Consider the following 144,179-nt stretch of genomic DNA (forward strand, 5'->3'; position numbering starts at 1 on the left):
GAAATGGCCTCATAAAGCAAACTGTTGAAACACCAGTGTTGACATGGCTCAGGTATTTTCCCTAACTGTTTCTTCCTTCCAGCATACATATTTCCCTCATAATTGTTGTGAATGTATTATTAATAATTGAACAAGCTCATTTTGAAAGTCATAACGTATATTTCAGCTTTTAAATTGTTATGTGGCAGTGTTTTTCATTGTGTAACAGTGTTCCTCGTGTGACCGTTGACATTCAGTTCGTGAATGTGGTGTGCTCTATATTTAGACTTTAGACTTTAGGCAGAGTTCGGGAAGGTACTACACAATTCTACAACCCTATGGCTTTTCTGAAGCAGGGAGATGGTCAATCTTCTTGGGGATTTTTCTGATCGAATAAGGGGAATTAACTCTTGCCTCGCATCTCCCATTGCATCTCAAGCTACAAGCCGATCAGGAATAGTGTGTGGTCATTATAACCCTGGAAACATGACCGGTGCTGCAGTGAGAGGAATATTATAATCTCTGTCTTTACTGCTATAGTCACTGCTTTTGTATACAATATGGAATCAGCAATTATGTGTCGTGACAAATATACTAACAAGCGAACCTGAATCGTTCGCCATCACTGACAAAGTTTCCTCAATCATGACGGCCAGCTCGAAAAGGTCGTGTAAAGCTTGAGAGTTCTATTTCGTTGTAATCCATGCTCGTGAAATATCACAAGAATAGTTGAAAAGTAAAATAAAAAAATCATGATCTGATATTCCCAATTTGATACGTGGAATTGATAGATTGTGATTCGGGGACTGATAAATATGAAAGATGGGCAAAAGTCAACAAACATTTTTTCCATTTTCATGTAAAGGGGAAACTTTACGTGGAGATACAATATTCAAGAAACTGATTTTGGACATATTCTGAAAAATTACCTCTCTTTTAACAATTATCATAATTGAATATGTTATTTGTTACAAGAACTCCAATATGCTCATTTCAAAATTCGTCTTCTTATAAGCACTGTCAGCAATTTGCATAGATGCTGTAGGAGTGGTGTCCTTTTTGCCTGTGCGAAACTTTAAAACTGGCCAGTCGTCACATTCCGTGATAGCTGAGGCTTCGAAACGAAAAACGTTTCATGTTGACGTTAAAACAGCAAGTTCGGTCTTTCCAAGATTGCAATATTTACAACAGAGCCTATAACACGTGAATGTTATGTGATAATTGTAAAATATGACTCCTGTGTTGCATTATCAACGAGTATGCCGAGGTCACGTTCACAAAAAAAGTTGAATGAATCTAAAATATTTCAGGATCATTTTTTTTAACATTTTATATGTCATCCTCAAAAAAGTCGAGGATCGAAAGCTGCTGCATTTTTGTAGACTTAACATAAAGTTGGTTTTATCGACCTTGAACTCGACTTCAGTTTTATCATGTGAACCTAATGCAGGAGGAATGAAATTCAAGTGACTTCTTTAGGTGGGTAAGTAAACTGGAGGAATTTCTTTAACAGTATCAGGACATCAATCTGCCCATCTATCTTCGCCAAAGTCTTATTCCAAAGACATGTTCCTGTCCCACTAATTCAATATTGACGGTACCAGTGGGTACTATGCCTCCAATCAAAGTCTCTGTACATCCTCAGATATTAACATCATTAACAACTTTGTGAAATATTTGAAATATGGATATTCTTCGAAACATTGTCAGCAAAATCGTTTCTTCGATCCATATTATGCACACTTTTGGTAACTCAATTAAATTATGTACTTTTCTGTACTGTAAGTCGTATGGCCTTATATGCAATAAATCCGTTCTCTCTCTCTCACTCTCTCTCATATATAATATATGTGCATTTCTGTAACAGTGATAGCAACAAAACAAGTGGCACATGTATTAAAAAAATCTGTCTGGGTGACTGGTACAGTCAATATTGAATTAGTGTGACAGGAAAAGTTTCCTTACAAATTCAATAGATACGTCCTCACTATATAACCACTATGATCGTCCTTCTCACAACGCCTCCTCATTTCGCGCGAATCAGTGAGAGTTGAATGATATACATGGTAATCAGCAACATTAATTAGTCCGCTTGTAAATCACAGATGTTGTGCGGTATTTGTAGGGATGGACAGAACAGGCAGTAATTGATAGCTTTCCAAAATATCTCCAGTGACAGAAATGGAATCGATTTATCAAGCTTGTTTGTGCAGAAATGTTGGATAAACAGTTTCCGGACGCCTGAACGACGAACGACAAACACAGTGACACGAATATAAAGTTATTCGGTTGAGGAGGGCTCCCCCTTAAATTATATCGAGCTCATTCTGCATGTCTTTTCAATGAGAAAAACGTTAAGCGTACATGCAGTGTGTCTTAAGGTCTAACGTCGCTATAACAGTATTCACGATACATCACAGTATGTCGGTTTAATGTGGACGGATTGCCCAAAGTGACTCAGGTTTCAGACATATACAACTTTTGTCAAACACACGAACGAGTTATGGGTGCAGAAAAGAAAAACTAGAAGCATAATCAGGGAGAGTCGGGATTCGAACCGAAGACGTTAGGTTGCTTGGTCGCATGTCTATACAGCGAAATATTGACTGTACTTGGGTGTCTTCAGTGTTTGGCAGTATTGGAACAATAATGCATTTCGTCGCTATTGAGATACATATATCCTATGGACACTGACATTTATTTTGTCATGTTAACCAGGCACCTTTTCTACGCTTCTCAAAACTCGGATGTTGATGGACGTATACTGTGCAACTCTGTTCAAATAGAATAAAATCATCATCAGTGGAGAGAACCAGATTTTGTAATGAAATATTATGTTCGTTTCCTTTTACACCCAAAACCAGATTAATAGTGCTTCACTCCTTCACTTAAACCATGTAGAAATAGATGACAATATTGATACAAACAGTTTCACTCTTCAAACTGACTGCCTCATGTGTAACATCAGAACATTTGTGTCATTCTCTCTTGAAGTGTCGCTACATATTTGGGAAGATCTAATGCAAACGTAAAACTCATGGTAGTGCCAAACTATACAACCAGGTATTAATGACGGGCAAATAATTATTCTGAATATCGGGACACACATGTGCTGCATAGCTGATCGTGTCTTACGAAGAGCAGTTCCGTCAACGGAAGCCATGGTAATGATCGTTGATGTCCTCTGTGTCAGAGTTGTGTTGCGTGGATTCATAAATCCAGCATATTTCCTGGAGTTCAGCAATGCGATTAATCCCGATTGGAGAATACCACACCGATAACGTCATCCCCAGGGCTTGGCGATATGGAAGACGCGGCAACTGTTCAAACACACCCCAGGTGAATCTCAAAATGAGTATGATATTTGAAACTAGGATTCGTTAAGCGTTGAGTACAAAACTTTTGAAGAACCGTGTCTGTCCTGACGCTATTGTTATCTAAGGATGATGATTACAGTAATATAACCCAAAGATTACTCTGCAAAGACAAATTGATGAGGTCACAAATTGTATGAATATCTGATAACGAATACGATCAACTGTTGATATTTATAAAACGATTTCCCTGTTTTCCAAATTTGTTGTGTAAATACCATATCATTCCCTATAGGAAACATGGCAGCATGGTGTTACATGTGTAGCTTGATATGACATATAGCTGCAGTGATTGTCTTCTTCTCTCCTCTTAGTTTGTTTGCCGTTTTACACAACACGCAGCAATAATCCAACCACATGACGGTGGTCAGGAAATATCCTTGCCGATCCCGCTAGTTGCTTTCTACAAGCATGGGTGGCTGAAGACCAGTGCAAACCAGAATCTTCAAGGGTCTGTCATTTCTAAGTGCTGTGATGTCGAAATACACATTGACGTTTACTAATTAACATTGAATAGCTTTTACATACGTGTACACTCAAAATAACTTGTCCACTTTTAATTACCTTAGCGTATTTGACTGTAAGAACTAGAATATGTCTAATTATTTGGGAATTTGCCTGATGAGACAAATTGATCACAAAATGTCAGTTAACATTTGGACTGGTATATTTGGCTACATTTTAGTACCATATGTTATGAGATAAAAGAAGAATTTTTCATGCTTGTTACATTTAAATTTCAAATTATTATTAATGTTCAAATAAAAAGGTAATGGTCAAATACCTATCATAATTTGGCACAAGTATGGTGTTTAAAATGAAATGACACGTTCAGAAACACTGTTTACCCAACATATTTACGAGAGGAACAATTAATTGTGATATATTGCCAATATATTTCGGATGACATTCATGTCACAGACTGTTGTTTGGTTGTTCAAATAGAGCCTCGGGTGTATTATATTTTTCCTGTATAAGTATACAAAACACTAAGTGTGTCTCCTCAGAACTACTAATAGGTTCTTGATGATAGATCTTTCGGTAAAGAAATGAAAGTAATTGCTCTGGGAATTCGCTAAATCAAACACTTCTCCTCTCCCAGTCTCTCTAATTGTCGGTGTCGAGTAGCAGATTTATTCGCAATGTGTTAAAAGTTATAAGACAACTTAGCAAAAAACATAGTATCAAGCGGATGAAGGGGCTGAAGATTGCGATGTGTGGATTTCTTTTGATTGGCGTATCTTCCGTTCATTATCGTGAAGTCATGCGAAGTGCATGGTCCAGGACCAAGATATATTTCCCTTGATTTTTTAGGGCTTGAAAAACGAAATCATCCATGTACACTTTTACATCATTTAAGTCACAATCACGTTTCACATCATTAAAGATTATTTTGTTTTTTCAAAACTTGCCTTTATATAACCATTCTGTGGCTGTGGTCGTGACCAATTAAAATGCATTAACAACTAATGAAAGTTAGTAGCCAGTCAGTGGTGATACTGTTTACATTATGGTTAAATTCATAAATCCAGTCGATTTGTGTGATATTTTAATATTTAAAGTATCAGTTATGTTCACTATTTATTCATGTTATTGGTAGTTATTTTACATTTGGAACCTTACTGTCCATCGCCCGACAGGTTTTACTCAGTCTTCAAAATGACAAAACTTTATGGATGCTCATTTTGACAATGGCGACGTTTCGGTATAGATTCTTATACCTTTTTCAAGCATGCTTGACATGTTGTCCATAAAGTTTTCTCACCTCTGTACCACCAACTTCTAGAATGCCACTCAAACAAATCAGTCTTCAAAATGTTTTCATCTTTATTGTATGAATTGTTTTCGCCACGGTATGGTTGATATATTACCGACGTGACGTTGAATAATAACTCACTAACTCACATTTGGGACCAGATGGAATGTGGATCACTGATTAAATGAGTGTTACTTAATGAATTTCTAATTTCCCTCTCTTCCATGCAAGAAGGCACGGGGGGTTTAATCATGATCTCTCTCTCTTATTTGATGTTGCATGTTCTGGTCATGTGAGGTAGCATAACTGAAATTGATTCACCTTATGGTGAGTTCAAGATCACCTTTGATGTTTAGCAAAATATCTAACTGACTGTTAATTTTTACAGTTGAGACAGATTCGAAACACTTTGTATCATTGCTCATTTATAAAGAACATGGTTTATCTAAGTTACGTTAACGTGTCAATGACTTTTATTTACTTATTCGGCCATATTCTTTTCAGCCAGCCATATTATTTTGTTTCGCTTCATGATCATGTAGCAAGAAAGGAAGTCGTCGAGCAAGAATATAAAATATATTGCCTTACGACAGATGGGTCCAAGGATGGTGGCGTGGTTGCTTGTGCCACTGTCATTGGATCCAGAACAATATCTTCCCGATTGCCAAATAACAGTTCTATTTTCACAGCAGAAGCTAACGCAATATTAACAGCTCTTCGATATATTAATAAACACCGTAAATATAAACAATACATAATCTTTTCCGATTCTCTTTCGTGCCTTCAGGCCATTGAAACCCTTTCTTGTAAACATCCACTTGTATTAGAAATTATTGAATTGTATAATGATCTTGCTACTGGCCAATGCGACATCGTCTTTTGTTGGTTACCCAGCCATGTTGGCATTTCTGGGGACACAATGGCCGATCTTGCTGCTAGGGCAGCATTCAACAAATCTATGACACCACTTCTTATTCCATACTCTGATTACAAAGCTAGCATTAGAACCTACATCAGTGATCTGATGCAAAAAGTGTGACACCCAAGTTGGTATCAATACATTACATGGAATAAAACCTTATATTGGTTACACCTACTTGGGTTGTCAGTCCAGATTTGAAGAGGTCATCATGCGACGATGTCGTATTGGCCACACAAGATATACTCATGCATACCTATTGAAAGGTGAGGATCCTCCGTTTTGTATCCCTTGTGATGAGAGAACCACGGTCAAGCATGTCCTGCTTGACTGTGTTGAATTCTCCATCATAAGGGGTAAATACTTCAATGTGAAAACAGTTAAGGATCTTTTTAACACTGTTTTTTTTCATTTAATTATTGGCTTTTTAAAAGAAATTGATTTAATGAATGAATTTTGATTAATATGTTCTGTACATATATGTATTTAACACGTCACAATTTAATTCTGGACTCACAAAAGTCCAGAAACTCTCCGCACTGTGGGCACTTTCTGACAAGGGATTTGACCAAATTAAACATGCAGTTGTTATGAATATATGCCAAGGATGAAAAAATGAAAAAGATTTTTTTCGAAAACTTTAAATTTAAACTCGCTCGCCCATGGGCAGGCCCATGGGCGAACAGTGGCCCATGGGCGAGAATGTTTAATTTCGACCAGAATTCATGTTTTGGAGGTTGTAAATGAATGAGTGTATGTTTATAAGCATCATGACACAAATTTCAACTCATTTTGACTTAATTCGACTAATTTAGACCGATATTGAAAAATCTCGCCCATGGGCGAAAAACATTTTGGCCCATGGGCGAGAATATTTACCTTTACTCAAAATATATGTTTTTCCATGTTTTGGGGGTTGTAAATGAATGAGTGTATGTTTATAAGTATCATGAAACAAAATTCAACTCACATTGACTTAATTCGACTAATTTAGAGCGATATTAAAAAATCTCGCCCATGGGCGAAAACATTTTGGCCCATGGGCGAGAATATTTACTTTTACTCAAAATACATGATTTTCCATGTTTTGGAGGTTGTAAATGAATGAGTGTATGTTTATAAGTATCATGAAACAAAATTCAACTCACATTGACTTAATTCGACTAATTTAGACCGATATTAAAAAATCTCGCCCATGGGCGAAAAACATTTTGGCCCATGGGCGAGAATATTTACTTTTACTCAAAATACATGATTTTCCATGTTTTGGAGGTTGTAAATGAATGAGTGTATGTTTATAAGTATCATGAAACAAAATTCAACTCATTTTGACTTAATTCGACTAATTTAGAGCGATATTAAAAATCTCGCCCATGGGCGAAAACCATTTTGGCCCATGGGCGAGAATATTTACTTTACTCAAAATATATGTTTTCCATGTTTTGGAGGTTGTAAATGAATGAGTGTATGTTTATAAGTATCATGAAACAAAATTCAACTCACATTGACTTAATTCGACTAACTTAGAGCGATATTAAAAAATCTCGCCCATGGGCGAAAGATAGGTTGGCCCATGGGCGAGAATATTTACTTTTACTCAAAATACATGATTTTCCATGTTTTGGAGGTTGTAAATGAATGAGTGTATGTTTATAAGTATCATGAAACAAAATTCAACTCATATTGACTTAATTCGACTAATTTAGAGCGATATTAAAAAATCTCGCCCATGGGCGAAAAATATTTTGGCCCATGGGCGAGAATATTTACTTTACTCTCAAAATATATGTTTTTCCATGTTTTGGAGGTTGTAAATGAATGAGTGTATGTTTATAAGTATCATGAAACAAAATTCAACTCACATTGACTTAATTCGACTAATTTAGAGCGATATTAAAAAAATCTCGCCCATGGGCGAAAAACATTTTGGCCCATGGGCGAGAATAATGACTTTTACTCAAAGTATGTGTTTTTCATGTTTTGGAGGTTGTAAATGAATAAGTGTATGTTTATAAGTATCATGAAACAAAATTCAACTCATATTGACTGAATTCGACTAATTTAGAGCGATATTAAAAAAATCTCGCCCATGGGCGAAAAACATTTTGGCCCATGGGCGAGAATATTGACTTTTACTCATAATACATGATTTTCCATGTTTTGGAAGTTGTAAATGAATGAGTGTATGTTTATAAGCATCATGAAATAAAATTAAACTCATATTGACTGAATTCGACTAATTTAGAGCGATGTTAAACAATCTCGCCCATGGGCGAAAACATTTTGGCCCATGGGCGAGAATATTGACTTTTACTCAAAATGTATGTTTTTCCATGTTTTGGAAGTTGTAAATGAATGAGTGTATGTTTATAAGTATCATGAAACAAAATTCAACTCACATTGACTTAATTCGACTAACTTAGAGCGATATTAAAAAATCTCGCCCATGGGCGAAAAACATTTTGGCCCATGGGCGAGAATAATGACTTTTACTCAAAATACATGATTTATACTCAAAATACATGATTTTTCATGTTTTGGAAGTTGTAAATGAATGAGTGTATGTTTATATGCATCATGACACAAATTTCAACTCATTATGACTTAATTCGACTAACTTAGAACGATATTAAAAAATCTCGCCCATGGGCGAGAATAATTACTTTTACTCAAAATATATGTTTTCGATGTTTTGGGAGTATGGTGGTTTATCCCTTATTATAAACATATTAATTATTACTTTAGCTCCCACCTACCCTGTCGGTGTTATTGGCCACAGCCAGAAGCCGACGTTAAACTCATAATCATCATCATATGTAGTCACTAGGCACTTAAAACATTAGAAGTAATGCCATGAAATGTGGCTCGTCAATGGTATGCGTGTACGAACAGATAATATCAAAACATACACGTCAGAACAGTCAAAATTAAGAAATTGTTGAATATGAAATATTACTGTTAATTTGTAATTCTTGTAACATAAACAGTATTGTGAGAGCTTAAAAATGTAACTGCATTGAAATATGTCTTGTCAATCCTATTGACATTTGCCAATAACCACTTCCAAATAAAATAAATAGTCCATGCTGCTTCAGAACAAATAAAGGTCAATTAGGGAGCCCCAACTGGGTAATTAAGGAGAGAAGTCAATACACTGTCACTTCCTGCCCAGGACGTCACACGTCACCACTCGGGAGCGAAGGGCCTTGTCAAACCTCCTCACAAAGGAAAAAGCATCAAAACTGTGTTTTTATTCTACGTGACACTCGGTATGTCGTCATAGTATTCATTGTTGAATAACTTCTATCGTGGGCAACCCCACACTTGCGAGGTGTACCTACCCAGGTTCGCACGTTTCGTTTTAATATTTTGTGATCAATTATTTTGTAATTCCCGTCTGCCCGTCACGGCTATTCTTCGCCCGAGGTTTAAGGGAGTGAGTCTATTATAATAATTGTATTTTTATTGTGTCGTTTAACGAGCTGGACATGGAGTGCTGTTATCATGAATGTTATCATATATTAGTGGGATGCATTGATAGTAATGAAAACTTATAAGAAGATAGTGTACCTCAACATACAAACCTATCCCGATAGCTCTCATCGTCACTCTCATGTCAATCCATTGTGACTGTTGCAGTCCTCCTGTACATCCTGTATATATAAGCAAGTTGGGTTTTTAATTTAGGATTTATTATTGCTAAACACACATTTAACCGAGATGAAGAAGGGGGTCTCAAATTCCATGTATGCTTTTGCTCTCATAAGTTAGACATCCCATTTGCCAGACACGCCAATTATCAGACAACTTTGGATCAATCAGGCGTGACTGTGATTACAAACCTGGTTTTCCCAGTGGCGTAATAGACCTGTCCCATAGACTAACGAGATGTTTTCATATCAGTGGTTAGTGGTATATTTTAACACTAATTATGAGTTTGTTACTTTTTGTGCAGAAATACTTTGATCAGAATACTAATGTTTATTGACTTCGGCTTCTCACAGTTTGTGTTCATAATGTTCACTTTGATCAAAACAGGATTATAGATTTCCCCTGTAACTAATTGAGTTACTCCCAGCGGTACAATGGTGGATACGACGGGCTGTTGGGCTTCCTCTGCTCCCCCTATGAATAACTGACAAGAAACTTGAAACCAAGATGGAGTAAACAGTTAAAACATAAACTCAATGAAGCTGCAGGTTTGCACCTTAACAATTAAAAAAATCAAAACAACACAAATATTTAATAAGAATAAATAACCATCACTAAGCTATCGATAGTCACACATTCTATTTATGGATCGATAATTTTTCATTTCCACCATCGATTAATTGCTTTCGGAATGATTGCAATTCATCGATAGTTTTATGCATCATTACAGCCCTTTTAATTATATGGCTTAATATATTCTTAAGCACATAACTTTGGATCAATCCATTACCCAATAAAGGTAACAGTGCAGTGTACCTGCGTGCAACCAACCATAACTTATGTTGATTTGACGTGTCTTGGACGTCTATCTGATCGGAGGACACCAGAGAGTAAGTTGCATGCAATATTTTTAATATTGCCCTTGTGGATTGCCATTATGATTTGCACACATTATGTTTTGCAGACAGTGTACATCACTATCTATGTAATTGTATTATTGTTATGGAGCGGCATTGACATGCATGTTTATGTTTGTTTGCCAATCCCGTCATGATTACTTGAAGAAAACATGTTTAAACCATACATTGAACTATCCATAGTATTAATATGTAGTCTTTACATTAGGCAATGAGGAATACACAATATATTCAAGACTGAGTCTGATTTTACCTTTCTAAAATTGTCAATATTTTTGCAACAGCCAAAAAGATTTACCTTGACCTCGTTATGTACAGGTCCGTGAATGTGGTGTCTCGGTATTTTAGAAACTATGTCGTTAAGACAGTTGAGAGTGTTGATCTGTATGCAGTCTTGCATTTTCACGAGATCCATTCTCCCCTTTTCCTCTTTTCCACTATGAACATATAACCATTTACACAAAGGTATCTTTCACCACGAAATGTAGGGTGAGCTGAGTTAACACATTTTACATTTGGTAGAAAGCTAGTGTCCTATTCCCTTAAAACAACACCGTCGTCACAACATCAAACATCCAAGGATTTTTACCTCGACCCAGTAGGTCTAACCAGAGACCATATAATAGATCTATTATATGGTCTCTGGTCTAACTTACGGGTCTACCCAGTAGACATCAGTTGCTTGATAACGGTTTTAGCAGCTACGCCGAAACGGGTTGTCCCCAGTTTGCCAGCAGATATTTTTTAAAGGTTTCAGGTCACTGAACCATGCTAATCTCTTGAAACAACAGGTGATACACTTTTTAGGCCTAAAATTATCCAATAAGGCAGATACCGCTCATTAGGCTATGTGGAACTTCATGCCTCACTGGTTTTATGGGATTACGGTTCACCTTACCACTGCGCTGAGCTCGTGAACAGAGTTCACCTGAACTGACACTAACACGAGTGAGTCATTAAATTAATGATTGGTGTTATGTTTAAACTGAACACGTCACTTATCTCGTTGACATATCAATCTGATAAGGTCATAACAGAACTACACAGAAATAACATTGATGTAGTTGCAGGGTGGTGGTTGTGTGAGACCTAAGAAAAACAAATATCGCCAGCTTGAAGAACGGCTAGGGTAGACTGCTGCAAGATGATGTCGAGACTCCACTTGCTTACGGTGTGTCTCACCTTGTGGGACTATGAATAATGATGTATACTTGTGATATTGTGTATAATGTGATATTTTGTAATAATGTATGTTTGTATCATGGTGGTAGTGCTAATATTGCCTAATGGTTGTATTTCATAATACTGTTGATGAGATTGATGATGATGATAATATGTATATTGACATAAATGAATGAATGAAGTCATAGCGTCAATTTTATGGGCAGCCAAAATATCCTGGACCATATTACAAACGGAACAACCTGCCCTGCACGCTCATTCATGTGTGTCCTCGTATCCCAGGTAACCCCTGCTGCCTGTTGGGGGTACAGCGCCGAAACGCCGCTTACATTATAATAAAGAAGTTGTATATCCATATAACTTTCTCCTTTGTTCAAATTATCATGGTCTCAACAGATATTGCATTGTCATACGAATTCATGAGAGATTTTCAAGTTATTGTGTTGTCATCCACATGTTGATTTAGCTGTTTTCTTCCTCATTTCCAATTTCATCATTCTGAGTTTTCAGTGTGGCTCGCAAAGACGAGGTCACGGAGCGGAACGATGACGTTTAGTGTATCTCCGCGTTTAGTTACGTAATTTCCGCCAAGCGCCTGCGACAATTTGCGCCGAAAAGGTCGTTGTGTCCCATCCGTTGGTCTTGTGTATTGGAGTTATACAGCCACGACTTTCAAGTGTATTTTGCTTTCCAAATATATACAATCCATTGATCACTCTGGGCTAGGTGTGAGATGTACAGGTGCTCGTGAGGGTGGTTTTTTAATAAAAAAGACTGACTGCGCTTATCGCGCAGCCAAATATCGTACATTCTAAGGAAATCTCGAATTGATTGTATTATAAGGTGTCGAAATGGTGTTAAATTCTCTTTTGTGCATCAACTTATTTGTCATGCAAAATTGGTGTGTATATATGTGTGATTGAACAACCCTGTTTACTGAGACAGGAATAGGAACTTTGACCTTTCTCAAGACGTGCACATTTATACGTATATGCTCTTGAAAACCTTGTTGGGCAAGAGAATCTGGTTTGGTAAACAAGCAAAACATTGCTTTTATTAATACCTCACCGGTACATATAAAATATAACAGAATACACAAGAACTGGATACACAAAAACGTCAAATTAATTCCTATCATAAGTAGTAGCAAACTGTCACTGACACCTTCGGCTAGGTGGATAAAAGGGGACGCAAATCCCCGAATACACCGCATCACAATAGTAAACAGAATTTATCTTAACGAATGTTTAAAGACAGACAGACAGATAGACATAGTTTATCAAAGTGCCCCATGTATGTAAACAAGATATAAAATACACTTAAAATAAACGCATAATGTTTTACATACATCCAGCTTTAACGGGATGGCCTAAAAGTCGGGCCAAGAAAAGTCGGGCCGGGCCGGGCCACCGGGTAATACTAAGAATGGATTGCAGAATATTAAAACGAAACCTGCACATTTGGGTCGATACTCTTCCTGCCTTCACAAATGCATAGTTTGATTGAAAATGTATAGTTAATGGTGAAAAAAACCCCACAAAAACAACAATGACTACATACCGAGATTCCCGTAGAAAACACACCGTCTTGTTGTTATGTGTTTTCCTTGATATGTCTATGAGGGAAAGTTGCATACTTCTCTTAGCGTGTGACATCTTGGGGTCCTGGGCAGGAAGTGACAGTGTTTTGACTGCTTTTCTTTCCTAATTAAGATATTGGGTTTCCCTAATTAACCTTTATTGTCTCATGCTGAATGAGCACAGGATGTTTATGTTAAAGAGACGTGGATATCGGAGAGTGTCAGTGGGCAAATATGACATGATCATGTATATTAAAAGAAATATTTGAAATCACAACATTTTGTAATATGTTATAAAGGATCAAATAAAGTATGCATTCACAAACACAAAAATTCTTATGTGTTTTCATTGTAAACAATACCAGTCCAAATCAGATAGCCAGCGCGTATGCATATGCTTATATTTACTAATACACATGAAAAACAAAATGGTATTATATCTACCTAAATACCACTTCATAAAGTAAAGTAAAAGTGAAGCCCCTTTCTCTCTCCATTCCCAACGATTTAGGGCAAAAATCCGCAATCAAAAGTGTTTAGTCTCTGTTCGGCCCGACTTGGCCCGTGCTGTCAAAAACAACCTAAACCTCACACATGTATCTTGAATTGTGTTTATATCCATAGACTAGTAATATATGTACCTACATATCACTTTACAGAGTCTCAAAGCGTAGTATTTGAAGCAAAAACGTTGCTGAAAGTGAAGCTCTCTTTTCTACATATTCTCAACAAAGACACTGTATCACAAGGGTTCGGCCAGCCTTAGCTCGGGCTTTCAAAAAGAACTTTCACCACACACATGTATCCTGATTTGTGTTTAATTCCATAGATTAGTATTATAACTCCCTAAATATCACTGTGTGATGTTACAAATTGCCACATGTAAAGAAAACTGCTCTGTCAAAGCGAAACCCTTTTCTCTCTCCATTCATAACATAGCCTCAATCAAAAGTGTTTAGTCGCTGTTCAGCCCGGTTTCCCCCATGCTGTCAAAAGCAACTTAAACCTCACACATGTATCTTGAAATGTGTTTAAATCCATAGATTAGTGTTATATCTCCCTACATAGCACTTCACAGAGTCTCAAAGCGTAGTATTTGAAGCAAAAACGTTGCTCAAAGTGAAGCCCTATTTTCTATACATTCTCAACAACGACACAGTATAACAAGCTTTCGGTCCAGCTTGGCCCGGGCTCTCAAACGCACCTTATACCTCACACATGTATCTTGAAATGTGTTTAAATCCATAAATTGGAATTATATCTACCTAAATATCAATGTGTGATGTTACAAAATGCCACATGTAAAGATAACTGCTCCGTTAAAGTGAAGCCCTTTTCTCTCTCCATTCTCAGCATAGCCTCAATCAAAAGTGTTTAGTCGCTGTTCAGCCCGACTTGGCCCGTGCTGTAAAAAACAACCTAAACCTTACACATGTATCCTGATTTCTGTCTATATCTCTAGAATAGAGTTATATCTACCTAAGTACGTCTTTATAGAGTCTCAAAGTTAAACCCAACACATGTTTCCTCATTTGTGGTTAAATCCATAAATTAGTAGTATATCTACCTAAATATCACTGTGTGATGTTACAAATTGCCACATGTAAAGATAACTGCTCCGTTAAAGTGAAGCCCTTTTCTCTCTCCATTCACAATATAATCTCAATCAAAAGTGTTTAGTTTCTGTTCAGCCCGACTTGGCCCGGGCTCTCAAAAACAACTTAAACCTCACACATGTATCCTGATTTGTGTTTTAACACATAGATTAGTATTAAATCTACCTACATATCACTTCACAGAGTCTCAAAGCGTTGTATTTGAAGCAGACACCGTGCTGAAAGTGAAGCTCTCTTTTCTACATATTCTCAACAAAGACACTGTATCACAAGCGTTCGGTCCGGTTGGCCCGGACTCTCAAAAACACCTTAACCCCCACACATGTGTCTTGATTTGTGTTTAATTCCATAGCGTTGTGTTTGAAGCAAACACGTTGCTTAAAGTGAAGCCCTATTTTCTATACATTCTCAACAAAGACACAGTATCACAAGCTTTTGGTCCAGCTTGGCCCGGGCGCTCAACGCACCTTAAACCTCACAGATGCATCTTGAAATGTGTTTAAATCCATAGATTGGCATTATATCTACCTAAATACCTCTTTATTGAGGCTCAAAGCTTGTATTTGAATCTAACACGTTGCTTAAAGTGAAGCCCGGTGTTCAATCTGTCTCTGTGCGGGCTAATGAAATTAATACACCTGTTAATTACACCTGTATCCAGCTTGCTTAATTGCCCCTTGTCTAATTGCCATCAGCTAGGTGTTGTGAATCAATTAACTTACTCCATTGTTGCCCTTAATTACCGTTCAGGGGCCTTCAGTGTTATTGATTATTACTCCACCGTTTCTTCATAACGTTTATCACAGAGGGGCATGTAATCACTGACTAAATTAGAAATGCTAAAAATGAGACATTTGTCGTTATATAATTTGAACATACGAAAGTATGAAAACACATCCACGGCAATGACACTGTGTTGCCCAGCTCAGGCTCGGGAGAACATTGTTTTGACTGTGAGAGCTTTGCCAAAGGTTACTCGGAGATGCCGTTTCCGGATGTTGTAAACTTCAAGCGTTTCAGATAATCCTGTTTTCCTGAACACGCATACAGACAATAGAAGTATTAGAGAGAGCAGTGGGAGAAGTATGTTTTCATTAAATCCACAGTGTCTCGCCTAGCTTTCTCCAAATGCATCCATATAAAAAAACTGGCCGAGCTGGGCAGTAGCAGCCCAATATCTTCCATGCCATAGCCACTTCCCTACAAAACTCTAACCTACTCCATAAAATTTAGAACCTCCCAAACAAACCCTCCCATTACCACTAACTTCTAGCTTACATATTTAGATCAGGCGTCAAAATTTCACTTATCCATACTATCATTCTATCACCAGCACATGCCTATACATTTAGACCTGGGAGTCAATTTCATTCATCCATAGTGCTCTAAATCCGCTACGAGGTCCGCGCCCACCCCCAACCAATCACACTCCACTAAATTTGTAAACAAAGCAGTCCAGCCCCTCTAACACAAGGTCAAGGCCACCCACCTCCGCCAGCTTACCTGCAATCTTCATCAAGCAGCCACGGCCCCTTACCCACAGCCTTCTTCGCTCCCTCCTCACCCCCCATCCCCCACCAACTTAACCCATTTTTCTTTCTTTATTAAATCCCCTTATACTAATTATGCAGCTTACCTGCATTCACCTACATGCCCCACTATGCTATACTTCCTTATAGGTGATTTTGAGAGCCCGGGCCAAGTCGGGCTGAACAGAGACTAAACACTTTTGATTGAGGCTATGTTGAGAATGGAGAGAGAAAAGGGCTTCACTTTAACGAACCAGTTATCTTTACATGTTGTATTTGATAACATTACAAAGTGATATTTAGGTAGATATAATACCAATCTATGGATTTAAACACATTTCAAGATACATCTGTGAGGTATAAGGTGCGTTTGAGAGCCCGGGCCAAGCTGGACCGAAAGCTTGTGATACTGTGTCTTTGTTAAAAAATATATAGAAAATAGGGCTTCACTTTCAGCAACGTTTTGCTTCAACTACTACGCTTTGAGACTCTGTGAAGTGATATGTAGGTAGATATAATACTAATCTATGGATTTAAACACATTTCAAGATACATGTGTGAGGATTCAGGTGTTTTTGACAGCACGGGCCAAGTCGGGCTGAACAGCGACTAAACACTTTTGATTGAGGCTATGCTGAGAATGGAGAGAGAAAAGGGCTTCACTTTGACGGAGCAGTTTCCTTTACATGTGGCATTTGATAACATTACAAAGTGATATTTAGGTAGATATAATACCAATCTATGGATTTAAACACATTTCAAGATAAATCTGTGAGATATAAGGTGCGTTTGAGAGCCCGGGCCAAGCCGGACCTTAAGCTTGTTATACTGTGTCTTTGTTGAGAATGTATAGAAAATAGAGCTTCACTTTGAGCAAGGTGTTTGCTTCAAATACAACGCTTTGTGACTCTGTGAAGTGATATGTAGGTAGATATAACACTAATCTATGGAATTAAACACACATCAGGATACATGTGTGAGGTTTAAGTTGTTTTTGACATCATGGGGGAAACCGGGCTGAACAGAGACTAAACACCTTTGATTGAGACTATATTGTGAATGGAGAGAGAAAAGGGTTAACGGAGCAGTTATCTTTACATGTATCATTTTGTAACATCACACAGTGATATTTAGGTAGATATACTACTAATCTATGGATTTAACCACAAATGAGGATACATGTGTGGGGTTTAACTTGTTGTTGAGAGCCCGGGCCAACCGGACCGAACGCTGTGATACAGTGTCTTTGTTGAGAATATGTAGAAAAGAGAGCTTCACTTTCAGCAACGTTTTTGCTTCAAATACTACGCTTTGAGACTCTGTGAAGTGATATGTAGGTAGATATAATACAAATGTATGGATATAAACACATTTCAAAATACATGTGTGAGGATTAAGTTGTTTTTGACAGCACGGGCCAAGTCGGGCTGAACAGCGACTAAACACTTTTGATTGAGGCTATGTTATGAATGGAGAGAGAAAAGGGCTTCACTTTAACGAACCAGTTATCTTTACATGTTGTATTTGATAACATTACAAAGTGATATTTAGGTTGATATAATACCAATATATGGATTTAAACACATTTCAAGATACATCTGTGAGGTATAAGGTGCGTTTGAGAGCCCGGGCCAAGCCGGACCGAAAGCTTGTGATACAGTGTCTTTGTTGAGAATATGTAGAAAACATAGCTTCACTTTCAGCAAGGCGTTTGCTTCAAATACTACGCTTTGAGACTCTGTGAAGTGATATGTAGGTAGATATAATACTAATCTATGGATTTAAACAAATTTCAAGATACATGTGTGAGGTTTAAGTTGCTTTTGACAGCACGGGCCAAGTCGGGCTGAACAGAAACTAAACACTTTTGATTGAGGCTATGTTGTGAATGGAGAGAGAAAAGGGCTTCACTTTAACGAACCAGTTATCTTTACATGTTGCATTTGATAACATTACAAAGCGATATTCAGGTAGATATAATACTAGTCTATGTATTTAAACACAATTCAAGATATGTGCGTTACGTTTAAGTTGCTTTTGACTGCTCGAGCCAAGCCGGGCGGAAAATTGTGGCCTAGAGTGTGGGGAAGAGATCGTATCATTTAAATGTGGGCATGCTTTAAATACGATGAATTTTGTAATTTATAGGGTGGTATGTGATTGGATATAGATGTTAAAACATTTTCGGGCCGACGGAAATGTGTATCGGATTTGACTGAAGTATTTATACGTTTTAAATCCCGTTTCGTTTAACGATTCCACTTTTAGACGTAACCTCGTTCAGCCAGTTCACAGGCTTCTCGTCTTCCTGGGTTTTAGCCGATTTACTCGTAATAAAGTTATTATGGTATGCGTTTGTGGCTTCCGATTGATCATTATTATCATGAGTGTATGTTGCATTGGTTAATTGTAGGCATGGTTTTCGTTAATTGGTTTATTAGCCAATAATAGATTTGGCCCGCCTTGGCCCGCCTTGGCCCGCCTTGGCCCGCCTTGGCCCGGCCCGGCCCGACTTTTAGGCCATCCCAGCTTTAACAGGCTTATGAAACACTGTTATCTAGAGGGTCAAAATATACATCATAGAAAGATTTTTATAAAACCATATAAATACATAACCTTAGGCAAAAATATCTTATATCTCTCTTCATGTAAATATAGCTTGAAATTCAGTCATATATTTCACTAACAAGGTATTGACCAGTCGATTTGAACCACTGCTTCGCGGTTCATGTGGATGCATATTTTCAAGGGTACAGCTTCATTAAGCCTTATGCAACCAACCATAAAACGTGCTGTTTTAAGCGGTCTGTCTTTTTGGGAGGTCTATCTTATGTACATTCACGTGACACATAAATAAACTATTTTGTCTGTCTTATGGGAAGATACCGTCTTTTCCATGGGGCGGGATATAAATGATTTATTCTGCCTAATGATTTGTACAACACCACCCAAGCAGTGCACAACCGTGCACCCGGCATACATTGTAATTTGTTCGGTTGTAGAAAAAAAGTCATAGGGAAAAAAGTAATAGATTTGGGTAGGACAAAAAGTCATAGGAAAAAAGTCATAAACTCAAAAACGGTCAGTATTGATGATGTATTTTTTTTAACAAGTCATAACAATATTATCATCAACAGCACTACCACATTTGAACCTAACTTATAAAATTAATGTAATCATTCAAGTAAAATACATGACATCAGAAAATGGGCGAGACTTTTTAATATCGCTCTAAGTTAGTCGAATTAAGTCAATGTGAGTTGAATTTTGTTTCATGATACTTATAAACATACACTCATTCATTTACAACCTCCAAAACATGGAAAAACATATATTTTGAGTAAAAGTAAATATTCTCGCCCATGGGCCAAAATGTTTTTCGCCCATGGGCGAGATTTTTTAATATCGCTCTAAATTAGTCGAATTAAGTCAATGTGAGTTGAATTTTGTTTCATGGTACTTATAAACATACACTCATTCATTTACAACCTCCAAAACATGGAAAATCATGTATTTTGAGTAAAGTCAATATTCTCGCCCATGGGCCAAATGTATTTTCGCCCATGGGCGAGATTTTTTAATATCGCTCTAAATTAGTCGAATTAAGTCAATGTGAGTTGAATTTTGTTTCATGATACTTATAAACATACACTCATTCATTTACAACCTCCAAAACATGGAAAAACATATATTTTGAGTAAAAGTAAATATTCTCGCCCATGGGCCAAAATGTTTTTCGCCCATGGGCGAGATTTTTAATATCGCTCTAAATTAGTCGAATTAAGTCAATGTGAGTTGAATTTTGTTTCATGGTACTTATAAACATACACTCATTCATTTACAACCTCCAAAACATGGAAAACATATATTTTGAGTAAAAGTAAATATTCTCGCCCATGGGCCAAAATGTTTTTCGCCCATGGGCGAGATTTTTTAATATCGCTCTAAATTAATCGAATTAAGTCAATGTGAGTTGAATTTTGTTTCATGATACTTATAAACATACACTCATTCATTTACAACCTCCAAAACATGGAAAAACATATATTTTGAGTAAAAGTCAATATTCTCGCCCATGGGCCAAAATGTTTTTCGCCCATGGGCGAGATTTTTAATATCGCTCTAAATTAGTCGAATTAAGTCAATGTGAGTTGAATTTTGTTTCATGGTACTTATAAACATACACTCATTCATTTACAACCTCCAAAACATGGAAAAACATATATTTTGAGTAAAAGTAAATATTCTCGCCCATGGGCCAAAATGTTTTTCGCCCATGGGCGAGATTTTTTAATATCGCTCTAAATTAGTCGAATTAAGTCAATGTGAGTTGAATTTTGTTTCATGATACTTATAAACATACACTCATTCATTTACAACCTCCAAAACATGGAAAATCATGTATTTTGAGTAAAAGTCAATATTCTCGCCCATGGGCCAACCTATCTTTCGCCCATGGGCGAGATTTTTTAATATCGCTCTAAGTTAGTCGAATTAAGTCAATGTGAGTTGAATTTTGTTTCATGGTACTTATAAACATACACTTATTCATTTACAACCTCCAAAACATGGAAAAACATATATTTTGAGTAAAAGTAAATATTCTCGCCCATTGGCCAAAATGTTTTTCGCCCATGGGCGAGATTTTTATCGCTCTATGGGCGAATTATTTTTGAATATCGATCTAAAACATACACGAATTAAGTCAATGCCAACCTAGTTGAATTTTGTTTCATGATACTTATAAACATACACATCATTCATTTACAACCTCCAAAACATGGAAAAACATATATTTTGAGTAAAAGTAAATATTCTCGCCCATGGGCCAAAATGTTTTTCGCCCATGGGCGAGATTTTTTAATATCGCTCTAAATTAGTCGAATTAAGTCAATGTGAGTTGAATTTTGTTTCATGATACTTATAAACATACACTCATTCATTTACAACCTCCAAAACATGGAAAATCATGTATTTTGAGTAAAAGTAAATATTCTCGCCCATGGGCCAACCTATCTTTTCGCCCATGGGCGAGATTTTTAATATCGCTCTAAGTTAGTCGAATTAAGTCAATGTGAGTTGAATTTTGTTTCATGATACTTATAAACATACACTCATTCATTTACAACCTCCCAAACATGGAAAATCATGTATGTTGAGTAAAAGTAAATATTCTCGCCCATGGGCCAACCTATCTTTCGCCCATGGGCGAGATTTTTTAATATCGCTCTAAGTTAGTCGAATTAAGTCAATGTGAGGTGAATTTTGTTTCATGATACTTATAAACATACACTCATTCATTTACATCCTCCAAAACATGGAAAAACATATATTTTGAGTAAAAGTAAATATTCTCGCCCATGGGCCAAAATGTTTTTCGCCCATGGGCGAGATTTTTTAATATCGGTCTAAATTAGTCGAATTAAGTCAAAATGAGTTGAATTTTGTTTCATGATACTTACAAACATACACTCATTCATTTACAATCTCCAAAACATGAATTCTGGTCGAATTAAACATTCTCGCCCATGAGCGAGTTTAAATTTAAAGTTTTCGAAAAAAATCTTTTTCATTTTTTCATCCTTGGCATATATTCATAACAACTGCATGTTTAATTTGGTCAAATCCCTTGTCAGAAAGTGCCCACAGTGCGGAGTGTTTCTGGACTTTTGTGAGTCCAGAATTAAATTGTGACGTGTTATTTTAATTATTGGTAGATTTGATTAGTAACTTAGATTGTGAGTGGCAGTGCCCTCAAAGGGGGTTGAAGTACTCATGAATACCTATTGAAAGGTGAGGATCCTCCGTTTTGCATCCCTTGTGATAAAAAATTTCGTGGTCAAGCGTGTCTTGCTTGACTGTGTGGAATACTCCATCACAAGGGATAACTATTTTAAATCACGAACTATGAAGGATCTTTTTAATAGTATCAGTTCTCATTTAATTATTGCCTTTTTAAAAGAATTAGATTTGTTAAATGATTTGTAAATACATAAATATTTTATGATTGGAAGTTTGAATTAGTAACTAAGATTGTTAGTGGCTGTATCCTCGAGGGCGTTCAAGTACTGTTAAAGTATTGTCCTCCTGAGAGGATACGTAAGTCCCGGAACATTCAAAGGAAATTTAAATTTACCAGCTGTTTTAAATGTAGTATTCTTGTCATTTTAATTTTGGCTAAATTTGACTTCAATCGCCAGCGGTTGAAGGGATGATATAAATCCAACTAGGGTCCATGCAGGTAGCAAAAGTACTGTAAGTCCCCATGGTCCCTAGTATGGTGACCTACCTTCCGTCGTTGGGAATCTATAGCCTGTTTTTATATTGTATTGTCATGTATAGTTAAAATATTTTAGATTCAATTACTGGTTTTATATTTATATCTGTGATAATCTAGTTGTTTACTGTCCTTCGTTGGCAGAATTTTACAATTTACCTGTAATTGTTAATATCTTTATAACTTGATTTAGTCACGATATGGCTGAAATATTGCCGATGTGACTGAAAATCTTAACTCACTCACTCACTCACTCACTCACTCCTGCCTTACGTTGAACACACCTGGTAAGTGGTGATATACAATGCACATATTATGGATCTTGAGCAGACTGGTCCAACTTTTCTGAAACGTGCATGTGCAGCGGTGATTGAGAGTATAAAAGAACGGAAAGTGATTACAGACGGCTTGGCAGACATACGGAGCTGCTGGAAATTATTTTCCTTCGTTATATCCCTCCCTCCGATACAGTACAGTATGGATGACGAGGATCTCATTTTCTTTTCACATGATGAATGATGTATATTTCGGTTAGGGAATTGCTATAGATTAAATCTTATTCAGCTCTGTTCTATAAAGTAATTGCACAGCGTCTAGAGATGAGAAACACACACAAATATTATTTAAGAGCGACAGAAATCCAATTTTACATGATATGAACAGGACAAAACTGTGTTCTGGTTACGAAGCCTCTTATCTCAATATATGGATCTTAACCAGTACTGTTTCCGTGCAAGACAATGTCCGGAATGGGCATTGTTACATGAACCATTTCCAAACCATTGTCAATTCACTCAGAGCAATTCACCCTGGATTTTTCTAATGATTCTTAAAAGCACTGCATAGAGGCATTGTGTTACAGAGCTAAATATTTAATGCCGCTAAGGGAGTTAATATATCTGGAGACGGAATTAATTTACTTGAATCTGATATATGTCGGTCGTTTCTCATTCGTTGCTAGGTCAGTGTAACCGTATTGATGGCTTCAGATTACAACAATACACTTCTTTGAATCAGCATTAGGTCAGTAAAACCTTCATATATATTCGATTTCTTTCTTGGGAGATGGATTGTTGAATAGGAAATAGCAAAGACATACTGCGGTTGGATATGTTGCACTTCCGTCTTTGACAAAGAAATATACGATCGGGTTGCCAAGGCATCCCGCAGAACTCGTGATATTGATGATGAACAACCTGGCATTCCCATTTTGAAGTCTTATGTTATGTTACCGAATGACGAACCTATGGCCAACAAATATTTCTGCAAGCACTACAAGCAAGCCAAGCAAAGCGATCATATTGCTACAACTGCGATTCACAAAGGAGTACACAAAAAATAAAATGGAGTCATGGGTTTGATGATAATATAAAACCAATTTCAATTACAACGTTTCCGTGTAACTACCAGTTGTCCGACTACCAGTTGTCCGACTTCCATTTTTGTGGAAGCCGCGATGGCTGAGCGGTCTAGGCGTCTGACTTTGTGTGCTGGCGATTAGGTGCCTGACTCTGAGGGTGTGGGTTCGAATCCCGGATGAGACTCAACCCCCAAAAAGTACTAGAATCTGTACTTGACTGAGAAAGTGTAATCGGCAATATATAGCCATATCGTTACTAAAACTACTTTCTAAATGGCATACATACATATAATATATAATAGCTTGTCAACCGAAGGACAGTGCCATAACTAACACTATCACAGATGGAGTCTAAAACTAGCCGAACATGTAAAACTATTTTAATTACGAAAACAATACAATATAAAAACGGGCTATAGATCGCCAACAACTGAAGGTAGATCACCATACTAAGGCCCATGGGGACTTACGTTACTTTTGCTACCTGCATGGACCCCGGATGAGACTCAACCCCAAAAAGTACTAGAATCTGTACTTTACTGAGAAAGTGTAATCCCAAATATAACATATGTTACATTTGACCACTTTCTAAAATGGCATTGTACATGTATTTCATAGCTTTCGGCCGTGGGAGCCGTGCCAACTAACACTTATCAGAGGGGTACACAAAGTCCGCAGTCTAGACTACCAGTTGTCCGACTTCCATTTTGTGGAAGCCGCTATGGCTGAGCGGTCTAGGCGTCTGACTTTGTGTGCTGGCGATTAGGTGCCTGACTCTGAGGATGTGGGTTCGAATCCCGGATGACACTCAACCCCAAAAAGTACTAGAATCTGTACTTGACTGAGAAAGTGTAATCCCAAATATAACATATGTTACATTTGACCACTTTCTAAAATGGCATTGCGTATTTCACAACGTTTCCGTGGTCTTAGTAAACGACCGGGGCTTTACAGAAACAATCACATGTTATTCGATCGTTTAAGAACTACAGATACAAAACTCTTATTGTACGTTTTTTAAACTAGTATAAACTATAGCTATAAATTCAATTTCATCGGGTGAAATACAATTTAACATATACTGCAGAGACCAAAATAATTTTAAATAAGAAAGTCATGATCATCTCTTGTTAGTCTTGTCTCTTTCGGTTTGTCACCAAGGCTCGAAAGAACTCCAGGCTGTTTAAGCTAATGCCATTTTATTTTGTACAGTTTAAATATTGTATTTTGGTCAAATTACTGATCTCTAGACACGTACAGACATACGGTATTTTAATGAGGATGGTATTTTCAATGGACCATTTTGTGAAGCAATGATTCCTGAACTACACAATGATTCGTTGCTTTCGTTTTGATCTGACATTCCTTCAGTAACAGTTCACCTCCGTAACACGTACAGATATCTGGTGTGATCATCGTTTTACATAATGGTACTTATTTCGGAATGTGTTTTATTGTTTTTCCTTCACGCATAATATATATTCCAAATTGCGTTGTCTCGTTACTAGAAAACAATATATATCTGTCAGTGCAGTATATGTTAAGATGTGTTTGTAACACTAGGCTCGACCTTTAAGATGTTGTGAGCAGTCCAGGTCAGAACAGGAATCCCCATCACATACTTGGAGTTAATGCCCTGTACAATGCGAGAGCGAACTGATTCTGTAATATAGTTTCTTTGTGGCGTCCTAACAGAAATTGAGCACGTTCAGAAATTAATATATGCAGGCAGAAATATACCACGGTGTCTTCTACAACCAATGCTTTTGGTTAGAGGCGACTAACGGGATCGGAGGACCATCAAAAATCATTTGAGGATTACTCTGCGCATATTTGAACATGTTTTGAACAAGAAGTAAGTTCAAAATGTACAAATTCTCAAACAGCTATGGAATACACATCTACGGAGCGATCATTAAAGACGAGGGACATGTTAGAATTGGTCTTCAGAAATCCATACTTGTCGTAAGAGGCGACTAACGGGATCGGGTGGTCAGGCGGGATTACTTGGTTGACACATGTCATCGTCTCCCAAATGCGTAGATCGATAATCATGCTGATGATTACTGGATGGTCTGGTCCAGACTCGATTATTTACAGACCGGCAATATATAGTTGGAATATTGTTGAGTGCGACGTTAACAACAAACAAACAAGTCTTATAAGGTGAGATTATATCAGCATATATATATACGAATAATGTGTATCAAGGTGTCAAGCCATAGAACCTATATGTACTGTAATGTAATAAGTTGTAATCTTACAAAGTGATATGAAGACTTAGTATTTCCTTTCGTTATATCCTTCTTAGAGTTTCACGCATTTGCTTGGAATTTCTTAAATTAAGCAATCGTGATGTCGTCAAATCCGTCTTGATCCACTCATAAAGAAAACACTTCCTTGGAAAATTCTTGCTGCAAACATGCATATATGAGCTATTGATGACAAACAATCTTCAATAAACATAAAGAAATTTCGTCTTTACGGCTACGACCTCCATCCCCTTCTGGTCTTAGAGCTGTAATCAATTGCTAAATCCATTGTCGTCAAGGTTATAGTTTTTAGCAAGTTTTCGAAGCTTTTCCTGCTGTATCGATTTGAAAATGACGCTTCTTGCCAAAGCACCCGACTTAACGTATTTACAAACAAACAACACTATCCGATTCAACGATTAATAAGCCCACAGGCGCCCATCAGATAATAGTTTTGCCCATGTGCGGAGACACTGGTATAAGAAACAATTGATACTTGAATATTTCGAGTTTATGTTCATTTAGCTTAAACACACAGGTACATGTACACATGTGCATTTATTACATTAAGAACAATCAATGTCAGCATTAATGAACTAAAAGTTTGAAATATCAATTTGTGATAACTTTTAAACGTTCTTGTGTATTGAAGTTGCAGGTCATTCGCGTAAAGTTATTCATCGACAGAAAAAATTGAATAAAAATTAAATGAATGGACTTGTTCGGATATTTCGTGTCATTGTGACCGATAACAAGGATTCTTGTCATTGTTTTCAGCATGAGCTTGTGTCATACAGGCAATATTAATTATAGATTTGATGTTGTCCCTATTCAGCTGAATATCCTGCAAACAACATTTACTTACTTACTTACTCACTGCACCCGTTTCATCAGAGTTCGCAAACCACACTTAAGCTCTGGAAGTAGCTGTACACTGACGCTCCGATTTCAGAATGTAACTGTTTAATACGTTTGCCAAGTAAATAGACTTTACATATAACCAGAAAATGTCTCATTCTAAATCTGTTGCTTACGCAAAAGCAACTAGTACTCAAATATGGCAAACAGCGTATCATAATCCGGGTGGATATGGGACTCGAATCCACAATTAATGGATACTGGCTGCACAACGGCTCATTGGACGACTTAACCATCGGTGTCCCTTCTGGAAGGTTTTGATTGATTTAACAATGTTCATATTCCTTCTCAACGTCTTTATTCTGTTTGTATTGAATGTCATGTTATATCGAACCTGAATCAGTAACACAGCAGGTTATGGTGCATCAGCGTGACAAGAAACAGTTACCCTAATCAATTCCCCCTCAGAGCAATCTAAAGTCAGAGATAACTAGCTTCAACTCTATCTCATGGTAGATAAAGCTTAATAAACAGTACATTATGCACGTAAAAAGAATCGCATTCCCGGTGCTTTACAGACATTTAGATGACCTTGCAACTTAACATAGCACTCCTATGCCTAACTCTTTATCATATTTTTGGCAGATGCTGCTATCTAATCTTCCTTCTGAAATGGCAAACCTCTACGCCATGTTTACTATGTTTACCTACAATCCATACAGTTTTCTAGAAAAATGATATGCACAGCTTACTTCTTTAGTCACATGACACTTACCAAACATGACGTACAAACACAAACAAGAGCAATATGTTTCACCTGTGACTGTTGACTACTGATGGACAGTTTGAGACAATTATTTACCGTCATCAGTCCATATGTCCTTTGCTTGAGTATTGCGAAACGCGGCGTTAAATTCATTTAGAAATTCGAAGCTCTTTACGGTTTCGACAGTATCTATGCTATTGCGAAATGTAGATGAATGTCAACATAAACATTTTGCATGCTTGTACAGTTACGCTCAAATGTTTGATTCTTTGCTTTTACCCTGTCTACAGAACCTGGCTTGTTACATTAACCTTACAAGCCACAACATACGTGGTACTGAGGCACTGGTATAATTTCAGTTATGACATGGTTTAGAATATGGTAAATGCGAGTGAAAGTAAATTTGGATTTCTCGTTCTTATTTCTTTCACGAAGAGTGAATCTATTAATGTCATTGCGGTAAGATTATTTACAGACAGTTTCAGACAAAAATAACTTAGCTTCAGACTGAATGAGAATATAATTTAGTATGCCATATTTATATGTATCTTCACCGCGACGGTATGAAAAACACGATACCTATTCAATCATCAAGCTAGAAATAGGTTCAGAAAGGAGAATGTTGGCAGGACTGTCTTTACAGGTATCATATTCATCCCTTTATTGTTGATCCCTTGTAACATATCCCTTCTTTCATAATTATGGTGCACATATTAGTACTGATTAAACAACATCATTTTGTGAAAGTCATAACCTCTTGTTAGTCACCAGACATCCACTGTCATACGAAACCCAAGCATCTGTCATCTATCAAAATGCTACCCACGCACGCAGATTTATGTAAAACGTTATTTATCGGTCAGTTTCCTGTTATAAAAAGCTTCGCTATTGTCATTTTTGTCCGATGCACACACGGGGATCCTTGACCAAGCGCCAGGGATTTAATAGAAAGAGTAGGCACTTTAGCATTGTGGGAAAGAAACACAGCTTTGATATGATAGAATAGGGGCGTTCTTTGGTCAAAATGTATGATACTGCAAAGAGAATAAACTAACATATTCCCACTCAACTTTCATTTCTAGATAAGGCAATATGTACACGATTTCTGCGAATACACTATTACTCTGTTAAGCGTTCCTCTGTCAATATAAATAGAAAATACTTCCATTTTAAAAAATGGAATAAATGTTTGCATAATGCTCTGAGAAGCCGTGCATCTGATACGACACAAAAATTGATGAAAACGGGCATGATGTTTCTGAAGATATATTGTCTTCAATCAACAATGTAAATTGAATTAGACCAGTTAATCTTTGTGTGTTGCCTGTTTAACGCTTCATTCGCAATGGTCACACATTTGGGTTTCGTACATGTGAATGCAAATATGCGACCAGGCAAGCCAGTGATGGACGCCATCTGGACGCGATTATGACATTAATCAATCCAGTCAGCGAGACCAATTCTGTCCCGGATCTTCACAGGGTGCTATAATCACTGCAACATTATCTTCTTATATGTCGCTGCATTTTTAGAATAGGAACTTGTTAAGGCAATACAAACATAACTAGGCTCATAACATTGCATGATAACTACATTTTCACCATATCAACTGTTGTCCGCATGTGACAAAATCTGAGTGAATCGCAATGTGTCGGTGAATGTGGTACTTTCATTTTGTGTCGTGACAAAGATACGAACAACAATACCTTCAAGACATTGTCGTTTCCAGTTCGTGTCAAAGTTTCCTCATTTTTACTGTCAGCTGGAAACAAGTATGTAAAATCTAAGGCTGTAATTTAATTGTTTTCAATAAATGAATGTTTGGGAAGAAGTTTTTGGTGTGCACAATGAATGCATACTTGTACACATTGTCAACAATAAGAAGGCTTTTTTTTGCTTGCGGGTTCTACCGGTAACACAGGACAAACGTGCTTCGCCGTTTGGCGAACACCTGGTTGTATCACTGATTTTCAGTTATCTAGTTAAAGTTATCTAGTAATCACTTTTTCCAGACTGAGGCGATTAAGTTTTCGTTCATTATTCACTCGGTAAGTTTGACTACAACATAAATGCGATCTTCAAATGGGATGTTTAATGCATGAATATGACCTTTGACGGCTGCCTTAACTTTGATCCAATGTTTTCATATAAGTGTTCATCTCGCCTCTGGCTGTCTTAAGCAAATTAACAGAAACTGTTTCAGACGTGATAAAAACGTAATATTAAAAACGTGTTTCAAAAGAATGAAATTAAATCGAAACACCACTCTAAAGTGCAAATGTTAATAAAGAACCAGTATACTGTTCGTGAAATGCCACAAGGACATTTGAAAAGACACATCACTGACCACAATCTGATATTTCGCATTTGATACATTTGATACACGTGTGAGAGATTAACAAAAATCCATTAACTTTTATATTTCTATGTAAAGGAAGAACGGTGTTTGTCAACAAATTCGTACAACAAAATATATCACTCATTGGCTTCAGATGAAAATATAATAATTAGGAAATCGATTTTGGATATTTACTGGAAGATGGTGAAACTTGAATACTGATTTAATACTAAACGAAAGCTTTTTCAAACATAAAGAAAGCTCCTAGAAGCTACATTAGATTTCAAAATGTGTCTTCTTCATGCAGGAGTTCACTATCAACAATTTGTATAGATGTATGGGGAGAGGTACTCGTTCTTACACCTTTGTGCCTGTGCACAACCATGAAACAGGCTTGCCCTTCATATTAAACACATGGTTTGATAGTTGAGTTTTTTCATATTGCCATGAAAAGTTCAATTTTCTATAAGAACACGTTTTATAACATATCCTTTACTACGTGGATGTTACATGACAATTCTACAACATAACGTCTATGTTGCATTATCGAAGAGTGAGCCGATGTAACGTTCTTAAAAAAATGTTAGGTGCACTTTGTTAACCAATCTATATGTCATCCTCAAAAGAGTTGAGAATCAATAGCTGTTGCCCTTTTATATAATTAACAAACAAATGGTTTTATTGACCTTGAACTGGACTTCAGTATTATCATGACATGTCAACATAAAGCAGGAGGAATGTAACTCTAGTTTCCTGTTTAGATGAGTAACTGAATTGTAAAGAATTAGCAAGGTGCAAATTTTCAATGGTATCAGGTCACCGATCGAAGCGTATGTGCAACATATCAGCAAACCACTCCCAGAGGGTGTGACAAAAAGTAAGTCTTAGGTTAATGAAATAACTGAAACATACTGTGCCAGAAAAGTTTCGATCTAAACCTTAATTTGAACATTTGTGAACAGTTTGGATGGAAATAGTTCTTCAGAATTTCCGAAAGTCAGATCTTGCAGCGATAAAGTAATCAGAAACTACTGGCCTGCAGAGAACGTGGTCGTGCAGATGGCCAGGCATTCAAGCAGTAAATAAGGTGACATCGACAGGGACCTATCAATCACGGCTATTAATATACTATTATTAAACAAGAAGCGTCTCTCTTACTAGTTAAAGCATATCATATGATCGACAAAGACATGTGCAACTATTTCTGTATACTCAGGCAAAATGTTTATTCTTATAAATTTAAAAGAAAAAAAGAATTGTTCCTTAACGAATAAAATACCCAATTCAAAATTACGTACATGTATATTTAGCTTATATACAATGAATATAAAAGATAAGTTAAACGTTAAAAATTACGATTCACTTTACTTCACTGTAATACACACAACATGCTAATTATGCAACATTGCATAAAAAACAATATTGGAAGTAACCCCCGTATAAGTCAAAGCATCCACCGTGGTATAGACATGTTATTGTGAGCTGATAGAATAAACCCTCATTATGTATCCAGATTAGCCGTTATGTGAACATTGCATGTTCAAACATAAAAACATTAGCTATAACAAGGTTGAATACTGGTGATCAGGATCATAGAGCTTACCACTTGAACTTCAAGAATACGAAAAACGTGTATCCATCTTCGTCCCTTCTATGGCTGTCTTTTCTGCCGGTTTTACAGAGATGGCGCATCATGAGAATCAAATCTGATTTTTCAGGTTTACATCACCGCTGATCAGACACTTTTAACCCGTTAATTGAAATTTGTGAAACGTGATTTCGTCCTCGCCGTGGAAGGATGCATTTCATCTGAAATAAAAACCCAACCCTTTTACACGTAAGCTATTTTTAAATGATCTTCTACAACTACTTAATTTTCAATTCACGCAATTTTAAGGACGGTAGTTCTTTTTAACTAGTTTTTTATCGGACTACCGGCGTTTGACCCATCAGTGAGATGAAAATGTGTCTTCTACTCCAGATAAATTTATCCTCACATCGAGGCACTCAACCAGTTAGGGTTCTGGTTAGAATGTGCGTTACATGCAACGTATCGGATTAATCTAGCGATCGAGTAGAGGAACTTGCTCTTCGTTAGGTTTCGTCTCTCCCTTTCTGCATGTCCTCTATCGTCATTAGGAGAGAGCCTAAACCTTTGTTTGTTACTAGCCCATGCTGAACAGGGCGTTGTCTAATTGGTCGGATAACTTACGGATGAATTATTTGCTCACTTGCGTCCAATTTAGAAGTTTAGATCTCCACAAGAATGCACATTGGAAAGGGATGAGTGTATTGTCAGATATTAAAGGTGGATTAAGACGTAATCGACGTTACCATTCAATGAAATTCAATTAAATGTATATTCAACCGAGCAGAAATGTATGTGAATTATTCTCGTTGACAAAAAGAAAACAAGTAAAATTAAATAAATGTAGCTGCGAATGTATGAACTGGTTAAGACAGTCACTGAAATGGTTTTAAAATCATATATGTACGTGAGACATCATGTCAGTTAAAGGGATCGATCACGATGCATGTGAAGTTACCTGTCAACGCAGCTATCAATATAATTTGGATGTTATCTCAGTGCATAATCCCTCTGTCACCTCTGTCATATATATAGAGGATACTAAACGACCTTCCGTGTAATACCATTTTTATTAAACGAGTTAATGATTTGGTATTAAATGAGCGAAAGCGAGTTTGATGGTAAATCTTTCACGAGTTTAATAAAAATGGTATTTCACGGAAGCGAGTTGAGTATTCTGTTTATTATTCTCCAACATAAACTGATAGAAACTGCTTACGAAGTGTGATGACTCTCAGCTTTCCACGAGTCAAGCAAGGTCTAATACCATTGTGACAGAGGTGTTAGCATTGTGACGTCATAACTGTAAAACATTATGACGTCATATGTCTAGCGGTATTAAACTAGTGTAATATTGTCGTAAAAATATTACACTGCAGGGCCCCGTTTACAAAGCTCTCGTAAGCCTAAGATCTCGTAACTTTTCTCGTAGGAATCGTACCTTCTATGCTGTAGCATAGACTTACGACAGTCGTAGCGCTACGATAGCATTGTGAAACGGGGCCCAGTATCTTCCACGGGCGAGTAATAAACTTGCATATGATGTAAAGATACGCATCAGAGATACGTGTGAAATGCACTGAGGTGGGTAACAGAGGTGTCTCGGTTGCAACCCCATACTCCATGGAACTCTTGTCCGGTGTCCATAGTATCAACAAATGGTAATGTACGTAAATAGCTTAAAACCTTTCTCCTTCGAGACACCGATATACCAGAAATATACATTAACCACGATCTCCTGTGCTTTCCAACGTCCATATCTATTAGCTTGTCAGTTTTTGGCCATTGACTCAAAGATTAGAGTTAGATAATTTGATTAATATGGTAATAATATCAGTAGCAACTAGCTCTGAAAAACAATGACCTCCCAGTTTGGTATCCCACATATGCATCCAATGCCCTTGCTGTTGGTCATATTAACTTCTTGATCTTAAATGCTATCGTTTGATAGGCATATAAGATGAAAGATTTGGCCATGTGCTTGGTATTATCACAGATTATTCATACATATTCATATGTAGATACTGTGGACATCGCCTAATGGACTCTCCTTGCAATAGATTTATATGTTAAGTGTGGAAATGACTACGTTTCAAAGTCTTTAATATGACGCTTTCACTGAAAGAACATATATAGGAACATGTCCTCATTACATATTTCAGACCAAAGACATCATACTTTTGGTATACAAATATGTGAAGAGGACGCGTTCAACAGACACTGACAACACATAATGTATGTGCCATTTGATTATATTTTGCAATTTGTACATTACGCAAGATAATTATGTAATAAACTTAAAGCAATTTATTTTTAAAGAAGAAGTAAAGATATTAGCCATTCAGTTTTATGATTTGTCCACGGACGCGAACACCGGCTGATGAAAGAAACTTCTGTATCCACCTCAGTTCTACGGCAATACTGGCGGCATAAACAATCAACATCAATACACTGATTAGGTTTGGTCATGAAACAAAGTGTACTTTCCTTACATACATGTGCAGTGTCCCTTTTATGTAAATGTTTACCAACTGGTAAAGTAATTAGCAGTATTGAGCGACTGCCAAACAACCAGCTTCAGCAAATTAAGACTTTTGCATCTGTATTTAGTTCCTTTAAAGAACTATTAGATGAACAGAAATAAAACTTCAAAGCATATGTCCCTTTGGATCGGTTACTGTTAATTTGCGCTCGGTAATTGCAACTTTACAAAAAGATCATTCTTTTCAGAAAAAAAGAGAAACGATTTTATACCAAAATACATTTACATGCACACGAACGCATCAATATCATGGCAGACATGCAATATTATGGCTTGAAAATGACACAATACATATTCACACATTCAGAAATGTGAATCCAATGATTTTGTCTGGATGTATCGACTTATATGTCTGGTTATATTGATATAACGCCAAGGCTTAAAAGACTACTGGTTGTTAGAAACACAAGGAGAGGTAAAATTAACCCTCCACGTTTGGCGAAGCTGGGCAACTTACATGGACGATGAGTAAACCTTTTCTTGGTATGTTTAACCTCTACGGCCACTACTGCCCTTGAAGTGGTCTCTTCAAATAACACATATCCTTTCAGGAGACCCAAATCATTATCTACCGGATATTGCCTACTCCTTTGAGGCTTCAATGTGAGAGGGCAAGCTGTTTGCACCCAAATTTACCATCGACAAACCTCCAAACGTATTTGTTTTGGTGGCAAGCTTGTGACTCAGGTAACGTTCCCGTTGATATGACTGTGTTGAATTCTCCATCATAAGAGATAAATATTTCAATGTGAAAACAGTTAAGGATAATTTTACCACAGTTCCTTTTTATTTAATTCTAGGTATTTAAAAGAAATTGATTTATTTGATGAATTTTGATTAATATGTTCTGTAGATAGATGTATTTTAATGATTGTTAGTTTTGATTAGTAACTTAGATTGTTAGTGGCTGTACCCTCAAAGGGGGTTAAAGTATTGTAAAATTATTGTCCTCCTGAGATGGTACGTAAGTCCCAAACCTTTCAAAGCTGAAGGGATGGTGTAAATCCAGCTGGGGTCCATGCAGGAAGCAAATGAACTGTAAGTCCCCGCGGTCTCTAGTATCGTGATCTACCTTCAGTTGTTGGCAATCTATAGCCTGTTTTTATATTGTCTTGTTATCTATAGTTAAAATGTTTTAGAGTTAATTACTAGTTTTAAATCTGTGATGGTCTAGTTATTTTACTGTCGTTCGTTGACAGGTTGTTACAATTTACCAGTAATTACTATGCATAACAACTGATTGTTCTCGTCACGATGTGGCTGAAATATTGCCGATGTGACGATAAATTTTAACTCACTCCCGTTGATATGTCGAATGTACGGATGCCTTGCAGTAAAACCTTGACCACTGCATATACTTCATGGGAGGTCTGTTTGCCTTCAACACAACGGTAGTGGAATTGAATAGTTAGCGTCTTTCCACACAGATTGTTAAAAATCTGTATTCCCTAGAGTCAAGTGACACAAAGACAGGAGTTATAGTTTAACATAACTAAAAGGTATACGTTTCCAACAATGTTTTTGAAAATCAGTCACTGTATCTGTAGATCTTAGCTTGACAACAATAATGTGAATTTCCCAAATGTAATTTTTATGAATTCCCAGAATGTATTTTTGGCCTCGTGAACTGAATAACTAATTAAAACCTGTTCTTGTTTGATTTGTAAAGCTAATGAAATACGGATTGTCAGCACAAGCACGATGCCATTCATGGATGCTACAACATCATCAGTCAGAAAACGCGCAGGGCTAACTGAATTTATGACTTAAACGACCTTCTTGATAAACGTAAATCGCTTAGAAAGGAAACATTTGTTTCGATCAGGACGCTATTCAGGCGCAAGGTGTATACTTATCATGAACTCTCAAGATTCCATCGTAGTTTAGAACGCTGTAACAACAGGAAAAATGGCTATACTAAGAAAGAAGTTGACCTAATTTAAGATCAGTCGTTCAATGAATATGGGTAATATGCCTCTTTCAACCTCGAAGTCAGGTCATCTCCTGCCCTTGCCGACGCCTTTCACAGTTCGATTTAAGAGGGGCACGGTATCACATGCGACTTAACGAATCAATTGAGCGGTTGAGTAAAGGAAATTGTGCTATATTGAGCCTTGTCCCTCTTCCTTTCACGCGTCCTGGCTATTCCACGAAGACAAGAGGATTGTGATCGATGTTGTAGCGAAGCCTGACAACAAGAGACATTACCTAATCAGACAGATAACATGGAGCATCCTGATGTTCATATGCTCTGTTGATTCCAATAAGCAACACACTAATGATGTTCTGTAGCAAGGAGCCGAGTCAGTACATTTCACTGAATTTGGCTGCATCAAATATGAATGGATTTTCTTGTAAAAAGAAAAAATAATACTTTTGAAAATATTATATGGAACATACGAAAATGCTTTTTATGTCTATAATACTGCTTGGTCGTTTTGCAAGTTAGGATCGCTCCAGCGTTATTTACGAACATTTACGTAATGATACGCGTGGGTTTTCTTGGATAGGATAGAGACGACTAAATGGATGACTGAAAGGGTCAATTACTGAATTACGTAATGATACGCGTGGGTTTTCTTGGATAGGATAGAGACGACTAAATGGATGACTGAAAGGGTCAATTACTGAATTGGGTTGTTCAGGGTGAATGATTCATGCTAAAAGAGCTCGCACCTATACACATTCGGAAGCACACACACACGCGCGCGCGCACACACACACACACACACACACACACACTGTGTGTAGCTTTAAGGGGTATTCAACCAGATGTGAAAATGCAGCTATGTCTGCAGATCCTTTGCCATATGTCTAAAACGGATGACTATTTCTATTGTAAACGCGCTAGTCTATATCAAATTCAGCTTATTAATTAAATAAAGGCGCGTAGATCGTCTCCGCGTCTCGCCACAGTGGAAAGACATAGGCCAGTCGGAATCCGAAACACATCTGACTAACCTCTAGAGCAATTAATTCGTCTCCGAATCCCACAAGGGCTTTAAGTAGTAGTGTAGTGCGGTGTCTTCATGAACTATAGCGATACTTCCAAAGACGGGGTTTACTATTACAGAAAGATAGATCGCTGCCTTCCATCAAGGGACAATACGTAATCTTTGGCCAGCCACGCAAGAGCATATTACTTTTTTTCTGCATTGCAAATTTCATTGCGTTGGGATGTACACCTAGTCTGGCTTTACATGTCTTGGCACAATGCAATCAAACGTCCAGTCCCCTGTGGATGCGAACAAAGATTTCGTCGTGATTAATAATCGATCAATCTGACGAGATCATTAATGAGGCATATATTAGATATTCTTAGTAAGATAACGACTGATGCGTGACTGTTAAATATTTGCCCCATCAACTGTAACTGCCAGCTAATCCTGTTTCCTTCCTACAAAATCTGTAAGACCGTAAATCATGGGTTTATACTCAAAACATAACGTCAGAATACAAATATTTTGCAAATAGATATTATTGATTTGTAGCTGAATACGTATTTTTCAATCGGTCGTCAAATATCAGTGTTATTTCACTAGAGGAGTTCGTCTCTAACTACAACCTCATACGTATGTAAAATATTGACCTCTTCGAAATGGACATTCCTTCGGACGATCTGGGTCCACTTGATCAAAATACATATTACATAGCCATGTGTAATTGTGTAATTGACAGCACAGTAAATGCCATACATAACTTAATAAGAGCATTATAATTATAACATTTACAATATCTATAGTGATTACCTTGCAGCAGGGGCGGTGGGATAGTAGAGTAGTTAAAGTGTTTGCTCGTCACGCCGAAGAGCCGTGTTCGATTCCCCGCATGGGTACAATATGTGAAGCTCATTTCTGGTGGCCTCAGACGGATATTGCTGGAATATTGCTAAAAGCGGCGTAACACTGAAAACTCACGCACCTTTTAGGAGAACAAAATGGTGATAAGTAAGTAAATTACTACAGATATTATTTTAGGCAAAAGATTGTTCATCAAGGCACAACACTTCACGAAATTATTCATTTCTTAAAATTTAAACATCAAAGTGCAGATGACATCAGTGAGACGCGGTATGGTTACGCCAAGCAGTTTCAAAACTTCCCGAGGCATCACTGAAGTGCTGAAACACGTTACCACTAATGTATTTTTAATGGTCACAAAAGGTCGTCGCTTAAAACGTCTTGTCTACAGAAACTGTCGCACTGAAGATTTTTCCAGAATCATCATCAAAGGGTAGCAGGGAGACTGATTTCTTCACAGACGGTTCGACGTAGAAGAAGGTCCCGAAAGGCGGGACTACGCATCCATGTTTATATCCCCACGTTGACAAAATACACGTTTGGCAGATCAGCATTGTAACAGGAGGATCAATCATCCGCGGCACGTAGACATGTCAAGATACGTTTAGACTGTAAGAACAACAGGGCAAGGCATTGTACAACAATGTAGTTTTCGAGGTGGATTGTGTGAAGCTGACTGGAAGGAATGACGTCAAATCGATCAGGTTATCGTCCGACAGGGTACCATCAAACGTGTCATATTTGATGCTTACACCTATCTGTCTTCGATTTATCGGATAACAACGCCCGTTCATATGGAGCACGTGTCATGAATGATGTCCTCAGTTTCACGTGAATGAGTGATTGAGTCTAGTTTTACGCCGCACTTAGCAATATTCTATCTATATGGCGGCGGTCTGTCAAAAATCGAGTCTGGACCAGACAATCCAGTGATCAACAGCATGAGCATCGATCTACGCAATTGGGATACGATGATATGTGTCAACAGAGCCTGACCTCCCGATATCCCGTTAATCGCCTCTGACAAGCATGGGTTACTGAATATTATTCTAACCCGGATCTTAACGGATCCTCAATGTCACGAATAGGACTCACTGAGGACCGTGCAAATGAACATGTTTGGGACACCCTTAAAGGCAAGTTCCATCCTCGATTATTTAGTTTATGTTGAGTGTGGAATGGTAGAACATTCTTTAGTAGGAGCTTGATTCACACATTTAGTCAATAACACGCTGGTGAGCAAACGCGTTTCTGGTGTATTGGCTATACACCGTAAGACGGAATTTTGTGAGATCAGAGTAGAGAAGGTCCTGGCCACATCTTCACAGCGATATAGGGGTAACCATAGATTGCCTTGTGGTATTCGTAGTAATAACATTTCGATACGTAAAGAAGACAATGCGTGCTCCCATTATAGGTCAAACCTGAGTGTCGCTCGATATCTCCGTTCGATCAAGCAATTTCTGTCCCGTTCTTTTTCCATTTCCCATGTTGACTTAAGCCGTATGTTAATCTGTTTTTTGGGGTGAATAACTGACTTGCTTTTTGCATGTGTTTGTCAGAAATGCTCACGATGGGACAGGGTACACTAACCTTTTCGCGAACACCTGTTATTATTATTTGATGGTTACTTATGAAAGTATTTTCATTCTATGGATATAACTGTAGAATCGATTCAGCTGTTGGCGGTGATTTCTTTTAATACATTCATTGAATGTTTTTTAGCCTTTATTTGTATGGAATCGATGAAAGACTTGGAGTTTGATGTCAATAGAACTAATTACACGAAACTGATTACAAGGAACTGCATGTAGAGCCAATGTCACACAACAGTGTATCTAACTGCCTTAATCTCACCTTTGTAAAAATCAGAAAGCTTAAGAACATCTTAATTATTTAGTTTCACTAAAATGTCGAAGTAAACCAAAGTAGCATCACAAACGTATTTGACAATTTGGCATTCGTTCAAATCTCAACGCAAGCTGTTGGACATGGGCATTTTTCCAGATGCAAAATATTTATGTATTTAATGTGTCGTAAACATTCCTATAAGCCAGACATAAATATACTCAATTGCGCTTTGGAACATAAGTGTCGGGTACTAGTGATCAGTTTTAATGCATGGTGACAATTTGACGTGATTTGAAGCCATTTGTTATTTGGAAAAAAGGGGGATATTGGTTAAAACCGATGGTCTGGTAATGTCAAGAGGAAGATGTTTAGCCCATGTTGGAAAATAGCAATCGATATTGTTTCCTTCGAAACTTTCATTCCAGAGATACGTTAATGTGGAGGAGAGCAGTGTTTTAACAAAAGGAACCCGCGTAGCAGGTGTTTATGGTTCCGAAGACTGATTCTTAAGTCCTGTTATGAATTGACGTTTCGGCCCCTCGCGGCACTCAAAAACAAACTAGGTCGTTCTGACCGTGTTGTGATTCTGAAATCATCTTGAGATCGTTAATAAGGCGGTCGCCATTTGAACTGTTAACACAATGATTGACAATCGACAATTTATAGTTTCAGAAAACTATTTGGCTTCGAATATTCATCAAAATGTGTGAACTATTGATATTTTATATCTTTAATGAGAAAAATAATTTTGTGTCGTTGAACCTCAGAACGCTATGCTCTACCGTCCATCACGTGATTTACCATGAAAAGTCAAACTTATTCATATCGCGTGAAGTCGCCTCTATTCTCAAGACAATCCCGGATTCGACGTGCTATACATCTAACAAACATCTTAGGTCGACATGGTTAATTCGATCCCATTCTTCGCTATGAGTGGTCGGTGGTTGTTGTCGGTGACGTCCTGTCCAAGGACAATCCAGATATAGTCGATTGGGAACAGGTTAATGCTAGCCATGGTAAGTGGTTATGTTTTCCTGTTGGACATATTCAGTAACATGCGAACCCTGCGTGCTCTTGAGGTGACAACCTGAACCATAAACGACGTCCATGTCGGCGCGCACAAGGCACAACGGGTACCGACAGAATGTTGCCATGAGGGTACTGCCCCATTGTCACGTTCGTGAATAACATATGACGGTGATTTCCTAGTCACGGTGATCCCACCGCACAGGGTTACCAATCCAACCACAAAATGATCGTTCTGTCCAGCGTTAACGACATGAAAGTGCTCATTCTGTCTACGCCACAATACGTTGCGCCTGTCAAGAAAGTCCAATGTAAACCTTGCTTCATCCGAAAGCATAACGTTTGACAGTTGGTCCAGCGCTACCGTATTTGACACCAACGACGTCTGGTAGTTACGTGACGGACCGTCAGTCGTAGGACACCACGTGGACGTCGGGCATGCTGGTTCCATCTGTGTAGCCGATTACAAGTCGTCTGTCTGCACTTGTAGTTTTTTAACACTTGTAGCTCGGTGAAAGGCATCTCCAATTTAAGACGCACTTTGACCACGGTTCGGTAACACGGTCGTTCTGATGAAGCGGTCTTGTGCACGAGCTGATGAAACGGTCTTGTGCGACGGCGTATGTCAAGAACGTTATTTGTCTGTCCATATCCTGAATGTAATTGTATAGTTGACTGCCCAGCACAATACTTTCTCTTGTTCCAAATAACAACATGCCAACTGCACTTAGCCGTTCCAGACATCAGAGGCAAAAACCGTATAATTGAGTTTAAAAAACTGGTCTGGTTTTTATCACTGAAATGTGCAACAACACAGTGACAGTGTAAGTTTTACCACGGCCATGTTAACATCATGAAATTGTCATGAAATGTTTACACGAAATTCATTACATGTGTTGAATGGAATAATCATTTTCTAAATCCACAACCACTCATAGAATCTGATTCCCATATAATATCAACCTAAAATGGAACATCCCCTACATTTTTAATACTATACATTTGCTTCGTGTATGACCGATTGTAATACCGATTGATAAAAGAGAATGAAAGAGAGTTATCAATCATGTCATCTAACAGAGTAAATAAATTTTACATGTAGTTTCGCATGATATCCAGATTGTATCCATATGTATCATTTTATGTCCTTTGCCCGTGTAGACGAAATTAGGATAGTATCATTGTTGAAGTATGCAACTGGTCATTCCAGAGCATCATGAACAGGAAACAATGACAGGGTTTTCACGATAGCCAAAGTTTCCCGCGAACAGCGTTATAACATGTGTCGGTGTCTGAGCATGGTTCTATATATACTAGTGTCATGTTGGAAAGCTCGGACAATTCTGAAACCAAGTACACCCTCTGAGACGTTTGATTGGCTGACGCCAACTATATGAAATACAACCCGCGGAAGTTATTGAGCGATGGAGAGCAAACTACACTGAAAGGCTAAACCGAGTTTCGTTGGCCACAACTGACTTCAAATAGGCTGGGATGTCGATCAGCCAGCGTACAGAGCACTGAGCCGTGATGACGCAAAGATGACGGACTGTTAGCTTCTTCTCCATTGCAGCCATCTGTAAGGTAAGACTTCATATTAATATTTCAATATCTACAACAGCGTAGACATTGGGAAAATCAATTCCGACGCTGCGATGTTGGTCCATTTGAACACATTCAATTACATCAAATCGAATAATGTTTTCAGTATAGTTGAGGGTTAGTCTTCAGGAGACTATTTTTTATATCTAAATACAGAGTAGGTGTGCTGATTGGTGCTTTACTTCCATTATCCTTGACTGATTTCACTTCAATGTAGATTAATTTAATGTTTATGTAAAACATTTCTCGTCACTATATGGCTGAAATATTGCCGAGGTGACGTTAAATTCTAACTCACTTACTCACTCACTTCAATGTAGATCGACCAGACAACTCAATATTGTACATATATATATGGACACGTAAGTATATAACATTAGATAAATGGTAGCGATCCACACGAGTGTGTGTCATAGAAAACGTACGCAATTGTTCGCATTTGAGGACTTGGGACTCTATGAAATATCATCATTCACAAGTATGTGTTGCATTAACGGAGTTAATCATTGGTGGCATTGTAAACCAATCTCTTAAAGGTAAACTTTTAAAACAAATGTATGAGCAGCATCATGATGAAACCACGATAATCCATGAGGAAAGAAATCGCAGTGGCAATCACGTAACGGGATCCATTTGGCGTTGGTAATCAATACCTTTCAGAAATAATTAAAGTGATGAAAGGTGGTGTTTTCAATAGCCTCGTTAACTAATTTAGCACTTTGAATCAGCCGACGTGCAAACGACATGCATTTGTACAGTGGAATCAATTTCATGGTATTGACATAGGAAACAAGGTAATTTCCTTCAGTGTTCAAAGAATTTCATCTAGTTCAGTCTAATCCATTCTCGGATGGAACACGTTCTAATTGGTATTTCATGATCTTTTCGTGGAGATCGATGCCATGATAAAAAACACACTTTTAATCCAAAAGGTCAGATGTGGTCAGATGAGGAAGTGAATCACTTTCAGGAAAGGACCAGAATGCTTTTATCACTTGATGAATAGTACGTGCAATATATTGACTAGATATTGAAACACGTCACTTTTCCTTTGTGAACGCTGTAGGTATCGGCAAATATTCTATAACGTTTTTCAATGACATTTATATGGATATTGCACACAGTTAATGAATCCGTTCGTCTTTTCAGGAACGCATAAGTGTTACTTAATTACATGGCAGTAGCTGCCAACTTACCATCACTGTGCAATATAGTGAGTGAGTTAATATTTAAAGTCAAATCGGCCGTATTTCAGTCACTTCATGACTAAGAATATTGTAAATGTACAAATAAATAAAAATAAAGTTATCACAGAAATAATTTAAAACTAAAATCTAAAACATTTTAACTATAAATAACAATACAATATAAAAACAGGCTATATATAACAACTGAAGGTAGATCACCATACTAGGGACCATAGGGACTTACAGTACATCCTGCATGGACCCCAGCTAGATAATGTGCATTATAACCATAAGCGATAAAAACAAGTTCATAATCATAAGAATACTCTACAGATTGTGTTGTAAATTCTCGGTCACTCATAGCTCAGATTTAGGGTGAGTGAGTTAGGTTTAAAGCCACCGTCAACATTATTGCGATCCCCGGCCGCGTCATACCAAAAGACGGTACTTGTTGATCCCTGCCTGGCGCTCGGCATTAACGGGTAAAACAAGGACTGGTCGGCTTGGAGTCAGTGTAATGTGTTTGAGTGGGGTGTTCATGCTTAACTGCGGCATAGTATCTCAGTGAGCTAGCACTATAGAACCAGGTTAAATCTGGGCTAGTACAAGCAGCCACACATACACATGCATGCACGTCGTTATGTGAGCGAAGTATTCTCAAGTACCACCTTAAACCCCATTTCACCTCACCTCACCTCGACATTATTGCAGTCATATAGCGGGATTACAGGTAAAATACTTCTATTTCTTGGACGAAACTCGGGAACCGTGCTTACAAACCTTGGAGCACAATGTAGAATCGGATATAAAACCACGATCAGAGGAAGGGACGATTTACCCGTACATCTGTGAATCAAGAAATACATGAAACTAAACATAATCACGAATCCCTCAAACTTTGACATACACAGTTTTTAATGACTGAAGTTCATTCTTAACATTCTGGTGCTTTTTCAGCGCGATTCGGACAACATATGCCATTCACGATAACAGTAATATTATACATACATTGTACTTCGAAATATGATAGTAATTATCTGGAAACGTTTCCAGACAGCGAGTGATTGTTTTACGGTTGTATATTTACTGGTTTAACGGGAAGTCTCGCCAATCAATTTTATACGCTAACTGAAGGATGATAAGATGGAGCACGATGTGCCCAAACATTATGAGAAAATGATTATACTAGAGCTCCCTCAGTGATCTGGTGGTGTCTGGCTTATCTATTTCATAGCAGTTAACAACTTCAAGGAAATCAAATTCTTGTGTCTGTATATCTGGTCAGACAAGTAATGCAGTGTCAGCGCATCGTGTATCATGATGAAATATTGCAACGATTTGTTGGTTTTCACTGAAGTTGAACAGACGCCTGTATGAGCATCTATGATTTATAGACTTTGCATTTCCATTTTCCATGGACCGGGGTAGAATAGGTCTTCAGCAACCCATTCTTGTCATAAAAGGCGAATATGCTTGTCGTAAAAGGCGACTAACGGGATCGGGTGGTCAGGCTCGCTGACTTGGTTGACACATATCATCGGTTCCCAATTGCGCAGATCGATGCTCATGCTGTTGATCACTGGGTTGTCTGGTCCAGACTCGATTATTTACAGACCGCCGCCATATAGCTGGAATATAACTAAACTCACTCACTCCATTTTCCATGAGCATGTAATATCATCCGTATTATGCGTTGACGTTTCTTACAGTATCTGTTGCAATTTCTACGTCACATACCCTTCATTTCAAGCAGCTGTACATGTAATGTGCAGTTATTAAAAATTGTGGACATGTCATCATTTTATAACTTTGACTATCTGGAAAATGTTAAGCTACAAAACAGCTTTCCTGAGCATTCATGGCACATTACAGTTAACAGAGGACTCCATTCCGACAATATCCTGAATCTGTGGGTACATTCTGTTAGGAATCACTATCAAATAGGTATGATATCAGGTTGGCGTGCAGGGGTGAGCGTATCCTTAGAAATGAGTGAGTGTATGAATGCATGTTGTTTAACGTGTCATCTGTGTTATAGCTCGGCGAATTGTTTTGAATTGAATCTGGCATTGACAAATCAGCAGTTGATCGGATTGCATTGCAACACAAGCAGCCAGTTTAAGCACTGTTGGCACCAACTCAACAAAACATGAGATACTCAAGGCGTCTGTTTCGTTATCCACACAGGACAGGAAAACAAACGCCTTTTACTGTTATCTGATTAAATCTAGTGGAGACCTCATTTTAGAGTAATAGAAAAACATGTCCCCAATCGCATTACACCACTGTGCATTGTCTGTTTGTATTACTAGTATGCAAAAACAAGCTGAGTTGTAGAAAGAAAGGAATTTTCAACCAGTTCAGAATCTTGTATTTTTATTGTTTGGGCTGCACTCAGCAATATTCCAACTGTCTGAGCGGTGTGTAAGTAATCGACCAGACAATCCAGTGACATCCATCACGTGCATCACTCTACACAAATTGGATATGATGGCATCCATCAACCAAGTCAGCGAGCCTGACCACGCGAGCCCATTGATCGCTTTTACGAAAAATATGGGTTGCTGAAGATCTTCACAGGTGATAAGTTCAAGAGGAACCATTCACATCAACATGTAATCTATTTGAATAATTTGCATTGTATGCATGTGATGGTTGCTTCTTGGAAATAACAAAACGACAATGTTTGTCACAAAAAATATTTGAATGAACATCAACTAGAGTGTTTGTGTTTAATCTGAAAGATGTCCATACAATACAGCAGACGTCATATACAGCGGAGACATCTAAATCAAATTATAGGCCATCGGTTTAAAATTACGTATCATCGCCTGGATAAATTCATTGATTTGTGAGTTGAGTCCCAAAGGGCAACTCCCTAGCACGTCAGTGCGAAAACGTCGAAGCAGCAAAACAAACATGGCGGACGATGCAGCGCAATGCTTGCTATGTGTAACATATCTATTATCTGATGTATGTGAACAGTCTAGCTTATTAGTCGGGTGTTTGTGTTAGTGGACGAATAATGTAAATAATTGATCAGATGCATTGTAAATGTTTGTGTATGCCCGGAAGGACGACGGTAATTGCTATTCAATCAGTTCATCGCCCCATTAAAGCATGACATTTGCGTAAATAATACATTGATTTCAGGAACTAAATTAGATTAGAACTGAACCACAAACGTCAACGTAAAATGCAAATTATCGGAAACATGTACATTTAGTGGTTGAGTTATTGGGTTTTGGAAATGGCGCAGACTACAGTAAGGATTTTATTTTAATGTCAAACACAAAACAAACACCAGCGGGAATTACATAATCACGTTTTATTTTCTATTGCAAGAGAAGTGTTGACTTTTGTTGCGTCTATTTAAAACACAGTCACATTCAATGACACGACGTTATACAATCAGCAGCCGACAACAGCGGTGAAGACATGTTTGTACATGTAGTCATGTAGATATATATAGACAGCAATCACAAGCCATGTAGCTATAGTTCACTGTAATGTGGAACACTGATGTCTGGAAATAATGTCCAGACTGCAACCATACCGACAGTTATCAATACTTCTTTGTTGATAGGAGAGATTCCGTTTCGTTGTATTCTTGTCATGAATTCGTCAACAGTAACAGTTTCCCTTTCGCTGACCATTTCATTAAGTAGATCCAGTATTTCTTAAAGGTTATCGGAGTTCCGAGAAAGATGCTGTCTGATACAAATGTATTCGACGCTACGACACAGGTATTACATTTCGTTTGTGTGATAGCAATACTTCGTGTAATTATATTATTGGATTCTATCAGAGATCAATGCTTCCGTTGAAGACAGTCTCCAAACAAACATAGTCTAATACATCATGATGGAACAATCTTGACAACAGTTAATTTACTCGAAATGAAAGGTCTTGAAGATATGGTACATAAGGATCCAGTTCGGTAGTTTTTATGTTTCCTATACTATCTCTCTGATCAAGCCAAATATATAACAGAGAGCAAAGGAAACACAACCTATTCCAAACTTCGTCTTCTCGTGATTAGAAAAACAAAATGTGTCAGTGTCGTCATGTTCAGATGTATCACAAGGCTCGAGGCTTAAGATGGTGTGAGGATGTCATGTCAGGATAGGAATCCCCATCACATACTTGTAGCTAACGCCCTGTACAATGCAAAGAGCGAGCTTGCAAGAGCGAGTTGATTGTGTAATATCGTGTCTACGTTGCTTCTAAACAGTAATAGAACGAGTCCAGAAATGAATATATACAGGCCGAAACATACTACTGGGTTTAACATTACTTACCGCCTACAATTGTAGAAACTGTAATTCAGTTCAGTCTATATGTAACCGGCGACTAACAGGAGTGGTCAGGCTCGCTGACCTTGATTACACATGTCATCGCATCCAGATTGCGTATATCGATGGTCATGCTGTTGATCACTGGGTTGTCTGGTCCAAACCCGATTATTGAGTGCCGCCATATAACTGGAATAGTGCTGATGAGTGATTATACTACCAATTTCTGCAAAAGGTTCATCCAAAGCTTGAAGTTAAATTACAGTGAAAGGTAGCATTACATGTTGTACTAATTGGGCGGTGGGGTAGCCTAGTGGTTAAGGTTTTCGCTCGTCACGCCGAAGACTCAGGTTCGATTCCCCACATGGGCACAATGTGTGAAGCCCCTTTCTGGTGTCCCCCGCCGTGATATTGCTGGAATATTGTTAAAAGCGGCGTAAAACCAAACTGACTGACTCACTCACTCTTGTACTAATTAATCTGTGTTATGTTTCCTTAGGTTATGTTACTTTCCTTTCTTCAGACAAATAGAACGTTTTGTGTTTTGTTTTTCTTTAGAACCAAAATGAACGTGGCGCCTGAGAAAGGAAAAGAGACACGTTATGCCATTATAAGAAAATAGACCTGATATAGCGCATACAAATGAATTTGTTGCATGTAAACCAAATCATTCATTGCCTACATTGCGTTGGGTTGATTAGGGATTGACGTCAAACCAGCAAACACAGAGACATTGCAACATATATCTCCGTAAATGTCACTGAGCTCGGCGTAACATCATACCAGACACAACAAAGTTTCGGTTACCCGATTCCAATGCATTATCTCACCTCGCAAGATATACACGGCTTGAACGACTTCGGGATCACGATCGCTGTTGAGTCCCCACTCCATCAAATGAAGTCTCATATCTTTAATGATCATGACATTTAAAGAAAGGAAACACCTGTTAGTACTCACAAAAAAATGAACTCATCAATAGCGTCTAGCTTATACCTACATCATCTGCTCGAATATTTCAGTTCAGGTTTTTGCTCTTAATACCTCTTAACATGTTATGGACGTACCTTTTCTTTTTCACATCAAAGGAAGTATTATCTGTGTATCACTTACTACACCATGGTAGGCAATGTTCGTAACAGTTCTATGATGCTCAACACGAAAGGAAACCGTAGCGTCAAAATCGCATTAGCGCTTTGTGGTAAGCTTGGTAGTCCCCAAGGAGTTATCATTGTCCTTTTTTGACATTATACTCTAGGTTTTTGTCAGTTAAAATATTAAAATGGTAGGTTTATGCTAATTTCATATTCATATTTTACGATATGACTGGTATTATCACTAGAGGTAGACAGGAAAGTTCCCGTTTTGATCTCATTAGAACCAGATTGTATTCCTTGTAATTCAACAATAAGACCACGTAGGAATATATCTCTATTTATAAAACTCTTGGGTCTCATGATAAGAGTAAATAGCAACGCTTAATCATGGTAGTTGCCTTTTAAATATTCACGCAGCATTGTCATTAATAATTCTCTGATTCATCAACCATGATGTAGTTAGACACTAGGCAACGAGTAGCTTTAAATAACCAGCTTCCTCCCTGGAAAAGGGACCAAAAGAGAGAACTATTTCCGCAATTCTCAATTAAAATATATTCTAAGAGCAGAGTCTATTGTACCATGCCGACTTTATCATAGTCATGTATTTGCGAATCACTCTCAAATGGTGTTCGCCAATAATGAGTGTAGCCGCAGTCGGTGCCAGCTGTCACAAACACATGCAAAGGCAACTCAATTGTTCATTGTCAATGAAGTAAGGAACTGTTTGTGTGTTCCTAGTTTGCACAAAGACACAAATAGTCTATAAACAGGTTCATGTCAGAAGTAACGTCCACGGTTGGACGAAATTGTGAATAGTCGATCTATATTCTTTTACTTCTGACTGGAATTGACAGAATTAAGAACTATTCAATACAATACTATTTCGGAATGTGAGTTGCATTCTACCTATGTATTGAACAATTTGAACCTAGTGGCGGGTCAAATGTATACTTTAATCTCGAAAGTATAGTATACTTAAGAATAGATTACGTGGATGCATTCAGTGTGAATTTCGATTAAATCCTCTTTTTAGTCATGAGTAATAAATCGATATTCAAGTCAGTGAATTATCAATGGAATTTCTATGAGATAGGCTGGGACCTAGCAGCATTACACCTAGCTTGGAAAATCCCACTTCCATTTCTGAGAGCTCATTTTAATGTGAACATGTATCACTGCAGTAAACTTGTTTGATTAGACTGGATGCAGTTTATGGTTGACATATTCCATGCTGCTTTCCAACGAAAACAGCAATCCACGATGCCCAGGGAAATTGAAGAAGTATCATGTTAGCTGATGCAATTTCTATTCCCAAAATAGAACCATGAGCAGTTGTATTCCTTTATAATTTCACCTCAATTTTCCAAATTGTCACACTTTCATTTTTTAAGGTTGTGATTTTGAGTGGAAATAAATATTAACAGACTTTCTTTATGTAATGATATCCAAGTCGATTTTACGAATATAACTTGAAAACCCTTAAGGTTGCCTATTCCGTGCTATTACAATCTCATTGTCTCACAATAACCTTGACTCGGGGGAAATTTGATCCTCATTAGACACTATAAATCGAGAGCATCAATATATGTGCATGACTGTCTGTTGAAAATCGGAGTAGTTATGAAACGTGATAGATTTTTGTTTGTTTCAACATAAATGCCTAGGTAACCTATTCTGCCGTTTCTCCAGGGACAGTGTATATTTGTGATTATCGCTCCACTTCTTTCATGATTCATTCTTTTCATCCTTCCTGAAGGGTCGGCTTCTGTGATGTGATCAACCAAGGTATCAGAGTTAACGTCACCGTCACATCATACAATACTCGCTCTCAGAGACACCTCTTATGGTGATCTATTTATCAATTTACGATTTTACACTATGATAGTATATCGGATGTGTTATGTCTGTGGCATTGCATATTTACAACATAGTTTCGTGATATCAAGTTCATCATAATGTGATAAACTAAAACCTACTTAGCGTTCCCATAAGATAAGCTGTTCTAAAATAAATCTTTTAACGAGTCCTGGCACGTTTCACACTGTTCGATTGGGAGGTCATGTCAAGTCTATGCAGTGGGTACAGAATGTTTTGTGCTCTAAAACGAGCTTACACATCGAAGTAAGATATGTTACACTGTACAATGGACAAGTCACGCTTTTATGCTAAGCATAAAAGTGGTATTATCAAACAAAACGTGACATAAGTTACAAAAGTTCACATTAAGAGTGAGTGAGTGAGTGAGTTAATATTTATCGTCACATCGGCAATATTTCAGCCATATCGTGACGAGAACAGTATATAATTATATTATAGATCAATAAATTAGGACATTAAAAAGACCTGTTGACGAAGAAAAGTAAAACTACTAGTGTATCACATATATCCATTTAAAACTAGCAATTAAATCTAAAATATTGGAACTATAAATGACAATACAATATAAAAACAGGCTATAGATTGCCAACAACTGAAGGTAGATCGCCATACTAGGGACCATGGGGACTTACAGTACATTTGCTTCCTGCATGGATCACCACACTTTCACACATTAAGAAGAACAAACATTCTGTAATCACCGTATAATTCTTATCATGGCCAAGGATCTGCCTGGTTTAAGCGTTCGCTCGTCACGCCGAATAGCCTGGTTCGGTTCACCACATTGGTACAATGTGTGAAGCCCACTGCTGGTGTCCCCAGCCGTGATATTGCTGGAATATTGCTAAAAGCGGCGTAAAACTAAATTCACTCACTCAGTCACTCTCCCAACGATCTCTCACACGTACAGAGTAAAGGTTCCTGGAGTCCGACAAAAGACTATGATAATTATGATGTGTTTGTTGTTAACTCACGCATTTGGTTATCACCAGGCAGTCCATTGAAACGGCATTGCGCTCAGGCCTGTTCGGAACTTCACCCCTACCACCGCCGCCGTCGTTGCCGCCAGCGAGGTGATATTTCTCCAGAAAGTAGGCAATGGTGTTGACATTATGGGATATGCTATCGTGGGTAGCGTCCACATAGCTTCGGAGAATTCGCATGACACATTGTGATACAAGGTCAAAATCCACACATTAACTTAAAGGTCAAGGTTACAAAGGATAACGCTGTATGTGGTCTGATGATTAGTTGTACAATGTAGAAATGCCGGTTGCTGTTCTATATCCCTTAGTGTCTAGTGGTTAACAGATCCACTAAATTGAATATGACTTACGGACGAAAACTGATGGTGCTGTTCCTTAAACAAGAAGTGGGTCACTGTGACCTGATTTCAATAAGTAATGACATGTCGCACTTTTATGACATCAAGTACTCGAGACAACATTCGATCAATCTACTGTTGATGAAATTAGCAGGATTCCCTCTGTGAAAGTCGCGTTTATTATTAATATATCATAGGCATATGTTGATATGATGTGTCGATGTTCGAAGTGTCAGTAGACTCTAGAAGGTATCTGCTTTCATTTCCATAGTGCTTTTCATCTTGTAGATTGTTTTCCAGTGCAACATGGACTTGGCATAATGTTTTTAAATCTTGACAGTACTGAGCGTATTTTTGTACCGGGGATTATGTGCGGCATCATTTGGTGTGCCACCTCTAGTATTTTCATTGATCGAACAGTATAGTGGTGCTTACATGTGGAATATCTTTTTCATACACAATGTGCAGGGTGACTGGATGAGAGCCAGCTGGGACAACATGGGTTTCTTCCGGTTTCAGTTTGTGCATTGTACCAATCATGTAGTGGCCGTGATACAGATGTACGCTCTACTCACGTAGACATTACCAACTCCAACATGCTGGTAGAAGCATGGAAGGTCGACAGATATTCAACATATCTATCTTCTCTTTTGGTCTTTTCTTTTTTCGCATGTAGGTGTGACATACCCATATATGTGCACTGATCTTTTCTCGACTATCCTCTGGGTGATGACTGATCGAGAAAGATAATATAATGTTCTTATCAAAATCGAATACTGCGCAAACCAGAGGAGGCTATAAATTGTGTGCTTGCTATAACTAGCTATATATATAGCCGAGGTTATAACCTGTGTACCATTCACAGCTGCCTAAGGTGCTGGAATGTGGCGTACAGGGCTGCCTCCCATGGAGACGGCGGAAACCTGTAATTGTGCACTTCATGCAGATTACCTTCCGAGGTTTCTCAGCAGTAGACATGTCCATCATTTGCAGGCCTACACTACTGTACTACTTTCTTTCCACATTAATTAATTGACGGGATATAACTCGGACAGTGGCAAACCGTGATTGCCAACCTCACCCACTCACTCGAACCAAAGAAATTGATGCTGTTCGATTTTGAGAATAATGCTACTAACGAAGATTAATAAAATATGTTTTGTCCGATTTTGGAGAAACAGGACTATATGTACAAATCTGTAGTTTGTAAGGTTTCAGATAGACATTTGTGATTGCCTTTAATGAAATATTCAAGGGAATTCACAAACGGGTCGATTTATACGCCATTGACGTATAAATCTATCATTAATATTCCTAATCATCATTAATACAAATTTGCCCAAACCCTTGAAATCGTATTTACCCATATCGCCTCTCTGTAGCCTCTCACCGCACTACATAAGGAGCTGGTGTATTGTATCACTGAAGACAACGTCTCAACATTCGGCTTTAAATACAGTATTGGTTTGACATTCAGTGAAAATCAATTTACCAAATAACTAAAAATAAAGCAATCTTCTTGCTTCGTCTTTAAATGATAACTCATATCCGTATCCTTGGTTACGGACTGCTCTAATCAAATACATGCTCATCGATGGTGGTATTGTTTTGTCATAAACAAATATAGCCGCGCTGATTTTCAATTCATATTTATCCGGATGCATAAAACATGTTCGATACATAATATGTGTAACATGTCTCCTAGACGTTTCTCATTCAGAGAAAGCACTCATTTATACCAAGTGCCTGTATCATCTTCCAATGAGTCAGCGCATTCTGTTGCAAGACGCTTCGATGGCTCTGCAAATATATCACACAGGCTCACCGACTACCTGTACAAACGTTTGTTGGACTACACTATCTATATGTATCTTGCGGATCGTTTGTTTCATCCTCTCTCCATAAATGTTTAAAAAGCAAGTGTCTGTATCAATATTGGGCTACGGTGCCTGATCTCGAACAATTACAGATTGTGTTTCTAAAATAGACCGTTTCTGTAGCCATCGTCACTACGAGTTTGGTAATAGATGAATGGTTGGCGAGGATGTAACAGCGTTTGTTTGCCACACACTGTGTGAAGCACATTATTGAGGTTACCCGTGGTGGGATTGCTGGGATATTGCTGCAATTGGCGTAAAACCCTCCTCGCTCATTTCTCGGTAATAAATTAAAATAATGTTCACGATCAAATTTATATGCTCATAAAATCACTCGCCAAAGCATGCCAAAAGCGGTACATTATTACTCTGGTGAATGGAAGAGTATGCATTCGATTTTCATTATCAGCCCCGTGGGACGAATACAATCTAAAGTGGATGTGAGGCGTTTGAAGATTAACAGTGGCATTACTATCTCGCACTAGCGGGTACCCACTCTGTGCTGGATGATCAGAGGCATAGTCAGAATGAAGTCACTTGCTTGAAGAGACACAACCAGTAACGTGCTCTCGGGAGTCCATCTGCCGAACGAAGTCACCCATTTATGAACTCTTTACGATTAATGTCGAAACTTCGAACTGTGTTGAACTGTGCTCCGGCATCAACTACCAGTTCAACGACCTCCTCGGTTTACAAAATGAAGTATTTCATTGTATTTTAAATTAAGGGAGACATAATAATTTCAAAACAAGAAGAAGTAATTCAGTGTCTGTAAAACAAAAACGCAAAAGTAGACAAATGGTAAATATCTGAGTTTTGCAGATATTTATACAAAATGAATACCCAATATAAGTTTCTTATATCCGCATGCATCGGGGATGGTTTGTGCTGGTAGAATAAATAACGGGCAAACACACCAACATGAAATGAACGTGCTACATATTGGATGGGCTAGGAAAAGGTTGGGGTTTCATTTTTCAGTCATCACAATTGTGAAAAGTGAAACCATGCCACGAATGACCTCAAATCAACAACGCCAAAGGCCGCATGCAGACAGGGGACTTGGCTGCGGTCGTGGGCAGGTTTCTCAACGGATCGCCAAACACAATTCCAAGACTATGGAACCGTAATCAGACGCAGGGGCCAACGCCTGGCTTACCCAGTTACGTGGTAGATTCAGCACGACCACGTCTACAGCGACAGCAACACCAGGATTGCGTAGGATTTCAGCCCAGACAGTGAAGAACCGTCTACGCGCCGCAGGTATTCGCCCGAGATGAACAGTACGAGGCGTTATTCTGATCAGCATCGTCGGCTGCGACATCAATGGTGTCAAGGACCCAGAGTTCGGCCCCAACAGCGACATGTTTGGTGTATAGACGTTTCACGGTTTTTGCTTCTCCGTACCGGCAGAAGACGTGGTACTGCATATATTTATGTGAATGAGACAGATGTGGGGCCGGCAGCGTTCCAATGATGAAATTCTTGGGCCACACGTCCTTTATGTTATGCAATACGTAAACGTGATTTTTCAATACGACAACATGACGGGACAACGACCTTTTTTGAGGAATCACAACATTCATGTACTGCCATCACCCTCAAGGTCTCCAGGATGTCGTTGTACAAAGCAATCTTAACGCTTAGGTTATCGTAACTCCCATACCTTAACCTAGACTTTTGACAGTCATAGTACAAAAGTTGTACAACGGCACCCTGATGTAGACCCTATCGAACGTTTATGAGATGTTCATGACCAACGTCTGCGATCACGCCAGCAACACAGAACCTCCAACATAATCACTGCAGGAAATGTGGGGGGAACATTTCCCAGGGAACAATTCCAAATCTGCTGGTTCCATGAGGCGACGATGCCAGGCAGTTCTGGACTCTCATTGGGTTCATATAAGATGATGAGAACAGATGACCTTCATTGTGATATTCGATTGTTTCATGTGTGACATAGTCAGTGACAGTGACAAATCTGAACATGGTATTATGATCTGTTGCTTATTAATATAATACATAAAGTATACACCCCAAAAAAACCTTTGTCGCTTTAATTTGCAGAGTGCATTATATTTAAAATGTCAAAATCATGTTCATAGTCGCAAGAATTTTGATTACATTACATAAAACATGCACTCATTTTTCACCACCAAATGATTGTAATACCAGGTGTTCGTGAAAGTGTTATAATTCTTGCCCACGTATATGCCGCTTGTCGTTCTCCTAAAACACAAACGAGAACATATGGTACATTCAACAGCGGTATTATTTTGCAAACTGAATCGCAGCACAAAAAAGGATTGCATCAAGCATCAAATTGATGATTCATGATTCGGAAATGTCTTTCACATATCTAGTAGTACCATAAACGTTCTTGAAAGCTTTACTGAAGCCATGATTATTGATCAAACACGGTTTGAGTGTGTTGCGGGGCGGGCGCTGTGTGACATCTTCGTAGACACAGCTTGTTCTGTGGTGCCAGAAACTTGAAATTTAGACACAAGACCTCAAACAATAGCGTATCAGAGAGGTAAGGGATCTCGCTTTTACTCTTCAATATTTTCCTTCTTCATAAAGGATCGGCCTCTCTTCAGTGATTCTAGAAGCGATTTGCACCAATGTCACTGATACTCCGTAAAATCCTAGCTCGAAGATTCATATTTTGCAGGCTGCGAATCATTTTCTAATATAACAACTCAGTTAACACCATTATGATGAACTCTTTGTGATTGATGTGTTGTGATGTTGATTTCCAATACATAGTACTTCATTTTTTATGAGAATACGTTTTTTATCAATCCATGATACACATAACCGATTCTCATAACACATCAAGTGTATATTTAATTAGAATTCAAATTATGGCTATATATGATATAAAGTTTTGAGGTATATGTACACAGTAGTATGTGATACAAGCAGTGTATATCACTCCAGTAAAGGGGCGGTGAGGATAGCCAAGTGGTTTAAAGCGTTCGCTCCTCACGCTGAAGACCCGGGTTCGATTCCCCACAAGGGCACAATATGTGAAGCACATTTCTGGTGTTCCCCGCTATGATATTGCTGGAATATTGCTAAAACTATCGTAAAACTAAATTTACTCACTCACATATATAAAAAACCAACGAAACTGAAATGAGTTTGGGAAAGTGTCGTGAAACAAAGGCATTAACTTTGCACTATAATTATTTTTTCAGTAGTCACGAACGTAATGGTACTTCAAAAGTGTACCTTATGAATGATACGGAGTATAAAATCATTGATCGCCTAGGCGACGTGACCAACATGACATTAACATTATAGAAGTAAACACGTTAGGAGGTGTATTGAGCGCATCGACGTTATATCGAAATTTGTCGTCATAATTCGATATCACCTGGCGTCAGATGTTACTATTTCTGCGAAGCATATTGTTTCCTGGAGACAAACAGTGTCTACAATCGATAGCATCCAAAGGCTGATTAACAGCTATTTCGTGTAAATCAGTTTAGTAAATAGTAGTTATAGATATACTTTCGAAAAGGGTTATTTATTTGATCGACAACGGTTGCTCACGGTCTTAAATACTGTTGCACACGTGTTTCCATTGATCATTATCATCACATGATGAAGCAGCACCCATGAATGTCCTCACAGGGGAGGTGGGGGTTCGATCGCGTGTGACGAATTGAGGAAGGTTTTAGGTTGGTGAAACTCACCACCATGACAATGAAGGACAATAGAGAACAGACACTCGATCTCATGACCAGCAGAATCAGGATCGATTAAGTAACTTAACTCTGCATAACATTGCTACGTCTTCGCTAACTCAGTAAGAATGTGAATCCCTTTGGGGATTCCAGATCAGCATATGACAGTAGTTCATGCTTGTTACGAGAGACGACGAACATGAAGATTGTATTGTCATTCTACCTGATCTTTCCCATACTGAGTGAGTAAACTGTGTGCCGATTTGGGGAATATGCCAGGAGGGAAACACCAGAAAAGTGAGTGAGAGAGTTAATATTTAAAGTCACATCGACAGTATTTCAGCCATATCGTGACTAAGAAAGTTGTAATTTAGAAATGAATAAAACTAAATTTAGATATTATACTTACCTGTCTGCAAAGGACTGTAAAACAACTTAGATTATCACAGAAATGAATTTAAAACTAGTAATTAAAGCTAAAATATTTTAACTATAAATGAAAATACAAAATAAAACAGGCTATATATTACCAACAACTAAAGGTAAATCATCATACCATACCAGGGACCATGGACACCAGAAAAGGGTTTCACACACTGTACCCATTACAGTAGTACTGAAATCCTTGTTACTTTCGAAACCTAATCATCACCATACTAGGGACCATGGCCACCAGAAAAGGGTTCCACACACTGTACCCATTACAGTAGTACTGAAATCCTTGTTACTTTCGAAACTTAATCATCACCATACTAGGGACCATGGACACCAGAAAAGGGTTTCACACACTGTACCCATTACAGTAGTACTGAAATCCTTGTTACTTTCGAAACTTAATCATCACCATACTAGGGACCATGGACACCAGAAAAGGGTTTCACACACTGTACCCATTACAGTAGTACTGAAATCCTTGTTACTTTCGAAACTTAATCATCACCATACTAGGGACCATGGACACCAGAAAAGGGTTTCACACACAGTACCCATTACAGTAGTACTGAAATCCTTGTTACTTTCGAAACCTAATCATCGCCATACTAGGGACCGTGGACAACAGAAAAGGGTTTCACACACTGTACCCATTACAGTAGTACTGAAATCCTCGCTACTTTCGAAACTTAATCATCACCATACTAGGGACCGTGGACACCAGAAAAGGGTTTCACACACTGTACCCATTACAGTAGTACTGAAATCCTCGCTACTTTCGAAACTTAATCATCACCGTACTAGGGACCATGAACTCCAGAAAAGGGTTGCACACACTATACCAATTACAGTAGTACTGAAATCCTTGTTACTTTCGAAACTTAATCATCACCATACTAGGGACCATGGACACCAGAAAAGGGTTTCACACACTGTACCCATTACAGTAGTACTGAAATCCTCGCTACTTTCGAAACTTAATCATCACCATACTAGGGACCATGAACTCCAGAAAAGGGTTGCACACACTATACCAATTACAGTAGTACTGAAATCCTTGTTACTTTCGAAACTTAATCATCACCATCCATGGACACCTTTTGTTAGAAACACACTACCATTACAGTAGTACTGACCTTGTTACTTTCAAACTAATCATCACCATACTAGGACCATGGACACCAGAAAAGGGTTTCACACACTGTACCAATTACAGTAGTACTGAAATCCTTGTTACTTTCGAAACTTAATCATCACCATACTAGGGACCATGGACACCAGAAAAGGGTTTCACACACAGTACCCATTACAGTAGTACTGAAATCCTTGTTACTTTCGAAACATAATCATCACCATACTAGGGACCATGGACACCAGAAAAGGGTTTCACACACTGTACCCATTACAGTAGTACTGAAATCCTTGTTACTTTCGAACCTTAATCATCATCATACTAGGGACCATGGCCACCAGAAAAGGGTTTCACACACTTACGGGAACAAACCGTAAGGAGAGAACGCTTTAACTGCCAGACTACCCCACAACCCCATTTACCGATACAATGTGCGGCGTGGATCGCAACACATACAATAGAGAACCAGACTCAATTATCCATGTGCTGCCATGATAGGAAAGAATAACTGCGATGCAAAACAACATTCATGTATTAATGCAGGGATTATGACAGCACATTGATGTGAAATAATGTCACCGTGTCTCATTTGACAGTGTTCAACGTCTGACATTCACATGATCTGAGTTCATCCTGTTTTGTATAATAGCAACACATCTTACATTACCTGAGCAGTTCACAAAAGTACATGTCATCGGCCTTAAAGGTAAACGATGACTCATTCCTACTATCACAACCCATGTCACTAATTGTATATGTGTGCCATTAACAGTAGATTACGCCGTCAAGGTAGATCACGGCTGAAGCGTACACTAACAGCGTTTACATTGCTGGGTAGATTACTAAATGCTGTCATTAACAATCGATTCATTCCCACTGCTTCGGGTCTCTTTCAACAAGGATATCTGGGCCTGTCCGATTATCCGAACACAGTCAACCTTGGTTACCGTTAAGGGTTATCTCACATAACAGTGTGACGTATTGTAGATACACTGAATCAACCTATCATAAGACATCAAACATGATTCGACACAAGTCTTGAAATACGCCAAGCATCGGGGTGTACTTGATTAGATTATGTCAACAAACATATTCAAACAGAAGAATGCTGTGGAATTTCACAATATGGAACAACATGTGGAGTTGTCCAAGGCTGTATGAACGTCGTTTCTAACCCGTTAACTCAACTAAAGAGCACACACGTCGGTGAGTCTTGGACTCTAAATGAGGCACAAATATCTGGACATAACTACGTATATGTGTAACGCTGTTCTGACCATGATACATTAAATGTACTATTAAGACTGTATTTATATCGGATGGAAAACGTTGGGTCTCTAACACAATTATCACACACAAAAGTGATCATCAATTTACTGGAGTAAGTACTACTATTGTATTAGGATTATATGTATTGGGAAGGCAATAACCTCAAAATCGTTTATACGATAAGAAATGTTCCCCTGAGAAAGGATATGCGATTCCAGCATTCCCATCAGACATATAATGAATCAAAAAGCTTTGTCAGCCAATTGATCTACTTTGAGATTTGAAATAGAAACCCTGGATTGTTTTCTATCCAATTAATCAGGCCGATGAACTGTGGCATTGGGTTTAACATATGTCATTCCTTATATATGTGGCATCAGAGAAACGTACTGCGGACAGACTTGAAAATAACGAAATAAACGATTTAGAAGACATTGATATATTTTCCAAATCTGAGATCTCGAGCTCCTGATAATAAGATGCATAAGAACTTCCAAGATGCTTCGTCCTTGTGTATGGCCTCATTGGTGTTCGTGTCAGGTAGAACCCTCGAAGAGCAATCTCGATTTCCTTGTGACTATAGATTTTATGGATGTTGATGGCATGGACTAAGAAGCGGCCCATCATTACCGTACAACGAGTCGACAAGCACATGCTCCGGGCTTTCATAGTGAGCTGTTAATGGGAACAATATTTCACTGAAATAATACAATTTGACACTAGATGGATCCAAGCCATAGAGTGTTCTCCATTGAACTCCCCCTCCTTTACGCTGAGATGCCTTATCGATGAGGTTTGATCACTGAATCGCGATCGATCGCCAAGGCAAGGGCAACAGCGATAGGAAAGTAATTTGTTTCCTCCACGAGTAGAAGGGTTTGCTCGACTTCTCTTGTCAGCGGGACCATTAAATAGAAATGACTTACTCTAACAGTCAAATAGAAGCAAATCTTCCGTGATTGTGGCGATGAGCCAAGACCTGGAGCAACAGTTGTGTCGTTGACTGGAAGCGTCATATTAAGGTTAGTATGGATTGTTGTACTTTAGTAGGTGTGGAATTAGCAGCTTACAGCAGAGCACTTTGGATATTACAGTACACCGAATATACTTTTCATCAGGAAATGTGTCTTGACAAGTTTTACTCGGTATGTATTAACAGCAATTTCATTGGAAACACAATTCTTCGTTTTACCTTTTTATTATATGACAAAATCATGCATAAAAGTGCATTATTGCGTATTATCTCCGCTACCCCGATATTTATCTGCAGTATTTCGTCTGTGATAGATAATGCTATTTCGTGTTGTTTTTGATCTTTCAATCGGAAATAAACATCAGCGTACAAACATTATTCTATGTTTGTTTCCAGGTAATGTGTTTTCCTAACGCTTATTATTACCGGTCCGTCTGTCCAATGCATCGCAAACATCTCTGTCTGTGGTTGCCATAGTTCTCGTTCCCGCAAGCATATTACCTAATGAACCAGACTAAGTAAATTCGCTGTTGTGTAAATGTTGGTCTGTTTTGAAAACCTGCGCCAGGTGCATTATCCCATTACTCTTACGCTCATGGAGCCCATAATCAGGCCTCAATTTCCAAGTGTCTCTTCTGCCCGGTTTGATGTGTGGACTCTGGAGCTTGGATGCGATAATGATAGGCAATTTTGACGACCGCATTTTGCACTAGCAGCGCAATGAATCATGCCGGTGACAAGGATTAATTGGAAACTGATAGTACAGTGTTGGACTTGATATTCATACTATCGTATGACGTCTACACTCCACACTGGTTTGTGTTGGCTCTGCCATCGCTGAAGGCTTTCTATCAGATGGTGCGATAGCTTATACTTTCATTGCTTACCTGTTTAGAAAGTAACACGATACATTTATCTCTTTGCTGCTATAACAAAAAACATAAAAAGCGTGTCATGTTTGCACCACGACCATCTAATATGGAAATTAATGCAACTCTTGGGAATCATCATACACATTTTGGGGATATATATGCATGAAGTTGTACGATGTTTGCTTAGAGCTCTGCGATTATCACGAACTGATTGAACCGTATATATGACCCTCCCTCCTGGTTTCCTACGAAACCGAATATACTCCTAAATTTAATGAGAAGCACATGTATGAAATACAGGAAGTAGGATGCTTATATTTTATTTTAGGAATGAATTTTAGAAATCTGATGCAGGTAATCATGTGCTCGCAACATACATGACCCGGGTTCCAATTTTATCCACGTGCTAATTCGTTTCTTTCAAATGTGTTCGCCCATGTCCGGGTTATTTATGATATATCATATCCGCGTTTAGATGTACGTATTATGAAGATGGAAATTACTACAACCATCATGCATATTTTACAGTTGTATATTCAATATCACTACTTGATGTAGGACGTAGGCTTCGTTTGTAGGGGCAGGGAATCCTGTCATAGAAATGTTTAACCAGATCTGTAAGTACTAGACTTTACGTTTTCATCGACGTCTATTGTTGTTTTTCAGCTAGCCATTCTAATATTGACCTAACCCATATCTGGGTGTCAGGTACGTGTACAACTCATTGGTATGTTTGTTTAAACGATCGACACACACCGAGAATTATCCCTTTGGTGATTCCAGACAAATGATAAATGTGTTTTACATCGACCATGCAATAGAGACCCAATCAATCCAGGCACAGTAGTCATTTGTTAACATATTTAATTGAATTGTGTGACATATGTGTGTTGTTGAAGTGGTTTCATATGAAGCACAGTTGAAGCAGTCCTTTTGACCATCATGAATATAGTTTATCAATGATTCTGTTTGCTCTGTGGGAGGGGGTCCTCATGGAAAGTATAATACAGTTTGAAACATGTTCAAGCAGAGTGATAGTTGTATATATATTCCATATACAAAGAGCCTAATGAGTGAGTGAGTGAGTTAGAATTTAACGTCACCTCGGCAATATTTCAGCCATATAGTGACGAGAAATGTTTTACATAAACAATAAATTAAAGTTGCTAAATAATCAGTCATCGAAGGACTGTAAAATAACTAGATTATCACAGATGGAGTCTAAAACTAGCATGAACATGTAAAACTATTTTATTTACGAAGACAATACAATATAAAAACGGGCTATAGATCGCCACCAACTGAAGGTAGATCACCATACTAGGAAAAGAGCCTAATGTAAGTGCATTTACTTCAACTAGGCGCCGAGGTAGCCTAGTGGTTAAAGCGTTCGCTCGTGAAGCCCAAGACTGGGGTTCAATGTGTCCCCCACTCACTCACTCACACTACTTGTACTTTCGTTAGTTTCATTCGTTAAGCTCATTTCTGGTGTCCCCCGTCGTGATATTGCTGGAATTTTGCTAAAAGCGGCGTAAAACCAAACTCACTCACTCACTCACTTCATTCGTTAAGGAAAGCAACACGGAGTAAGTAAAATGACTTAATTGATATTGTGGCTCACTCTCCAATCGCATCGTCTTAATTACATTACACAGGTGTGGGAATTCAGATAAATTGTCAAAGGTTCGTGAGAAGTACAGATGAGACGCAACAGCGAAAACTAATCCCAGACTCAGACTGAATGAGTCCTTCTGGTGCTCAAGTTGCTGTAGTTCTTAGAAAATCAATGACCCTGAGACACGGCTGTATGTTTTCAACATTGCCTTTCTTATGTTCACAATAAGTGTGTGGTCATTGAGTTTGCTGTATTAATTATCATAGGTCACGTACATACGACTTTCGTGGTCGTGATTTACAATGTTTAACATCATCATAAGTCAGTGTGTTCGTAAGCGCAGTAAAGGCTTCTGATTCCCTCTGTCAGGTGCGTGTATTTACATCCGTAACTATCAGTGACAGTAAGTTTCTGAACATTATGAGATCAAAACCATCTGCCTTTTAGAATACCATGACATGAATTTCTTAAAAAGCTAATTCTATAACTGAATTTCTGTCAGATATGCCACGTAAAAGAATAGCTTGTGAAAATGAAAATTAAGATGACAAAAACGAAAATTCAAAATTAAGGCTATGCACAGGTCTATATCTGTATGTCAGATTGGTCAACAGATTTATCACAAGTGTATATCAAGTTGAAATGAATGATGATTAAGTTAAAATGACAGACGAAAACTGTTAATCGAAAGAAAGTCATTACGTCACTAATTCTTACATGACTCTAACGGATATCAACAATTCAACGTGCTCAATTTCCATCCAGGTTTTCAATTACTCCTTGAGAGATTTCAAACAGGTTAGGGGCGGTGGAGTAGCCTAGTGGTTAAGGCGTGCGCACGTCACCATTTCTGGTGTCCCCGCCGTGATATTGCTGGAATATTGCTAAAAGCGGCGTAAAACTAAACTCACTCACTACTCAAACAGGTTATCTACATCGAGTGACACGAGGATGTTCTGGAAACTCAATATGTGTTTAGGAATCCTAAAAGCGGTAAACATTACAAATGTGACGCCGCATATGTGCTGAAATATGAAGTTTTCATACTTAAATGAACAATGTACCTTTCTAAAACTCCCTAAACAACTGTTATACAATGTATATGTATATATCCAGATAACATTTACTTCTTTTTTTCATGAATGTATTTTCTCAATGAAAACCAATATCCAAACTTATCTTTGTCTAAAAGCATCACCGCCAGGGAGTTGAACTATTGCGTGACCGATAATGGCAACATGAAGTTTTCTTTCAAGCCAGCGTGATCGGCACATCAATTTTGGTCCTTGTAAACGGTGACGCAAAGCAGTTTTTTATTTCTATTTCTCGAAATACCATTGTTCTGTGAGTTCATAAATACAAAATGATGGTGTATGGTTTTTTTAATATTCAAAGCTAAAAGCTTTTAGTTTGTTTCATAAAAAAACATGGATTGAAGAGAAACCATTATTTTTATATTTCTTATGAATGGTTGCGAGTATTCCTCAGAATCAATTCCATATAGTTTTCGTGAAGACAAAAATGACAGCTTAGGGTATCAGTTATTCGGTTTCAGTAAAAAATGAGGCTTTAGAATTGATAAAGATGTCATAATGCAATTTCGATTGTTCGGTGCTGTGTACCACCACTTTATGATTGATACCGTGGGCCCAACCGCAACCTAACCATAGCTTCGTTGTGAAACCGATTCGAATGACATGACCTTACACAAACTGTCCAGTCAGGGAAACTGACTTTTCTCCCAAACACCCCGTCCCGCTAATAACACATGCCATCACCTAGCAGTTCTCATAAACAGGTCCATCAGTGTTGCTATGGGATACTCAAACACGTGTTACGATTCATTTATCGGGCCCTTGCGAAATAACGGTTAGGAACAGGTGTGGCTGGAACCTTGCACTATTTCCTGTCATTGTCACTGACGTTATGTTTCCTCATCATGCAGTTTCCGTTAATCCTACATTTAAACACTGGGCTTGTTTTACAGGCCTGTGTATAAATTGTCTTCCATGACGCAAATAACAGAGTATTTCCTTAACTGGTATCAGAATTAAGCCAAATGCAACCTGATATTGGCATAGTGTTTCAATTGACCTTGAATGCAATTATTATGCCGATAGGGTTCGTTATGACCATTGTTTCGGTGGGTTGTTGCAGAACGTTTGGAACCTGACGAGACAGGAACTGGCCTTGACTCACAGTTTTGTATTGTCTCGTGAAACCACGCGCTTCTTAACGTCCACGTGTTTGCACCTCCAAACACATCACCCGCCCCCACCATCCACACCCTCTACAGGAGAACCCGTGAAGGTCCGGGTTAGAATATTGATCTTCAGTAACCCATGCTTGTCATAAGAGGCGACTAAAGGGATCGGGTGGTCAGGCTCGCTGACTTGGTTGACACATGTCATCGGTTCCCAGTTGCGCAGATCGATGCTCATGCTGTTGATCACTGGATTGTCTGGTCCAGTCTCGATTATTTATAGATCGCCGCCATATACATGTAGCTGGAATATTGCTGAGTGCGGCGTAAAGCTAATCTCACTCACTCACTCACTCTGCAGGAGATATGGGCTTGAACGACCTCGCCTCGAGTGTTTTAGTTCCATAAACACGGGAGGTATCCGATACTCATATTTCGAACATGCCCATGGATTGTATGCAAGTATTATTGGAGCTGAGATAAACACATTTTCATCCCCAAGTTACAAAGACACATTTACTGACCTACGACTTAATTTGCGCCTATTGAACTTGTTGTTGTTTGTCATCTAGGACTGCCGATAGAAATTATAGGTGATAGTTCTTACGACGTGTGTCCACAAACGTCTTTCCTTACCTTCGATTAATAGCTAGAAACTTAATACTCTATGAAAACACGACCAGTATAAATGTTGCGTGGAATAATCACCGATACAATAGGAACCTTGCCTTTAAATCTGATCCTGCTAATGGTATTTTGATAATCACATGGCTTCTCTAGTCAATATTTTAGACGCACCTTAGTCTTCGATTGGATCTCCCCTTATGTGGAAATTGTGATTGTCAATTTAAATAAACATTTTGTGAGGCAACATTTTCGTGTGGAAATTGGATCGTCATTAAGCTATTTCTTGGGAGCATATGAAACGACTTCAGAAAAGAAAACACTTTTTCATGCCCAGCACGTCCTGAAGTGTTAGCACTAAAAAGTTGTCATATTTGTAAAAGGACTTTGATCTGTTCACATAGTTTGGAAAGTCATAAATGATTTCAAAACATTGACAGAACGTGTAATTATTATCCACCGTTAAAGCTTGTATGTGTCTTTAATTTTCCTGGTGCAAAGTCATTTTCACTATGCAACTATTCCTTCCTGTTGGTCAAACATTATCTAGATTACTTAACTTAAACCCAAACCATATGATTCAAGCTGCATGATTCAAGTCCTTGAGGAAACAAATCACTTGGTTTGATTTCCCTTGATTCATTGTTACATTACTTTGTGGTGGAAGTAGATATCTCAAATTAGGATCTGCTAATATATCAACAGGTTGGCCCAAAGTAGATTTCTCCAAGGGACAATGTGCACTGTTCCATTCAAACATGGATGGCCAGCAAACTACAAGATGGTTGAAAGCTAACAGGTTTGCGAGGAGCAAGAAGATTAACAGGCGACATTTATGTCTGTTTTATTGTACGAAACAGGGGATCGTGCATGCATAAGAGGTGAACAGCGAAGAAACTTGATGAACTTGTTCTTCAGTGCCTCGTTCCGAACTGACTGGATTGACACCAGAACATAGACACTCATAAAAGGCTTGATCAAAGAAATGAACCCCGAGATAATTACATTCTATTTCATTTAACTTCGTGAATATGTTCCCGTACATCTTGGTGGCTGCTGGTAATGCCGTGTTAAAGTCTTCATTGAAATTTATTGGAAATATATATTATTCTGTCATATGTCGTTTTTGTATCACTTGTGAATTTTCTTATCTCACAACATTTGCATTTCAGTTTGTTTTAGCTTCTGCTACAGGATTCAATAGTAGCTACATTAAATTTTGTACATACACGGATTTTCGAATAATAACTTTGTTTCTGAAGCCTAAAATGTGACATTAGTATGGGGGGAATTAGAATATTTTGATCGGAAATATTTCCTTCCAAGGGCAAGGAACGTGTAAAGGCATCACCGATCACGCTTACAGGAGCCTGTCCTCGCATCAAAGGCAGTCACAGTTTCCACTGGCAAGCAATATGCATCAATTAGATTAACTGAACAAGTTAGTCAAGGGACCATGCCGAAACCATGCCAAACCTATGTGCAACTGGGGCCTCATAATTCTAATTTCCCCCTTATTAACATCTTTGAGACAATAACGGAACTTATTTGTAGGTGCTGGAAGTAAAAACATAAATCGGACTGAAAAGACCAGGAAGCATGTTTATGCTTTTTGAATTCGTATATTTGAATTGTGTATTCTTTCAAATGACGACAGCACTGCATCCTTGGCCACGGTTTCAGTTCTTCTCTAATTGAAAGACACAATGTATACCTCCGATGAATACGGGCACCCAGACAAAGCTCATCTTGGCTTTGAGACGTGCAATCAAGGCGCCAAGACAGTTTAATCATTCTTGGATTTTTCTTTTCTTAAACCTTTAATCATGCAGTGGTCTTCACGTTATCATGTGATGGAGTACTTCTGAGCTCATTCAGTCTACAAGCGTGTCTGGCTACTTTTTGCTTTGAAGGAACAACGTCGTTATCCATTTCACCAAATCAGTCTCATTCTGTGTATTGCAAGAATAAGTGCACGTTGCACACTATCCATCATATAAAGTGTAATTTGGAATGTCTTACTCTTAGACTCGTTGTTTGGTTGGTGTACCAGCTAATGAATCAAACTGTGTTCTCTATACAGCCAGAGGACATCACATAACCAATACAAAGAAACATCTCCCGTAGCAAATTCGTCGAGTACTATTAATATGCACTAAGTTAATTTCATGTGACGAAAATAACCTTGGCGGCACCGACAGCCTGAGAGCTAATTCCCTCGTTAAGAAAATATACTGCCCCAAAAAGCAATACTAATAGTCATGAAGGATCATGGTGAGGTTGAAATTCTCTATGGCTCTGCGGATCAGCCAAAAAGTGCCGTTAGCGGTGCCCGATATTGTGTTTTTAGGAGATGTGCGTCACCAAAACAAGCAAGTATTAAGGACATACAGCGATGAGCTGTCTTCACCGACGGTGTTATGATATAATGCGTACAGGCATTCCTGTAATTGCCACGGTATAAGGCGCAGTGGAGATTAGTCAAGGACTCAACAGCCTTTCAGGACGATACTCAATCACACTGGGGACTGTTGGACTTCAAATGCGAATCCCTTTTATGTTACACTTACGTCTTTAATATGATTACTGGCTTTCGGGGGTTACACACGCGAAGGTGTTGCAGGCTATTTGAAATATATGTTCCAGATAATAATGCCAATAGGTACTCATGATAATACATCTGTTTGATCAAAGGGAATGTCAGGCAGTTTGAGTGATGTACTTTTCCTCATTCTGATGACAAGTTGTCGCTGTCCGCATAAATCACTTTTTGAAACTATAAATGATCAGAGTTTACATCTCTCATATGATAAAAGACTTATTAATCAGTCTCCCTAAATGTTTGCTTATATTGTAAATTCCAATGTTTCACACATCCTATTCTAGGTATATTATCTATTGTCCACATCCACCCACCAAAGGTCCTGCTCTTATAACAGAGCTCTTTTTCTTAGATGCTGCAAAATAATCCCCTGCCGTATTTCCTTACAGACATGAGCACAGAAATAGAGACCAAAAAAAATAAATCCATAATACTGAAGGATATCACTGGAAAGCAAAGTTAAATAACTACTTCCAAAATAAGAGATTATGGTGACGCTGTATTGAATCCTTTCTCCTTCAGGAATAAATCCTGTGAAATAGGAAAAGGTAGAGTAAATTACCTAGATTAATGGCCTATGCGTTCCACAAATCTTTGATAAGGCATAGCCATGCCCATGCCGGAAGGCTCAATCATAGTAGTGCTTGTTCTGTGATCCAATAACTAGTCAATATTAGCCTTCAGGGGAAACCCCTCTTCGCAACGACGTTTTGCACCTGCAATGTAATTCGATTCTCAGAAGTAAACCAAACTGAGTGCCTTTTAATCGCTTGGACCCTGACAGCGCAAAATCGTTTGTGCCCTGCGGAAAATGTGTGAATGGTGTTATGGTGACCATAATCTCATAGTGCGGACTTCACTGTCCATTGCTTGTCTTGGTGTGAATTCTCTGTGTTTTGTTCTGGTGCGGCCCACTGGTCAATATGCCACTGGAACAGGATTATGACGGGGACTATGCTCTTATGCTCTTACGCTCTTCTGTATTAATACTTCCCAAGGTAGGTGGGTATTTCAGCTGTAAATTGCTTTTAATTGTTTGGGATAGAACAACACGTCATCTTTACCTGTTTTAAAATTCTTGGATCGATTCGGAGTTAAACATTCTGGTAATAGGTAAAAAAGTCATCGTGCTCGAATAATTCACATTTTCGTTCTCGTTCAACAATATCATTGGGTCATGTTTTTTTACGCGGATGTAATTGTCTTTGAATCCCTTGATGATATTTTACTATGTGCACGTGTAAACATTTTTGTACACATTTGTCTGAACTTGTTGCACGCCTGTCTGTCTGTGTGTGTGTTTTTCTTCCATGACAAACCAAAACAGGACTTTGCTTTTTACATGCGCTGAGAGTACTGACTGTCCATACAAGTTCATATTATTAATATCCTTTCAAGGCCTATCACCGTAGATACAACCTTGTTGAATTGCACAGGTCCTCTAACTGTCATACCTGGTTATAATGCCACCGTGGATATAATGCCATATTTTCTCCTGGACAAACCGTGGCATTATAACCAGGGCATACTGTCAATATAGCGTCACCACGTGTATACTGGGCTAAGCTACGTTTTATAACTTTCTCTCTTTGACAATATTGTTTTATATATGATCCTGGTTTTGAATACATAACCTATATTTGAGCCTATATCGTTGTGAAAGATACCCAGGGCCAGTTCCACAAAGTTTTCTCTTGTAAGCCTATGTGAAAGTATGGGAGTCACGATCACCTTAGCGCTACGATTGCTTTGCGGAATGGGGCTCGGGGCTACAGGCACTCTGTGTTGGGCGCCGCATGTGATGCAAACGTCAACATTATCTGTCACGCTCAGGTCAGTTCAATGTCAGGTGAAGGGAGGTGAAATTGGGTTTAATTACATGGTTATCAATACATGAGTGCTCGTATTCGCATGTGTATGTGGCTGCTAGCTTGTACTAGTCCGGTCTAACACCGCTTTTGTGAAAGTCCATTGAGACACACTGGTGCACTTTAACAAAGATTGAGTAAGTGAGAATGGTTTTACGCCGCTTTTAGCAATATCACAGCAATATCACGGCGGGGGACACCAGAACTTTAACAAAGAATGTTGACTAGGAGCCGACCAGTCCACGTTTTATCCCCCTTAGCGCGGAGTGCCGGGGTCCATTAACAACAAGTACCATCGAAAACGTCTTTTGGAATGACGAGGCCGTTGATCGAACTAGACACTTTCCGTTCTCTAGGAGACGATCCGTCCACAAAAGCTGCTTTCTTCTTCATCAAATGGATAACGCATGGAACGTTTTCTGTCATCTTTCTGCACGTATGACATGGGTAATGGTAATATTTACACAAATTAGATATGTAATACCGTGTCCAAATTTTGATGGAATATTTAATATGATAGAAATTCAAGAACTTCGTGACATAGCCCACCACACCCACCAAACTAATGAGTGAGTGAGTGAGTTAATATTTAACGTCACATCGGCAATATTTCAGCCATATCGTGACGAGAACATTTTACATTGAAATGGAATATGTGTATATTATAAAACCTGTCATCGAAGGACAGTAAAACAACTAGAATATCCCAAACTAGTAAAAAATTATTTTTACATTGCTAATATTTAAGACATTATTACGTTATTTCATTATAAAGTTTACTTCAAAGTCCTAAAACTCCCTCGGAAATTTCTCAAGCACAGCAAACGAACACAGTCGCAGTGAAGGACTTTCGATGATCCTTGCAACACAATATTGTTAATTCGCGGCCAATGGTCAATATTTGGACACAGTGCATTACCTCGGTTTTCTATCGTTGAATATTGACCTGCGTGATTCCAGACAAGTTAGGGAAATGGCCGTTTATACACAGGGGAAAACCACATAATAGACATCTAATTGGACTCCGTTAATCCCCGTGTCTCAGATACCAAATACATCACTGATATATGGCATCGACAATGAAGAATTTGATCAAATGTCAGTTTGGCACGGTATCATATTAAAAATAGTTACAACTAACGCATTATTCTTGGAAAATGATTACACTGTCAATACCAGACCAGGAACATTTCAAAATGCTGACGTTTTCTATCTTTGTCTCGGAGAGATATACTCATGTTATAACAAGAAAGAAATTGGTATCATTAGTTGAGTGTGTTGCCTTGTAAATATCATGTGTCCAAATATTGGCAAAACAGTTATGCGAGCCGATGCCAAATATAATCCATATTTTTTATTCCAGACATATGAGATTTCTTAAACGTAACACACGGTAATAATCATTTCGTAGCATGATGTTGTTCTTAAAATAATCCATGTTTAAGACGTATTTTCACTCAATGCATCAACTTTAGAAGTCGCAAATGAAAAGAGTGTTTGAATGAATGGCACAATCTTTCTTAGAGTACAACTGTTTTGCAGCTATGTTTCTTGGTCGAACGATCATGCATCTGGAACCCCCACCTGAAATTATTTGGCAGCGTCCACTAGTAATGTTGTATACAAGGGAGACATCGCAGAGACAATAATGGCTGAAGAGAAATTCCAGCAGGATGAACAAGATTTTCACATTGATAACGTCGGTTAGGTTGTTTAACGCCGCGCTCAGCAACATTCCAGGCGGTGGTCTGTAATAAATCGAGACTGGAACTGACAATCCAGTGATCATCAACATGAGCATCGATCTACGAAACTGAGATACGATGATATGTGTCAATGAAGTCAGTGAGCCTGACCACCCGATCCCGTTAGTCGCCTCTTACGACAAGCATGGGTTGCTGAAGACCAATTCTAACCCGTGTCGTCACTTGGCGCTACATTTGATCATAACATCAAACTAGAAAATGATGGTTACAGTGGAATATATGTATTTTCATGTTTTTATTTCCCAACAGATGCCTGCATGTACATAAATATGCACACAAACATAATATTATACATATTGTTACTATTTGTATATATAATGATTTTGGGTAACTCAAAAGGTTCTTATAATTCCCTAAAACATTTGACCTTCAAATGACAACTTGACTAGGCAGGCCTTAAAACCGACACAAGAAAACAACATTAGAAGGTTTCATTAGATATTGGAAGTTCGATATGGATTCACATCTGCTCAATTCCATCAATAGAGAGTTGTGTGCACTGTCAGTTCAATATCTACCGTTACCAACTGTTCACTGCAGCTAGACTTACAGATATCAATGAGCGACAAAGATAAGGTTGGGTTTTGTAGAAACCAGAGAGGGACCGTGCACCGATGTTAGCAGACGAATCAAGGTTTACCGTTTCACAAATGACGGACAGCGCAGTTGGCGACGTATCGGCGAGAAGTAAGCTTGGGAAACAATTCCTGACCATGATCGGGGCGGCACTGTCATGGCGCTCTGCGATAACTCACGTGGCAGGCGACCCGATATGGTTGCTGTGAATGAACATGTGACTGGTCAGCGAAATGATGGTGAACTTTTGCGTCTCGTCGATGTTACACGCTAGAATAATCGGCAGAAAGTTTGAACTGCATGACTATGCAGGGCCACATCTCCCTTGGTATGATTGGGCATATAAACATTACACTAGACCTGTAAGTCTCCTTACATGTCGTCAATAGAACATCTCGGGCGAAGAGCGTAAGCCAGTGACCAAGCTCTTCAGGCGCAATGGCGACCATTACCAAGGAAAGCCATACGTAAAGTAATAAACAACATGCCATAAAGATGTCATGCATTATCGCCCAACATGGTGGACACACTTGATATTCATTTTCATGCCCAAAACGAATAATACTTTTGGGGGTGATCACATTTTTACTATCGTTTCATAATTTTTCAAGTTTCCCTGTTAGTCGTCTACAATGTTTCCACAGCAAACCTCAACCTTTAGATAAGCCTTTCCTTTCACACAAGTTTTTGCTATTCGTCTTTTAGTATCGTAATTATGGCCCTGTCTACCAGAAGAGAATGAATTTGACTTGACCATACTTCATGGTGAAGTTAAGCACTGCTTTCAGATCACCAGCGTCGTCCTTAATTATGGTGAGAAAATGCTTAATCAATTCCCTGTTCATGCTTTTCCCCAGCACACCATTAGCTAACTCATACACAAACATTGGTTATCAGTATGTGGCCATACTGTGCACGGGAATATTTCCGTTCCATGGGCGTATAAGCAGTCATGTTATTTTTGGGGAGAGTTATTGTTTGCTTATTGCCTCTTTAAACGCTTATATAGGTGTTGTACCTCACTGCCGCCACGGGAAGGAAGCGATCATGGCTTCTAACGGCATTTATGAGCTCATGGCATTTTAAAATGGCATTAATCCCGACAGGAATCTGTGCTACTTTCTTCTACAGCCTACTCCGTGTTGTTGCATATGCTTTCCAGGTCGTTAAAGCTGCCAATGATCATTGATTGGTGATATTAAGGTATTTAAGCCAGTAATAGTTAATCGATGCGACTTAGTTTAATTTTTGCGTCAGGTCTTCTTCAGTATTGTTAAAAAACGACCAGTACCTTGCCGTGCACGTATAACTCGTACATTTTTTAAATGGGCAACAACAGAACCTTGATTTAATGCTTTGTTCATTGCACAGTGACATGTTTTGATTATTGACGTCGATACAAAAGTGAAACTCATTCTCGGTTGAACCCCGCCGTTTTTCACATGCAAGCGACAGGAACAACATCCAAAGCGACATAATCGTCTCGGAAGTGGCTCTGGAAACATTAGACTGTGCTAACTTTGTCGTTCACCTATACATTGAAATGTCATTAAAGCAGCTCGTTTATTATATTGAGTTACCATCATATCAATGAAATGGAACCATTGGGGGATAGTTCTTTCAACTTTTTCCCGAGTTGTTACAATTCCTGTTATTGATGACAGAAACCTGCACCGATGCTTGTGTGGCGGGCCTGTGTCGAATGCATGATTGATTTAGAAAACAAGGAGATTTTGTGTATGATGAGTGGAGTGGGCGCTGGTTTTGACAAGAACATAGCTTCGTACTTTCCGTCTCCTTCTCGACATGAAAATCACGTTAGTGCCGAGTCCCCACCATTATGTGTAGCGGAACAAGGGCTTCGAATGCTTATCCCATCTGAACCCATGTCCTCAAGACAGGGACTTCTGAACCGGTGGCTAGACAGACACGCATTCCAAATGGCCGGATATTTGTAGTAATCATTTCACTAACGTATAATCAAGTAGATGGTCCTCGCTGTTATGGTAGTAAATCGCGTCTGCACAGTAAAGCACGAACAACGGCTCACTTAAGAAAATAAACCTCATTTATGATTAAATGCTTGTAAGATGCTTTCCAGACAGAAACGCTCATATTGCTGAAGCTGTAATGAAATACATGTACGTTAATGTCGGGGAGATATAGTCTTCAATCGAGTTCATATTCCAAAGAATATCACATAATTAACTAATGAAAAGAGATGGTTACAGAGAGTAGTGAATTACGGGCTTGTTATGTGGCAATAGCTGTGGCACATAACGACTGACTCTTCCGAATGAACGGTTCAGTGAGTGAGTGAGTGAATAAGGCTTACGTTTCAGTCAGTACCGATTTGCCCATTCCACGTATGTATGCAGTGATTTGCGTAATAGGGTTGGGGGAGGACCAACTGTGGTTATGGCTATTGGTTGGTATTCCCTGATGATCGTCTATCAAAACGATATCCGCGGTCTGTTATGTTGAAACCTGGGTAACTAGGAATAATTTCTAATACAGAATCCCTACTGAGTTTCAGCTTGGTAAGGTGGAAAATGGGAAACATTTGTGGTCAGTTCCACAGTATGTTTAATAATATTTTCAGAAAAAGGCGGACATTGCCATTTTGGCGACAGATAATGTGTTACCCTTGTTTTTAGAAAGGATTGATTTTATCATTGTATGTCCTGACGACACAAATGGGTGTAATTATTTCGACACGAGAACTTCGAATCCGACTTTTAGTTAAAGCAATCCATTGTAGAAACAGTCGGCCACATTTCGTTTCTAAACAGGGAATGGTTGCATGTGTGACTGAATCAATTCAGCAGTCCTAGTCTAACAGACTGGGATTAATCCATCTTTAAGTATTGGCGGATCGCAGTTTGCGCTGGTGAAGGTCAGAGGATGAGGAAAAAGGTTGAATTCAGTTTCACACCACGAAAGACTGAACAGAGCAGGGCATCACTCTCTATAGAAAATCAGTTAATTACGCTAACTCTATGTGTGCACTCAATCATCTATACTCCGTTGTATACTTGCACCCACACAGCCGTTCCGCTGATACAGTGTCTGGGGTAGGATTTATTTCATGTCAATTACCTTGATCGGATGATTTGCAAATTGAAATTAACGATGGTTTGTTCTCAAAATAGGTTAATACATCGTGATAAACGCGTTATCCCACTAACATTTGCAACACTGACATATCACATTTTGACACATAAAACACATGGACATTATCAACCGATACATATTTCTTCATTGATTTCCTATCGCCAAATGAACAAACACATGTGTGAAGTACAAATAATGTCATACGAATAGTTCATACGTGAAAATACAATAAGATTTAACGCATACCCACTCACGTATCAGTTCAGAGGAAGGTGTATATGCGGGAAAAAGGTTCTGTATATTCTGCTTCAAGATATGTTGGAAACGCCTAATCATCTACGACATCAGAATGAAATGAAAATATTGCCCATCAGTTCCCGCGCCGTTTGTAATTGGGTCTTGTCTATTTCAACTGTCTGACAAGTAATTACCGTGATCTATTTCCATTCCATAGTTTTATTAAGTCCAAACATTCAGCGCCGCTTCTCCGACGCTGTAGCGCCTCTTTTGCTCTCAAGGAACGACGAGAAATGCCACGTGGTTCGCTTTCCATTACAAACTTCCATATGTATGGGCCAATTTAATGATATAGCACTCTCGGCGCCGTACCATAAATGATTTCCCTGACTACACGTCATGGCAAAGTGGTTTTGATGTCGCATCAAGAAGGGGAAACAGTGTTCGTAAAAGTTTTCTTCGCATTTCAAATTTTTGATTGACATATCGCTGCAACATGAATGTGAAAGATGTCGGATATACATGACCTATTACTTCACCTTTGATGAACCCAAAGCCTCCCATACGACTTGGTTACGTGCATCTTGTTTCTGGGCAAAGGAAATGTTTACTTTTCTTTAATGGAATCGAGCTGTGAAATATAGCAGTGACAGCTGTTATTGTAGTCCCTGGCTATGCATGAAAGAGGTGCGAGTGAGTATTGTGTTTCGCCGCATTTAGGAACATAAAAGCTACTGGAGATGATGAATCGGTGTCCAACGTGTTCGAGATTCTCCCACCACATATTTTCATTGGGAAACATAGCTTGTCACATGGAAGCCATTTCAAAAACACCATGACAATTTATGTTTACAAACTGTGTAGGTTGCACTCAATTTCCTCATAAAAACGAAAACTTAATCTCCAGATAAGCCAGGCTCGACAGTTACCTGAAAAATTTGATCTGTGAATCATATTTTTTTTGTTGAACGTTTGTATCAAAGTCTCTAATTTATTTCCATGACATGGAAGTTTTGGCTTGCCCTTGTCCATGGTCTTGATCTTTGGTCTCTCAACAAAATACACGTGTTCGTTCATTTAATCAATCCAATAGGTTTCATTAACCTATGTCATTGTGAAATTCCCTTCAATATCTATAATCTTGGAGAAGTATACGTGTATGGAAAGTTATTCAAATTGGCGATAACTCAGTATCACACTGACCTGACCTAAACGTACACATTATTGAATTACTACGTGAAATCTGGCCCTGTCACTTCTCAGTAGCCGTCCGTGGTCAGGCATCCAGAATATTATTTCAGTTTCCCCAAAATATCATTAAATCATCGTTTTAGTATCTCTTATTCAGGAACAAATTAAGTCACATTTTCACTTGAAATATCGTCCCGGCAGCTCATAAAACTTTGTTCCAGAAAAACTTATACTGAAATATGGCAAACATAACATGGATGTCCTGCAAGTGCTGCAACAAGGTAATGTGGTAAACCTTGAAAATATTGATTACTTCCAGAACCAGTGAAAATGTGATTTAATTTGTTCTCATGCTCATACGTAAACCTAGCTCCAAGAAACACACATCATTATGGATGTGATAGTGTCAGCAGTAAAGCAGTTCAACAATATTCCTTCTCCCTCGTTAAAATGGCAGAGATGGATTTCTTCGACGACAGGACCAAATGACGTACAATAATTTAGGGAAACATTTCAACTAGCTATAAATGTGTTCACAAAGCTGTCAACATTGAATTGCTCCCAAGGCGAATCATGCTCATTCTGAAAATAAATTCTTTGCATTTATTCAAAGGTATTCTTGGGAAGCCATATTTTCTAAAGCGAAATTGTAATTCATGGAATTATGCTGAAGTACAATGATATATGCGCTTGAATAATGCATGTGCCATGTATGGCGTGAAGATTCAAGTTTCTGTTAAGAGGTCACAAAGATGTATTATTTTCATAGGAAACAAAATATAGTGACACCCACGTGAATATCGTTGCCTGTCTATTGTGATGTATCCCTTTTGGATAATTATAAATATTGTATTTCTATTAAGTGGATCGCCATGTATCGCCATGTCTTTACGGTAGAAAAATTTCCTAGACATGCAAGTCGGTATGCACATCGTAATAGACGTTCGCTACGCCAAGACGAACCAATGCTTTTAGGTCAGGAGACGGCTGCTGTGATTCAGGGAATTGTCTGGACTTCAGTTGTCCATAATGATCACATCGATGGAGATGCTTCTTAAACTCATTCGATCCAGCCTCCAACTCAAAGCCTACCTCCCACCTCTAAAATACAGCATTATACTCAATAGCAAGAGTAATGAGATAGTGTCACTGGACTGATCATGTCATTCAGGAACAGGTCACTTGAGGAGACCTAGTGGACGCTCTGGCTGGACCATCTGAAACGTATAATTGTTTCCAGGAATGGCTGTACTTTCCGTCAATGTTTATTGGGACGGTAACAGCACTGCACTTGAGCCCTTCCTTGGGAATATAGCTAGGGATAGAGCATTTAGATTTTATTGGTTGGGCTGGGATCTTCTTTCCAGACAAATTATGTCTCGGAAATATATTTACCTCCGCAACGAACATAACATATCATATGATTTGTTGAATCTAAACATAGAGTCAAAGGTAGTAGTCAGGAGTTATGAGATATATTCACATACTCTCTATCGCTCTCTAACTTCCTCCGCCTATCGTTCTTTCACACTACTGATTTCATCCCTCCTCACTCTCTCTCACTCTCTGTCTCTCTCTCTCTCTCTCCCAGATAAAACAAATCACAACCAAAATTAGATATAATTATTTAACAGAATCAAATATTGACAAAACCCCATTTCCACATTCATATGAATCTCTCTCTCTCTCTCTCTCTCTCTCTCTCTCTCTCTCTCTCTCTCTCTCTCTCTCTCTCTCTCTCTCTCTCTCTCTCTCTCTCTCTCTCTCCCAGATTAAACAAATCCCAATACAAAATAGATATAACTAAATAAATAAACATAAGAAATATAGATATATATAAATAGAAGCGATAAAACCCTTTCCACATTCATATGAATATATCTCTCTGATTTCATCACTTCTCCCTCTCTCTCTCTTTCTCTCTATCGCTCTCTCTCTCTTTCTCTCTATCGCTCTCTCTCTCCTTCTGACGTTGATTAGAGCATTTCCATTGCAGATTTAATCCTTGTGTTCACTTGATTAGCATAACTATGCCAACATAATATTGTGATTTGAAACAGATGAATGACTTTTGTTCCTATCTCTATTAACCATTCAGCTTTTACGGTTCTTTACCGACTTGAAATATTGATACATATTTATAAGAAATCCCATTGGCTAGTTTTATCAGACAAGAACACCGAAGCGTTTATAGCTAAGGTCTCCTGGGTGGCCTAACGAGAGATATTTGTAATCGTGTAGATGTACAGATAAATTCTGTATTATTCATTGCTAAGAAAATATCCTATACGAGACAAATGCCACACAATTGCCTTGTAACGAGCGTATTGAACCAGCCATGAATCCTGGCCTGCAATATGTTAAGCAACACAATATACGCCAAGATAGAAAACAACCACCTTGGGATTCATGTATCATTCACTGATGTAAATATTGAAATTGGACATACTGAAATTGCCATCAAATCGAAAACCTATCTTTAACATCTGTCATTTTTATTCATCATGTTGTGTTTATTTACATCAACTAAAAGTTTGCCAAGTGTGTTTTGTAAAACGGGTGATTAACTGTGTCCGTGCGGCCATGTCAACACTCAAACAACACAATGGGTTTTCTTGTGCACACAAATCAAAACATATTGTTACACTCGACCACAAAAAGTAGGTAAGTGAGTTTATTCGTAGCGTGGCTTAAGCGATATAACTCATTCAGACACCATGGATCAAAGAATTTCGGCTGTGAATATTTTCGTATGAACTCAGATAGGAACTTAAATTGTTTCCACCTTAACGGTTACCTACCCATTTGAGGGATACATGCATTATTCATTGAAACCTTTCGAGCACGGAGGGCATGAGCTGAAAATCCTACATTCCCCTAAGCCTTGGTGGCATTAGAAACCCGTGCGCCCGAAATACTCAGCATGGAGAAACAATGATCGGCTTCATCCGTAGATTGACCGGGATTGAGCCATTGTTGTCCAACTGACTGACCAACGTGATATCGGGGCTCTCATGCAGGTCTAATCTCTCCCCAAGGGTCTTAACAGGCCATTTTCATTATCCTGAAACTCGAGCCTATCCCGGCCCACACAAGTGTATATGCAAGTGTTCCGTGTCATACTTCCTCCATCTAAAGTTATACCTGAGGGCTATATGATATCCTTTCTTTCTTCTTGTAACAGGTTTTATGACTCACAAGTTAATAAATTTATTGGGCGTGATATACCTGTCACATATGATTTAACGAAAGGTTACACACGGTATGTGATAATTGGTCCGGAATACATATATTTTACATCAAAATGACAGGTGTCCGTAATGCTTTATTTCCGTATATACTTACAACATTCGAATGCACACGTAATGTAAGTATCGAGTTAGGGATGCGTACGATATTTATCCCATCCTCCATGAGGTTGTTAATTGAAATTAACAGCTACTGAGACCCACGCCATGCTATTTTCTTTATTTACACGTGAACGGATGAACTGGGAACGTGAAACTTGCCGTGAAGCTGTTCATACCATAGCCCACATATCCGTTCGTCTATGATAGCGGTGGTCAGACAAATGTCTCATTCAATGGTCACAGCTGGCCATTGTCCAGATCATTACCTGCTGTGTATTAGAATGAACTTGTCAGTGAAATCAAACTCCTTGTCCAGTTTCCACTCTATCTCATACGATCAAATAATTGGAGAACATTCCTGATCATTTACGCTAGGATGATGCTGTGTGTGCGTGACGTTCGTTGGCCGTTCGCCAACTGGTCGTTTACCTCACGAAAGTCCGCAAGGGCCACCCCAAAACGTAATGCAACAAGTGCGCGGCGGCCTTGCCTGGATAGTTACTGATACTTTGTCAGAACCCGTGATCAACTCACCTGTTGTTGTGAGGTCGTATAGACGTTATCACAAATCTGATGTGTGAAGCAAGATGATAGTGTGATATATTCCAACACTTTCCGTTAATTTCCAGATGGTTGACGATTATTCAAGTGTATCCCAGGGATATTTATCCAGTTAAAGCTTTCATCTGTTCGTTTGGGCTTGAGGTAAGTTGGACTCTCTTTCATGTATCTGGTTAGTACTGAGTGTTAAATAATGATGTACCTAAAAAAGGTACAATAGACGTACATATGTCTGTTAGAAATGAGGTCATGCCGTTTATTATACAGCATTGTTCTCACATCAATTTGTTAAAATTTGTGTTTAAATTAGTATTGGTGTTTATTGCCAAGGGTGTACATGTACTTGTACATATTTTATTGTTAATGTTTTGCTCAATACCAGTTGTCACACAACGGCTGCTCGCATACGATCGCTATATTGATGTACCAAATGGCCTTAAAGTAAAACGAATATAACGTAATTACGATTGATGTATTTACTCCCCATAACATTGACGTATGCTACCATTTACGTTACCTTTAGTTTTTATTCAGGAATTGTAGCAATGCCTTTGCGGGTAGGAACATCATTCTTTTGGGATGTAGCCTTTCCGTTAACATGTAGGTTGACAAACACATATCACAAGGACATGTGTTATCTAACGCCTTTCCATTAGGTTAGTCATATCACAGTAGTCATTGTCTGTATCAAATATGTACGGACAGAATAGTGAAGTATTATGATTATTAGGTGTTTGGCACAAGTACGAATAAACCAAAGACCATAGCAAGGGAGAATCTAATTTTGTTCTGGAAGTTTGTGAACTTTTCTTTCCTTTCTCTTTTACACGGTTTGCGCGCTTTATGAAGAGAAGTTATTTTTATATACTCAACCACATTAAACACGTTACACCTGTTAAATTGAATCCTAACAGGAGTATGGGCATCGCTATGAACATAGATGTGAATCAAGCTGCTATGATCCAGGTAGCAATGCAAATGATGAAAAGTGGATTGCGGCATCATCTTGAATGACCCATGAAGATCTGGGTTAGAATTGGTCTTCAGTAACCCATGCTTGTCGTAAAAGGCGACTAACGGGATCGGCTGGTCATCGTATTGCGTAGAACGATGTTCATGCTGTTGATCACTGGATTGTCTGGTTGAGACTCGATCATTTATAGACCGCTGCCATATAGCTGGAATGTTGCTGAGTGCGTCGTTAAACAATAACTAAAACAAAATTAAACATCACTTTAATGGAAATATTATCCATGACCTTTGGAAACAGAAGAAACCAATCCTAGAGGGCACGTGTAACTGTTGTAACGGATTGCCCAGCATTAAGCCTGCTCATTACATGCTCACGAAGCTGAATTGAGCAAAATGTTTCTTGCATCGATACATAATATACGTTTTGCAATGCCCGTGAGGCTAAGTGAACACGTGACTGGTTGCAGGTGATTGTTGTTTCACGCTTGTAATACTTTTTCTCACGTCGGTGGCCAATACACTCCAAACTGACATCATGCCATTGCTCCTCGGCGTTTGACATAATAAGAAACGTGGGTGTAACATTTCTAATTTTGTTAGGATATTAATACACACTTGCAGTGTACTTGTCGTGTACGTTCTGTACGGCATTTAATCCTAGAGTTGTTTTTTAGTTGTTGTTTTTTGGGGTTTTTTGTTCTTGTTTGTTTGTGTTTTTGTTGTTTGTTTTTGGTTTTTGTTTTGTTTGGGGTTTTTTTTTTTTTTTTTTGGGGGTTGCCAAGAATAATCCGTTTCTGAAAGTAGTAACAGGCTGACTAAAATGTACAGAAGTTGATATTTAGGATCGATGAGTACGTTGTAAAATAGGATTTATGTTTCATTCAATTTTCTAACTGCGTCGGGAGTGATCATACAGCAGTATCGATTATACGTCATACGCTACGTTTATTGATTAACATGTAAACAGTAAAGTACTGATTCCTGAGACGCCTTATTTCAGCACTGTTGACCTACTTTAAGAGGTCAGTTACTTACCTCAACATATATAGAAATGCATGTTATAATCCATAAGGAATAAGCGTTTGACAACTGGAAGTAATGTTCAGTTCAGGCCCAGCTATGATCAAGCGGTCTTAGGTAAATACAATCTATCGATTTTACAGAGCAGGCTTAAGTTAATCAACTGTAACTCCCCAACCCACTACCACTCCATCTCTCTACCACTACCACTACCACTACCACCACCTGCTCCCTCTCTATCTCTGTCTCTGCCTCTCTCTCGCGAAAACGTTAGCGTGTCCTGCCCCACAGGTGACACCCGTCATAAACATATGCTAAGTGTAGGCAATTGTTCACCTGAAATAATTCGGGAACGTATGGTATAAGTCAAAATATGGAATTCAGAAACCAGTTGTATACATATATTTTTATTCAAACATATTTATTTCTTTAAATGTAATATTATCCATATATGAATATAGTTATTTATATAATTTATGATATATGAGTCTATGCACCAGCCATGAAAGATCGATAATAGCATCCCACGAGGGCAGCATTTTACAGGTCAGCAAATCGTTCAAGACAATCATCTGAACGTCACCGTTAAATCTGATGATCTTAAAAAGACAAACGCCACTCAGAAAAAAATGCACGAGAGCGTCAAAGAATTATCTCGCGTCTGATCTCTTTATTTGACTTTATCACATTAGGACCAGTCTGACGTAAAGGTTAGTCCTCATTTATCATCCGTGGTTGTGAGCGATGCACTCTGTGTGTTGCTCTCTGTTCTCTTAAACCAGCTTCCCAAAGACTGCCTGGTGATCCAAGTATCTGCAGGTGTCAAGGGGTGGATGGCAGATTACTGATGGTGTGATAGGATCAGTATAGCCAGTGGGGGGAAGGCGTAGCTGCGGCACTGTAGTGCAACGCGTTCTCAGGGGCCATTTGCTATCGCTAGCTGAAACGCTGATGGGATCTCAGCTGGAGATTTTCATTTTTAACCTGTGCAGTGTCCTGCTTAGAACCAAGCGTTATTTGGAATATTGTAATCACGGCACGACTTTCGTGGAACTAGCTCAGAAACGACATTACACGTTTCATGAAACATTTAACAGTGACGCCAGTTTCGGTTATGAAGTCTTTCAGACAATGCAGAAATAGGAAACATTTTCACCATAGACTCGTATGCGGGTTCTTCCAAGTTATATGATTATTGTTAAAATATTATCAAGATCACTTATATATTATTTAGTCAACCATTGATAGTTTCATCAAACATGGACAATGCAAACTGTTCATTGCCGTAGCCAGACAATATCATTCTGTATGATTTAAAATGATAATAATGCCACCGACAGTGACTGTACATCTCTTAACATAGGTGACCCGTGAAGATCCGGGTTAGAATTGATCTTCAGTAACCCATGCTTGTCGTAAGAGGCGACTGACGGGATCGGGTGGTCAGGCTCAAGGACTGGGTTAACACATGTTATCGTATCCCAATTGCGTAGATTGATGTTCCTGCTGTTGATCCCTGGCTTGTGAGTTCCCGATCCGATTATTTACAGATCGCCGCCAAATAGATGGAATACTGCTGAGGGCAGCGTGAAACAAAAACTCATTAACTCACTCTTAACTTCGGTACATGTACATCCATACAAAGACGTTCTGAAGTAACTCATATATGCATCCTGTTCAAAGCGGCTTAACTCAGTCTCGTTGATTCACAATAAGTTTGCATTAGGTTTTGTTGTTGGTTTTTTCCCTGTTTTGTTGGGATTGTTTTGTCCAATCTCCAGTAACATCAACGCAGGACAAAATCAACCATGTGTTTGTGAGTGGCGTGATGTTGAGGATCCAGAATATTTCTTTGTTTCTACTTGTGGAACTAACAGTTTGTCAAAGATTGAAATCAAATAGGTGGAAATGTATGGTCTTCTTAATCCTCATCGGCACTTTGTTTAGCTGTGACCAGACTGTCCCCGGGGACGTATATGCTTCTCACACCTCATTAGCGAGTAATATGCACATTATCACAGTTGGCAAGTCTTGGCTAGACTGATACACGCGGAACTAAAATTACCACAGATGACAAAATGAGCGATTCAAGGAATCGATCAAAGTGCCATTCTACGCCAGCTGTATATTATATTTCATTCAGTGCATAAGTAGTCTTTTCTGTCGAGTAACCTGATCAGCCAAGCGTACTTATTTAATTGACTTAATGCTAACACCTGTTGAACCATGAGTGAAACTAAACTAAAAATAATCCGCAACGATCAGTTTGCCGACGAGTTATACCGCCATCGCTGTTTAACACGATTTAAAGCTTTACTCTTTAAAGCTGGATCCTGCTGGTATAGATTCATCAAATAACAGGATCACTAGATAATCTAAGTTCAATTAATTTCTGCCAAAGCCATACTTTGGTGAGAGAGGAATATGTGAACCTGTTACGAGTATAAGTGTGTATGTTAATTCATTGTACCGTTGAAGTCCTTTCTTTCTAATGCAATTGTTAAGACGCAATTAATAACATGCAACCCCCTCAAAGGGGGTTGAATTATTGTAAAATAATGGTCCTCCTGAGAGGGTACGTAAGTCCCAACATATTTACAGTAAATTTAGGGTTGCCACGTTTTTAATCGTAGAATATGTGTGCTTTTAAATTATGGCTAGATTTCGCTTCTGTTGCCAATGGCTGAAGGGATGGTGTAAATCCAACTAGGGTCCATGCAGGTAGCAAAAGTACTATTAATGTAAGTCCCCATGGTCCCTGGTATGGTGATCTACCTTCAGTTATTGGCGATGTATAGCCCATTTTTATACTGTATTGTTTTTCCCCTATAGTTAAAACGTTTTAGATTTAATTACTAGTTTTACATACATATCTATGATATTCTAGTTGTTTTACTGTCCTTCGTCGGCAGGTTTTTTATAATATACATATATTTCATTTCAATATCAAATGTTCTCGTCACGATATGGCTGAAATATTGCCGATGTGACGTTAAATATTAACTCACTCACTCACTTAATAACATGCAACCACTCTGTATATAAATGTGGCAAAGAGAGTAGACTGGAATACGTAAAAGTGGACATTAAGTGAGTATGGTTTTACGCCGCTTTTAGCAATATTCCATCCATATCGCAGTGGGGGACACACACATGGGCTTCACACACTGTACCCATGTGGGAGTCGAACCCGGGTTTTCGGCGTGACGAGCGAACGTTAAACCGCTGGGCTACCCCACCGCCTCGGTAGACATTAAGACTGTAATGATGACATGTGATGACATGAAAGATGTATATGGACCACTTGTAATTACAACATAAAAATTGGTGGTGGTACTGATGGGCCAACTATACTCCTCACACACAAATAAACTACAAGTATTTCAGTGTAATATCTTTATCAACCTCGATAGCAATTTTGGCCGACATATTACTGAAAGGTAAATATTCAAAAAGTACATAACCTTTAGTGACTGTCAAATTGATTTATCTGATAACATTGACAACATCACCCGAACACAACCACCCTCAAAAACAGCATGCAGAATGTATGGCATGAATGTGCTCAACTCTTCACACATGCACCCAGATCGGCGTAAACCTACCTGTAATCATTCCTCTGGTACAACAAGCGGGTCCTAACTTCATTTTTATGGATGATAATGCCCGACAAAGAGTTGTTAACAATGTTGTTTTGATCAACAACATCACACATATGGACTGGCCTGCAAGGTCACATGATCTTGAACCCACTGAACATGCTTGGGACATTATTAGAAGTCGTGTTTACTGTCTCCATGTTCACCCCCAGACTCTGGGTGACCTTGAGCAGGCGTTACCGAGAGAATGGCAGAACATTCCACAACAGCGACCTCAAAAGCTCATTTGGTCAATGCGTCAAGACGTGTAGAACCTTGCATTTGTGCTCATGGTGGTCATATGCGTTACTGAAAACTGCTTCACTGTCCAAAATTGACTTAAACCTTAATGTTAACATGTTGCTTCATCAATGCAGCACATTTTGCACGACTGTGTCGCCGGTACATGCTTTTGATGATTTGTAAGTCTATTATTGCTCAATATCATTTCATTCCATTTTGTTAATCGTGTGTACATATGTTTCACCTTTCTATTGCATCATTCCATGATTTGCAATTTCAATAAATGAAAAGGTAATGAGACTAAAAAAATGTGTTGCTTAACTTTTTGTGAGAAGTATATATCGCCCAATTTATAAACAACATGTGATTATGGGTTCGAATCCCGGTTCGCCCTGGTTATGTTTTGGTTTCGTCAACACCATTCCTGATCTCGTAGCTTTCGACAAAGTGGTAAAAATCTGAGATCTCCATCAGTCCTTGTCGATCACTGGTATTTAATGGTGGCAACCATATAGCCTGGATATTGATAAGTGAGGCAGCAAACAAAGCTACAGTGTTACGAATTATCCAAACTCGTGGTACGAGTTTCACGATGTTAATAATTGCACTTGCATTTATGCCTATACTGCTCTGGCACTCATGTTAACTGTTTTTGTAGTAAAGCTAATGGCTATAGCATATCCATGCCTCATCAATAACATGCAAACAGCATGTTAATTGTCGACTGTTGTACAAAGTGTGGTAAACAATAATGAATCTAAACATAAATATTCGCATGGTCTAATGTTTTGTTGCAAAATAATCAGTTGCGTTTGTTCTGACCATGAAACACGACAACTCGATGGAAGCATTAATAAATCCTTATGACCGCCCGCGTGTACCTTTAAGTCCACCTGCACACACGCCTCCTGTGGGATACGTTTAATAACATGCAACGCTCGGAACTACAGCCAAACACATCCACTGTCATTTGATTTACCATACCTCAACATAATTGATTGTCTAATTACATAGGAAGCCCCAAATGGATCGGGGAGCATTGAATCGCAACATTAAAAAACAGTTTGCTTTCAGGTTGGACTCGTATTCCGCGTATCCTGTTACGGAGAGGGTGATGTGTAATACATCTCTACACGGAACTTATCGACATTTAATGAAATAAGAGACTGCGAGAGCTGTAAGCTGGTGTGATCTGTTTCGCCAATCGTCGATACTTGTGCACGTGATCGTCATTGAACACTAAAGCTGGCATCCCTTAATGGGGTATCAAGGTCTTTTTTATCCCGATAAACACCCTGTCGGTAATAGTGAAGGTTTTAATCAAAGTTTCATTCAATAAAATCCAGAAATAATAATGTTTACATATTTAAGACCCCTGCAGGCCAATCGGGATCCAACCTTACACTTTAATTCCTTAAAGTCCATAAAGGAACCATCATCTATGGCATCTCGATATGATCGAAGAGTGAGAGAATTACGATGTGATACACGAGTGAGAGTTATGATATGATGGAAGAGCGGCAGTGCTATGATATGACAGAGCAATTGCAATATGACGCAGACATGTAATACACGTTAATGGTTTGATGTATCTATAGACTGCTATAGAACTGCATTCCCTTAAGAGCGCATAGTAAATATGTGGACATTACATGTTTTAGTAAAATATTTACAAATATGTTGTATTTAGCCACGTAATCAATTTTACAAACGAACCCTTTACATGATTTAGGTTCCATGTTATCTTCAGCAATTTAAAAATTTGATTCACATGTTGCCACGGTCTCACCTCGAAGACAATTGTTTTCTGTGATATATTACTACACAGATAAAGACGAGTATGTGAAATGTCAGATAGGTAATTCCGTCATTGTTTACAAATATGGCGTCGACATGGTCACAGGGAAAATTGTTATCATCATCAAACGAATAGTAAAAGATAATGAAAATCAGCGTCTGATTGGGACGTAGCTTGAGCAGCTTTGGCGATATAAATTGGGACACAATTTAGCATAGTGGAATCGGTATCCATATCTGTGCTTGTGTAGAACTCTTATATGTCCCAAATTGTTTCATTTTGTCTCATTTTATACATACCTTTCTTCACTTTTCAACGTTATGACAAGACAGGCTAACTAAACACGTGACGTCTCTCAGACTTGGGTTAGAGTGATTTCCCTTTGATAAAGGGCGATTACTCTAGCGGGCGAACCAAAGACATGCAAGTAGAATCAATAAGTGTTGGCAACTGATGTTTTGCGTATATACAGTTACGCCAATGTCTAAGAAATACATTTCAGCAATTGTTTCGTTTGTAGCCACCGTCCGTTTTAACATCACTGAATTTCTAACGTAATACATAACTGACAATGTTTTAGGTAATGTTTATGTGATAGGAGGAGAGATGAGAAACGGCTTTTCGAGGTTGGAATGTTAGAATGACACATGACAAAGAGGTTACGGTGGTAATCGTCCTGGATTAGGAATAAACGCAATTGTATTATAGCGCACCTTGACGAACCACACTCACATGATAAGCATTGCGTCTATACGCCGTATACATTACTCACACAGTATTATACAGGATATTCTTAGCAATAACGACTCACTCCAATAAACCTACAGTAGAGTATACAATATTATTATTTCTGTGCACAGTGAGTGTGGCGAGTCAATATTACTTTTATTCATGACCAACATTCGACATTGGAGAGAGCTGGTTGGGCCAATCACAATAAACGTCTGTTCTTCAAGCTGTTGCTCCGTTACAATAATGCCGGGCCTCATCAGAGAACAACGGTTATGTTTATGAGGTTTCTGCGTCTTTAAACTCAACCACGGAGAATCGACAGTGAAACTGCAATACCTAGTTGTGGATGTATAACAGGGAATGTGAAGAAGATTCGCTTCAGCTATATGTAAATGGTATGTAGTACATGTATATAATATGGATGCTATATCTATGGTAGAAGCGGTGACAATGTGAATACATATTCTCATATATGCATGCTGCATTTATTTGAGAACGTAGGTAAATTGTCTGTGAGCACATGCTGAAGTATTTTTCATAACTAAATATGTTTCATTTCATTTCCAGCTATGCATACTGCGTTCTTCTTTACTTTTATGCTGTGTGTGCACTTTGGCATATGGTGAGTTGGAATGTGATGAATCGGTTTCGATGTTTAACCGACAACGCCGACAAAGTCAAATTAGCCACACAAAATGTTCTTGGAAAACGTATATCCTAACAGTATTAATAATTTCATTGCTTTCCTTTAAAAAAATGTCAGTAAGCTTTCAGATTATACAAAACTGTACCCTGTACACTACCGTCTGTAATTGGATATGCCTCTCAATAATTAAATATACAAAAATAGAAGCACACAGATGCTTGCACCGATGAATGTCATCTAGTACTACGTTCTCAAAGAAATCTGCACAGTGTTGCCTGCTTCATTATAAAGTGTGTATGTCTCTCTTGTCAAATGTGACAGGAATTGCAAATATCGTTAAAGTAAACAGCATGGCGATTTTCCCATCTGACTTGACATTACAGCCAATAAATATTATTACGGTGGGAGAAATCAAATTAGTCATGAACTATGTGCTATATATGTCATCACAATATGTTTTATCTGATATACAAATGCAATAACAATATTATAAACCGAGATGTGCCATACTGTTTGCTGGAAGGCTCGCCGTTGAAAGGTTTTTATCTAAAGGCTGCATTTATTAAGGAATGTCAAATAGGTAATATGGTTAACTGTACGAGAGAAATCAGTTCAATCGTCTAGCTGTGCAAGTCATTTCCATCGGCTTGTATGTGGGTTGCATTGACGCTCTGCCTGACCCTTTTCACTCGTGAAGCCACAACTTAAATCTGTTAATGAGGAACAATTTATTGTGCGTGTTTCAAATGTGTAGTTTATTGTGCGTGTTTCAAATGTGTAGTGTACTAGTAAATCTGCAATGAACTTGACTTTGAAGTGGAGTGTCCACCGAGGTTCTGCAAATGCTTTAGACTTGCACAAGTTTCAAAGACAATACTTATTGTTGTATGTCACAATTTTTAGATTTGCTATCACTAAGACTGACTGACTGAGTTTGGTTTTTTACGCCGCTTTTAGCAATATTCCAGCAACATCACGGAGGGGGACACCAGAAATGGGCTTCACATATTGTGCCCATGCGGGGATTCGAACCCGGGTCTTCGGCGTGACGAGCCAACGCTTTAACCATTAAGCTACCCCACCGCCCGCTATCACTAAGAACAAGGTGTCTTACGAACGACTGTCCGCTGACCCAGACTTGTCTACCACGAGGATAGAATTGCTACACACCCATGGGTTTATCATTCATTATTGCCTTGGAGCAAGGCTACAAATCCGTATGACAGGCAACTGACAGGAAAGTGTTGATCATTAGTTTTAGGTCGGTGAAATTATGGGAAACCTGTTCCTCACAAATGCTTATTATTGTCTTACAAGAGGTTTTATTATATATATACACGAAGACGTGATGCCCGAGGGCCTAATTACAGAAATTTGATCCTCACAGTTTGTAACGTCTGTGCCAGGATTAAGAACGTAGAGCCCCGAGTGGTTTGTCGTCAGTCAAGACATAAATTATACATGTCCACCAAGGATTTATAACGCGTGATGGGAACTAGACAAGTAACAGCATACATTTACGTAGGTGTCGCGCCATGTTGCGTTTCATTGTCTTTAAATTATAAATTATTTATCAGCCTCAAACACTGTCTTATTTGTCAATGAATTAGAACATGCTTAAGAAAGGTGTTTTCAACACCGACGAGTATATAGAAATGGAACTGTTAGATAATATCAGTTTGCTTATCATCAGAGCTCTTGAACATATTTTATATCAGTACATGTATACACAACATATATTTGTTCGAAGAAGCCATCAATATATACTTCTGTGAAAGGTGTAACCTTCATATACTTTAACAATTCATTTGTCTCTCAAAACAGTTTTAAATAGCCTTCACAATGTGTATATTCATTTATGGACGAGTTGCCAATGTCACAGACAGGAATATACTTGTCTATCTTCATTTACTGTATTATTTTGTATTTTACCTGAAGGGTAGAGTTATAAATATATCAGAATGCCTCATTGACGTAATGATACATCATGCTGACATGTTACCTCTCTGCGTGACAAAGCTAGCGTTAGAGAGAACATATTTCATTTACATTGCGAGACGTGTGTACATAAATAGCATTACAAAAAACACCAGTGTCAAATGACCCCGACGAGTGTCTGAAACTCAAACAGCATCATACAATAAAGTCTCTTTGCTGTATGTCCCTGTCTCGTATTACAAATATAGCCAGACGGTCTATACATGCTGATATTTATGTCATCATGTAGTGTCGAATTAATACTCAAAGGTTATCATAGAACGCGACTGTCACGATACAGACCTTCAAGAACATCTTAAATCCAGCCACGCCAATCACCACTAACTGTTTAGAGATTGTGTATACTTTATTACTCATACGATCATTGGGCTCTATTCACAGAGTATTGAGTCTCCCTGTATGGTCACAGAAGCAGCCGGTAGGTTGTTAGTGAGGTTGGTTTCACACCACTTTGAGCAGTACAGATAACTTCAATTATAACACGACCTCCCTTCAGCTTAATGTGGGAACAATGCTCAAAGTAATGAAGGTCTCGTAGCTCCAACTGTACGGGGAAACCAGCGCAATGACCCGTGAAGATCCGGCTTAGAAAGGGTCTTCAGTAACCCATGCTTAGTAAGAGGCGACTAACGAGTGGTCTGATTCGCTGATTTGGTTGACACACGTCATTGTATACCAACTGCGGATATCCATAATCATGCTGTTGATCACTGGATTGTCTGGTTCAGACTTTATTATTTACAAACCGCCGCCACATAGCTGGCATATTGCCGACTGCTGCGTTAAACATCAAACCAACCGACCAACACAGTCAAGGATCTAGATGGAACCAAGAAATATCTTACAAAAGGTCGTTCTGTCAGCTGTGCGGTGCGGTCTCCCTTTTCGCGAACACATGCTGTCATCACATTTGCAGTGACCAAGTCACATAATCTCTCAACTAGGTTGCTTGTCATACCCAGGCTATGTCGCTCTATGACATTTTTGTGTTACATGGTCAGCCATGTTCTCTCTATGACAAGAAAACTGAACAATATTTTGTGAAGAAATTACACTTATTTGACATACGAAATACCTCATTGCATCGGTTTTAGATGTATTCATCAATTGCTATAGCGTCGTCTTTGTGGATGTTTCTGTTTTGGTATTATCATTACTAAATTGTGGTTTGCTGCTACAACGATAGCAGCAAAGAACATTAGGTTTATAGTGACTCAGTACAGCGTATTGACCCGAAGTCCTCCTGAACAGCCACTCTGGGTCATGTCAGTGTTGATGCACTGCATCCATGGCAGTCATGTGCTCCAACGCGTCAACGTCACAGAGCATTGCACACAACGATCCACTTAAACCATTTTTCTAGCGATAATAATATTTGCGAATGTTAATTGTGACGCATATATTTAATACCCCTTACATGCAATTACTTCAACAAAATAGATTACTCGTATTCATACAAGTAATATGCACGATTCTCCAACTGTTACACTGTAGCAGACGTTGGAGTAGCCTGTGGTTAGAGCGGTCGATCGTCACGCCGAAGTCACAAGTTCGATTCTTTAAATGGATACATTGTGGGAAGTCTATTTCTGGTCTCCCCCGCAGTCATATTGCTGGAATATTACTAAAAGTGGCGTAAAAGTACACCCACTCACTACGTTGTACTATTGTAAGTTGTAAGGGTGGATGAGTTGATTTGTTATTTCAAGATTATTGCCAGTAGTATAGCGCCGTACATGCGAGTGCCTGTGCGTGTGTATGCGCATGACAGATGTAGCTCAAAATATACACATCATGTTATATGACAATAAAATCAGTATATGCACTATCGAGTGACTCATGGAGCGGTGGGGTAATCTGGTGGTTAAAGTGTCTACCCATCTCACCAAAGGCCCGGGTTCGATTCCCCATATGGCTACAATGTCTGAAGCCCATTTCTGGTGTCCCCGCCGTGATATTACTGGAATATTGCTAAATGCGGTGTAAAGTCATACTCACTCACTTATATGACTCCATTTTCGATACAGCACTTAATTTTCTGTATTGTTTACATATTCCTGTTGCATGTTAACTGCAGTGCTGTACAAGGTCAAGCAACAAATGCATATACGAGGGGATATCAAAAAGTTCTAATTGTCACCAAGACGTATTCAGGGTACAAACTTTCTTTTGCTTTCTTGTCCTTATGATTTCTCTACATAGTCGCCATCCCGAGTTACATATTTCTGCCACCGTTTCTTGACGTTGCGCAGACCGGCTGAATAGAAGTCCCCGGATTCCATGCACCTTGGCCTTTTTCGGAGGTGGTGACATTGCATGTTTCCACTCTTTACTCATCTCTTTTGTCTCAGGATCATACAAAGAGACCCAACGTTCGTTCATGGTTACAAACATCTGAAGAAATCCTCTTCACCCTGCTCCAGAAGCTCCAATGCCTGTAGTGACATGTCCCGTCGAGTCTGTCTTTGAAGATGTGTCAGTAAACGAGAAACCCAACGTGCTGACACTTTGGACATGTGCAGTTGGTTATGAATGATGTTCCATGCACTGCCATAGCTCAAGTCGGTCTCATGCATAGCCATATTGTTGCACGGCGATCTTCCTGAACCAGCGCCTCGACTTTGTTCACGGTGTCCAAATCATCAATAAGTGAGGGGCGTCCACTTCTTGGCTCATCTGTGAGGGACATGTGACCAGTTTGGAAATTCCTTTTCGATGTCACAACAGTGTCATAGGATGGGCTATCATCAGCATAAACAGATTTTATCTCATCGTGAATTTGTCGTGCGGTGCAGCCCTTCAAGTGCAAGAACTAAATTACACTGCGCGTTTCAGTCTTCTTCATACTTGTGGGTACTGATGTGTAGGATCAACTAGCAACAAGACTGAATATAGTGAAGTAGATAGTTCTTGGTACATTAACTAGATAAGGATCACTGATGTTACAGTCAAAATTTTATCCTGATTGCTCAATAACTTCTTGGTGATAATTGGAACTTTTTGATACCCCCTCGTCTATTTATGCAATTTGCGTATAAAGACAGGTGCTGCCGGTAGGACAGGACACCCCTACCCTTTTTGCGAATACATTGGGTCACTTGGGTCACTGATCCTAAATGGTACATTCATAAATAATTATATACTTCATCACTAGTTTGGTTTTATTGGTCAGTTGAATCCCTTTTGTCGGATACTATAGACTTGTTATGCCCCTGGCGTAGACATTATATATTACAGCATTAGTCCATTCAGATACCAAGCCACAACGCCACGCCGATATGACCTTGTTTTATCCCTGTAATGCCTTGCTCAATGCAGGATAACAACAGATATGTTTATTTCTTCAATAGGCCAACGGCCAACATGAAAAATGCATTGTACATACTTTCAACAGCGCATTGCCAACATTTGAATCCACCCCACCCAACCCCCTTACAAAGACCTTTCCTGACAAAAGATAGCACTAAAATATATGATAAACAAATTTGGCTAAGTTGAAGGTTAATACTTCAACTTTGGTTTGTAAAAGATTTATAAACTTGATCATGTTTGGAGACGTCCAGAGGTAAATAGCGACGTCTAAATGTCAAATACTTAGGACAAACCATGATAACATGATATTCATCCTCTATGTCATTTTTGCAAAGGACATAATCGGTTTTCTAATGCTAATTTAGGACAACAACTACGATCTTTTAACGTTTCTTGGTATGACGCGGCCGGGGATCGAACTCCTGACCGTCCACTCCCCTAACAGACACCGTATCAACCAGACTCCGGGGATGGTTAACGTGTTAAGAATCTAATGATATTGAACTGTGTTACATAATGATCACTGAACGGTGATGCATTTTCCTGGTCATATAATATATTTCACAGCATCAGTTTTGTTTCATTATTGCAGAGTATGTAAATTTTTGCAGTTATTAAAACTCGCTGCTAAAAGGCGATTATTAGTTTCTGTGAGAAGATGTAATGACCGTCCTTAAACATGATCAATCCTTGTTAGGATGTTTTGCAATATCTCTAACATTATTATTTTTAAAAATTAATTACTGGCAAAATTGCATATTTCTACACAGTAGCAAATACTTCCGGTGATATATTATCGGATATAATAACTAGCGCCGGTAAGGATGGCTCATGATATGACGCTTTTATATTGAACAGAATATCCCTTTCAATGGGTTTGTTTTTGTTTATCCGGTGTTCATTATTAAGGGCCTGCTTCCAGCTGTCCTTCTTCGTGACCATTGTTACAACCCAGCTCAATTATTACGGCGATTCAGCCAAAAGCATAGGAATCTGCGCCATCCACACAAATATTATCAATACAGCTTACCACCATCTCGTCCAACCTCTTAGAGACTTGGCAGGAGGTTTTCCGCTTAGTTCCGTCTGCCTTTGAGGTCGTCAGCAGGCATTTATGTGAAAGGACCTTGGGCATATCTCTCCCGCAGATGTCAAATTAGTTAACGAGTTGTGGTTATTTATGACATGACGTTAGCGGTTTTTGGTTCCCCTGTTGGTGCGTAAAGTCACATTCACCAGCATTGGTTCGTCAATGCTTCTGCCTCTACTCATGGGAAAGCTGTGGTTTAAACCATTGTGTCTTAATGGAAACATGTTAAGTTTCAAGACTGATGAACACGCTCTGAACAAACCCATCGGACCTTAACGCCGTGTTTAGTTTATTCAATGGCTTTTTGTTGGAGGCGTTGCTTTCTGAACCTGTTGATGTAGGATTGTTCGTGCTTATATGATAATAATGTAATTTGTAGAGGTATGAGTGTATTCGTTGAGAAGCCCGAGGTGATGAGTAGCGCTATCATGTTGTCATGCTCAGCGAGTCGCAGAGGAGTTTAGTGTGTGTGGAGCGTTTTTATCACAGGATAAGCGGCGGTGGCTTCGACGCAGCAGGTGAGTAATGCTTGAAGCTAGGGAAGTTTGAACGACTTCACACTTCAGTATTTCTTAGAGATAAACAGAAATTGTAGTATTATATTGAATTTGTGAAACCGTATGTTGTGAGAAACAGCTAAGCTCTCACTTTCTTTCTCCCTCCATCTTTCTGTGCATGTCATTACTGATTCCAGTTTCTTGTTGCATTATTATTGTCATAACCTACCCAGCAGATTTAAAATGAGTCTAGGAGAGAAATGTGTATGATAATATTTGTCGAATGTGACACCAACGGACATTGTAGTAGGGGCTGTCACGCTACTACTGTGTTCATTATGAGAAGACCACTCGCCTTGGGAAAACACTATACATGCCCTTTGGGTTTCCCGGGAGTTGGTGTTCAAACAGCGCACCAACAAGTCTGATAGCATGCTTGTAGCATCTTAGTTTTCATCTCCTTGGACACATCTTCATTACATTTCATTACTAGGCCTGTGTTTAAAGGGTGAGTGAGTGAGTTAAATGTGACTTACCAATTAAACGGTTACTGAAACTAAGGTGTAACCATGTCCTTTGCTGTCGATATTAGGTATTGGGACTATAATGTGGTCTAACTTGACGTTCCAGATTATTGTATTTCATTTAATGAGGATAATTCGCGCATATTCGTGCAAGCGTGAGTGAGTGAGTGGGTGTGTGCGCGCGCTAGTTGTGCAGTAGTTCTAGTACAGCAAGATATCATGCTGCTGTCAAACATGGATCCTCTACTCAAATGGTATACCAGTCCGTCTTTTATCCATTTCACGTCAAGCGCTAGGCATGGTAAAAAGTACCTGCTATAACTGATGTTTGGTGTACGTTCTTCACAACGGGAATGCGGTCACTCCACTAGGCCATGGAGGCGATTCTGTGATCAAATCATGTAAGGAAATTACTCAGAGGAAAACGGTCTACTTCATGTTTTCGTTATTTCGGATTTTGCAAATGGCATTTTGGGATAGAATCGGCCCCACAAACCTGACCGTATGCTTAAATAAAACCTATCAACTGTCCATATATATGTGGATAGCTATGATTATCATATTCCAGCGACATGGAATACTGAAATCTTGTAGATATATCTGGAATATGTGTGACTGCACTGGTAAACATTTTTACTTATTTCCGAATAATTTACCCTTTTGCTAAATACCATGCGTCCAAATCGCCAAAGGCAACGAAATTCGCAGTGCATGGTGCCGTAGGCTTACCAGAAACCTCAGATCGTGTGTTCGAATCCCTGTTCATCGTGTTTATATTCTTGCTTTGTCAGCACCATACTAGTGTTCGTGGGTTCCACTAAAGCGGTGCCCGTATGCCACCTCTATCATTCGGGCTTTCATACCACAACAAGCCTGGTATAACGGAAATAGTATTCAAAGCGGCGTTAAATATTGGTTACTTACAACAGACTTCCTCTGTATTCAGTTTTGTGATATCAAGCTATACCATAATGAGCATGTTCTTTGCTGTTGAATGAGTTACATGATCGAAATCATTCTACATGGTATTATGATGAACCATCATTAAGAAGTGAGGACAGTCCTTCTGTCCAATTTGGCAGAGTGCAAAAGCTAATTATCCTAGTGATTGGAAGCTAACAACGATTGTCATGTCTCATCTAAAGATGCGGGGACGATAGAGTTGGTATGATTACAATGGGATCTAGGCTCAACTACATGTAAGTTAGGTTCACATTAATGAAGAATTCTACTGAAACATCTTGCGACGTTAATTCAACAGATTCTGTGTCAGTCAAGTTTACCAAATAACACTACGTGGTAGACGTTATATTTAGGCAGCAATTAGTGTTCAAAAACGTCTGGCTACGGTTTTGTTTAAAACCTGTTATTGAGGTTCCTTACTTTGATGTTTGAGATATACCACTGGAAGCTGTAGATCTTACCACATGGATGTCTGATTATTCGTGCTTAATATTTAAATTACATATCTCTTGAATAAATACCCTTCTAAAGGCCCGCTCTAATGATCTAAATGAAATATTTTAGCCGCAAAAATCTTCCTCGACCTTCCTCCCCAATTTGAAATAAGATCGGATTTCAGTATTCACATAAGAAAAAGACTCATTGTCCTGTGGTATTTTGGAAGAGGGGGTATATACATATAGTGCAGTTTCCTTGAATGTTTTTTACCTTTGACTTTTGAGATCATTAGTGTTGGTTTGTAGAGGTTTGGCTTAATGTAGCTTTGTTTTCCTGTGTGAGAAAGACATCGATACTGGTCGAAGGAATCCTCTTTTGTTTCATCTCACAGCTTGTCATTCAAGTAAGGATTAAACCGGTTTATCACGTGCTCAATTGGTATCATTTGGGAATTTGGTTCACACCAAGAGCTGAAATTTACACATGTTTTTTAATTGTGAATTGTCACGTGTTTGTCTAACGGGTCGTGTTACCGTTTTCTTTCCGATAATTTGATTTTAGATTATTTATTTAAACATTTGCTCATATCATGTTACAGGGAAGGTGTCTAACTGAACTGATCATTATCTGGGGCTAACCGTAGAAAGGAGTGAGTGAGTGAGTGAGTGGGTGGGTGGGTGGGTAAGTAGGTGGATTGTTGATAGAGCTGTGACGATATATCATAGTATCGATAATCGTGATACTTTATCTGACAATAAATGTATCGATACTTTTTTTCGTATCGTAATATGTATCGTTGACCTTAAAGTAGTGAATTTTCACTTGAAATTGACGGTTATGTCGAAATTTACACTGTTACTTGCTATCAAAATATATTTTTTTAAAGAAAATAACTAAAGATAGCATAACGTGATATGCATCGAATCGAATCGTATCGTTCCAAGATATCGCGATACGTATCGCATCTTGAAATTTATGTATCGTCAAACCTCTAGTTGGTGAGTGGGTAAGTGAGTAACTATGCTTCTGCGCCGCTGTTAACAATATTCCTGCAATATCACACTGCATGGGACACCAGAAATGAGCTTCACACACTGTATCCATGTGAGGAATCCACTCTGGCTCTCCGGTGACGGGGTCGGTGAGGTAGCCTGGTGGTTATAGCGTCCGCTCGTCACGCTGAATACCCATGTTCGATTCCCACATGGGTACTATATGTGAAGCCCATTTCTGGTGTCCCCCGTCGTGATATTGCCGGAATATTGCTAAACGCGGCGTAAAATCATACTAACTCACTCCGGCATGACGAGTGAACAGTTTTACCACCAGGTTACCCCACTGCTCCAGAACGGAAAGGCTGATTTAGAATATTACCATTTCCTTCCAAGATTAAATCTATTCGCTTAACAAATACTCCCATATATGTCAGAGACGCACGTAATATACAGTGACATTTGACGTTTTTAGTATCTCGTTGACAAAGATGTCATATCAGTATACATGTATGCATGCATATATAAGGCACATGTGTTAAGCGATGCATAATAATAGGGCAAATAAGAGCGTACCAGGTCCGCTGTTTACAAGGTAAGGTTGAATTCCCACGTTGGTCGCACACGCAGATGACAGCTCTAGCTGATTTATGTACAACAGTGATGACGCAGTTCTCATATTTCACGTTAGAATGTTTTTCTATGTTTCGAATGACAATATCTCGTCTTCAGGGTGAAAAGTAATATTTTGATTAAATATGTTTCTTTGAAATGAATAGATTGGTTACAGTAGGTACATACGTTGTATCTATTTACAGCTTCGCTCTAACAATGCCTACACATTATATCAGTGACAATGTACCAAAGATGCAAGTACCCGTAGGCGCAGCATATTCCCATGACGCAATACTAAGTTCAATTCAATGACACAAGCACATGGATCTTGTTGTCACGATGCCCAGTGCTTCTGAAAATGAGAGGAAGGTCAGGGTATTGAAATGATTATTTTTACAGTCTTGAATCACCGTAATCAGCATTTCACTTACTGGATACAAGCCGCAGAATTTCTCTCCATATGATGATGGATTCAACATATTTCATTGTGTCTTGAACAGACACTCCTGTGATCGATACGGTGGTCAAGGATCCATGCTGCGTGGTACAATAACATGCTATCCGTTAAGTCACCGAACCGGACATACCCTTATTCATAGGTTGGCTCTTACGACAAGCTTATGTTGCCGAAGGCCTGTTCTAACCCCGAATCCCTCATGGAGCCTGACATTTTCAATTGTTTTGCACTGCACATCATGACTTAGCCAAAAATATATCTGAATGTGGGCGTAAAATTACCTATTACCTACTCCCTCTCACTGTCTGCGTTTACCTCTCGCTTTTTTTACACTCAATGAGTAAAATAAATACCTTTTGACTTGATTGATTATTCTTAACACTATCTATGCATCAGAGTATTTACAATGGACATGTCTAGACGGAAAGAGATATCTTGGCTGATTGAATATATATGTTTATGAAACAAAGCCACATCTAAATACTCCTGAAAGAGTGATGCATATCCCTCTACTTGGAAATACAATTACCCAGACATTTCAGCGTAAATTGTATACGAAACACGAGAACAGGGTTATAAATTTAGTTAACCTTTATAATATCCAGAAAGTCCCGGTTCCAACGTCAGCCTAGCTTAAACTTTACATCTTCAAAGTGAAAGAATTTCCGGGAAACTGTTTCTAAATCACTGCCGGTATGATAAATGGGAACAAGATAAAAAATACTTTTACCTGTGTACATACATCTGTGAGCACTACACCTGTGTGGTTTGCTTATATGTGCATGTGGATAACGTTATTCATCGTCCAGATGGAGGAGCATTTCAAGTACTATAAATATCTACAAAAAGGCTCTTTGGTTCTTCATCCGCCAAATGAAGTACACTTCAAAGACTTATAGAGAAGGTTTGAGTCAAGTAACCCATTGGGAAGTGTCTGAATGCATCTCTGCAGGTTGTGAAAGGTGACGTGGTTGATTATGTGTCATTGAATCTCAGACGGCAAGGAGTGTTATTCACGTCCACACCGTCGTGATACATGTTTGCAGCCTGATCTCCAATGGTAATATTTTGTAGTTAAGCTTGTTTCCACGTTGAGATTTGCTTTTCACAGATATCATTTCCAGGCCTAATGCAAGCTACAGAAACTCATGATATCTTACACCTTTTACGATTACAACAATGCACCAGTTCATAAACACTTCACATATAAACTACATGCTGTGGTGTGCACCGGAGACAGACAATCCTATTGTGGCGCCACACCGTCAAGTAACCTATCTGGGATGCTCGTCATCATGCCTGGACTTCTTGACCAATACGAATTCATCTTTCGCTATATATACTCCCACGAGCAGTGTTAGTCTCAGTTCCTCCTCAGTGGACCACAGTGGACATATCCACGTACCGCCACATGGTGACGTGCATCGACTCAGCGACTGTATTCTGTTGTTATTGATGACGATAGATCATTGGCTTTATAACTGCTGCTGTTTCTACATTATTGTTCAGAATGACCACGTGTCGTTAACGACAATTTGTAGTATGTACCTTTGTCGCTGATAAACTGTGGTAAGAAATTGGTGCAAAGTAGATCTTGAAGATTATTCCTGAAACTGTCCGAGATTACTCAAGATAGCATTATATTTGTGAATTTTAGTATGGATCAGTTTCGCTATTTTCTCACGGATTCCTTTTCGCACATGTTTAACCGAATGTTATCATGAGTTGTTGATATATTTAAAATATGTTATCGACGCTCATTCACGTATCACTGATGGTTTTCTGTGCAGCTGTGTCCATTTGCACACCTTCAGATTAGGTACCTGCAAAGGAATCTGCACTTATAGTCTGCAAACATCAACTTCTCGAAAACTGCTGGGCCGATGGATCGGTGGTGGATGTATGGCTGCCACCGTACCGCAAGACATTAAACCTATCAGTTTGCAAAATGGCGTTATCCGATTTTCAAAAGTAACAGAAAAGTATTGCATATTAAGGTGGGGCTTTTTACGTCACAGTCAACCCGTGATGATCCGGGTTAGAATTGGTCTTCAGCACCCATGCATGTCGTAAGAGACAAGGTTGATTGTGGATCTGTTGGTCAGACTTGGTTGACACATGCCATCATATCCCAATTGCGAAAATCTCTGCTCATGATGTTGGTCACTGCATACCGCCTCCATAAAGCTGGAATATTTCTAAATAAAATAAACAAATAAAACGAGACAGTCAGCAATATTAAAGCTTCGGTGCATATAACGGTGACCTGTTAATGATCAACGTCGCACGAATAAATGACCAACACCAAAGCCGTTAATGCACGTTGACACTCAATTAGCAATGTCACAACGTGTATTTACCTTAATGTGACATTTCTATCTTTAACGTGACATATTATGCAACTTTATACTGCTTTGGAACTGAAGCGTGTGATGACAACCGTGTTCTGTTGGAATCTTGACAGTTGTTATGACTTCAAGTATCCGAAATTACCATTACGAAGTTCATGAAAAACCACACATTTGATCATTCGTGATACCCTGTTTGTAGGTACGGAAATGCAGTAGTTACGCAAGAACATACACCCAGTTTGAGTACTGTCAAATATGTAGATACCTAGGAATATTAAACCAACTAAGATGTGCTTACAACATTACAAGACACCATTTCATAGTGCATGCAATGACATAGGTCATGATTCAAAGCTTCGGATGTCGTTTCCACGAAAATAGTTTCCTACATTCAGTGGCGACTGGCTGCATGAATGCACAATCAAACTGATGAAACATGTACGAAACTCATCTCTGTTGATGGCGTAATGCATCTATGATAACTACCGTGAGCGTTTGTCGGCCGGAGTGCACATTGTATCACGTAAGCTTCAGTGCTATTCATAACCGACTGACACAATGGAACTAGAACTGAATATTTAATGTTGAGTGTGTTTGTGGTTGCTGCATACCTGAACATTGCCCAGTGGACAATATTCTTTGCAGCATATCAAGATAGCGAATCTTGACAATGCTCACGTCTTAAATAATGAAGATTACTCTTCAACAAGAACGATCTATAATGTGACTGGAGACATTGATTAATTCTACCGTAACCATAGCCTGTGGGACTTGGATACACATTTTCTGGAAATGTCCGCCATTAATTATGTGTCACAAAGTCGGAAATTCTAGGACTTTTGTGTACATTTAATTTCATCCTCAGTGTTATTCTTAAATCAAGAGCTATCTCTTGCCATGTGTAAGTGCAAGAGAAGAAGTCACTTGAAAAGAATTTACCGTTATGCTTGAATTGAACTTTCAAAGTACACGTCTATATCTGACTTAAGCAAACCATTCTGTTCGATAATGATCATCGACTATTCAAAATTGCTCTGAAAGCGGATACAAGTTTAGTTTGCTCCGTCACTGGATGTTTGATGCTCTGCCATATTTGTCAATGGGAAACAATGCCTTCATGTCAGACCTCAGCGTTGGCTTGATCTCAAAGAGACCCATCCCCTCCACAGTGAATTTCTTCTGTTTGATTTCTTGAAACATCATTAAAATCGATCATCTCCCCTTTGGCAAGGAACAAAGAATGCACGTCAAAGTGGATGCCTCAGTGATTTAAGGGGAGGAGAATAGCTCTGTCAAGTGATCAGCTGTCGCTCGGAGCTGCCCAAGCGTCAGAAAAACGTCGCGGGTGCAGAATCACACAGTAACATGCAACAAAACATGTCGATATAGATTCAGTTCATTACCTTGGACAGCATCGAGGAAATCGTTCTCAACCATCTGAGCAGGTCGTTAAAGTTGACTGATTGATAGAGTAAAGCGAACCTCTTTTAATGTTCATTAATCAAATTGTATTTGTGGAATAGAAGCAATAATTCATTCTGAAGAGCTGGGTTCATCATTATCATTTCCAGCACATTTTCATCTGATGTGATCTTTTCCAAAATATTTCATTTGGTGTTTTCGAAAACATGATGAAATTATAGAATCAACCGAATTTATACATGTACATAATGTATTTAGAACCTATTCGCTAGTCAAACGACGTCATTTGGTGTGTTCTTCAATGTTGAAGTTTGTCCTGTTGTCCAAGTAGTTAATATGCTTTTCTGAATGACATGGTTACAGCGGTCGTTTTCTCAGCATGGCAGTAATTAGGCGATACTGTACTCTTTTTGATTGCGGTTTGATACGGCTTGGGAGGATACGCTTATCCGTACCGCTAAAACAGTCATCAGTGATTTTTTAATGATCTATTCATACTGCTATCTTGCACTTTGCATCCAATTGATTCTGATTCGGCAAATAATCGACACGTGTTATTCTACGGAGTAAGCGTTAACTATTTACACCATTCTTACTCATTGCATCCCATAACGATCGCCCAGCACCGGATCTATCGAAATTGCTAAGCAAGAGACTATCCCGAATGCCCTTGGAGTAATGTCACTGGACAGATGCTGACTTTGCAAACAACTGGGACAAAGGGGATGCACAGGGGGTATTTCAACTATCACTACCACAGGCAACAAGAAGATTACAGATCACCGGAGATGAATCAACACGGTCCGGACCACAAAGACGAAATGCTGAAGGAAATAAAAGCATTGAGACCGATACGTTGATAGATGTCAGATTAATGTGCACTGCAGGAAGACCGAAGGATACCACAATGATATTGTCTGCTCTTACACAATCCCTTTCGTTGCTTTCTTTGTACTTCGATAAATGCTTCTTTGACAGCTCTGTGCGATACTTGCATCACTATGCAAGTCAAGAGGTCTTTGTGTCTGTATAATATTGAATAAATGATAGCGGAGAATGTGTCTGGAGATGAATGCTATTCATAAATTATTATGCAGAAGAAAATGATCTCGTTTTAAGATGGCGAGACATCCTCTTGATTTGAAACGGATGACACATCAAAGTGTATGATTTGGTGTATTGAATTACCAGAAGCGAAATGTGATCACCTGCTCAATAATAAAAGACTAGAGTGTTTCTCAAACTAAAATTGTACCGTTTCAGTTGTGTGGACCATTTTTTCATAGCATCATTTTCTTGAGAGTTTCATTAAGTAACTTAATCCCTTGATTCCCACAAATCATCACCCTTATTGATATATATCCTGCAATGGAGGTATTGATGTAAACTCTTAGTGCATTAATTCATGCGACTACCTAGTATGCAACTGCGAACATGACATTACTATTGCTAACTGCACACATGTGTTCGGGATTATCAACTCTTTCAAAATGTATAAAATTGAAAATATTTGATAATTTTAACGTTTTTATCTGTATTACAATACTGATCAGAACGGTGTCTCAGGAACTATGTTGACATAGAAAATGAAACAGCGTAAATTGAATATCTTCCTTTCACTGTGATGGATGATGTTTCTATTATTGTTGCAGAACAATGACGTCCAACGGCTCCGATGCCCCGTCAGCGGGGAGCAACATGACTGAGAGCATCTTCCTCACATACAATATGATGACATTTCACGAGGAGTTTGCACCGGCGTCAGTGATGATCGACCGCAGTATTTCTCCAATCTTTTACATCATCGGCGTCTTCTGCAATCCACTTTCCGCTTATATCTGGTTGAACAAAAAGACACGAAGAAACAACTCTTCTGCAATCTATCTAGGAACCTTGTCCATCTCACACTTTGTGTTTCTCATTTTACATATTTTTGTTGAGCTCAACTATGCCTGGGGTATCAAGACATACAATGGCCCCATATCGTGTGAAATATTTAACGTTATATACTATGTGCCACAGTATATGGCTCCATTGTTGGTGTTGAGTTTCACTGTTGAGAGATATATTGCAGTATGTCATCCCTTTAGTAAGGAGAAATTCTGCACGGTTCGAAGAGCTATAATAGCGGTGGTGATATTGTACATATCTTCAATGCTTCTCTCGGTGATTCAGGGATACTTTTGGACATACAATCCAAGCCTTGGGGATTGTGATCACAGAGTAGAAGCTAGACTTGGAGGTCAAACTAGTATTATCAATGTTTGGACATGGATTTCAGAACTGTTGATATTTGCCATTGTACCACTTGCCGCTCTTGTGTTCAACATATTTGTTATCAATGAGATTAAGTCACTGACGAAAAGGGGTCCTGCCTACCAACAACCCGGAAGTGGAAGTCCAACAGCTTCAACCGTTACCCTTCTAACCGTTTCGTTTTACCTAATTTGCACGTGGTTACCTGCGACTCTTGTGTATTCCCTGCAGAATCTGTTCATGGCCAACGATAGGATGACAGCTGAAGAGATCCGAGCAGACCCAGAATGGAGAAGTTATTTCATCTATATTACAATCAGAAAAGCAATTGAAGAAATAACACTGTCCAACTCGGCGTGTTATTTTTTCATTTACTGTATAACGGGGAAACACTTCCGGGATCAAGTCTGTGCATTATTCGGTCTGCAAAAGTGTGTTAGGTCCGAGGAGGTACCGCCACCAACATACAAACAATACATGGCTGTTGCTAAAATAGACCACGTTACCAACGGCCACACGTCTATTACAAGTGTCTGAAGCATTAGGTCGAGTCGGGATTCTGTTTTGTGCATTCGATAGAGGAATTATACCGTGAAACGGCATACCATTGCCATTATTGGATGTCAATGTACTCAAATCAAGTGCTTATCGGTATGTCAATTACGTCTTCTGACAGCCTTTGGATCGGGGTGGCCTCGTCGCCCAAGACAGCATAGGACGATGCTTCTCCCCGTGATTGCATAATGCATGCATTACGCGCTGTGTTGATCTTTAGGTGGTACGTTCAACCACGCTGTCGTTCATTAAGAGCATCACTTGGTAATTCTACATCTCAGACGTGCTGTGAATAGATATATCCTATAATCAACACACGGTGCTGAGAGTGGACTGATAGATCAGGGATTACAACCCGAATACCATAAATTAATCATTCATACGAGCACACACCATGTACAGAGTCATGAAGTGTTATTGCATGTTAATCCTTCTGGTGTCAATTTATTCAATGGCGAACGTATACGATTGATTGTATTGTGATGCTATCAACTATATGTACACTATAGTGAATTGTATTGACTCCATGACGAGCAAGGATGTCTCATCGATATATTGAGATGTTAAAAACACAATTTCACGGCGTGCGTTGCTAATAGTTTCAGTGTGAGAAACTTTGTTCGGAAGAGGTGTTGTACAACGGCAGAATTCAAATTGATATTTGCATTACCATGTTACTATATGAATCTGTGTACTATTAAGTTAGAAAGGTTACGCGGTACGATGACACGTAATTCAGGAAAATCTGAAAATGACAATGACACTGCAACAAAGGAACTTCAAACCGTAATTACCAAACCCATGATTGTGGCCAAGTAACGGAATTCAACGTAGGTGTTTCAAGATAATTCAGTTCGGAAGTATTTTTGTGTTTTGAGATAGATATACCATGTCATGGCAATACAATGTTGCATTGTGAATCGTTTCAAACAGACTTAGGATATACAGTGCTGGTCTGAACCAGAACGAACAGTTTGATTTCCAAGAAGCTGAATTATATCAGCATTGCAGAAGGTGCAAGAGAAATCCAGGGTGCATACAATTTGTATTTAACATTGTTACCACAAAGGGACCACGCCGGGATACTGGATCTACGTCACTGGATCATTATCATTTAATGACGTCGCTGCATTGTTTCACGACAGCAATTATAGTTTTGAGTAACTCTCCAATAAACAGCGAAACCTGGTAATTGTGGAATTAACCACAATGCATAAAGAACATTGATATAGATATCCAGGGTGTAAAAATAGACTGAATCTTTGGGATTATTGATGTTTCGGGTCAGTTAATTATCAGTTTGCTTTGAGACTTGTTTTACGAACAATTTGCTTGGGTTTCATTTCTCGTCCAAGACAATCTGTTTAAAGTATAGTCTTCCCATGTGACAAGGAGCAAATGAGACCATAAGCAATGAGTTAGTAGATACGATATAGGAATACCAGTTATGTAAGGTGCTAAGTTTGTTATGTGAAATGGTTTGGTATATCATCATCTTCGTCAACCAGAAATGCAATTGACATCTAAATCATGGATCCCCTTTCGTTCAGTTGCGTGGCATTGGTTAATAAGTGTGTTCTTGAAACCTTTCATGTTTTTATGTTCTTCTGGTTAACATAAAAAATGTATTGTTAAAGAATTGGCAGTACTAATACCTACGATGTAAGTATGTAGTTCACATATAATCATTCTATTATATGTAGCCTACATGTATCGTATAAGTAACTTTAGACCACTGTGTGTATGCGTACGCATGTTAAACATAGATGTGGTAAGTATAATGTCTCATAACAAGATGAACTACATCGGACTGTTGATTGATCGTAATCATGTCATGAGGATGATTTGTACACAAGGTACAGATCCTCCTCCTCTATATAATGAAATAAGACCGTTATTCCATTCGGCTTACAAGTGGCTGGAATACGTATCTAACACTAGACGTAAGTTTAGCCCTCAAAGTATCAGACGTTTGGGAAACATTTCACAATTTGACTAAACCGATGTTTGATGCGATTCTCTATTGTGATTTGACATGTATCATATGTCCCTGTGCTTTTTAGTTGACCGATTGACTTGGCTGAGAATGCGTTTGTGTACATGTCTGACTGGATACCCTCAACCTTTTCACATATACATTGTACCATCACAATTTGATAGTGGTTCGTAAACACATATTTATGATATAGCCAGTATATAACAACCAACTCTGCTTCAAGCAGAAAGGTCCTTCGTTCATTAAAGTTTGTTGCTTTTTGTACTGGCGACCAACTTGTGTTTCATATCTGCATGACAAAAAGTCAATACAATTCTATTTTGTTTGGGAAGCGTTAAAAAATCACAGATGGCCATTATGTAATGAACGTTGTCCTCGATTTGGGCTGGAAGATGAGACAGCACAGCCCTAATTGTCGATTTCGTCCATCATATTTATGATCGGAATATTGTTTAATATCGAATTGTGATCAGTATGTGTGGTTTTGAACGTTCCCTTTCCTCTTTGCTGCAATCGCAATGGTTAAGTGCTCTGCCTGAGTTGTAGATATATTTCAATAGTATTATGACAGTGGTGCATACATACACACATACAAGTCATTTATTCATCCAATGATTTGTTGTTTTTAGGATAATCAGATTAAGCATGAAAATGTGTATATTGAAATCATAATGTTATCATAACTTACTGTTATATAGTATATAAATATATATATTTGTTAAACTGTCTGTTCATGCTTGTTTATGCTAATTATTATGACCAGCTCATGAAATTAAAGTACTGTTAACTCATTTAGCGTTCGACTTGTCAGTTTTATAACCATCGACAGCAACATTCAGTTGAATTGTGCTTGTGTCTACAAAATATAAATATTTCTGTAGATGTTGCCAAGGAATCAATGACTAGGCACTCGGAATTTTGGTTACCATTTGTAATTGGGGGTTACTCGGTTGAATATTCCTCATATTAGTAGGGGTTCATGTTGCCGGAACAATTTAATGTATATGTCATTGTGCTGTGTAACAAATTAATGCAGACCACATCCTTTACCAGTAACGAGCACTTTATGGTGCCAGGCAAGCATGTATGTATGTAATCCTTTGTACAATATCATGCTTCATTTTTACAATTTCAATAGCAGTACGGTATTGTATTTCATATTTTTGCGAAACGCGCCTATATAATCTGTTAATACATCTCTTATTTTGTATATGTTAATAAGAGATTCTTCGGGATTGTTGCTCTCTAATTTGTACATTTAAGGCTATCAATATTCCGTGTAATGAATAACTGATTTAGTACATTTAGTTTTGCATCAGAATATTTGTATAACACAATACGAGTATAAATAAGAACACACGATGTATTAAACACCATGAAATCATTGTTCAAGCGTTAATTTCCCATGTCCAAGACATGTATCAGGCAGGCTGTACAGATTTAATATAATATAAAACGATCCTCCTCCTTGAACCTTGAATGTTGCTTCAGTACGATAATGGCCGGTGACTTGTAAGCCTGGGACAACAGCATTTTTATCAAATTTTTCTGACTTCAATGACGAACTTTTCGCGCCCCAGACAGTTGCAAATTGATTCCCAACATCTCGAGTAAGGGAGAGAGGGATTGTGGGGCTTAGTGCTGACAGGTCTGTCTGTTTCAGGCACAAGTAATTGCACTTTCGTGTCCAGTCCTGCTCTCTCCACGTCCGCCTGACAGCTAATTTTGTCAGCGGTATTACTTGCACTTTCCAGCTGAAATTAGGCTGTATCAATTTATTCTAGAGGCATATATTGTAATTGTTATATAATGTGAATGTGAGTTTGAATACCATGGGCTTATCTTTAATCTATAGCTGGGTGTCTAGCAATTTGAATTTCTGGTTTTCAAATCCTCGTTTACCCAATAAGTGCAATACGGCCAAAGCTTATTTTATGCTGGGAACAGCAGTCACCTGCCATATGGTGATTGTATATGTGCAATTTGACATTGAGTAAGTATGAACAGAGTATTGACCGACCTAATCCCAATGATCGAGTTTCTACGATTAAGCCTATTAATATCTACGCACTTGGTACTATTCATCACAAGAAGGATGAAAGTGTTACGTGAATGTACTTTTGCCTTACATTTCTTCAGCGTGCTATACACTGAAGGGTATGCCTATTTATTATGCATTAGTGATAACTTAACACATTTATCTTTGGTTTGATCCATATTTCACTTTCCATGGAGTAACAGTTCACGACGGAACTACTTTAAATCTGGCTAAGGGACATGATGGCTCTTAGTTTAAGAAGAAGGGAACAAAAAGGATGGAACACTTTGCTTTCCAATTGTGTGTTAATCTAGTTTCATGGCTTCTAAAATTGTTGTTGGAATGTTTCGTCTAATATCTAAAGTCGTAGTTTGTATATACAGTTCAAGCCATGACACACATCGGGCTATTTGCCAAAGAATATCCATCATTATCAAACATCCTTGATGTGACTGATCAAATATAATGGGCGAGTGACCGATTGGAGAGTAGGTAGCACAGTATAATATATCACAGTTTCACAATTAGGATAGAAGAAGCTCCAGTAGCTTAACAGGAAGCAAAATGTGTCATAATAACGTCCTTCCATATACAAATAATAAAGGTCCTGTTAACATTGTCAAGAGAACGCAAATCACTCCAAATATGACAACCATTGTGATACTGGATACGTCGGTATAGATATTCAACATTGACTTCATGACGACTCGTATCCGTGTCAGAGAAAGACTGAAGCTTTTATACTCATAGCTCAAGGTTTGTACTCATGCTTAGTGGTGGCATTACGCCCCCTATAGTTGTTCCATGGAATTAGAAAAAGATTCATATTAAAAAATAAATTTATCATTTATTCATCAGATACCCATTGTACGAAATGCTTAAAACACTGCTTTGTAGTACTATTCATTGGGTGTATGAAACGGGAGACAATTTTAAAAGATATCTGAAGAATATTCACAGTATTATACGTCAACATTACATGTGCATTTACACGCCAATATAAATATAGAATGTAGGCATTAACAAACGCGAAGTTCTCCCTCATATATTCAGTGAGACCACATGTTTCATGCAACAGACTGTTGTACATTAATCATCATTTATTTGCTGATGACAAGGGACAGCTGTTGCTTGGTGGTATACTGTGTCCTCGATGCTGGAGCGTGTTACCTCACGGCTTTGGTTTGACGACACCTGTCAAGATGGTTATCACGTAGTGATCCTGAATCGTCATTTTAATTACAGGATGGCTAATATAGTTTAGTACATTGAGGCCAGCGCCTGGCTCTCTCGTATCAGTTCAGATTTATCTGATTATGAATCCTATCATCGGATCAACTAAAACACACAACATGGCACATGCAAAATACCCGTGAGGTGACTAGGCTGTGTTGTAGTCTATCCATTATCGTGGTATTGACCAAATAAGACTGCGCTGACGGCATTTCTTTACCATAACGAGATGATGTACATGTAGTACGTGGAACCTTATAGGTGCATAACTGTTACGATGTTTGGCATCATTTGTTCAATGCTAAGACACGTGGGCACGTTAACGCAACACATACCATCGATATAGCAATAGTAAACTCAATATTCCTATTACACTTAATAAACATTGTACTCTTTGTATATGGAAGTAATGGCGCGTGTCTTTCATATTTGTTCATTTGTACACCGATGTGTGAAACTCGAAGGCGCCTGAAAATATGTTGAACTTATTCGTGTGTTCGACAAGTCTCAGCGTTTTAGCGTCATTCTCAAAACCAAATTTTGTATATCTTTTAGGAAATATAGGAAAATACAGTATTGAATTGTGTTTTCGATTTGTGAAGAAAACTTAAATGGAGACATTTACATCGATTGCGATGCAATAAAATGAAATACACAAGAATTACTTAGAAAGTGTAATCCCAAATATAACATATGTTACAGATTGAGATGCATATAATCGTTGATCATCTTTTCAGCTCGACTTAACAGGGCAAATGTAACAGGGCTTCCAGAGATATTTTAGTTACATTAAAGCACAACCCCCATCAGCAACCATTAACTCATTCTCTTATAGCATCACGGTTACGGTTAGACTAAGCAGCCTTGGTATAAGTACCCGAAAAACGACCGATGAAACAAAATCGCATTACAAATACTACACCTTGTTACCCATTATAAGCAACTAAAACCCTGTAATCCAATCTACACCATAATGTGGATGCAGTCGCTGCACAGAAACATAATACATGATTATTGCTTAAAACAAGGTCGATTTACAAAGCTAGGAATGACGAACACTATATGACCTGGCTTTTTCGTGTGAACCCAGGACATTTTCTACTCATGAAATCAGTCATTTCTTCTTTGTTTGCACGCCTATTGACCTAGTGTCAATGTTATAGATCCACCACAAATTTTAATATCCTGAGCGAACCATGTAGAGTAAAACAAACACATAGAATCCATATAATGCTTTGACACATTTGAACAACGGCTATATGGCATTAGAGATATTTATTTTCGCTAATCTTTCATTATGCGAGTTGTCAAAATTGTTTACTGAAGTGCCAAATAAGGTATATCGATTGATGAATTATCGCATATGCCGATTAATGGCCTAGATCTCAGTCATGGCTGTGAAGGCAGAGATTGTGCAATGATAAATTCATACTTATTTATAAATAGGCTCCACAACAGGCTTACACATGTCTATGAAAGTAGGGACGCATGGGTAATTGTCATGCAACTCGTCAATACCAGTTATAAAATGTAATCCATATAATTACATGTACCCAAAATGAACTTTGTGTTTAACGATTTTGTGGCGCCATTTGCAAACGTAAATACAGTAATCACTGAATTAAAAATGTTATCAAAATTACCACAGAGAATTGATTTGTATAATTTATTTGCAAGTCCTTGACCGATTTGTCATCTTCATTGCTTTTGGAAAAATAAAACAACAAATGATTCACCACAACTGGATGTGCATGGGGACTCTGAATCCTGTATTGTGACTTAACAGAAGAGAAATCGGTATAAATTTGACTATTTCCTGGTTGTAGTTTTACTATACAACATAAGTTAACATTTGAGAACTTGGCAGTATTCCTGCTACAGGTACATTGTACGTGGGCTGCGGCATGTACGTAAGCAATGAAAACAGGGCAAACATGTGATTGATATTATGAGCCTTCGGACATCTTGAGCCTGTTGACAGCCTCTATGTTGAGGCAGATGAGCCATCTCTTGCACAACGCCGTATCAAATTATCATTACAGTATATTACTAAACTGTACACTAACAAATCTAACCCTGCATATAACAGTATCTTTAATCCCTTCTATGAGGATTTCTACAACAAAAAATCTTCTCTTATTCCGCCTCTTGGGCACAGAATTAAGCCATTCATTTCTGCTGTCGGCATTGAACTGGAAAATTGGCTCCTTGGCAACTGGTGAGGCCTGAAGTTGACCTAACTCTTACAAAGTTTAAGAAATCTGAAACTAATGAATTACAATATTAACAAGAATATAATCAATAGAAACTAAATATAATACCTACAAATCCTTATTTACAGATTGGTCCAAGGATGGTGGCGCGGTGGCATGTGCCACTGTCATTGGATCCAGAACAATATCTTCTCGACTACCAAATAATAGCTCTACTTTCACAGCGGAAGCTAACGCCATATTCTGACTGACTGAGTTTGGTTTTACGCCGCTTTTAGCAATATTCCTGCAACATCACGGCGGGGGACACCAGAAATGGGCTTCACACATTGTGCCCATGTGGGGACTCGACCCCGGGTCTTCGGCGTGACGAGCCAACGCTTTAACCATTAGGCTACCCCACCGCCCCCCTAACGCCATATTTACAGCTCTTAAATATATTAATAAACACCGTAAATATAAACAATACATCATCTTTTCTGATTCTCTTTCGTGTCTTCAGGCTATTAAAAAATTGTTTTGTAAACATCCACTTTTATTAGAAATTATTGAATTGTATAATGAGCTTTGTACTGGCCTATGCGACATTGTCTTTTGTTGGTTACCCAGTCACGTTGGCATTTCTGGGAACACAATGGCCGATCTTGCTGCCAAGGCAGTACTCAATAAATCTGTGACATGTCTTCTTATTCCATACTCTGATTACAAAGCTAGCATTAGAACTAACATCCGTGATCTGATGCAGAAGAATTTGGACACCCAAGTAGGTATTAACAAATTACATTAAATAAGACCCTATATCGGTTGCACCTACTTGGGTTGTCAGTCCAGATTTGAAGAGGTCATCATGCGACGATGTCGCGTTGGCCACACAAGATATACTCATGCATACCTATTGAAAGGTGAGGATCCTCCGTTTTGTATCCCTTGCGATGAGAGAACCACGGTCAAGCATGTCCTGCTTGACTGTGTTGAATTCTCCATCATAAGGGATAAATATTTCAATGTTAAAACTGTTAAGGATCTTTTTAATACCGTTCATTTTCATTTAATTCTTGGTTTTTTAAAAGAAATTGATTTAATTAATAAATTTTGATTAATATATTCTGTAGATAGATGTATTTTAATGATATGTAGTTTACATTAGTAACTTAGATTGTCAGTGGCTGTACCCTCACAGGGGGTTAAAGTACTGTAAAATTATTGTCCTTCTGAGAGGGTACATAAGTCCCAAACCATTCAAAGTAAATTTAAACCTACTACCATTTTAATTGTAGACTATGCGTTCGTTCAATGTGTGGCTAGATTATCTAACAATGCTAATAGCTGAAGGGATGGTGTAAATCCAGCTAGGGTCCATGCAGGAAGCACATGTACTGTAAGTCCCCATGGTCCATAGTATGGTGATCTACCTTCAGTTGTTGACAATATATAGCCTGGTTTTACCTTGTATTGTCATCTATAGTTAAACTGTTTTAGATTTAATTACTAGTTTTATATTCGAATCTGTGATAATCTAGTTATTTTACTGTCCTTCGTTTATAGGTTTATACATCGCACATATCCAGGCAATTAGTGCTTGTTCAAGGAGCTGGTATTGTTTCCCTCGATCATTGGATGTCAATTTCAACGGCACATCGCATTATCAATCTCAACTCAGTGGGGAGTATGCAACTCTTGCAGCCACGAGGCGCACCGAGTTATAGTGGCTTTCTCATCCTAACGAGGTACCCATTCACAGCTGGGTGGACTAGGACACATAGTCACAGTACTTTGTCCAAGTTCACTGCACGTTGCTGTACCCGCAACTAGGTGTTTGCACGTATTCATGTGGCCACCATCTGGTCATATACCAACGAATTCGTTGGATCTTTTAAGTGCACAGGGTTGTGTACTGTACACTAGGGGTTGTGACAACACCGAAAGAGTCTACACACAAAGTTGACTCCAAGGTTTTTACACCCGGTCACAGGTGGGCTCGATCCCGACACCTCAACTTCGCTGGATCACTAGTCTGGCGCCTTAGCCATCTCGCCCACCGCGCCCCACAATCGCTGTATGATTAAGCATAGATTTTATTATTGAGGCTGGAACATGTAATAACATGTTACGCATTCCCTGATTACGTATGACATGGTTTTAAGTTTTCAAATTACGACATAGTCCTTGATGCAATTGTGCGATGCAATTGTGCGATGCAAGTTTAACCGGTAGTGGTTGAAATAGCGAAACGTCTTTGGACGGCTTGGTCGAATGATCTGATCGGTCCAGGCACTGACTATCTAAGATTTTGCTCTCATTAAAGCTCTGAAAGCCCTTTTAAGACTTTCCAAATGAATCGAATTACATACGCGCCGTACGTTATGTTGACATTATTGTCGTTTAAACTAATTTGTTACGGGATAATTTCATAGACCATTATCTATATGACATGTAACTACATCAGAACCCCCCTCACGCTTTCCTTAATTCCCAATATTCAATGCCTAAAGCACATCCATAAATCCATTCCGAACAGGACACAATTTCGTAAATAACACAGTCCAATACATCATTGCTCATCAACAGCACGACGGCAGTATATGATACTCCCTGCATACCTACTCCGAGTTGTTAAACTCGGGTACACGTTATCAGAAACTTTTCAAAGGGCATTCGTCTGGAAGCAAACTGTGCGTGCCTACCATACCCTAGGGCCAATAGCATTACGTCAAACGTCATGGCTGGCACCGGTGATTGAAGCATTGGAGACCAATATGCAGTCGCGTCAACGCTCCGAGGGCATTCGTGCCATCTTTCATCGACAACAAAACACCAACTGCGGTGACCTGGAGGTGAAGCGGCAATATACATCGTTCTCACAGTATGGTAAATTGCCTGTCGGGCGCGCAATAGAAGTCTGAATATTTGTAGATTACAATACATTCTTGACCTGGCTTTGTGGTATTCATGTTTGTGGAATGTGTTTGATAGGATCATGTTTTGTGTTGGAGACTGTGTTCTTTAAGGAGGGCAGTATCATACCGTACATTGCTCCGAACTGGAGAACGACGTGTTAGTATTGTGGGTGAATCCCGTGAGATCTCAGACAATGTTCAGTTTCTCGAAAGGTGAGTTGGTGCTCTTTTTCACCGTTCTTGCCATAATTCCAGGAATATCGCACTCATATGGGATTCAACCCCAGACCTTCATCCCATCTAACAAACCCCAGGGCCAGTTAACCACCCCATCTTATTAGTAGAATGATCGTTCACAAAATGTATAGGTTTTGGAAAAAATGAAACACTTAAGTTAATGACAGTAAACACATACAAATAATTGCACTAATATTCTTTCTTACTATGTCTTCAATGATAGTGAGGCAGAGTTAGTTGTATCAGGAACAACATATTGTGTTTGGAAGCGCCTATTTACATGCTATGAGAATCACATCTACGGATTATACACTTCTCACATGGGTGACCTGTCGTCTGACTTCTCACATGGGTGACCTGTCGTCTCAGGCATCACAGTTTACATGAACATTTCCGACCCTAAAGCGTTCCAGAAACCTTTGGCCCTGATTATAATTTGGTTTAGGTTTGGTAGCACCATACTTGTGCCCGTTGGTAAGGTAAGCGTAGTGGTTTAAGAAATATGCCAAGTCGAGAATACTAAGCCATATCATGACATGTCACGAAAAAACTGTTCAAGGCGGTGTTGAGCCAAACGTCACTCACTCACTCAAAAACAGTCCTTTCCAGAAGCAATTAAAACGTTCAGTTGTACCAAAGTGACAGTGTGTGACAAAAGGAGGGATCAAGCGAAGTAAATTGTCTTCATACAAGTCGAAGACATTCGTGTAGTAGCCTGTAAACACGAGCCAGTTTCAGAGGCTTGAGAATATCTATGAATATGTCTACAGCTTCCATGTCCAGTTGTTCAGATATCAGTAAATAAAACGTACCACTGGGACACCTATCGTAATCATGAAACTTATGCAGATCTAGCCCTGTCATTGTTAATAAAGTCTTTGATCATCGTTCTAACATATCTAAATATGTTGCAGTTCATACTATTATTTTAGTCCATTGGCATCAGGGTAGTCTTTACATATTTTCCTGAATGTACATTGCTTTTTTAAGCAATACTTTTAACTTTTTGCGTTCATCAGAAAAGAACAACACTTTCACATGTCTTTAGTTGTCTCAAACCGTGAATCGCATATCCGTTCTTCAGATAAAGTAAGCAAAACGGCACACACAAAATGGGACAGTTATCTAATATATTATTATACAGATATGTTATAGACTAGTTGCCCTCTTTCCTGAACTGAGCTCATCAATACATCAAGCGTAATACGATATCTAAATTCGGAGTGTCTGAATATTTTATAAATGTTTCTGTTTTAGAGGAACATGCTTCCCCTTCAAATGAGATACTGACTAGTTTTAAGCTTTTTTCAAATTACTAGAACCTTTCAATAATGAAATAGTGTTCATGGCATGCGCATGACTTACAAGAATATATTGAAGGCAAAATCATGAAGCAGTTGGTCCAGACATATACGACAGAGCTATTCCACATTCAAGTAATGTTTAAGAATAGTTTCTTTAACAAACTATCGTGATGTCTTGTGTACTTTCATTAACCGCTCAGGTGAAAGAAGGTGATACACACTGTTTGAGAGTCACATGACGTAACCCGATGACTTTAACGTGAAGGTACAGGTTCTCATTGCGAAGTATTAATTTATGTTTGTGCTACATAGAATAATAACTCAGACGTAAAACGTCAACATATTTTAAATATGCTGATGTACCTTCCAAATGTAATACGCATATCAAGATTGTATCAGGAATAGTTCTCCACTTCTCGAGAACGCTGGCGTGATCTCCCAGATGATGTTGGTTTATTTCATTATGTTCCGTGGTCTGTCAGCCGCTAGTTAAAGTGAGAAAACAGCTGACGTAATAGAGGACTCTCGTCTAAAGGCATTGCATGTAATTAGTAAATTTTGATGGATTTTCCGTTTCGTGCTGCTTTACAACACTTTTTCCCTTTCATTAAGGTGTTATCAGTTATACAAGTTAAACACTGCCATAAGGTGCAATAACATAAACATTGTTCAGAGCAGATAAACTAACCTAACGTTCTCATAAAACCTTGGAGCTTTCAGCATCTGCAGCTAACATGCTTCGATACAACCAAAATGTGTTCAGAAACACTTCCCAAGTACATGAGTCGCAGTGACTTTTTCCCAGTGCGACACCAGCTCTGCTCATCAGCACGATGCAATTGCAACGTGCCAAGGCAACACAGTGTAACTAAATCCTGCTCCCCAGAAAATGTGGTGCGTTTTGCAGTTGATTCAATACGTTCCACAAGCTAGTCTTTGGTGTTCATTCATGATTAACCATGATCGTGTTATAGAGGTAGGAGATAATCTAAGTAATTTGCTTGGAAACTTAAATGACATCAAATAAGTTCCAAATGATTTATTATGCTTGCTTTCACGTTACCGCTATACCGACTTGGCAGCCGAGCCGAGGAGAGAACAGAAAACTTTTGCAAAGGCTACATCAGTTCATGCTAAGATCAAGTGTGATGCAGCTTGCCGACAGTGATTACCAGTGTGAACTCAACCACGTCTACATAGAGGCATCCACTCCGAGCTCTTAGCAGGCTAGGCACCCATGAAGGGCCACCTCCTCGTGGTGGGTGCTGGGTCACGCTAAGCGCCCTCCAAGCCCCCGTTGTGGACCCGGGGGCATATTTGGTTCACCAACCTGTTTGCCGTGGGTTGCGCCCCTGTGTCGGTGGAGGACGGGATTCTGGTGGTTGAGGGCAATAGGTTCCTGGAACCGTGTTCCTTTTGCCCAACACACCACTTTGACCCTTACTTCACCTAGACGGGTGGTAGAACTGGCCCGGTTCTATCAATCGGCTGGTCATGTCATGCCCTGTGTTGGACATTTCCATATTTGGAGTCTAATATCGTATTTTTGTGTGTTTTGGGTTTAACATTTTCGAAATATTTCACCGGTTTTGCCTAGAGTCCTACGTCAGAAGGCGGTGGCTCATGGGCCAATCTGGTTAATGTCAACCTCCGAATTCTATATGTCTCCAAATTTCTGTTATGTGCAGAACCAGCTGGACAGTCACTTTGGTAGATAAATATAGCTATTCGTGTTACATTTGCTGGAGTATGGCAAACTCGTAGCCCTGATGATGCAGACTGGGTTCCTCTGCAATATCGTCCTCTGCTGACACTCGATGGCGGGTGGGGAGCAAGTTTGCTGAAAAATATTATATCACCATGTCTCTCACTCAACTCTCTGGTTCGTCGAAAAACAAACGTCGTCATGTCGATTCTGTATCGTCTGATGACGAAAGTGCACCTGAACTGAACGATTACTGGCCGAGATTTCTTGTCATTTCATCTTCTGATGGTACTCCGCTCAAGTTGAATCCGTTTGCCATATCCATGGGTATCAAAGGTGCCTGTGGAGAAGTCAAAAACGTTACTCGACTTCGCTCTGGCTCACTTCTTGTCGAATGTGTACGAAAACAACAGTCCGTCAATCTGCTTGGATTAAAGCAGTTTGTAAATGTCCCAGTTGTTGTCTCAGTACACAGTACACTAAACTCCTGCCGTGGAATAATTCGAGACCGTGCTCGTTGTCTCTCAGACATGAGCGAGGAAGAACTTCTTGCCGAATTACAAAATCAAGGAGTAATTGCTGTTAAGCGATTCACAAGGAAACAAAATGACACTGTAATAAAAACAAACACTTATCTTTTCACGTTTGCCCTGCCAACTATTCCAAAATCTATAAAAGCCGGATATTTTAACATTGGAGTGGATGTTTATGTGCCAAATCCTCTCCGGTGTTACAATTGCCAAAAGTTTGGTCATGGTGCCAAGACTTGTACTCACACTATGATATGCTCTCGCTGCAGTGGTGCTCACGACAGTTCTGATTGCACCAATGCAATGAAGTGTGCAAACTGTGGTGGTGAGCATTTGGCATCGTCACGGTCGTGTCCTTTCTTTGTTTATCAGTCGCAAATTTTGAAAGTGAAATGCACAAACAATCTTTCTTATTTTGAAGCAAAAAAGTTGGTTCCAGATCCATTTTCCAAACCAACCACTTTAACCTTTTCTGCTGTAGCATCTTCTCCTGTCCCTGCAAAGAAAGTCATTACAGTGTCTACATTGTGCCAGACTGAAATTTCTTGGGTTCATGGAAATCAAATATCCATCAGAGAAAGTACCCCAACAACTCACAAGACAATTACTTCAGCCTCTCAAACAGAGAGTCCATTCTCAAAGATATCAGAGCCTGACTCCCAAGAACTTTCTGAAACTGAAAAACTTGCTACTCAGCAAACAAGAAAAGAAAAAAAACGGAAGAAAAAAAAGACAACGACACTTCAACATTTGGAGGTACCACCTTCTTCGCAACCACCTGTAGATGTTCATAATTCTTTTGAACCACTGGAAATGGAGGTTACTACTCCATTTCAAAACAAAAGGAGCCCTCCTCCTTCACGTTCACGATCACCCGTTAACCCCCCATGAGTGCTAGTCACATCATACAATGGAACTGTAGAGGACTTCAGAACAATTTCAATGATCTGCAATTATTAATTCAAGATTACACACCATCAGCATTTTGTTTACAAGAAACGTTCCTTAAAACAACAGATAAATTTGATTTACGCCATTACAGCTCATATCATCATTTTTCTCCTCCGGGAGATAAAGCTACTGGTGGATCTTCAGTACTGGTGAAACAGGGCGTTATTCACAGTCCTGTTCCTCTAACTACGCCACTTCAAGCTGTTGCAGTGCGGGTTACATTACATATAGTTTTTACCCTCTGTTCTTTGTATATACCACCATCCCATTCGCTTCAACAGTCTGAACTTCAGGCCCTTTATGACCAGCTCCCTAAGCCCTGTGTCATCATGGGAGATTTGAATGGCCATAACCCAATTTGGGGTTCTAATGATACAAATACTAAGGGTAAACAACTTGAAGATTTCGTCCGTAATTTAAATAAATTTTAAATTTTAAATGCTAAAGCTCGGCGTACATTTAAACAAAATAAACGCCAATCTTGGCGAAATTATGTTTCAAAGATCAATTCACGTACACCAATTTCTAAAGTATTGAACATGATAAAGAAAATTAAAGGTAAAGGTACAAAATCAAGCATACATCATCTCAAAGATGGAGATCAATTGTTAACTGATACATTAGATATTGCTAATAAACTTGGTGAAACACTTGCAAAACATTCTTCCTCGTCAAACTATACATCCAAATTTCAAAACTACCAAAAACAGCAGGAAAGGAAGACTGTTAATTTTTATTCGGATAACGGGGAAGATTACAATGAAATCTTTTCTATTTATGAGCTCCACACTGCACTTGATCAAGCTCATGATACTGCTTCAGGAAGTGACAACATCCATTATCAACTCCTGAAACATTTACCAGAATCATGTTTAGAAACTTTATGAAGTATTTTTGATGACATTTGGACCTCTGGTACATTCCCTTCATCCTGGCGTGATGCGATAATTGTGCCCATACCAAAACCGGGACGTGATCATACCGATCCCTCAAATTATAGACCTATTTCTCTCACTAGCTGCATTTGCAAAACCATGGAACGCATGGTCAATAACAGATTAACTTGGTACTTAGAATCCAATAATTTAATCACAAATATTCAATGTGGTTTCCGTAAAAATCGCAGTACCATTGACCATTTAGTTCGATTGGAATCATTCGTTAAGAATGCCATTGTAAACAAACAACATGCGCTGTCAATCTTTTTCGATTTAGAAAAGGCATATGACACAACATGGAAACATGGCATTTTAAGAGATTTACATGATTTTGGATTACGAGGCCGTTTACCTCAATTCATATCCAAATCTTTAACTGACAGGCAATTTCAAGTCCGCGTGGGTTCTACCCTGTCTGATCATTACAATCAGGACCAGGGTGTCCCACAAGGCAGTATTTTGTCCGTAACTTTATTTAGTATCAAGATCAACAGTTTAGCCAAGGTCTTAAATGATTCAATTGATGGATCACTTTTTGTGGATGATTTTAATATTTCTTGTCGTGGTAAAAATATGCATACTATTGAGCGGCAACTGCAATTGTGTTTAAACAAAATAGATAAATGGTGTCTTGAAAACGGCTTCAAATTTTCTAAATCCAAAACTAATTGCATACATTTCTGTCGTAAATACAAACCACATAAAGACCCAGAACTATTCCTAAATGGAACACCCATCCAAGTCGTTAAGGAGACCAAGTTCTTGGGACTTATTTTCGATTCCCATTTAACTTTTTTGCCGCATATTAAATCACTTAAAGCTAAATGCCAGAAGGCTCTTGATCTGTTAAAAGCTGTTTCTAATTCAAATTGGGGAGGGGACCAAGCTACCCTCCTTCACCTATATAGATCACTGGTGCGATCTAAACTAGATTATGGTTCCATCGTATATGGCGGAGCCTGCAAAAGCAACCTTAAACTACTTGATTCTGTCCACCACCAAGGTCTAAGACTTTGTCTTGGTTCCTTTAGAACTTCACCTGTTGACAGCCTCTGCGTCGAGGCTAATGAGCCATCTCTTACACAACGCCGTATAAAATTAACTTTACAGTATATAACAAAACTTTATTCCAATGAGTCAAACCCTGCATATAACTGTGTCTTTAATCCACTATATGAAGATCTGTATAATAAGAAGCCTTCTCTTGTTCCGCCTCTTGGTACAAGAGTGAAACCTTTCCTTTCTGCTGCCGGCATTGCGCTGGAACATATAGCTCCTTCCCGTCTTATTTCTTCTCCTCCTTGGCAATTGGTGAGGCCACAAGTTGACCTTACACTGACAACATTTAAAAAATCCGAAACAAATGAATTACAATATAAACTAGAATATAATCAATTAAAAACTAAATATACTACATACAAATCCTTATTTACAGATGGGTCCAAGGATGGTGGTGCGGTTGCTTGTGCCACTGTCATAGGATCCCGAACAATCTCTTCTCGATTACCAAATAACTGCTCTATTTTCACAGCAGAAGCTAATGCCATATTAACAGCTCTTAAATATATTAATAAACACCGTAAATATAAACAATACATAATCTTTTCAGATTCTCTTTCGTGTCTTCAGGCTATTAAAAATCTTTCTTGTAAACATCCACTTTTATTAGAAATTATTGAACTGTATAATGAGCTTGCAACTGGCCAATGCGACATTGTCTTTTGTTTGTTACCCAGCCACGTTGGCATTTCTGGGAATACAATGGCTGATCTTGCTGCTAAGGCAGCACTCAACACATCTGTGACACCACTTCTGATTCCGTACTCTGATTACAAAGCTGCTATTAGATCTTATATCCGTGATCTGATGCAGAAGAAGTGGGATACCCAAGTAGGTATAAATAAATTACATGCAATCAAACCAACTATCGGTTACACCTACTTGGGTTGTCAGTCCAGATTTGAAGAGGTCATTATGCGGCAATGTCGTATTGTCCATACAAGGTATACCCATGAATATTTGCTTCAAGGGGAAGATCCTCCGTTTTGCATCCCTTGTGATGAAAGAATCACAGTCAAGCATGTCTTGCTTGACTGCATCGAATATTCCATCACAAGGGATAACTATTTCAAAGTAAACACTATGAAGGATCTTTTTAATAATGTCAGTGCTCATTTAATTATTGCATTTTTAAAAGAATTAGATTTGTTAAGTGATTTGTAAATAGATATATATTTTATTATTGGTAGTTTGAATTAGTAACTGTGATTGTTAGTGGCTGTACTCTCAAAGGGGGTTGAAGTAGCGTAAAATTATTGTCCTCCTGCGAGGGTACGTAAGTCCCAAAACATTTCAAGTCAGTTTAAGTGTACCAGGTTTTTAATTGTAGTATTTTTGTGTTTTTAATTGTATGGCTAAATCTCAGCATCATCGCCAATGGCTGAAGGGATGGTGTAAATCCAGCTAGGGTCCATGCAGGTAGCAAAAGTAATGTAAGTCCCCATGGGCCTTAGTATGGTGATCTACCTTCAGTTGATGGCGATCTATAGCCCATTTTTACATTGTAGTGTCTTCTTTAATTGGAATATTTTAGCTTTGTTTGCTAGTTTTATATTGATATCTGTGATTGTCTAGTTATTTTACTGTCCTTCGTCGGCAGGTTTTTATAATATACATATATTTCATTTCAATATCGAATGTTCTCGTCACGATATGGTTGAAATATTGCCGATGTGACGTTAAATATTAACTCACTCACTCACTCTTAGCAGGCTAACAATCCATCACCCTGACCCCATTACCTCGAGCCTACTTACGTCAATTATACACGATGTAAGATTTTGAAATGTTTTTAAGCGAAGTAAAAGTCATTCACAGAAACTTCATTATTGATAATGGTCCTACTACGCGCGTTTAGACCTTTAAAGACACCATTTCGTCCCTACAAAATATCCATTTACATGGCTTACTGACGGTTGCTATTGGATCTGTTGTAATATTACTTTCTAGACTAATATACAAACTGGTTTCCTTTGTATTTCTCACGGTCATTCATAGATGTAAAAGCCACATACTTTCTGGTTAGTGATCCGGGGGGCAAAGGATAAACTTTCCTTTGTAGAGTTACAGCCCTTAGACGTGCCAGTATCCATTGGCCGTTGGTCAATATATAATTATCAGGCATTGTTATGAGTTTGGTTTATCAGCACCATGCTAGAAGGTTCCAGCCAAGGAGGTTAACGTCTAATGTCGACTTTCATGACGCATTCCATCTATGATATAACCAAGCATAGCAGCATCCAAACCAATTCAGTAAGTGATCAATACTTCAGTCACACCACAGGGTGTGAGCTTAAGGCGTCTGGAAAGCCCACACCGTACAGTCTTAAACTTGTGCCACTTTGGTCAAACCTTCGGTATGGTGGTGAAAAAGCACAGATTATAAACAGTCCGAATTTCGGATTAGATCCCACTATCACGATAACAATACAGAAGCATCGCACTTCTACACATCATATCTTTCCGACTTAGAACACTCGCTCATATGTCCACTTGTTTAAGTAATGACAAAGGTCGTGAGTCTATTCCCAGTGTCTAATGAGATTATGATCATAAGCTTCAGCATTTGTGTCCATCCCAGACACGAATGAGACCGACAATTAGCAAGTAAAAGGTTTCAAGATCATGCCATCGAATTCGCTGTTCACGCACAATAGTGCCCGTATCCTTAGCGTCGGTAAATTAAACAAACTGTGCGAAAATCACACTGCAATCAGGAAATAAAGGATATGTAGCTATCATCTATAATATCTCGATTTACTGCCAATGCTGGATTGACGTATATAATTGACTTCAAACTTTAATCTTCATGTCTATGCTTTGCTATTACTTCCCTTTTGACATAATTCTATATCCAGCATACAGTACAATTAAACGAACTTACATTCTAAAGATAATGATAAAGTAGACCTCACGTTTGTGATTTCAAGTGCAAACCAACCTTTATTCTAATTAACATATATGATTTTCCATCAATCATCGTAGTTTATCGCAACTATTCTTGAAAGTGTGAACTCTACACTTCGTCGTAGGTCTTGCAGCCATTCATCATAACTCATATTGCAGTTCATATATTTTCAGCATGACAGTACAGCTTTGCAAGCGTAGACGTAATCTTGTGAATCTTTACAGCTATCGTTATCAAGATATCAGTTCGGAAAAAATGTCTCCGAGGAATCAGAGTCCACAAGCGCTCAACGTTGTCTGGGAAGTTGACGTATATCGTGTGGTGTCTACTGACACCCGTTGACATAGTGGGATGCCATCGACAAAGATCTTTGCGGATTTGATGTAATTTATTCACCCATCGGGATTTGAGACTAGACATGGTGCACCAAAAGCGTATTATGCGTACAAAAGACAGCAACAGACCATACCTAATTGAGTAGAGGATAGCTAGGTGTATTACGGATTTCATTTGTCAGACTCATGTTATTAGGAAATTGGTCTCGGTGACAGGGATGCGTATATGAATAGCCCAACGTTTGATGTGACGGGAAACAAGATATCTTTCTTATCAGAATGTAGTTTAACGTATGAAAAAAATAAATGTCACACTTTAGGGTAAGAACTTTACCCTTTCTTTTCAAAGTAGCGATTTTGGTCAATAATGGGTTTGGGTGATGGAACAAAATGGAAATTGTCTCTGAACAAACTGTAGCGCCAACATTAACAACAACATTAATTTTTGTATAATTTTGAGGGTTTCCGTAAAGTCCGTCCTGGCATCTTTCATTCCATGATACTTTATGCTTCGTTGTACTCTTCACACAACATACCGAATCTCACTAATGAATGAGTGAGTGAAGTTGAACTCCGATTAGAACAATATTTAAGTTTTATCCTGACGTATCACCTTACTGTGGGAATACCTCATGATCAAGGGTGTGATGACTAATAATATGAAATACATGATCAAAGGAAACCGGGATCCAACTGGGACAACAAATCATATCTTGTATTTTGGAAAACCATTGTGTTGGCAGAATTCAATATATTGGCCTTTAACTGTAACTCCAAGAGGTATTTTCATATAAAATGACGTTTAAGTAATAATGCATTATATCTGTCGACAACCCACAGCTCCTTTCCATCATCAATTCCTAATTAGGTTTACTTCATGTAAGCTTCATGTGTACAAAGCACCACTAGCAGTTTCTTAACATTTTGATATAACTTGTTGGCAAGGGCTTGGCAGAATGTAACAAAGCTATCTCTTACCTCTAATCCCGTCACATTTTGCTTCTTTGGAATTCTGTGGCGCCATTGATATTTAAATATATTTAAATCCGAATTAAATACCAGTTATTGACATGGAACAAGGGAACTGTTTGAGCGAGTGTGAAATCATGCTTGACAAAAGCCTGCATTTCAAACTCATTCTCTAACAGTGTCACGTACGGTTATTCTGAGCAGCCTTGTTATAAGAACCTGAAAAACGACCGATGAAACAAAATCGCCATGCAAATTGTATGCCTTGTCACCCATTATAAGCAACTAAAAACATGTAACCCAATCTACACCATAATGTGGGTGCAGCCACTGCAAACATAATACATGAATATTATTTTAATCAAAGTCGATTTGCAAAGCTAGGAATGACGAACGCTATATGACCAGGCTTTTCATGCAAACCCAGGGCATTTCTACTCATGAATTCAGTCATTTCTTCTTTGTTTGCACACCTATTGACCTAGTGTCAATGTTATAGATCCACTACAAATATTAATATCCTGAGCGAACCATGTAGAGTAAAACAAACTTATAGAATCCATATAATGCTTTGAAACATTTGAACAACGACCATATGGTATTAGAGATATTTATTTTCGCTAATCTTTCATTATGCGAGTTGTCAAAATTGTTTACTGAAGTGCCAAATAAGGTATATCGATTGATGAATTACCCCATATCCCACTTAATGACCTGGATCTCAGTCATGGCTGCAATTGTGAAGGCAGAGATTGTGCAATGATAAATTCATACTTACTTATAAATATAAATAGGCTCCACAACAGGCTTTCACATGTCTATGGAAGTAGGGACGCGTGTGTAAGTGTCACGCAACTCGTCAATACCACTTATGAAACTTTATGTAAACCATATAATTACATGTACCCAAAATGAACTTTGTGTTTAACGATTTTGTGGCGCCATTTGCAAACGTAAATACAGTAATCACTGAATTAACAATGGTATCAAAATTACCACAGATAATTGATTTGTAATATTTATTTGCAAGTCCTTGAACGATTTGTCATCTTCATTGCTTTTGGAAAAATAAAACAACAAATGATTAACCACAACTGGATGTGCATGGGGCCTCTGAATGTGCAAGGAATCCATATTCCTTGATGCAATGCCGCGATGCAAGTTTATCCGGTAGTGGTTGAAATAGCGAAACGTCTTTGGACGGCTGGGTCGAATGTTCTGATCGGTCCAGGTACTGACTATCTAAGATTTTGCTCTCATTTAAGCTCTGAAAGCCCTTTGACGTCTTTCCAAATAAATCGAATTACATACGTGCCGTACGTTATGTTGACATTATTGTCGTTTAAACTAATTTGTTACGGATATTTTCATAGACCATTATCTATATGACATGTAACTACATCAGAACCCCCCTCACGCTTTCCTTAATTCCCAATATCCAATGCCTAAAGCACATCCATAAATCCATTCCGAACAGGACACAATTTCGTAAATAACACAGTCTAAGACATCATTTCTCATCAACAGCACGACAGCATGCGCAGTATATAATACTTCCTGCATACCTACTGCGAGTCGTTAAACTCGGGTACACGTTATCAGAAACTTTTCAAAGGGCATTCGTCTGGAAGCAAACTGTGCGTGCCAACAGCATTACGTCAAACGTCATGGCTGGCACCGGTGATTGAGTCAGTGAGTTAATATTAACGTCACATCGGCAATATCTCAGCCATATCGTGACGAGAACAATTTATACAATAAAAATAGAACACATTTGGAGGACCGCGACGAGAACATATGTGACATTAAAATGGAATAGATGTATATTATAAAAACCTGCCGACGAAGGACAGTAAAACAACTAGAATATCACAATTACAACTAAAACTAGAGTGGAAAATTAAAACTAATAGCACTATTTGGACAATACAATATAAAAACTGGGTATAGATCGCCAACAACAGAAGGTAGATCACCAAACTAGGGACCATGGGGACTTACAGTACTTTTGCTACCTTCATGGACCCTAGTTCGATTTATATCATCCCTTCAGCCGGTAGCGATTGAAGCCAAATTTAGCCAAAATTAAAATGACAAGAATACTACATTTAAAACAGCTGGTAAATTTAAATTTCCTTTGAATGTTTCGGGACTTACGTGCCCTCTCAGGAGGACAATAATTTTACGCTACTTCAACCCCCTTTGAGGGTACAGCCACTAACAATCTCAGTTACTAATCTAAACTACCAACAATAAAATATGTATATATTTACAAATCAGTTAACAAGTCTAATTATTTTACAAATGCAATAATTAAATGAGAACTTATATTACCAAAAAGATCATTCATAGTTTGTGATTTGAAATAGATATCCCTTGTGATGGAATAGTCAACACCGGTGATTGAAGCATTGGAGACCAATATGCAGTCGCGTCAACGCTCCGAGGGGCGTTCGTGCCATCTTTCATCGTCAAAACAACACCAACTGCGGTGACCTGGAGGTGAACGGCAATATACATCGTTCACACAGCATGGTAAATTGCCTGTCGGCCGAGCAATGGCCGTCCGAATATTTGTAGATTACAATACATTCTTGACCTGGCCTTGTGGTATTCATGTTTATGGAATGTGTATGACAGGATCATGTTTTATGTTGGAGATTGTGTTCTTTAAGTTTGGCAGCATCATACTGTACGTTGCTCCGAACTTGAGAACTGTTAATATTGTGGGTAAATCCCCTGAGATCACATATAACGTTCAGTTTCTCGAAAGGTGAGTTGGTACTATTTTTCACCGTTCTTGGTATAATTCCAGGAATATCGTACTCATATTGGAGACCCCCATCTCCGTCAGCCACCCCATGTTCTCGACAGAATTATCCCTCACAAAGTAAATACATTTGCGAAACAATGAAACACTGAAGTTAATGACATGAAACATACATATAACTGCACTTCTATTCTTTCACTTTCTTACTATGTCTTCATTGAAAGAGAGGCCGATTTAGTTTATCAGGAACAACATATCGTGTTTGGAAGTGCCTATGGATTATACACTTCCTCTCATTACTACTTTTGATATACAAATTACCGGGACATGGGTAACCTGTCGTCTCAGGCACCACAAATTACATGAACATTTCCGGCACTGAAGCGTTCCAGAAACCTTTGGCCCTGATTATAATTTTAGGTTTGGTAGTACCATACTTGTGCCCGTTTGTAAGGTAAGCGTGGTGGTTTAAGAAATATGTCAAGTCGAGATTACTAACCCATATCAATATAAATAAAAAATAATAATAAATACGTCTACAGCTTCCATGTCCAGTTGTTCAGATATCACTAAATTAAAGGTACCACTGGGACACCTATCGTAATCATGAAACTAGGGCAGATATAGCCTTGTCATTGTTAACAAAATCTTTTATCGACGTTCTAACATATGTAAATATGTTGCAGTTCACACTATTATTTTAATCCATCGGCATCAAGGTAGCCTTCACATAGTTTCCTGAATGTACATTTCTTTTTCAACCAGTACTTTGTAAATAACTTTTTTGTGTTCATCAGAAGAGAACAACACTTTCACGTGTCTTTAGTTGTCTCAAACCGTGAATCGCCTCTCCGTTCATCAGATAAAATGAGCAAAACGGTACACACAATATGGGACAGTTATCTAATATGTCATTATACAAATATATTATGGACCAGTTGCCCCTTTCATGAACTGAGCTCATCAATTCATCAAACATAATAAGGTATCTAAATTCGAATATTTTATAAATGTTTCTGTTTTAGAGGAACATGCTTCCCCTTCATATGAGATAATGACTTGTTTTAGGCTTATTTTCAAATTACTAGTACCTTTCAATAATGAAATAGTGTTCATGGCATGCGCATGACTTACAAGAATATATTGAAGGTACAAATCATGAAGCAGTTGGTCCTGACATATACGACAGAGCTATTCCACATTCAAGTAATGTTTAAGAATAGTTTCTTTGACAACCTATCGTGATGTCTTTTGTACTTTCATATACCGCTAAGGTAACAAAAAATGGGATACAAATTGTTTGAGAGTCACATGACGTAACCTGATGATTTTAATGTTAAGGTACTACTTCTCTTTGCGAAGTATTAATGCATGGTTGTGCTACGTAGAACAACAACTCAGACGTAAAACTTCAACTTATTATAAATCTGCTCATGCACCTTCCAAATGTAAGATGCATATCAAGATTGTACCAGGAATAGTTCCCCACTTCTCGAGAACACTGGAGTCATCTCCCAGATGATGTTGGTTTATTTCATTATGCTCCGTGGTCTGTCAGCTGCTAGTTAAAGAGAGAAAACAACTGACGTAATAGAGAACTCCCGTCTAAAGGCATTGCATGTAATTAGTAAATGTGATGGGTTTTCAGTTTCGTGCTGCTTTACATTACTCTTTCCCTCATCAAGGTGTTATCAGTTATACAAGTTAAACACTGCCATAAGGTGAAATAACATAAACATTGTTCAGAGCAGATAAAACTAACCTAACGTTCTCATAAAACCTTGGAGCTTTCAGCATCTGCAGCTAACATGCTTCGATACAACCAAAATGTGTTCAGAAACCCTTCCCAAGTACACGATTCGCAGTGACTTCTTCCCAGTGCCACATAAGCTCTGCTCATTAGCATGATGTAATTGCGACGTGCCAAGGCAGCACAGTGTATCTAAAACTTGCTCCCCAGAAAATGTGGTGCGTTTTGCAGTTGATTCAATACGTTCCACAAGCTAGTCTTTGATGTTCATTCATGATTACCCATGATCGTGCTATTGAGCCAGGAGATAATCTAAGTAATCTGCTTAGAAACTTAAATGACATCAAATAAGTTCCAAATGAGTTATTATGCTTGCTTTTCCCATTACAGCTATACCGTCTTGACAGCCGAGCCGAGGAGAGAACAGAGAATCTGTTGCAAAGGTTACATCAGTTCATGCTAAGATCAAGTGTGATGCAGTTTGCCGACAATGACTGCCATCACGTCGACGGAGCGAGAATCACACTGCAATCTGGAAAGACAGGAAATGCAGCTATCATCTATAATATTTCCATTTCACTGTCAATACTACAGTTGACGTATATAATTGACTTCAAACTTCAACCTTTATGTCTATGCTTTGCTCTTACTTCCCTATTGACATCATTTTATATTGAGCATACATTACAATTAAACGAAATTACAATATTCTAAAGATAATGATAAAGTAGACGTCTCGTTTGTGGTTTCAAGTGCAAACCAACCTATTTATAATTAACATATATGACTTTCCATCAATCATCATAGTTTATCGCAACTATTCTTCAATGTGGGAACCCTACACTTCGTCGTAGGTCTTGCAGCCATTTATCATAACTCATATTGCAGTTCATATATTTTCAGCATGACAGTTAATCTTTGCAAGCGTAGACGTAATCTTGTGAATATTTTACAGCTATCGTTATAAGTATCGGAAACATGTCTCAGATGAATCAGAGTCCACAACCGCTCAACGTTGTCTGGGAAGTTGACGTATGTGGTGTGGTGTCTACTGAAGGCCAATGACATAGTGAGATGCTTTCCACAACGATCTTTGCGGATTTTATGCACCAAAATCCTATTACGCGTACAAAGGACAGCAACAGACCATACCTAAATGAGTAGAGGATAGCTAGGTGTATTTCGGATTTCATTTGTCAGACTCATGTTATTAGGTAATTGGACTCGGTGACAGTGATGCGTATATGACTAGCATAACGTTTGGTGTGACGGGATACAAGATATCTTTATTAGCTGGATGCAGTTTAACTTATCAAAAAAATATATGTCACACATTAGGGTAAGAATTTTACCCTTTCTTTTCAAAGTAGCGACTTCGGTCAATAATGGGTTTGGGGGATGGAATAAAATGGAAATTGTCTCTAAACAAACTGTAGTGCCAGCATTAACAACAACATTAATTTTTGTATTGCTTTGGATGGTTTTCGTAAAGTCCATCCTGACATCTTTCTTTATACAGTCGTGCCCCGTTTATGTTTTTCAGGAAATTGTCCGGATATACGAATTTCCGGATATCTGAACCACGGAGCATATGTAACAAGAAGACAAAGTCATCAATATCCCCCGCATGGCAAAATACTCTTCATAAAGTTCTGCTCCAGAAAGGAACACTACCACCATCAGTCTTAGTCAAACTTGTTGCCATGGAAATGCAAAAATATTTTATTCAGAATTCCAAAACTACCAAAAGGCACCAGTACACCACCAGATATATCAGTACACCACCAGATCTATCTATGTTCCAAGTTTGGTGAAGAAATAGTGAACGGTTTTAAGTTCTGCTCTGGAAAAGAGCACAACCACCAATTTCAGTGAAAGTCAAACTTGTTGCCATGGAAATGCCAAAAATATTTTATTCAGAATTCCAAAACTACCAAAAGGCACCAGTACACCACCAGATCTATCTATGTTCCAAGTTTGGTGAAGAAATAGTGAACGGTTTTAGGGTTCAGCTCCGGAAAAGAGCACTACCACCAATTTCAGTCTAAATCAAACTTGTTGCCATGGAAACGCCAAAAATATTTTATTCAGCCAAAACTATATCTTCTATGTGCCAAGTTCAGTGAACGGTTTTAGGGTTCAGCTCCGGAAAAGAGCACTACCACCAATTTCCGTCTAAGTTAAACTTGTTGCCATGGAAAATGCCAAAATATTTTATTCAAAATTCCAAAACTACCAAAAGGCACCAGTACACCACCAGATCTGTCTATGTGCCAAGTTTGGTGAAGAAATAGTGAACGGTTTTACAGTTCTGCTCCGGAAAAGAGCACTACCACCAATTTCAGTCTAAATCAAACTTGTTGCCATGGAAACGCCAAACATATTTTATTCAGAATTCCAAAACTACCAAAAGGCACCAGTACACTACCAGATCTATCTACACGTATGTGCCAAGTTTGGTGAAGAAATATTGAACGGTTTTAGAGTTCTGCTCCGGAAAAGACAAATATGCACGGACGCACGCACGGACGGGCGGAGTCCATTTTAATACCCCAGAAAAACGCGTTGCGGGTGATAAAAAGACATACAAAGAAACGAACATAATAGACCTCAGACGTAATCTTTATTGATAAGACATCAACACATAATAATGTATAAATAAAATTACATCTTGTCAAATGAAGTAGTCAAGTCAATAACACGTGCGAACATACCTGTACATGCATTTGTCTGTCAAATGCTAGCAACCAATCACGAAACAGTTCTTATGTCATCCTCGCGTTCGCTTTGTTGCTGTACCTAACATAAAATTCCGGATTAAAGTCACTACCAAAACAACGCGGACGTCTAGCCTTGCCTTATGTTAGGGCACGCAAGGCCACTCGGTAAAATGCGTGTGTGAACATGCTCAGCCATCCGGATATACGAGGAAAAAATGCATATAATTTAGCGTTTTGTATGTGAAAATGACCGTCCGGTTACGGAAACTGGATTTCCGGATAAGTGACTGGGTAATTTTACAACTTTGTGAATTCGTTTGAGGAATTTTCGTTCGGAATGCGTGTTTTCCGGATATCTGAGGTTCGGATAAACGGGGCACGACTGTATAACACTTTAAGCTTCGTTGTACTCTTCACACAACATACCGGATCTTACAAGTGAATGAGTGAGTGAAGTTGAACTCCGATTATAACACTGTTTAAGTTTTATCCTGACGTATCACCTTGAAAGTCATATGGCGACGTGGTGGGCGAGCTGGCTAAGGCGCCAGGCTAGTGATCCAGTGAGCATGAGGTGCCGGGATCGAGCCGACCTGTGACCAGGTGATAATAAGATGTGCCGTTGAGATTGACATCCAATGATGGAGGGGAAAAATACCAGCGCCTTGAGCATGCACTAGTGCGTGGATATGTTGGCTATATAAATATCCAATACTATAAATAAAGTAATAACCTTACTGTGGGAATACCTCATGATCAAGGGTGTGATGACTAATAATATGAAATAAATGATTAGAGGAAACCAACTGGCACAACGAATCTTATCTTGTATTTTGGAAAACCATTGTGTTGGCAGAATTCAATATATTGGCCTTTAACTGTAACTCCATGAGGTATTTTCATATAAAATGATGTTTAAGTAATAATTTATAATATGTACCGATACCCCACAGCTCCTTTCCATCATCAATTCCCGTTTAGGTTTACTTCATGTAAGCTTCATGTGTACAAAGCACCACTAACAGTTTCTTTAACATTTTGATATAACTTGTTGGCAAGGGCTTGGCAGCATGTAACAAAGCTCTCTCTAAGCTCTAATGCTTTCACATTTTGCTTCTTTGGCATTCAGTGGCGCCATTGATATGGAAATATATGTTTCAAATCCGAATTAAATACCAGTAATTGACTTGGAACAAGGGAACTGTTTGAGAGCGAGTGTGAAATCAAACTTTAGAAAGCGCGACAATACTGTTCAGAAACTGCTTCAACCCTTTCCACTAACTCTAGAAATTTCCATGTTGCAGTGTCTTCCTCCGAGTGTGACATCAGCACTGCTCATCAGCATGATATAATTACAATGTGCAACACAGTGTAACTAAAACATGCTACCCAGAAAATGTGGTGCGTTTTCCAGTTGATTCAGTATGTTCCACAAACTAGTCGTTGTTGTTCATTCATGATTACCCATGATCGTGTTTTTGAGGTAGGAGCTAATCTAAGTAATCTGCTTTGAAACTTAAATGATATCAAATAAGTTTTAAATGGAGTTATACTGAACAGCAAAAGAAACGCAAGTATGGCTTTTGGTCAATTTTTTTAATAGAAGACAACCAAAATTATGTCTAATCATTTATTCTATAGAAAACATTGTCAAATTAACAGCTGAAAGTTGATGTTGACACTGAATTGCAATAAGCTCAAATTGATCACAGTCCGTCAAATGGAGATACCCCTGAGTGTGAAAAGTGACAGTCGCTTTAGTAGCACGTATAGCCACCTTGTGCTTGCACACAGGCCGTGCAACGTCGTCTCATTGAATTCACGAGGGTCTGAAAGAATGCCCGAGGCAAGTGTTTCTATTCAAACACCATCTCTGTTCCAACTGTGCAGCGTGAGTGGCTGTCTACCTGCAGCAATCCTCCGTCTAATTTCGTCCCAGAATTGTTAATGGGAGCCATATCCGGGGAAAGAGACGGCCATGGAAGAACGTTTAAGTTGTTCTGAGTCAGATAATCCATCGACACTCTTGCTGTGTGAGGGCTGTAAACGTCGCTGGCGTTGTTGACGTGTCAAAATTGGTCCCACATATGGCTGTCGGCAGTGGATTTCAGCAGCCCGAAGACGATGCTTCATCGTATCGCTGGACACTGCTACCCTTGACCCATGATTTAAGGTTGCTATTACTGTTGCTGCTTGAGTTCGGTTCCTGAGATGAGTGACCCGGATGAATCGATCTTGCGCAGGAGTTGTTATTCGTGACCGTCCGGTACGAGGACAATCAGCACCAACCCCTGTTTGCTGATGACTTTGAGCAAGTCGTGTAATGGTGGTAAGTTGACAGCCCAATTGTTTAGCTACAGCGGTTGCAGAACTACCTCCGTGCAACTTTCCAATGGCCATTCCCCTCTGCTCAGTGGTTAGTCTAGGCATCGTTTGTGTGGCGTGTACACCTCCTAGCGTCAATACTGAACTGTTTTTTGACACAAACCGTTATAAAGGATGCCTCAGGGTGAAATGCATGTTTTCCATCCACAATCGTCGATGCAGGAGCTAAAATTATGGTTTTGCTGCACTGTGGGAGTGTTTGTGCAAAAGTTTCGTATGGATGTCAAATTGCATGACATCATCTCACCTGGGATCATTACGTCACTTTACCATGAACGTTTCATAAACATGAACACTTACCATTATGAAATTTCATTTTTTCGAAACTTGCGATTCTTTTGCTGTTCAGTATATTATGCTTGCTTTCTCGTTACAGATATACCGTCATGACAGCCGATCCGAGAGAATAGAGAAACACTTGCAAAGGCTACATCAGTTCATGCTAAGATCAAGTGTGATGCAGCTTGCCGACAATGATTGCCAGTGAGAACTCAACCACGTCGACGTAGAGGCATCCACTCCGAGCTCTTAGCAGGCTAACAATCCGTCACCCTGACTCCATTACCTCGAGCCTACTTACGTCAAGGGTACACGATGTAAGATTTTGAAATGTTTTCTGGCGAAGTAAAAGTCATTCACAGAAACGTCATTATTGATAATGGTCCTACTACGCACATATAGACCTTTAAAGACACCATTTCGTCCCTACAAAATACCCATTTACATGATGTAGACTTACTGACGGTTGCAATTGGATCTGTTGAAATATTCCTTTCTAGACCAATATTCAGATTGGTATCCTTTGTATTTCTGACGGTCATTCACATATGTAAAAGCCACATGCCTCCTGGCTAGCAATCCGGATGTTTGTTTTTCAGCACCATGGTTGAAGGTTTCAACCCAAGAGGTAAACGTCTAGTGCACATTATCATGAACCATTCCATCTATGATATAACCAAGTATAGCATTATCCAAACCAATTCAGTGAGTGTTTCAATACTTCAGTCACACCACAGGGTGTGAGCTAAAGGCGCCTGAAAAACCAACACCTTTTTAAACCTGTACCACTTTGGTTAAACCTACGATATGGTGCTGAAACATCACAGATTATGAACAGTCCCAATCTCGGATTAGATCCTACGATCACGATAACAATACGGAAGCATCGCACCTCTGCACGTCAAATCTTGCCGATTTAGAACACTCGCTCACGTCCCCTTTTTGAGTATGAAAAAGGTCGTCAGTCTATTCCCAATGTCTAATGAAATTATGATCATAAGCATCAGCATTTACATCCATCACAGACACGACTGAGGCCGACAATTATCAAGTAAAAGGTTTCAGGATCATTGAATTCGGTGTTTAAACACAAGAGTGCCCATATCCGTAGCGTCGGTAAATTAAACGAACGAAGTGAGAATCACACTGTAATCTGGAAAGACAGGAACTGCAGGCATCATCATGAATTTTTCGATTTTACTGTCAATACTACAGTTGACGTATATATTTGACTTCAAACTTCAATCTTCATGTCTATGCTTTGCTCTTACTTCCCTATTGACATCATTTTATATTGAACGTACAGCACAATTAAACGAAACTACAATATTCTAAAGATAATGATAAAGTAGACATCCCGTTTGTGGTTTCAAGTGCAAACCATCCTATATTATAATTAACATATATGACTTTCCATCAATCATCATAGTTTATCGCAACTATTCTTCAATGTGGGAACCCTACACTTCGTCGTAGGTCTTGCAGCCATTCATCATAACTCATATTGCAGTTCATATATTTTCAGCATGACAGTTAATCTTTGCAAGTGTAGACGTAATCTTGTGAATCTTTTACAGCTATCGTTATCAAGATATCAGTATCGGAAACGTGTCTCAGATGAATCAGAGTCCACAACCGCTCAACGTTGTCTGGGAAGTTGACGTATATGGTGTGGTGTCTACTGACGCCCGTTGACATAGTGGGATGCCATCGACAAAGATCTTTGCGGATTTGATGTAATTTATTCACCCATCGGGATTTGAGACTAGACATGGTGCACCAAAAGCGTATTACGCGTACAAAGGACAGCAACAGACCATACCTAAATGAGTAGAGGATAGCTAGGTGTATTTCGGATTTCATTTGTCAGACTCATGTTATTAGGAAATTGGTCTCGGTGACAGGGATGCGTATATGAATAGCCCAACGTTTGCTGTGACGGGAAACAAGATCTCTTCTTACCAGAATGTAGTTTAACGTATGAAAAAAATAAATGTCACACACTAGGGCAAGAAGTTTACCCTTTCTTTTCAAAGTAGCGATTTTGGTCAATAATGGGTTTGGGTGATGGAACAAAATGGAAATTGTCTCTGAACAAACTGTAGCGCCAACATTAACAACAACATTAATTTTTGTATTGCTTTGGATGGTTTCCGTAAAGTCCGCCCTGGCATCTTTCATTCCATGATATTCTAAGCTTCATTGTACTCTTCACACAACATACCGGATCTCACTAATGAATGAGTGAGTGAAATTGAACTCCGACTTGAACAATATTTAAGTTTTATCCTGACGTATCACCTTACTGTGGGAATACCTCATGATCAAGGGTGTGATGACTAATAATATGAAGTAAATGGTGAGAGGAAACCGGGATCCAACTGGGACAACAAATCTTATCTTGTATTTTGGAAAACCATTGTGTTGGCAGAATTCAATATATTGACCTTTAACTGTAACTCCACAAGGTATTTTCATATAAAATGATGTTTAAGTAATAATGTATTATATGTACCGACACCCCACAGCTCCTTTCCATCATCAATTCCTATTTAGGTTTACTTCATGTAAGCTACATGTGTACAAAGCACCACTAACAGTTTCTTTAACATTTTGATATAACTTGTTGGCAAGGGCTTGGCAGAATGTAACAAAGCTCTCTCTCAGGTCTGATCCCGTCACATTTTGCTTCTTTGGAATTCAGTGGCGCCATTGATATGGAAATATATTGTTCAAATCCGAATTAAATAGCAGTAATTGACTTGGAACAAGGGAACTGTTTGAGCGAGTGTGAAATCATACTTGACAAAAGCGTGAATCCTTTCAACACCATTTCAAACTCATTCTCTAACAGTGTCACGTACGGTTATTCTGAGCAGCCTTGTTATAAGTACCTGAAAAACGTCCGATGAAACAAAATCGCCATGCAAAATGTATGCCTTGTCACCCATTATAAGCAACTAAAAACCTGTAACCCAATCTACACCATAATGTGGGTGCAGCCACTGCAAACATAATATATGAATATTACATTAATCAAAGTCGATTTACAAAGCTAGGAATGGCGAACACTATATGACCAGGCTTTTCATGCAAACCCAGGGCATTTCTACTCATGAATTCAGTCATTTCTTCTTTGTTTGCACGCCTATTGACCTAGACAATGTTATAGATCCACCACAAATTTTAATATCCTGAGCGAACCATTTAGAGTCAAACAAACTTATAGAATCCATATAATGCTTTGAAACATTTGAACAACGACCATATGGTATTAGAGATATTTATTTTCGCTAATCTTTCATTATGCGAGTTGTCAAAATTGTTTACTGAAGTGCCAAATAAGGTATATCGATTGATGAATTACCGCATATGCCACTTAATGACCTAGATCTCAGTCATGGTTGTGAAGGCAGAGATTGTGCAATGATAAATTCATACTTACTTATAAATATAAATAGGTTCCACAACAGGCTTACACGTGTCTATGAAAGTAGGGACGCGTGTGTAAGTGTCATGCAACTCGTCAATACCAGTTATGAAATGTAATCCATATAATTACATGTACCCAAAATGAACTTTGTGTTTAACGATTTTGTGGCGCCATTTGCAAACGTAAATACAGTAATCACTGAATAAAAAATGTAATCAAAATTACCACAGATAATTGATTTGTAATATTTATTTGCAAGTCCTTGAACGATTTGTCATCTTCATTGCTTTTGGAACAACAAAAAACAACAAATGATTCACCACAACTGGATGTGCATGGGGACTCTGAATGTGCAAGGAATCCGGCATTGTGACTGAACAGAAGAGAAATTGGTTTAAATTTGACTATTTCCTGGCTGTGGGTTTACTTTACAACATAGGTTCACATTTGAGAACTTGGCAATATTCCTGCTACAAGTTCATTATACGTGGGCTGCGGCATGTA

General features: G+C 38.7%; 1 protein-coding gene across 3 annotated transcripts; it reads left to right on the plus strand.

The window, feature by feature from the left end:
* Nucleotides 1-42,427: 42,427 nt before the first annotated feature.
* LOC124274927 (probable G-protein coupled receptor 139) lies at nt 42,428-110,075 on the plus strand. 3 transcript variants are annotated; one of them, XM_046710292.1, is made up of 3 exons: nt 42,428-42,744; nt 82,575-82,650; nt 107,867-110,075. In XM_046710292.1, the coding sequence occupies exon 3, from the start codon at nt 107,871-107,873 to the stop codon at nt 109,005-109,007; it is 1,137 nt and encodes a 378-aa protein (XP_046566248.1). In that variant the 5' UTR covers nt 42,428-42,744; nt 82,575-82,650; nt 107,867-107,870; the 3' UTR covers nt 109,008-110,075. The 3 variants fall into 3 exon arrangements, with proteins under 3 accessions (XP_046566248.1, XP_046566250.1, XP_046566249.1); XM_046710294.1 differs by lacking the exons at nt 42,428-42,744; nt 82,575-82,650 and adding an exon at nt 91,145-91,304; XM_046710293.1 differs by lacking the exons at nt 42,428-42,744; nt 82,575-82,650 and adding an exon at nt 98,129-98,473.
* The last annotated feature ends 34,104 nt before the right edge of the window (nt 110,076-144,179 follow it).

The sequence above is a fragment of the Haliotis rubra genome, unplaced genomic scaffold, assembly GCF_003918875.1.
Source record: "Haliotis rubra isolate DU_JTF1 unplaced genomic scaffold, ASM391887v1 Scf196, whole genome shotgun sequence".
NCBI lineage: Eukaryota > Metazoa > Mollusca > Gastropoda > Lepetellida > Haliotidae > Haliotis > Haliotis rubra.

Bases quoted from the DNA above. Each gene is read 5' to 3' on its own strand.
- LOC124274927 (XM_046710292.1), top strand. From the start codon at position 107,871: ATGACGTCCAACGGCTCCGATGCCCCGTCAGCGGGGAGCAACATGACT.